At 42.8% G+C, this 144,179-nt stretch overlaps 5 protein-coding genes and 1 long non-coding RNA gene across 10 annotated transcripts; 3 read left to right on the plus strand and 3 right to left on the minus strand.

The window, feature by feature from the left end:
* The first annotated feature begins 2,033 nt into the window (after positions 1 to 2,033).
* On the plus strand, positions 2,034 to 3,336 carry LOC121577317. The gene is made up of 3 exons (XR_006002605.2): positions 2,034 to 2,298; positions 2,397 to 2,543; positions 2,801 to 3,336. It is a non-coding gene; the product is annotated as an uncharacterized LOC121577317 (long non-coding RNA).
* Positions 3,337 to 6,312: 2,976 nt separating this feature from the next.
* LOC121577318 (protein FAM43A) lies at positions 6,313 to 8,260 on the minus strand. Its single transcript, XM_041891080.2, has one exon. The coding sequence runs from the start codon at positions 8,048 to 8,050 to the stop codon at positions 7,010 to 7,012; it is 1,041 nt and encodes a 346-aa protein (XP_041747014.2). The 5' UTR covers positions 8,051 to 8,260; the 3' UTR covers positions 6,313 to 7,009.
* A 7,238-nt stretch (positions 8,261 to 15,498) lies between these two features.
* Positions 15,499 to 22,813, plus strand: LOC121576838 (large subunit GTPase 1 homolog). Its single transcript, XM_041890369.2, has 14 exons — positions 15,499 to 15,718; positions 16,172 to 16,298; positions 16,762 to 16,882; positions 17,188 to 17,274; positions 17,417 to 17,503; positions 17,601 to 17,661; positions 17,891 to 18,067; positions 18,254 to 18,658; positions 19,070 to 19,171; positions 19,773 to 19,916; positions 20,215 to 20,338; positions 20,460 to 20,539; positions 21,388 to 21,558; positions 21,655 to 22,813. The coding sequence occupies exons 1-14, from the start codon at positions 15,626 to 15,628 to the stop codon at positions 21,844 to 21,846; spliced, it is 1,971 nt and encodes a 656-aa protein (XP_041746303.2). The 5' UTR covers positions 15,499 to 15,625; the 3' UTR covers positions 21,847 to 22,813.
* Positions 22,814 to 34,086: 11,273 nt separating this feature from the next.
* On the plus strand, positions 34,087 to 92,031 carry LOC121576839 (polyamine-transporting ATPase 13A3). Of its 5 annotated transcripts, none has more exons than XM_041890371.1 (32): positions 34,087 to 34,150; positions 34,238 to 34,293; positions 57,729 to 57,810; positions 71,375 to 71,459; positions 71,826 to 71,999; positions 72,647 to 72,826; positions 74,634 to 74,704; positions 75,202 to 75,285; positions 75,851 to 75,920; positions 76,853 to 76,987; positions 77,516 to 77,588; positions 78,385 to 78,516; positions 78,738 to 78,914; positions 79,072 to 79,229; positions 79,482 to 79,670; positions 79,872 to 80,084; positions 80,204 to 80,323; positions 80,598 to 80,615; positions 80,718 to 80,871; positions 81,802 to 82,047; positions 83,292 to 83,464; positions 83,996 to 84,118; positions 84,229 to 84,308; positions 84,402 to 84,444; positions 84,561 to 84,670; positions 84,826 to 84,922; positions 85,067 to 85,139; positions 85,318 to 85,495; positions 85,858 to 86,042; positions 86,196 to 86,284; positions 86,415 to 86,495; positions 89,318 to 90,296. In XM_041890371.1, the coding sequence occupies exons 4-32, from the start codon at positions 71,409 to 71,411 to the stop codon at positions 89,672 to 89,674; spliced, it is 3,834 nt and encodes a 1,277-aa protein (XP_041746305.1). In that variant the 5' UTR covers positions 34,087 to 34,150; positions 34,238 to 34,293; positions 57,729 to 57,810; positions 71,375 to 71,408; the 3' UTR covers positions 89,675 to 90,296. The 5 variants fall into 5 exon arrangements, with proteins under 5 accessions (XP_041746305.1, XP_045079452.1, XP_045079453.1 ...); XM_045223517.1 differs by adding an exon at positions 90,303 to 92,031 and having other exon boundaries at positions 34,093 to 34,293; positions 89,318 to 89,410; XM_045223518.1 differs by lacking the exon at positions 89,318 to 90,296 and adding an exon at positions 90,303 to 92,031 and having other exon boundaries at positions 34,093 to 34,293.
* A 6,287-nt stretch (positions 92,032 to 98,318) lies between these two features.
* Positions 98,319 to 103,207, minus strand: LOC121577319 (small conductance calcium-activated potassium channel protein 2-like). The gene is made up of 8 exons (XM_045223616.1): positions 102,187 to 103,207; positions 101,976 to 102,071; positions 101,449 to 101,867; positions 100,789 to 100,930; positions 100,281 to 100,391; positions 99,290 to 99,417; positions 99,093 to 99,162; positions 98,319 to 99,001 (listed from the first exon to the last, which is right to left on the minus strand). Exons 1-8 carry the CDS (start codon positions 102,982 to 102,984, stop codon positions 98,720 to 98,722), a joined length of 2,046 nt encoding a protein of 681 aa, XP_045079551.1. The 5' UTR covers positions 102,985 to 103,207; the 3' UTR covers positions 98,319 to 98,719.
* Positions 103,208 to 111,617: 8,410 nt separating this feature from the next.
* Positions 111,618 to 115,457, minus strand: LOC121576840 (coiled-coil domain-containing protein 124-like). The gene is made up of 5 exons (XM_041890374.2): positions 115,356 to 115,457; positions 113,316 to 113,499; positions 112,909 to 113,116; positions 112,704 to 112,809; positions 111,618 to 112,408 (listed from the first exon to the last, which is right to left on the minus strand). Exons 2-5 carry the CDS (start codon positions 113,472 to 113,474, stop codon positions 112,207 to 112,209), a joined length of 675 nt encoding a protein of 224 aa, XP_041746308.1. The 5' UTR covers positions 113,475 to 113,499; positions 115,356 to 115,457; the 3' UTR covers positions 111,618 to 112,206.
* Between the last annotated feature and the right edge of the window lie 28,722 nt (positions 115,458 to 144,179).

Genomic DNA, 144,179 nt, shown 5'->3' on the forward strand with positions numbered 1-144,179 from the left:
TGGCAATACAACTTCAGGAAAAGTCAATTGAGTCTATTCAAACATGAAAAGTGTTGAGATCTACACTGAGTGTACAAAACATTAGGAAAACCTTCCAAATATTGAGTTGCACCCCCTTTTGCCCTCAGAACAGCCTCAATTCATCAGGGCATGGACTCTACAAGGTGTTGAAAGCGTTCCACAAGGATGCTGGCCCATGTTGACTCCAATGCTTCCCACAGTTCTGTCAAGTTGGCTGGACGTCTTTTGGGTGGTGGATCATTCTTGATACACGGGAAACTGTTGAGTATGAAAATACTCAGCAGCGTTGCAGTTCTTGACACACTCAAACTGTTGCGCCTGGCTGGCACCTACTACCATACCCCGTTTAAAGGCACAAATATTTTGTCTTTCCCATCCACCCTCTGAATGGCACACAAACACAATCCATGTCTCAATTGTCTCAAGGTTTAAAAAACCTTCTTTAACCTGTCTCCTCCCCTTCATCTACACTGATTGAAGTATATTTAACAGATGACATCAATAAGGGATCATAGCATTTACATGGATTAATCTGGTCAGTCAGTGGCTAGTTTTTATCCAATTGGAGACAGATTTTCATGTTTATATTCTAAAATCTGCACAAAGAAAAAAGAAAATATGCAAATTTTCCCACCAGTGGTACGTTTCCACCAAACTGACAGATAAAAATCTGTACGTGATGACATAGTGCACACAACATTTACTTTTTCGCTTAAGTTTTCATGTACTGAATAAAAATCTAATGTTCAATTTGTTTCCATCGCATTTTCAACTCTACCGATAGTTTTGTCACAAACTATTGCGTTAAATAGCAAATGTGCCTACTCTGGTCTTGGCATGTTCGCTCGCAGATACAGTGCGGATAGGCTCTGCTGGTAGGTTAGTCTACATGATGAGAATTTTTTTTTGGTCAAACTGCAGTCAAGCATCGATCATCATGTCACCAGAATAAAACCCTCGACATTTATTGGAAAAGCTCATCAAGCTCATACCGTGCACTTTCACCACCCTGTGAAGTTCTTCATTACATTTACATCATTTAGCAGACGCTCTTATCCAGAGCGATTTACAAAATGATGCATTCAACTTGGTGCATTCAATTTATTTAATCTGTAGCCTAATAAACTGCATGGTTTCCCAAGTCGTAGTGAGAGGACCACACACCATGTCACGCGTGACACCAACTTTACTTCGATATGATGGTTATTATATCAATATTTGCGCATAAAGGCGTTTCCACCGTCATTTATTGCATTATAGTTTTTACAGACACAAAAAGATCCCACCATGTCGAATGAACAAATGATCTTTAAAAAATTGTACTGAAACTTCCTGTTTCCATCACAGTTGTCGTGACATTTTTTTTATACCGTATGACTTTACTTGCATAAAAACGGTGGATGGAAACGTGGTTTATGCCATGGAAAGAGTATGTGTTCCTAATGTTTCGCACACTCAGTGTATATACACCACACTACAGGAGGAGATGCATCAAGCGCTCTGAGATGGTTTAGTATGCACTTTCAGTCAGTCTGTCTAAAGGCATTGACTAAAAGATTATGATGTACACATAAATGCTTTGGGAAAATGGGCCTGTGTTAAAAAAAGATGTTAAATCTGTATTATTAAATCTATATTAAATGCCTGACAGGTTAGCATGTTGTCTTGTTGAAACTTGAGTGGTGTACTATTTATCTCCTGTTGAGTCATATACGTACCTTACAGTAGGTTAAACAAACATTAAGCTGTTTGTTTAAAGGTCCCGAACAGTGAAAATCATATATATATTTTTTTCAAATTGGATGATATTTGGATTAAACCAGTTCATAGTAGGTTGACCCAAGTATGAAAAATGACTGTAGTTGGTACATTGACAAAGTTGATCATAAAGTTACTGGTCCCCTCCCCCCATGTGAAACATTTGGATTTAAGAAGCAGGCATTACTTCCGGCTTCATGCAACGTCACGTAAAGCCGGAAATGTTCTACACCAATGGTAGCGTCTTATAATCTTAACCAATTTAAATATGTAATGCCTTAAAACCGTCATCACATGCGCTCAAACCGTAAGATAGCTCATGCAGAACGATACTGGTAACTAACCCCTTTTCATCTATGTTGTAACTTTTAGCTAGCAAGCAAGTTACCAGCATGCCCGGAAAAAGCACACTGTGTTGTGACTGGATGCCATAGTGTTAATTAAAATGTATTCCGAAGAATGAAGACATCCGACAGCAGTGGCTGCTTTTCATTTCGGGTGGACAGGCTGCACCGAAAAGTATTATAATTATTTTACTTTCCATCTCCTTTTGTCTTTCCTATCAAGTTGTAATGACAGACATTTTTGAAAATTCAACATCTACTCTGTCTGCACAGCTTCCTAGGCAACCACCGCAGCAGGAATGCTGTGATACAAAATCAGCTTTCCCAAGGCAAAGAACGGGGATATGCTGTGAAGCCTGTGAAGACAGATCAAAGAAGGGGGATATGCTGTGAAGCCTTTGAAGACAGACCCAACATACTGTAAGTCATAGTTATTCATTACAAATCAATTGAGCATTTCAGGCACACCAAAATTCCAAATACAAACATTGAAAAGTTACACAAAAAAGTGCACAACCAAATATTGCACATTTAAAATGGAATATTTCAAAAATACCAGAAAACAAATTATAGAATGAGTAGATCAATTGATAGAATCATAACTCAGAACAGTAAATAAAAGGAAATTAAATTCACTACCCATTTAACAAACATTTCCCTTTTCAAAAACATTACAGGCAACGTAGACAGGCTCCTGGTCTCCTCTTCAACGAGGTCACCCTTGATCCAGCGCCGTATGTGGGGAAGCTGTGCAAGCTGTCCATCCCAGGATCCCTGTCTGCCCAGTATGAGAGGTCTGACAAGGAGGAGGCCATAGCTGGATTTGTCTCCCTCTTCAATCTTGGGGGTGACTGAAGCCACGTGGGTGACTGAAGCCTGCTTGATTGAAGCGGGGTACATGGGTCCCCCTCCTCCCCCGCTCCCATCCCCGACAATCTCTGTAGTTGGTTGCATTTCCTAAAGCCTAAGTAATTCACTTTTATGTGATATGTCAAGCATTCGGACGGGAGATGAGTGTTACAAATTGGACAAATCAATGGGGTCCACACTGTAGGGCAGCCTGGTGCCTATATTAGGCTTTTGGCTCGAATGTTTTTTTATGTCAAATGATGTCTCAATATTATTTCTCACCTTTATTTCTTGTTAGTGTTCATGTTGATTAATATTTCAGCTATGCTGGCCTATTGTAAATGATCAAATAAATGTATGATCAATACACACAATTCTGAACATTTTGTCATTTATAATGCTAATGCAGAGGCACCAATAAATTGTCCAGTACACTTACTGTATGCTGTTTTCATGTACATTCCCTTATGTCTAAGCTTCTAAGGTGACTCAGGCTTGACTAATTATTGTGAAGAAGTGTATCAGTGAACTGTATTCTGTAATTAGTTACAAAACAATAGAAATGCAATTGTGTATTGCTGCTGTTCGTCTGATATCCAACAGTCCATGATCAGCTCTGTTGACCATGAGAGCATTTTGCAGAGAAAATGGGTTGAGGCATACAATTTAGGCTCGGAATGACATGTGGCCCATTGTTTACTGGTCATCAATGACATGTGGCCCATTGTTTACCTTGTTACCTGGCAACAACCACAAGAGCTGTTTCAAAGAGCTGTCAGTCAAGGCGAACTCATGAATATAAGCTCCCCACCCACTCAAAAATATTATGGGGGATGTTTTGGTCATTCATTGGCTATTTTTATTTAGGAAATAGGATGACTGTGCAGGACCTTTAAGGGGAAATTGTAGGTGAAGTTTGAACATTGAAAGCCTGTTTTATTTGATTTATCAACACAGAGAGAGATACAATAACGTCAGCTCACTCCCCACGAGATTTGAATTACCATATGTTTACATGCACTAAATGTCAACATGTCGTATCCAACTTTTAATCACACGCAGTCAATACACATTGAGAGGATATCCAGGTTACACTGAGAAACAAGAGAGACAGGAACAACGTGTGATGTTTGGCGGCCCTGTAACAGCATCCAAATGGAGCTTGCTGGCACGGAGTGAAAATATACAGGTCACTGCTGCACTAGGGCCAAACTGTCTATTGATTGCAAGGGGAGCTTTAAATGGACCGTTTCACTGTCTTTATAAGAGGTTTATAGCTCTAGTTTGCAGTTGTCCACTAATAGCACATCCTGCTGCTTTATTTTCGTGGTGGGCACGGGCTGATGATGTCGTACTGTTTGTGGTGTAATTAGTATATGGGAGGATTCAGTGAGGGCAGCACCACATCGAGAAGGGAAACTGTGTGGGTTTTGATACGCTTGCTATTTCGGTACAGTTTCCACACGCTCCCTGAAAGACAGAGGGAAAGTGAAGTGAGTGACTCAGCCTAGTAGTGGAGTTTTGTGTTACCGTGTCCTATTGAGCACCACTGCATCAATTCAAAATAAGGAGAAGTCTTGCTTTTTATAGGACCCATGGGCAATCATAGGCCCAAATCACTGACTTGCCATCCAGGCTATACATGAAGTGTTAGAAAAGTCTGGAGACAGCCTAGGTTGATTGAGGCACTGTTCATATAACAAGACAGATCCACACATCACCTGGGTACTTACCAGGGAACAAGCTCACCTTTCTCCCCTAATCTCTAATTCAGTTCCTATTAGCTACTGAGCAGCAGTAGCAGAAGCAGAGGTAGAAGTGGCTGCCTCTGAAGCAGCATCTCTGCGTGCAGTAGAGGTCTATGGGGTAAAGCACTGGCAGACAGACTGAGGCTAATGTTGGGCTGGAGCTGTACTGCACTATCCCTGACTAGAATACTAATGTCCACATCAATACAGTAGTCCCCCCAGACAGACAGCCACAGAGAGTGGTGACTCCCCTCAGCTCCCTTCTCATGAAATATAATATGAAAAACGCCATGCTTAGTGTGACAGCACCAGTCCCGGCCCGCGACAGAACACTGCTGTGGCACAACTGAGTTATTAATACCACTCAGTGTGACAGACAGGAACTGTATACATTTGGTGTCATCCATGTGGGCCTGGTGCTAAGCGGGCTTTGTAGTGCATGGGAGGGAAGTAGCCGTGCCAGTCCATTCACTTATAGAAAAGCAGCTAAAATTGAGTGTGGTGCCAGTCTGTGAATGCACATAGCATCCTGTATGATACTGTATGTCACACGTGCGCATGAGCCTAAGACCTTATTCTGTTCAGACGAGACAACCCAGGCTGTAGGCAAGATTTCAAATATCAAAGCTGTCAAGATTACATTTGGACTAACATACAGACATGGCTCAGTGATGTACCGATACACATAGCTATTTCAGATGTACTTAAGGTACTTAAATCTGTACCAAATTATGCAGTAACTATGTTGTAATAATAGATGAATAACATTTAGTTTAGTAACTACTACTAAAATACTCTGATTTGTTTGATGTAACACAATGCTCTATCCTCCATGACTTGAGCACCTTGTTGTTGTGGCTTAGCTGGGCCTGCCCCTAAGGTTCTATGCCTGCAACCATAACAATCATGAAGCATTTCTAGTAATTCCATCATTCCCATGGTGACTGCAATACTGTACGCCCACCTTTCAAAAACAGAGCAGGAGAGAAAATAGAGGTGTTGGAGAGGTGTGGTTTGCAGTGTGATTTGCACTACATGTGTTGACTCGACAAGTAGCCTAATAAATCTATTACATGTAACACCCTCTTGCAACAGTGACCAAAATAAACTGAGCAATGCAGAATGTCTGTGAGAGAACTGACAGTTGACTAAATAACTAGAAATCACTAGAACAAAATAGTATTTTTCCTTCCCCAGAAGAAACTTGTCCATGAGATCTAGGCCCTACATGTCTCTCCTATGCATGCCAACCTCTACCCAAAAAATGTCCCCAAAATTACATGATTCCTAAGGATGAGGGGTGTCATGTCGGTAAAGGAATCAGTTATCAATCAGTTATGGACCTACGCAACAACAACAAAAAGCAGGCCTTCAAATTTTTAAGTGTGAATGCTGATATTAATGTTTCCCTTAATTCATCGCAATTCTAAACCCAGTGATGATCAGTATCTGAACTTAATTTGGAGGGGGAAAGTTTAAGAGCCATCAAATCACAGGGCGCACTTGATTGAGATGATACCTGATTTTAACAAAAAATTTACCAAATGAGTGCATAAACTATACAAACGCCTGCATGTTATTTTGTTGTTTTTATTGTTAATTTTTTTAGGTTCACATAAACAAACCACATTTTCTCCTTTAAAAAATTACGGATATTTGTATACACAATGCATTTAATATGTACATCTTAATACATTCGGGTATTGTTCTTTTGCACAGCAAAGATATGACATTTATGTTTCTGATAACATATACGACAAAACGATATTATACACATAATAAACGTAATACTCGACTGAATTTCACAACAGTGCAAAAACATAATTGTAGAAAAGCGTCCTGAAAGGCGAGTGAGGGCCTTCTAATTTAACCCATTGAGACAAAAAGCGAAACGTGCTTTCAAAATGGAATGTTAGGCTACATATTTCTGGACAATGTTGTTCAAGAAAAATTGCATTTCCACGAGGGAAATTGGTTGGGTAAACAACTTCTAATACAAAGCATCTTATTAAAGTGGGAATCAGTGGTGCATCACTCTCCTGGTACGCACTGTTTTAGGGGTTCAGTCTCGCATGCAGTCCTCCCCCTTTTCTGTAGTCTATCAATGTTAGACAGAATATAATTCAATAACTGTAACATAGGCTACCCCTCTTATATCCTTTCAAGTCGGCGAGGAGGCACAATACTACAGGCATAGGCTACACTCACAGCCGATAGCATAAAATAAACAAAAAAGGAAATTGTTCATATCCTAGTGGATGGAATTTTGGCTCCAGGAAAACGTAGACTTCATGATATTTCCTGCATCTTCCCCTCCTCGAATCCGTTTGAGACAGAAATTGGCTCCTGGTTGCTTTCTATTGACGACTCGCTGCCCGTGCTCTCCCCAGAGAGGAGTCGTGTAACCCTAAGGTCCGCTTTTAGTGTTTGCACGTCGTTTCCTATGCTCATCTCTCCAAGGTCACTGATGATCTGGGCCAGCTCCTGTTTACCATTGCCCACACAATCGTCATCCGTGTCTAAAATGTCCTCACACTCAAAGTGCATCGCTTTCTCTTCTTCCTCCTCCCCGATCAAATCCTCTGTGATAGAGGCCAATTTGGGCGCGCTCCTGCTGCGCTCCACCGGGGGTTTGTAATAACACTGTCCATTTAGAAGCTTCCTGAGGGGCACAAGGGGTATGGTTTGTTCCCCTATCAGCTGCTGTTGCTGGTGCCTTGCATCGTCCCTCCTTTTAAGTCTTTTAAATTCAGAAAGCGCTGTCGCCGAGGTCTGGTACAAAAGCAGTGCCATGGCCTTTGCCTTCTCCGGCTTGGACACCAGAACGGCATGACACCGCAGCATCACCGCCTTGTGCTTCATCTCATGTCTGTATATCCAAGCGAAAATTTTGGGTAGCCTTGGGTCCGCAACGCAATAGGTTATCCGGTGCAATAAATACAAATGTCCCGGTCTCCTCGCCTTGTCGTCCACATGCACCATTCGGATGCCCTGCGAGCTGATAGTCAGTTTCATCTTCGTGCCGTTTCTGCCCATTTCGCTCTTGCCCCAAATCTTGCTCACAGCCACGTCCGTACAGCCTTCTCCTTTCGACTGGATGGTGGTGGCATTCCCCAGGTAGAGGACCGTGTAGGTGGGGTCCTCACTGGTAATTTTAACCTTTTTCCTTTTTGTCTTGAACATGCTTCCAACCCTGTTCAAAGCACTCTCCGGGCAAGACTTGGCAAAGGAGGTCAGGGCAGAGTAGTTCAAACTCACGGCATAACCCTTCTGCTTCGACTGTTTATCTTCCTCAATCAAGTCGAACTTATTCTTCTTCCAAGGCAGCATTATATGGTCGTGTCACGTCCACAGCAATATAACGTACACTATAGCGAACGTTTTACTGCAACTAAATATTTTTACTGACCTTTATCATTTATTAGCGACTCCAATACAACAAACGTTCAAGTTATCCTGTACTTTATTTGTTCATCCTCTCAAGACTTCTCCATAACCACAATTGCGCTCTCCCATTCTGTAATCGGTGTTTGTCTGACTGAGGTTTGGTCTGCTGAGAATTGGATGGGCTTAGAGCCGATATATACTGGGTTGAACCATTTCAGTGTCTCTGCAGGGGAATTTAGAGGGAGGGATGGATGCAACCATTATGAGAGAGACCAAAGTCAAACAGCTCTGCCTTGAGGATGCAATTGGCACACAGAGTGCACTTGCCGAGGTTCATTTACTGAACTGAAATAAGAAGAATTTGGAAATAATAGGCTAATATACAAACTCATAACGGCTTATATACCTCCGACCTGTAAATTACAACAATACTTCCGTTGTACATACACTCACTTAGAGCAGAACTGATATAAGGCGTCTGCATATAGTTCGTTTGAAAACAGAAACTTAAATACAAGATGGATAACAGCAGAACGTATAAATACCTATAGTTTCAGGATATCAAGGGTATAATACAAAGTAAAGCTGATTTGCTGTCAATCTTTCAATGCATGGCAATGCACCAAAAATACATGTATTGTAGACCATCCTTTGGTTTAGGCTGCCATCTGTTGGCAATGCAGCGTTACCTCCTTTACTAATAACATGCTTCCAAGCCTCTTAGTCTGTAGCCCAACCGGCCGCCAGATGGCACTATTATTCCTTTTACAAACGACTTAAAAGCAACAATAGTGCCATCTGGCGGTCGGTTGGGCTACTTAGTCTGTAACAAGCTTTACAGTTTTTTTCGATTGCTGACAAGCATTGTTCAATACTGCGGATACATGTGGAAAACTCTAAATACAGTTATCACGACAACACTCTATGTGGCTACCTGTGGATCATTTGTCATTGCTTTGACACAAAATGCATTCAATGACAACATCTTTGAAATGACATAAATACTTGTCTCACAAAAACACATTTACCAACAAAACTCTATGTATCTACAGACCATTTTGCAAATGTTAAGATACCCTTATCAAAACTGTTAAACTCAAGTTCAAAAGCTCCTGAAAATTGAATTAGACTGGAATTTTTTACATTGCTACAGTAAAAGCAAAATATAAATTCTAAAATAAAAATAATAACTCAATTATTCACATCTGATTTTCATTATACATTACGTAACTGAAGTCCTACCCAGGTGTTTTCCATTTTTATGTCATTACCATCACTACAAAAGGGGACATCTTTGGAATATATTTTACATAAACATGGACCCAGCCAGAGATCGTGTAGTGGCTTACAGAGGTGGAAGAGTTGCCGGGAGAGGCAGAGGATTACGTATCCGTGGTGGAAGACGACTGAGGGGAAGACCCATAGTTGTAGTGTCAGATGAGATTAGGGCTACAATCATTGATCATGTTGTCAATCATGGTCTATCAATGAGAGATGCTGGTCTCAGATTGCAGCCAAATTTGCAATGCTCAACTGTGTCATCTATTATAAGAAGCTTCCAGCAAACTAACAGGGAAGATATGCATTCTGCATGGGCATCTAACTGTACTGAATATTACTGTAGAATAGTAAATCGAGCAAAAGCTCTCCAAACCACTTGTGTGTAATTTTATTTCTGTTGCAGGGGGGAGAGGTAGGATATTCTCTGCTCAGCAGGAAGCTGTAATTGTTGACATGGTCATTAGCAACAATGCCATAAAACTCAGAGAAATTCAAGAGAGAGTGTTGGCAGACAATAATACATTTCAAAACGTTGAAAGTGTAAGCACGACAACCATCGCTAGAGTCTTGACAAAGCATCATATCAGCATGAAGCAGGTGTACACTGTTCCCTTTGACAGGATCTCTGATCGTGTCAAGGAACTCCGGTACCAATATGTCCAGGTAAGATGTCTATATCCTGTAATACAGTACTGTTTTTACTGTAAACAAAACCCACCAGAGCACTGCACACTCAGCAGTGATTTCAGTTACAGTATACTGTAATGTAAACTACTGTTATAGAATAACTGTTATGTTGCCCTGTGGAGTGTCATAGAGCTTGAAGCCAGGCCAACACCCCACATGTTCGTCTTTGTGGATGAGGCTGGTTTTAACATGGCCAAAACACGCCGACGTGAAAGGAATGTGATTGGGAAAAGAGAAACAGTGAATTTCCTGGGCCAGAGGGGTGCCAACATCACAATGTGTGCCGCAATATCCTCTGAAGGATTGCTGTTACATAAACCACTACAGTGCCTTGCAAAAGTATTCATCCCCCTTGGCGTTTTTCCTATTTTGTTGCATTACAACCTGTAATTTAAATTGATTTTTATTTGGATTTCATGTAATGGAAATACACAAAATAGTCCAAATTGGTGAAGTGAAAAGAAAAAAATAACTTGTTTCAATAAATTCAAAAAAATAAGTAACAGAAAAGTGGTGCGTGCATATGTATTCACCCCCTTTGCTATGAAGCCCCTAAATAAGATCTGGTGCAACCAATTACCTTCAGAAGTCACATAATTAGTTAAATAAAGTCCACCTGTGGGCAATCTAAGTGTCACATGATCTGTCACATGATCTCAGTATATATACACCTGTCCTGAAAGGCCCCAGAGTCTGCAACACCACTAAGCAATGGGCACCACCAAGCAAGCAGCACCATAAAGACCAAGGAGCTCTCCAAACAGGTCAGGGACAAAGTTGTGGAGAAGTACAGATCAGGGTTGGGTTATAGAAAAAAATCTGAAACTTTGAACATCCCACGGAGCACCATTAAATCCATTATTTAAAAATAGAAAGAATATGGCACCACAACAAACCTGCCAAGAGAGGGCCGCCCACCAAAACTCACGGACCAGGCAAGGAGGGCATTAATCAGAGAGGCAACAAAGAGACCAAAGATAACCCTGAAGGAACTGCAAAGCTCCACAGCGGAGATTGGAGTGTCTGACCATAGGACCACTTTAAGCTGTACACTCCACAGAGCTGGGCTTTACGGAAGAGTGGCCAGAAAAAAGCCATTGCTTAAAGAAAAAAATAAACAAACACGTTTGGTGTTCGCCAAAAGGCATGTGGGAGACTCCCCAAACATATTGAAGAAGGTACTCTGGTCAGATGAGACTAACATTGAGCTTTTTGGCCATCAAGGAAAACACTATGTCTGGCGCAAACCCAACACCTCTCATCACCCGAGAACACCATCCCCACAGTGAAGCATGGTGGTGGCAGCATCATTACATTTACATTTTAGTCATTTAGCAGACGCTCTTATCCAAAGCAACTTACAGTTAGTTAGTGAATGCATACGTATTTTTTATTTTTTTCATACTGCCTCCCGTGGGAAACGAACCCACATCCCTGCCGGCCAAACCCTCCCCTACCTTGGACCAATTGTGCGCCACCCATGGGTCTCCCGGTTGCGGCCGGCTGCGACAGAGCCTGGACTCCAACCAGGATCTCTAGTGGCACAGCTAGCACTGCGATGCAGTGCCTTAGACCACTGCGCCACTGTGGGGATGTTTTTCATCGGCAGGGACTGGGAAACTGGTCAGAATTGAAGGAATGATGGATGGTGCTAAATACAGGGAAATTCTTGAGGGAAACCTGTTTCAGTCTTCCACAGATTTGAGACTGGGACGGAGGTTCACCTTCCAGCAGGACAATGACCCTAAGCATACTGCTAAAGCAACACTTGAGTGGTTTAAAGGGAAACATTGAAATGTCTTGGAATGGCCTAGTCAAAGCCCAGACCTCAATCCAATTGAGAATCTGTGGTATGACTTAAAGATTGCTGTACACCAGCGGAACCCATTCAACTTGAAGGAGCTGGAGCAGTTTTGCCTTGAAGAATGGGCAAAAATCCCAGTGACTAGATGTGCCAAGCTTATAGAGACATACCACAAGAGACTTGCAGCTGTAATTGCTGCAAAAGGTGGTGCAAAATAGTTATGCACGCTCAAGTTCTCTGTTTTTTTGTCTTCTTTTTTATTTGTTTCACAATAAAACATATTTTGCATCTTCAAAGTGGTAGGCATGTTGTGTAAATCAAATGATACAAACCCCCAAAAAATCCATTTTAATTCCAGGTTGGAAAATAGGAAAAATGCCAAGGGGGGTGAATACTTTCGCAAGCCCCTGTAATTGGGCCTACAACACAGAGCGCCTCATTTCATTCATGGATGACCTCTATGGAAGGCTTTTGCCAGGTGAAGAAAGAGGGCAAGTCAGAAGAGATATGGAAACCTGGGTGATTGTATGGGACAATGTGGCATTTCACCACTCCCATGCAGTCACAGAGTGGTTTGTAGCCCATCCCGGCATGGTGTCACTGTTCCTCCCCCCTTACTCTCCCTTCCTCAACCCCATAGAATAATTGTTTTCCTCATGGAGGTGGAACGTTTATGACCACCATCCACATTATCAAATGTCAGTCTTGGATGCAATGAATGCAGGATGCCTGGATATCTCTGCAGAAGATTGCCAGGGATGGATCAGGCATGCAAAGATATTCTTTCCCAGGTATATTCTTTCCCAGGCCATACGGTGTGATGTGGATGAAAACTTGTGGCCCAATGCAGCAGACAGGGTTGACTAACATTGTTATATATCTGTTTCATTTGGACAATATGCTATGCATATTCATAGTGTGTATACACTTTTTGTTTGTTTAACAGTACTGGAATTATTTAGTTTTGTGTATTTTGGAATTACTCTGCAAAAAGCAAAATACAATAATTTGCAAAAATACAGTAAATTGTATTGAAGCATATTGCAGCCTTTCTGCTTTATTTCTTTACTTATCTTGCAGGACATTCTATACAGTACAGGTTTGCCACTCTTCTTTTGTAAAAATGACTGTTGGTTCATCTAAAGAAAATATGATATTAAAGACAAATTGATACATTTTCAAGTGGTAGCTGTTTTTAGAGTTTTGTAGGTCATGAATGACAAATGAATGACAAAGTGTGCATGTCGTGAGAGACTATTAGCTTTCATTTGGTAGAAAGATTTGCTTTTGATGTATGTAGGATGTGCATTGCCAAGTTGCATGTTGTTTTGATAACTGTATTTAGAGTTTTGCACATGTATCCGCAGTATTGAAAAATGCTTGTTAGCAATACAAAAAACTGTAAATCCAATAATAACATTAATAATATGCATATGTTTTATTATTATATTAATAATAATAATAATAATAATAATAAGGCTATGCATATACAGTACCAGTCAAAAGTTTGGACACACCTACTCATTCAAGGGTTTTTCTTTATTTTTACTATTTTCTACATTGTATTTATATTTGAGATTCTTCAAATAGCCACCCTTTGTCTTGATGACAGCTTTGCACACTCTTGGCTTTCTCTCAACCAGCTTCATGAGGTAGTCACCTGGAATGCATTTCAATTAACAGCTGTGCCTTCTTAAAAGTTTATTTGTGGAATTTCTTTCCTTCTTAATGTGTTTGAGCCAATCAGTTGTGTTGTGACAAGGTAGGGGTGGTATACAGAAGATAGCCCTATTTGGTAAAAGACCAAGTCCATATTATGGCAAGAACAGCTCAAATAAGCAAAGAGAAACGACAGTCCATCATTACTTTAAGACATGAAGGTCAGTTAATACAGAAAATGTCAAGAACTTTGAAAGTTTCTTCAAGTGCAGTCGCAAAAACCATCAAGCGCTATGATGAAACTGTCTCTCATGAGGACCGCCACAGGAAAGGAGTTACCTCTGCTGCAGAGGATAAGTTTATTAGAGTTACCTGCACCTCACATTGCAGCCCAAATAAATGCTTCACAGAGTTCAAGTCACAGACACATCTCAACATCAACTGTTCAGAGGAGAATGCGTGAATCAGGCCTTCATGGTCGAATTGCTGCAAAGAAACCACTACTAAAGGACACCAATAATAAGAAGAGACTTGCTTGGGCCAAGAAACACGAGCAATGGACATTAGACCAGTGGAAATCTGTCCTTTGGTCTGATGAGTCCAAATTTGAGATTTTGGGGTCCAACCGCCGTGTCTTTGTAAGACGCAGAGTAGGTGAACAGATGATCTCTGCATGTGTAGTTCCCACCGTGAAGCATGGAGGAGGTGTGATGGTGTGGGGGTGCTTTGCTGGTGACACTGTCTGTGATTTATTTAGAATTCACTTAACCAGCATTGCTACCACAGCATTCTGCAGCGATACGCCATCCCTTCTGGTTTGCGCTTAGTGGGACTATCATTTGTTTTTCAACAGGACAATGACTCAAAACACACCTCCAGGCTGTGTAAGGGCTATCTGACCAAGAAGGAGAGTGGTGGAGTGCTGCATCAGATGACCTGGCCTCCACAATCACCCGACCTCAACCCAATTGAGATGGTTTGGGATGAGTTGGACCGCAGAGTGAAGGAAAAGCAGCTAACAAGTGCTCAGCATATGTGGGAACTCCTTCAAGACTGTTGGAAAAGCATTCCAGGTGAAGTTGGTTGAGAGAATGCCAAGAGTGTGCAAAGCTGTCATCAAGGCAAAGGGTGGCTACTTTGAAGAATCAAAAATATAAAATATATTTTTATTTGTTTAACACTTTTTTTGTTACTACATGATTCCATATGTGTTATTTCATAGTTTATGTTTTCACTATTATTCTACAATGTAGAAAATATTAAAAATAAAGAAAAACCCTTGAATGAGTAGGTGTGTCCAAACGTTTGACTGATACTGTAATTAGACTATAGTATAATTTTCTCTTCATGAAACAAAGTAGTGTGGAATTTTTAGAAAATTATTAAAACAGATTTGGAGAACAAAAATAAGCATATTTGTATAAGGTCCATGTATTATTTGTTTCCCGTTTTTCCATGTCCAATTTTGACACAATAAATGAGAAAACAAGTCAATTTCCGATTTTCCACATCGTTTTTTGAATCAAATAACCAATGAAGGGACGAGTTTCTTGTGTTACGCATGCATTGCAGAAATGTAATTAGAAATATATTTAGTATTAAGTATTTAGAAATGTAAACAATTGAGTATCAACATTTAGATGATAGCACCTGTCACACATTTTTTTTGTTTTATTTAGATTTTAGACCGTGTCCTTGGCGGACATGTTATTTGACGGAGGATGTTTCCTTCAATGCATATTTGAGTGTTGGACATATCTTTTGGAATGTACCACAAAACCAAAGTCAATGCGCAAATCATTATAGTAATTCATAATAAAATTACAATTTAAGCAACAAAAATACATATTGAATCTGATTCAGTTACTTCCAGAGATGTATACACTTGAGGTCAATCTCTATAGTTATTATTATTAGTAGTAATTATTCAGCGAAGTTGGTATGTTCCGTTTCACTTCCTCCTCATGCGACAACAATTCTCACTTCACATGGGGTATTGCTTGCTGAGCTGTTTAACGTGAAATACCAACGTGAACTAATAAAATTGACAAAAAGTAATTTGTGGTAACAAGTAAGGACTACCCAAAATGGGTAAGAAGAAGTCTGCCATGGGGCTCGGGAGATCGTTGATAAAGGAGAGACTCAACGCAGGCCGAGGCAACAAGAGGGGCGATACTTGGGTAACGTTAATTACGTTTTACATTTTACCTTTTAGCAGACGCTCTTATCCAGAGCGACTTACAGTGAGTGCATACATTTTTTATTTTCATACTGGCCCCCCGTGGGAATCGAACCCACAACCCTGGCGATGCAAGCGCCATGCTCTACCAACTGAGCTACACGGGACGCTACGTTAGCTAACTGTTATGTTGATAATGGCATCAGCAAGTTAGTTCGCTTAACCTATAGCTAGGCCTACCTCCAACTAAGGGTTCTAGCCTGTTCTGACTTCTAGCTAGTTAGTTAGCAGAGTAAAGTAAAACATTTGAGAAAAAGCAGGATTTGGTGAATACTGCTCTCCTGTAAATAAAGTAACACGTCTTGTTTTAATGGTCGTCTGTCTTGTTAGTTAGCTAACTACAGTAGCTAGCAATACAACTTGCTGATGATTAAACGTGATATCACATTGCCAGCTCCACACCAGTGAACTGAACGATGGCTACGATTGGGGTCGTCTCAACCTGCAGTCAGTGACTGAACAGAGCTCTATGGATGACTTCCTTGCAACTGCAGAAATGGCTGGGACTGAGTTTGTTGCAGGTAAATACTCCATTGCATTGACCTGACAAGTGATCCTTGAAACTGTCCTATACCAGGGGTGTATTCATTCCGCCAATTATTTTGCAGTACGTTTCTTTAAACGGAAGTTAACGTAACTGAGAGGGAACTACCTGAATTTGTCCAATATAAACTAGAAACTGTTTCCCCAGGGGTGTATTCATTAGTCGGATTCCGTTGCAAAATATTTTGTCTGTTGCAAAACGTTTGCAACAGAAAACTATTTACTCCAAAAGGAAAACATTTTGCAACGAAAATAGTTTCTATTGGACAAATTCAGGTAGGTCGCTCCCCGTTTCGTTCCATTTACTTCTGTTTTGGTTCTTAGAGTTTTTGTAACAGACCAAATGTTTTGCAATGGAATCCGACTAATGAATACACCCCAGAACTTGCCTCTTTGGACTGGATTGCCAGGATGCAACTGATGGATGAAATGTTTCCCCAGAAAAGCTCAACATCAAGTTCGTGCCAGCTGAAGCTCGGGCAGGATTACTGACAGCCGAGGAGACAGCAAAGCTGAAGAAGCTGCACGAAGAGAACAAACAACTCCTCAGAATTCCACGAAGGTGCAGTAAGGGTCCTTGCTACCTGGGATCCATGGGAAGTCCCAATTCTGACGTTATCCTATTAAAGTTGACATTTTAAATGGTTAGGTTTAGGAAAGGGTTAAGGTAAGGGTTAAGATTAGGGTTTAGGGTAGGGACGTCCCAAGGATTACCGATAGCACTAACCGTGCAGTAAACACAGTGACATTACTTCCAAATGTTATTTCATGTCCTCTTTCTAGTTGTCTTAGTAGTAGGGATTGTGCTGATATTGCATTGCCTCTGATGTTCCATTACTGTATCTTCTTTGTCTTGTCATGTTGCAGGCCTCACTGGGATGAGAGCACCAGTCCAGAGGTCCTCCAGCAGACAGAGAGAGACAGCTTCTTGGAGTGGAGACGAGAACTGGCACTGTATGAAACCCACTACAATCACAACACTTACCCCCCCATCAATTGAATAGGATCTCATTGTTTTGATGTTATAGATTGTGTGCCTTTAGTAACACTGTTTTCTTTCAGCAGTGCCCTAAAGTTGATCTATTTTGTTTCATAGACTTGAAGAGGAGCAGAAAATGTTTCTCACCCCTTTTGAGAGGAATTTGGATTTCTGGAGACAGCTCTGGAGAGTGATTGAGAGGAGGTAGGATTCAGAGCTGCTGTGTCTCATGACTGATTGTGTCCTGTGTCAGCTGTTCAGTGCCTTGTATGATGGTGGAAATGTGAATTTTCCTATGCAGTGACATCGTTGTTCAGATCGTTGATGCCAGAAACCCTTTGCTGTTTCGTTGCCCTGACCTGGTAAGTAAAGTGCCTAAGGGCGCAGCCAAACTAGCCCGTTGATTTGATCCACTGTTCTAATTTGGTGTCCGTTCTCCACGGATCAGTCTGGCCAAAGGCTGTCAAACAATTGAGGCCAATTTTTCATGGATGGGGGATGGCATTGCCAGGTGGGGGAATCCGCCCCACCAAACTGATAGTTGGGGAAACACTGCAGCATTTCACCCATTGATCTTCATGGTTCCTGTAGGAGTGCTATGTCAAGGAGGTGTCCCGGGACAAGGTGAACTTGCTGCTGGTGAACAAAGCTGACCTGCTGACCCGGGAGCAGCGGAGGATCTGGGCCAGATATTTCCAGAGAGAGGGCCTCCGCGCTGTGTTCTGGTCTGCACTGGTGGAGAATGAGAGGCTGGAGGCAGAGGAGAAGGTGAGGAGTCATTCACATTTTAATTGGAAGGGCTGGTCTTAGATGGCCTGGTTAAACCAGACTGTACGCTGTGCTCATCATTGTTTAACTTATGCCTGGTATACTTTTTTGACTGATGAAAAGATGAGTTGTCAGGCTTCTCCTCTTCAGACCTCAGTGATATCTTCCCTTGTTCATTCTCCAAAGGGAATGGAAGTGGAAGAGCAGGAGGATGAAAAGAGCGACGCAGAAAATGAAGACGAGGGAATGCCAGACAACGACAATGTGAGCCGAAGACAGGATGTAGAGGATAACAAGGATGAGAAAGAGAGCGAGGAGGACGAGGAAGAAGATGAGGAGAGTGATATGGATGAGAAGCAGCAGAGAGGGGAGCAGTTTAAAGACTGTGTAGCAGAGGGAGACTGGCAGACCTGCTCAGAGGCATCAGAGGGTGAGGAAGCAGATGACGAAGACAGTATAGACGGCTCCACCCACGGCTCCTCCTCCTTCCACAACTCCAGTCGCCTGCTGACCAAAGACGAGCTGCTGGCCATATTTAAGGCTGCTCATGATGGGCCAACGTTGAAAGAGGGCGAGCTCACAGTGGGGCTGGTGAGTACACACACACTGGACATCAATAGGCTTCAATACTAGGTTATGTTTAAGGCACGAGGGGGTGTGGTATATGGCCAATATATTACGGCTAAGAGCTGTTACGCACAACGCAACGTGGAGTGCCTGGATACAGCCCTTAGGCGTGGTATATTGGCCATATACCACAAACCCCCGAGGTGCCTTATTGCTATTATAAACTGGTTGCCAACGTAATTAGAACATTAAAAATAAATGTTTTGTCATACCCGTGATATACTGATATACCACGGTTTTCAGCCAATCAGCATTCAGTGCTCGAACCACCCAGTTTATAATACTCTTTATATTACTACAGGAATCATTTACGAAGTAGGAGAACAGGTCTTGTGTTAGGAGAATTGAGATCACTCCAATCTGCTCTCTAAACAGGTGGGGTATCCCAATGTGGGAAAAAGTTCCACCATCAACACCATTCTGAGAAATAAGAAGGTGTCCGTCTCAGTCACGCCTGGGCACACCAAGCACTTTCAGGTAAAGAACTGCTCTCTGATCTAGCCTGCTTGACCTCTAAAAATGTATGCCTTTGTTACAATAATAAAGCATTCAAATGTGTATGTACTCCTGATGTACTGACCTGTTGCAACCTCTACAACCACTGTGATTATTATTTGACCCTGCTGGTCATCTATGAACGTTTGAACATCTGGCCTTAATGGCCATGTACTGTTATAATCTCCACCCGGCACAGCCAGAAGGAGACTGGCCACCCCTCAAAGCATGGTTCCTGTGGTCCTCTGTAGCTCAGCTGGTAGAGCACGGCGCTTGTAACGCCAAGGTAGTGGGTTCGATCCCCGGGACCACCCATACACAAAAAAATTTATGCACGCATGACTGTAAGTCGCTTTGGATAAAAGCGTCTGCTAAATGGCATATTATTATATTATATTATGGTTCCTCTCTAGGTTTCTTCCTAGGTTTCTGCCTGTCTAGAGAGTTTTTCCTAGCCACCGTGCTTCTACATCTGCATTGCTTGCTGTTTGGGGTTTTAGGCTGGGTTTCTGCATAGCACTTTGTGACATCTGCTGATGTAAAAAGGGCTTTATAAATACATTTGATTGATTGTGTGTTCTAGACGCTGTACGTGGAGCCAGGTCTGTGTCTGTGTGACTGCCCCGGCCTGGTCATGCCCTCCTTTGTGGCCACTAAAGCTGAGATGATCTGCTGTGGGATCCTGCCCATCGACCAGATAAGAGACCATGTGCCTGCCATCTCCCTCATATCCTTCACTTACCAACCCTGCAAACTGCTTGTCTGTTAACTTATGGGTGTAGAAGAGTCATATTTATTGTCCCTATCAGTAGATAATACTGGAGATTTGTTTTTCTAAAATACTTTTTAATTCACAGCTATATCTCTTTTTTTCAGTTGGACCAAAGTGGAGCTGCATACTATTATCATTTCACATTACAAAAATACAGCTACATTCAGAGGCCTAATCGTTTCACTCGGGTAAAGGATTTTTCAGAAGTTTGATTGGGTGTTTAGTGTGGTTAAGGCCTTAACAGACTGCTCACGTGTGTCAGACTATTCCTCGAGATGTGCTAGAGGGCACCTATGGCATCAACATCATCCGCCCGCGAGAGGACGAGGACCCCGACCGCATACCCAACTATGAGGAGCTACTGATGGCCTACGGATGTGAGACCATAAACCCTGTCCTTATATAGTACAGTGTAGAACAACAGACACAGCACAACAGAAGCCATATGATAGTGATGGAGTCAGAGCAAGCCGTTGACACTGTCCTGCTCTCTTTCAGACATGAGGGGCTTCATGACAACACACGGACAGCCTGACCAGTCGAGATCAGCCCGCTACATCCTCAAGGACTACGTCGTTGTAAGTTAACCCTCCTCCTTCCACCATCAAATGCATCCTCTTGATGTAAAATGGTGGTTAATTAGGCAGAATAGTCAAATTGTTTAGTCTGTAGACCTACACTGAACAAAAATATATAATGCAACATGTAAAGTGCTGGTCCCATGTTTCATGAGCTGAAATAAAAGATCCCAGAAAAGTTCTAAATGCACAAAAAGCTTATTTCTCTCAAATGTTGTGCACACATTTGTTTACATCCCTGTTAGTGAGCATTTTATCCTTTGTCAAGATAATCCATCCACCTGACAGGTGTGTCATATCGAGAAGCTGATTAAACAGCATGATCATTACAAAGGTGTACCTTGTGCTCGGGACAATAAAAGCCCACTCTAAAATGTGCAGTTTTGTCACACAACACAATGCCACAGATGTCTCAAGTTTTGAGGGAGTGCAATTGGCATGCTGACAGAAGGAATGTCCACCAGAGCTGTTGCCAGAGAATTTAATGTTAATTTCTCTACCATAAGCTGCCTCCAACGTCATTTTAGAGAATTTGGCAGTACGTCCAACCCGCCTCACAACCGCAGACCACGTGTAAACATGCCAGCCAAGGACCTCCACATCCAGCTTCTTCACATGTGGGATCGTCGGGGGGTGGGGCCTGACTCCCAAGTGGCTGTGCCCCTGCTGAGTCATGTGAAATTCATAGATTGGGCCTAATGAAGTTATTTCAATTGACTGATTTCCTTATATGAACTAACTCATCAAAATCTTTGAAATTGTTGCGTTTATATTTTTGTTCAGTATAAATTCAGTAGTAGTAATGGGAGAGGAAGCACCACTAACTGGTTCTTTCTGACCATCCCCAGGGGAAACTGCTGTACTGCCACCCTCCTCCCCACATCAGTGCTGTAGACTTCCAGCCCCAGCACAGCAAGTTCCAGTCCGGAGATGCAGACGGTGAATACTCCAAGACAGGCAACAAACAGAGCAAAGTCAAGAGACATGAGAATCTGGTGGACAAGAACTTCTTCCATCAGGTACAATAGAAGGCAACTCCACAGAAATTACATTAATATGCCACTGGCAGAGATTGACACCAAACTCATGCCACATTGTTGTGCATTTTGTTCCAGGAGAATGTTCGAGCACTCACCAAGGGGGTCCAGTCTTACATGGGCTACAAGCTAGGCAGCATAGGCCAGCGTGAACAGGTAGGTCAGGGGCAACCTGGCACGGAACAGCCTGTGGTCAAACCCTGGAAGAAGTATGGCAACAGGAACAAGAAAGAGAAAGTACGCCGACTCACCAAGCACTTGGATGCTTGAAGAACATCTATAAACTGTTAGAAATCGCTGATAGTTTGGAGTGGAATGGAGTGTTAACCCCCAAAGGACTTTCCAATGCAATTCCACAGGAATTGGTGTTTGTTGTATGTAGATACTGGTCAACAACAGTAACCTCCATTGCATTTTGCAATATGGAGAACCAGGGATAGGTTGTGAATTAACTTATCATGCATTGCATTGATGATACATTCCACTATTTGATTATGATTGAGTTGTGCAACAAATCTTACAGAAGTTATGAGTGTAGCTACCAGAGCAGAATTGGGGTCAACTCAATTCCTGGAATTTTAGCAACTTAGGAATTGAATGGAATTGAGCCTTACTCCAGATAAAATGTATTGCTAAGGAGATCAATCAGTCAAGATTTATTTGGTTATGTGTTTGTTACATATACAGGAAGGTGCAAACTATTGTACTTTACATAGATAATGAACTACAGATAACTGCCTAAATAAAGGAAACACCAACATAGGGCATTGGGCCACCACGAGCCAGAACAGCTTCAAGTGTCTGGAACTCTATTGAAAGGATGCAATGCCAGAATCTCCCATAAGTGTTAAATTGGGTTGAGATCTGGTGACTGGGACGGCCTTGCGATATGGTTTACATCGTTTTCATGCTCATCAAACCATTCAGTGACCACTCAAGTCCTGTGGATGGGGGCATTGTCATCCTATGGGGTAGCCAAAATAATAGCCTGCCCAACGTTTGTATACTTTACCCTAAGCATGATGGGATGTTAATTGCTTAATTAACTCAGGAACCACACCTGTGTGGAAGCACCTGCTTCCAATATACTTTGTCCCTCATTTACTCAAGTGTTTCCATTATTTTGGCAGTAGTTGGATTCCCTAAGATTTAGAACCAACTGCTACTCTGCGATAAATGTCTGATGCAATAACAATTGTGTAATATCCCTGATTAAATAATTATCTTTCAGATGGTTTTCAAATGTTACTTTGTGGTGTTTTTGGCTCTCTCGTGAGTGTTTCTAATATTTGCCCTGATTATGTGCCCAATGTACCCTCAAACTGCCACAACAGAGGCCTCAATGAGGTAGGCCTACTTGAAGCTGACCTACATTTTCTCTCTGAGAAATTCCTTTCATCTTTCAGTGTAGGGCTACAGCAGAAATTAGGAAAGGTGTTCTTTGGTTTGCAATTGATTTGCTTTGTTGCACATGATGTCCAAAGAAAGGTACATAAAATTGACCTAATAAATTATTTAAAAAATGTGACTCATATTAATGAAAATTAAATTGGATCAGCTCGAGTGTATTTATAACTCAAATTTGGTCAAATAAATTAAGAATTGAGTAAGGGCATCATCATGTCAATCTCATTCTAATCTACATGGAAATATGTTTAAATTTGAATAACCAGGCAGCGCTTTTGTGAAGTAAATTTGCATGCCATCAGGGCACAATTGCCCACACCTTTTACATAGGTCCGTGCTATCCGTGATTCTTGGGATGTCTTTACCCCCATTTAAGGTCAAATTTTAAATGGTTAGCCAAGGGTTTAGGGTAGGGACGTCCCAAGGATCCCGGATAGCACATACAATTGTACATACCTGTGCTGGGCTCCACGTATTTGCCAACTGCCATTCCAAATATTTTTTAGGACAATGTTGCCACAGTTTAGCGATATGGGAGAGGATACACAGTGTCACAAATGGACAGAGCAGAAAGCCTTTGGTTTGAAGTCTTGGTGGCACCTGACATATCAACCTGTTTTTCAAACCGACAAAGTTTGCATCCCGACCTGACTCAGCTGTTTGGCGGTGCTTTTGATAATAGCATGTTTTATGTGAGTAGGCCTGTGGGTAATTACGCATTTAAACATTGAGTAATTGCATTTTATGTAATGTACATACACAAAATAGTCCAAATTGGTGAAGTGAAATGAAAAAAACAACTTGTTTTGAAAAATTCTAAAAAAGAAATAACGGGAAAGTGGTGCGTGCATATGTATTCACCCCCTTTGCTATGAAGCCCCTAAATAAGATCTGGTGCAACCAATTACCTTCAGAAGTCACATAATTAGTTAAATAAAGTCCACCTGTGTGCAATCTAAGTGTCACATGATCTGTCACATGATCTCAGTATATATACACCTGTTCTGAAAGGCCCCAGAGTCTGCAACACCACTAGGCAAGGGGCACCACCAAGCAAGCGGCACCATGAAGACCAAGGAGCTCTCCAAACAGGTCAGGGACAAAGTTGTGGAGAGGTACAGATCATAGTTGGGTTATAAAAAAATATCTGAAACTTTGAACATCCCACAGAGGACCATTAAATCCATTATTAAAAAATGGAAAGAATATGGCACCACAACAAACCTGCCAAGAGAGGGCCGCCCACCAAAACTCACAGACCAGGCAAGGAGGGCATTAATCAGAGAGGCAACAAAGAGACCAAAGATAACCCTGAAGGAGCTGCAAAGCTCCACAGCGGAGATTGGAGTATCTGTCCATAGGACCACTTTAAGCCGTACACTCCACAGAGCTGGGCTTTACGGAAGAGTGGCCAGAAAAAAGCCATTGCTAAAGAAAATAATAAGCAAACACGTTTGGTGTTCGCCAAAAGGCATGTGGGAGACTCCCCAAACATATGGAAGAATGTACCCTGAGAACACCATCCCCACAGTGAAGCATGGTGGTGGCAGCATCATGCTGTGGGGATGTTTTTCATCGGCAGGGACTGGGAAACTGGTCAGAATTGAAGGAATGATGGATGGCGCTAAATACAGGGAAATTATTGAGGGATATCTGTTTCAGTCTTCCAGAGATTTGAGACTGGGACGGAGGTTCACCTTCCAGTAGGACAATGACCCTAAGCATACTGCTAAAGCAACACTTGAGTGGTTTAAACGGAAACATTTAAATGTCTTGGAATGGCCTAGTCAAAGCCCAGACCTCAATCCAAGTGAGAATCTGTGGTATGACTTAAAGATTGCTGTACATCAGCGGTACCCATCCAACTTGAAGGAGCTGGAACAGTTTTGCCTTGAAGAATGGGCAAAAATCCCAGTGACTAGATGTGCCAAGCTTATAGAGACATACCACAAGAGACTTGCAGCTGTAATTGCTGCAAAAGGTGGCTCTACAAAGTATTGATTTTGGGGAGGTGAATAGTTATGCACGCTCAAGTTTTCTGTTTTTTTGTCTTATTTCTTGTTTGTTTCACACTAAAAAATATTTTGCATCTTCAAAGTGGTAGGCATGTTGTGTAAATCAAATGATACAAACCCCCCCAAAAAAACAATTTTAATTCCAGGGTGTAAGGCAACAAAAAAGGAAAAAGGCCAAGGGGGGTGAATACTTTCGCAAGCCACTGTAGGTGCAGGAGCTCCACAATATTTTGAACTAATATTCAATAAGAGGTGCAGGAGCTCAAGCAGCTCCAGTGATTCAACTCCCAAGTCAAGCACTGTCATGTTTAGGCTACTTGTAGTTGTTTTACTTAACTTTTATCTGCAACGCTTGTTCTAGGCTGGTATGTCAGAGATGCAGAGTGCGGGGCAGGAATTCAGGCGAGGAGGCAGCCTGTGCCCTCTGTTTCCTTGGCCATTTATGTAGCACTGTCGGGGTGTTTCTCTCCAATCAGCTGGCTCTTCAGTTGACAAGACAATTTATGCTGTACAAAAATATAAACGCAAATATTTTACTGAGTTATAGTTCATATAAGGAAATCAGTCAATTGAAATAAATTCATTAGGTCCTAATCTATGTATTTCACATGACTGGGAATACAGATATGCATCTGCTGGTCACAGATGCCTTAGAAAAAAGGTAGTGGCGTGGATCAGAAAACCAGTCAGTATCTGGTGTGACCACCATTTGCCTCATGCAGCATGACACATCTCCTTCGCTTAGAGTTGATCAGGCTGTTGATTGTGGCCTGTGGAATGTTGTCCCACTCCTCTTCAATGGCTGTGCGAAGTTGCTGGATATTGGCGGGAACTGGAACACGCTGTCGTACACGTCAGTCCAGAGAATTCCAAATGTGCTCAATGTGTGTCATGTCTGGTGAGTATGCAGGCCATGGAAGAACTGGGACATTTTCAGCTTCCAGGAATTGTGTACAGATCCTTGCGACATGGGGCCGTACATTATCATGCTGAAACATGAGGTGATGCCGGCGGATGAATGGCACGACAATGGGCCTCAAGATCTTGTCACAATATCTCTGTGCATTCAAATTGCCATAGATAAGATGCAATTGTGTTTGTTGACCGTAGCTTATGCCTGCCCATACCATAACCCCACCGCCACCATGGGGCACTCTATTCATAACGTTGACGTCGGCAAACCACTCGCCCACACGATGCCATACACGTGGTCTGCGGTTGTGAGGCAGGTTGGACGTACTACCAAATTATCTAAAACGATGTTGGAGGTGGCTTAGAGAAATGAACATTCAATTCTCTGGCAACAGCTCTGGTGGACATTCTTGCAGTCAGTATGCCAATTGCACACTCCCTCAAAACATGAGACATCTGTGGTGTTGTGTGACAACTGCACATTTTAGAATGGCCTTTTATTGTCCCCAGTACAAGGTGCACCTGTGTAATGATCATGCTTCTTCATATGCCACACCTGTCAGGTGGATTAATTATCTTGGCGAAGGAGAAATGCTCACTAACAGGGATGTAAACAAATTTGCGCCCAACATTTTATAGAAATACGCTTTTTGTGTGTATGGAACATTTTGGGGATCTTTTATTTCAGCTCATGAAACATGGGACCGTTGCGATTATATTTTTGTTCAGTGTATTTCCAGAACATGTATGGGCCTATACTATATAAGGTTATGATTACCTGCTACATCCATCCATTAATAGTTTTATGGCAGCTGTGGAAGTTGTTCATTTCATCTCCATCCTCTTCCCTATATGTTCTGTGTTGCAACAGAGGGGGGTAGGACAGCACTGAGGTCCTGGGTTATGTTCTTGGTTTGCTCTTTTTTGTGATTGCCTGGACCTCCAAGTTCCGTGCCTTCTCCAGAGCAGTAAGTGACATCCCATCATAGTTCATGTCTGAGTTGCCATACTTGGATGTATTGTCACAACAGGCCCTCAAAGTCAAGTGTTATGTAGTGAAAACCTGCAACACAACATGACATAATGCTCACTGCAACACTACATAATGCTCTCAGCACTTTAACCTCTTCATTGATCTTTTAGCGCAGAGGGGAGATGAGTTCAAGGGCAAGTGTTCTCAGGGGTGCAGTGCTCTCTGGCCAGTGCCCTATACTCCTCGGCCATATTGCTCCACGACACCCAGTATGAGTTTGTACTGAGAGCCATGCCTTGGCTACTGGCATCAACGTGCTGTGCAGCCCTGGATCTTGCTGTATCCTTCTCCAGCTTATGAATATGTAACCTCGTTTCCAGGCTCGAGAGAGCTGGCTGGTGGGCGAGATTAATGAATATGTGAATAGAACTTCTAATTGAATTGAACCCCAACCATGTTGTCATTTCTGTCTTGACTCTGTGGTCAGGTTGTGTTCCTGTCCTGGTGCAGGAAGGGTACCACTCAGCAGCAGCCTGGAAGGGGTTCTCCAGACACAGTCTCCTAGGGGGCTTCTCTCCCCCACTCAGCATAACCCCAGAGGGAAGACTAAGAAAAACAGCCAGTAAGCCTTGAGTCCTGTCTACACATGCCTAGGTTAAGGAGATGGACGCAATGCCTGACAGTGTTGTATATGTGCTTTTATAGAAAGTATTGGAATGAAAGAGCAAATAAAGTTCTTTAAGCTAGAGAATAAAAGACTCAATGGCAGATGTTTGAGAACTCCCCTTTAAGTTGCTCTTTCATTCCTGTTCTGGCTTTGCCTCATACAGTATTTGATAATCATCTTTAAACACAGCTCTCTTTCCTCATGTGAGTTGGGCTTGGATGGCTCTCCTCTCCGTGTTCCCTCCAATAAAAAAAATCTCAACAAGATGGCTGATATGCGATATTACATGGATGTCAACATTCAACCAGTACGAAATGTGAGGGTAAAGACGTCTTTAGAACATTTCAGGTGTGTCTGAAGGAGGTGACTCTGTCCAGGGAAGCAGGTGTGTCAGAGAGCCATCCCCTCAGGAGGACCATGAGGGGGGTGAGAGTGGACGAACCCTGCACCTCAGAAACGTTCTCCGACTCGTCATCCCTCAACTCTGATCTGGAGGTCAGATCCCAACGGATCCTTACATCTTCCTCACATCCTTTATCAACAACCTTACTATCGTGTAAAATCATCTTCTACAGCAACATTTTGCCCAATATGGTTAAGTTCTTCTGAGTTTAATAGTGAAGTTTAGTATGAGATGGTAAAGAGATGTGAACTGTTAAACCATTTTCTGCCACAAGATGGTGATAGTATGTGAAGAATGGTTGAACACTTGTTGCTTTGGATTCATCTACGCATCAGGGAAGCCTATTATTTTCAGTCTTAACACATTGTAGGCCCTGCCCATTACCAAGTAAAAATCAAGACCTTTACCCGCAAGGTCTTCTGAAGTGCTTTGCTTGGTAACTTAGTATGTTTATTTAACGTTACTTCTTTATGCTCAGGCCTTCCCATGTGAACTCACTATTATGGTGCAGTGAAAGTCCACTCAAGGGTCGTTTCATATGAATTCTATCACTTTCTGACTGCACCCCTTTTGATTTGAACAAAACCTTCCATACATGTTTGCCCATGGTAGAAGTGGCCAAAAAGCGACTTTTTGGACCTGAATGCCAAAACATTCAGGAGACAGAGGTGCTCAAAGTTGACCCATTTTGCATACCTACCATTAGACATCCATGTCTTCGTCACTGAAAAATATAACTGACGTTAAAAGAAAAAAAAAATACATAGTTTTTTATATCAAACTCAACCGTTTATCTAAACTCAGATTTGTCACATTTTCACATTGTAGCTTAGACCCTAATTTATCTGAGGTGTTTACAGGGCTGGTTCCAGGCAGAAGCGACATAACCGGTAGCGTAGGGCACCCGGCCCCAAACTCAGTCGGGGTCTCAACTTACTATTGAGAGTAAAAATAGTAGGATACAACAGGTGCAATTTCAGGATTTGGTTGTGCATTAGCAGTTTTTCTCTTATATCAGTCATTGATAGTCACTCAATTACCCATGTCAGCTAACAATTGATAGATTGATAGTTAGTCTAGCAAGCTATCTAAACTTGTAGTAATCATGGCCGGATAACGACCGAGCACGAAGGGCACGTGCCCAGGGGCCCTGACCTCCAGGGGGCCCCCATTGACTTTATTAGTCATTATTACTCAGATATTGTATTAACATCCCGTGACTTTTTCCAAATTTTTGTTCTGTTAAGAGAAACGACAGTCCATCATTACTTTAAGACATGAAGGTTAGTCAATACGGAAAATTTCAAGAACTTTGAAAGTTTCTTCAAGTGCAGTCGCAAAAACCATCAAGCGCTATGATTGAACTGGCTCTCATGAGGACCGCCACAGGAATGGAAGACCCAGAGTTACCTCTGCTGCAGAGGATAAGTTCATTAGAGTTACCAGCCTCAGAAATTGCAGCCCAAATAAATGCTTCACAGAGTTCAAGTAACAGACACATCTCAACATCAACTGTTCAGAGGACCCTGTGTGAATCAGGCCTTCATGGTCGAATGCTGCAAAGAAACCACTACTAAAGGACACCAATAAGAAGAAGAGACTTGCTTGGGCAAAGAAACACGAGCAATGGACATTAGACCAGTGGAAATGTGTACTTTGGTCTGGAGTCCAAATGTGAGATTTTTGGTTCCAATCGCTGTGTCTTTGTGAGACGCGGTGTAGGTGAACGGATGATCTCCGCATGTGTATTTCCCACCGTAAAGCATGGAGGAGGAGGTGTTATGGTGTGGGGGTGCTTTGCTGGTGACACTGTCTGTGATTTATTTAGAATTCAAGGCACACTTAACCAGCATGGCTACCACAGCATTCTGCAGCGATACGCCATCCCATCTGGTTTGGGTTTAGTGGGACTATCATTTGTTTTTCAACAGGACAATGACCCAACACAGCTCCAGGCTGTGTAAATGGCTATTTTACCAAGAAGGAGAGTGATGGAGTGCTGCATCAGATGACCTGGCCTCCACAATCCCCCGACTTCAACCAAATTGAGATGGTTTGGGATGAGTCGGACCGCAGAGTGAAGGAAAAGCAGCCAACAAGTGCTCAGCATATGTGGGAACTCCTTCAAGACTGTTGGAAAAGCATTCCAGGTGAAGCTGGTTGAGAGAATGCCAAGAGTGTGCAAAGCTGTCATCAAGGCAAATGGTGGCTATTTGAAGAATCTCAAATATAAAATATATTTTGATTTGTTTAACACTTGTGTTATTGAATAGTTTTGATGTCTTCACTATTATTCTACAATGTAGAAAATAGTAAAAATAAAGAAAAAGCCTTTAATGAGTAAGTGTTCTAAAACTTTTGACCAGTAGTGTACATTACAAAAAGTGTATGCGTTTTTAGATATTGACATTAAAGGTAATAAAATGTTTTCAAGAAATGTATAAAATAGTTTGATAACCCTAGTTTGACAAAGCTTTCAAATTATATCAAACTGAAACCGTTTCTCTTTTTCAGTGATGAAGACGGATGTATAATGGTATGGTATGCAAAATGAATCAATTTTGAGCACCTCGATCTCCTGAATGTGTTGGCATTCAGGTCAAAAAAGTCACTTTCTGATCACTTCTACCACGGGCAAACATGTATGAAAGGGGTGCTGTCAGAAAGTGATTGAAAACCCTTTGGCTCCACCGAAAGCAAAGTCATGGAGGATGTCATTTAACCTGAAACAATTGCAAATGGTGTGAGTGAAAACAATTGGAACTTTATACTATTCACCAAACAGGAAAAGGCTAATGATGTGAACCTTCCCTGGCTAAGTGTGTCAAAGAGCAGTAGGGCCCAAACAGGGGTTCAGAACATACTGTAGTTAACATGGCTTTGAATTGAGTCGTTGTCATTTTGTCAGCAGTGGCATGCAAGTATTTGAGGTCTTTTTCATCCATTTACTTAACATCTCAAATGTTATTCTTTCCCTCTGGTTAGAATTGACCAAGGTCTGACAAATGTCAGACGTTAGGTTACTTAGTAATATGGCGGGGGGAACGACTCCTGTTCAATTCCGTCGACACATATTGCATAATCTTCAGTCACTAACACTGACAAATCATCCATGAATGGGGATGGGCTGACAGCCTGCCAAATGTGTTCCTTTAGGTCTGAGAAGTGCTATTCTGGATTATTTTATTGCAGTGCCTGTCTACCTACCTTTCTATTATATAATACTAAACTCTAGGCCAGGGCCATAGAGCTATAAAGTTGTTTGATCTTATTTGGAGAACAAATGGGTTAAGGGTCAACCCAAATGGGTCAACTGAATGATATTAAAATAAATTGCATAAATGATGAAGTTGACTGAAATAATTTGGGTCGTTTTGCATATCATTAATTGCTTTTGCATTGAAATCCCATGAGGAAATAAGGCCTTTTGCAATTTGTCGGCTGCATAATCTCATCACAGGACTCTGGCTCTGTTTCTTCGTACTCTAAAAACAACCTCAGCCACAAGAAAGCAGTTTGGAATTTTCTTTGTATTGTGTTTCTCGCTCATTTCTGCTGAGTGCTTGTTCTGGCGGGGTTGGGGTGAGGCGGAGGGGTTGAATTGTTCGAGATTTGCATTGTGGCCCGATTGTTCTGCTGTTAAAGATCTTTGATTAAAGACAAAGGCAGGGTCAGTCTGACTCGGAAGCAAGCAAAATGGTTGCCTAGCCTATAGGGGATTCATCACTCGGCTCTGCTATTTTGGGAGCTGTTTACAGTCTCCTGTGTGATGCCTACTGGTCAGGGGCTTGGCTCAACATTTTGTACACTGCTCTCCAAGGACTGAGGAGTTCATTGGTTGAACATGTGACAACATTGAGTATCACAGTTTGCAGGCTGCAGTGAACAAATGAACATTGTTATGTTTTTATTGCAGTGTAGAATATTTCCCTAGAGACCAAGAACACAATAATGTGATTAAGAGGTAGACATAAACAATGTGTCAATCATAGTGAATATGCATAATAGATAAACAGAATCTCTGCCCTATAACAAAACAACGGTCTTCTCTCCAGTGGGATTTTGAAGAAGCAAATGCACAGTGGAACAAACTGCCAAAAGAGCAAGAGAAAGTTTATCAGTTTCCCCTGCAAGAATGGCCAAAGAACCCAAGCCCAAAACCAAACAGTGTCTGCATCTGTGGCATCATTGGACAGACTGTGAAGACCATATCAAGCAGAGTGGGTGACTGGAGTGGCATGATCATTTCAAACACTGGTGAATGACCTGGTAATAGTTCCTCATTATATCACATTGTGTCAGATATGTGTTTTGGATTGTGACTATATAAGGTAATAAAAGTGCAAAAAATGTGTATGTCATCAAACTTTGTGTTTTTATTGTCATATCTCATGCTTTCATTGGGTGTCATATAAGTTATTGGTTTGCCATCATAAGTGTCCTGTGGAGTTTACATAACAATTTGGATATTGATCCAGCAGTTTGTTGTTTCATTAAATATTGAATGACTGGGTTAAATGGCTCATAGACACACTGTATGGCAGTGTATCTGCCTTGTGATTCTCTTTGTCAGTGTGCGTCGACTACAGATGCAGTCAACGCTCCTCAGATGCTCAGGAGGCCTCGCAGACAGCTTGCCTGTAATAGGTTTGCACCGCTCATTAAACGGATGACACCCAAACTCACACTTATCAGCCTGGCTTTTGCATGGGCTGCACTAACTAACAAGGCCCATTAGGGATGTGTCACCGTAGACCTCCCCTTATAAAACAGTATCACTCCCTGGCCGCCTCGCAAGGTCAAGGGGTCACTTCCTGTATTTTGCTAGTCAGGCCGGGTTATCAGGGCTGAACTGGAAAAGGCCCAGCAAACCTGATAAGGGCCAGACTAGACGGAATGGGCTCCTCTGTCCTTCCCAGTAGCTCCCACTCCCCTGCCTGTCTGGTCCGTTTCTCTAACTGGCGGCTGGGTAGTACGGAGCCAGAGTCACAGACTTGTTTTAACTGATGGGCATTCAAGTGACTTCCCTGGGTTCTGATAATAGGACAATACATAGATTAAAGCAAAGTTGTGAAGCACATTCTTCTCCACCCCATTACATTTCCTTTGGTGACATGTCTGCTGAAGACATTGGTCTATGAGAAGAACGAGGGCTAGCCAAGCAATTGCTGATAAAAGGTAGGAATTTGGCATTCATTTAAAACCTCTCGACTATATCAACATGAATTCTCGTGACAATTAATGTCAGTGTCCTTATGACATTTCCTTTTATATTACACATCTATAAAGGCTTACTACCATATTTGTCTCAAGCTCCTTTGACATACAGAGTACATGCAGGTCCTGAAGCCCAGTCACTGCCAGTGCCTTGTGTTCTGATATGTGTGTTCTGATGTCTTCTGAGTGCTGTGATGGCGTTCCCCAGCCTCTGGGCTGTGATGGGCCAGGGCCTGAGGTTGATTCTTTTCCCTTCTGAGACTGGAGAAAATGAAAACTAACTGTCCTGTCCATATAAATAGGTGGAATTCTGTTTGCACAACTGACTGGGAGCAAGGATTAGAACATCTGAATCAGCAGTCCTGAATGGGCTTTATTGTTTTTCGTTAGGATTGGTGAGAATGTCATTGTACGTCATTCTGAGGGAAGAGATATGTGGGATGTATTAAAGCTGGTCTAAACGGTATGAGTTTTTGCTCATCATATGCTATAACAGACTGTTATTTTCTCGCTAGTTTCAATAGATCTCATTATGTTTTGCCATCCATAGTAAAATACAACAAATTGCCCTGTTAAAGCAATTAAGCTCTATTGTCAGTGTATCCATTTTATTAATAAAATAATATTTCATGCAATAGGAACACACCTAGTCAGATGGAATCATGAATGGAAAACACCCTTCCACGCTGTGGGTATGCATGCCAGTGTACACGCATGTATAAAATGTAGATTGTAATGTTTAAATACAACAAATGTGACCCCAGCGAGGTGAATGAAGATATTTTGATGATAATATATGGCAGAAATATGTGCGCTATTTGACCACAGAGTTTCTAACCCATTTTTTCACCTCGCGTATGTTCTCTCGTGATCTCATATCCTGTGCCTCACGCCCTCACTTCCTCTTGGTAAGTGAGGCAGTTTCAGGCAGTTAATCCGAAGACTCGTTCGTTGTTTCACTGAGCTGTCAATATTGAATTGTGAGGCGACTACATTCGATATAAAATATAGATAGCCAGCCAGCTAGCTATACTACTCTGCAACAACGTTTTTCTTTTTGAAAACAGCTGCTCTCGTCTTACTATGACTCTCAGGTGATCGTCAAAGAGTCCAGGTGGTTCTGGTAAGTGTCTTTATTTCATTTGAGCGCTCCACATCACCCCATGTGTTGGAGATTGCTTGCTAGCGAGATAAAATGCTGCGTTTAGACAGGCAGTCCAATTCTGATATTTTCTCCACTAATTGTTATGTTGACCAATCTCATTCACATCAGCTCTTTATAAGAACTGATCGGATTGGTCTAAGACCAATTAGTGATGAGAAAAAGAAAGCTAACGTTAGCAACTAGCCACAGTGTCAGTCATCCTCAGCCATACCATAGTAGTGTAACGTTAGCCAGTTCCTGTGTATCACGAAATGGGGTTCCTCCTGTCTGTTTGCGGTCTCTCCTCACCTGACCAAAGCAGAGTGTTTCACATTGACAGGTAAACTAGAACTAGCGTCGCAAGCTACCTATCCATCGAGCTCATTCTATTTCTATGAGCGAGCTAGCTTTGTTACTCATCATTATTGGTCCCCCTGCCCTATTATCTGAGAACATTAGCTAGCTAAGGTTACTTGGTTAGCTAGCTAGATAATATTTGTTAGCTGCTAATATATGCAGTTCCTCACGTAGTTGTATGGCTAAAATCACTAAGATGACTAACGTAAAATAACACAAGTATTTGCTTTTGTTACTAACTAGGTAGATAGTGCATGGGCGCCTAACTTTGTCTGAAAGTGGGGGTGCAAAAGCTTGGGAGGGTGTGTCCCCCCCCCCCCTCTATGGAATTGTACATGTACACTGACCAAAAATATAAACGCAAATGTAAATTGTTGGTCCCATGTTTCATGAGCTGAAATAAAAGATCTCAGACATTTTCCATACGCACAAAGCTTATTTCTCTCAAATTTGGTGTAAAAATGTGTTTACATCCCTATTAATGAGCATTTCTCCTTTGCCAAGATAATCCATCTACCTGACTGTTGTGGCATATCAAGGAGCTGATTAAGCAGCATGATCATTACACAGGTGCACCTTGTGCTGGGTAAAAATTAAGAAAAACCCTGGAATGAGAAACCCTGGAACTGTATGTGTATACAGTACCAGTCAAAAGTTTGGACACACCTACTCATTCAAGGGTTTTTCTTCTGAAGACATTAAAACCTATGAAATAACACATATAGAATCATGTAGGTTTTTGCGACTACACTTGAAGAAGGTTCTTGACATTTTCCGCATTGACTGACCTTCATGTCTTAAAGTAATGATGGACTGTCATTTCTCTTTGCTTATTTGAGCTGTTCTTGCCATAATATGGACTTGCAAGCAATACCCCATGTGAAGTGAGAATTGTTGTCGCATGAGGAGGAAGTGAAACGGAACATACCAACTTCGCTGAATAATTACTACTAATAATAATAACTATAGAGATTGACCTCAAGTGTATAAATCTCTGGAAAAACTGAATCAGATTCAATATGTATTTGTGTTGCTTAAAGTGTAATTCTATTATGAATTACTCTAATGATTTGCGCATTGACTTTGGTTTTGTGGTACATTCCAAAAGATATGTCCAACACTCAAATATGCATTGAAGGAAACATCCTCCGTCAAATAACATGTCCGCCAAGTACACGGTCTAAAATCTAAATAAAAAAATATTTTTTTGTGACAGGTGCTATCATCTAAATGTTGATACTCAATTGTTTACATTTCTAAATACTTTATACTAAATATATTTCTAATTACATTTCTGCAATGCATGCGCAACACAAGAAACTCGTCCCTTCATTGGTTATTTGATTCAAAAGACGATGTGGAAAATCGGAAATTGACTTGTTTTATCATTTATTGTGTCAAAATTGGACATGGAAAAATGGGAAACAAATAATACATGGACCTTATACAAATATGCTTATTTTTTTATCCAAATCTGTTTTGATAATTTTCTGAAAATTCCACACTACTTTGTTTCATGAAGAGACAATTATACTATAGTCTAATTACAGTATCAGTCAAACGTTTGGACACACCTGATCATTCAAGGGTTTTTCTTAATTTTTAATATTTTCTACATTGTAGAATAATAGTGAAAACATCAAAACTATGAAATAACACATGGAATCATGTAGTAACCAAAAAAGTGTTAAACAAAAAAAAATATATTTTATATTTTTGATTCTTCAAAGTAGCCATCCTTTGCCTTGATGACAGCTTTGCACACTCTTGGCATTCTCTCAACCAACTTCACCTGGAATGCTTTTCCAACAGTCTTGAATGAGTTCCCACATATGCTGAGCACTTGTTAGCTGCTTTTCCTTCACTCTGCGGTCCAACTCATCCCAAACCATCTCAATTGGGTTGAGGTCGGGTGATTGTGGAGGCCAGGTCATCTGATGCAGCACTCCACCACTCTCCTTCTTGGTCAAATAGCCCTTACACAGCCTGGAGGTGTGTTTTGAGTCATTGTCCTGTTGAAAAACAAATGATAGTCCCACTAAGCGCAAACCAGAAGGGATGGCGTATCGCTGCAGAATGCTGTGGTAGCAATGCTGGTTAAGTGAATTTTAAATAAATCACAGACAGTGTCACCAGCAAAGCACCCCCACACCATCACACCTCCTCCATGCTTCACAGTGGGAACCACACATGCGGAGATCATCTGTTCACCTACTCTGCGTCTTACAAAGACACGGCGGTTGGACCCCAAAATCTCAAATTTGGACTCATCAGACCAAAGGACAGATTTCCACTGGTCTAATGTCCATTGCTCGTGTTTCTTGGCCCAAGCAAGTCTCTTCTTATTATTGGTGTCCTTTAGTAGTGGTTTCTTTGCAGCAATTCGACCATGAAGGCCTGATTCACGCATTCTCCTCTGAACAGTTGATGTTGAGATGTGTCTGTGACTTGAACTCTGTGAAGCATTTATTTGGGCTGCAATGTGAGGTGCAGGTAACTCTAATAAACTTATCCTCTGCAGCAGAGGTAACTCCTTTCCTGTGGCGGTCCTCATGAGAGACAGTTTCATCATAGCGCTTGATGGTTTTTGCGACTGCACTTGAAGAAACTTTCAAAGTTCTTGACATTTTCCGTATTAACTGACCTTCGTGTCTTAAAGTAATGATGGACTGTTGTTTCTCTTTGCTTATTTGAGCTGTTCTTGCCATAATATGGACTTGGTCTTTTACCAAATAGGGCTATCTTCTGTATACCACCCCTACTTTGTCACAACACAACTGATTGGCTCAAACACATTAAGAAGGAAAGAAATTCCACAAATTACTTTTAACAAGGTTAATTGAAATGCATTCCAGGTGACTACCTCATGAAGCTGGTTGAGAGAATGCCAAGAGTGTGCAAAGCTGTCATCAAGGCAAAGGGTGGCTACTTTGAAGAATCTCAAATATAAAATATATTTTGATTTGTTTAACACTTTTTTGGTTACTGCATGATTCCATATGTGTTATTTCATAGTTTTGATGTCTTCACTATTATTCTAAATAGTAAAAATAAAGAAAAACCCTTGAATGACTAGGTGTGTCCAAACTTTTGACTGGTACTGTGTGTGTATGTGTGTATCTCACACACAGTGAATTCGGAAAGTATTCAGACCCCTTGACTTTTTCCACATTTTGTTATGTTACAGCCTTATCTAAAATTGATTAAATTGTTTTTTTCCTCATCAATCTACACACAATACCCCATAATGACAAAGAAAAAAACGGTAAAAAATAATAACTGAAAAAATTTCATTTACATACACTACCATTCAAAAGTTTGGGTCACTTAGAAATGTCCTTGTTTTTGAAAGAAAATCATTTTTTTTTTGTCCATTTAAAATAACATCAAATTGATCAGAAATACAGTGTAGACATTGTTAATGTTGTAAATGGCTATTGTAGCTGGAAACGGCCATCAGTCCTGTGTTCCAATGGCACGTTGTTTGCAAATCTAAGTTTATCATTTTAAAAGGCTAATTCATCATTAGAAAACCCTTTTGCAATTATGTTAGCACAGCTGAAAACGGTTGTGCTGATTTAAAGAATCAATAAAACTGGCCTTCTTGAGACAAGTTGAGTATCTGGATTATCAGCAATTGTGGGTTCGATTACAGGCTCAAAATGGCCAGAAACCAATAACTTTCTTCTCAAACTCGTCAGTCTATTCTTCTTCTGAGAAACGAAGGCTATTCTATGAGAGAAATTGCCAAGAAACTGAAGATTTCTTACAAAGGTCTTTGCAACTCTGCCTAGAAGGTCAGCATCCCGGAGTCGCGTCTTCACTGTTGACGTTGAGACTGGTGTTTTGCAGGTACTACTTAATGAAGCTGCCAGTTGAGGACCTGTTAGGCGCCTGTTTCTCAAACTAGATACTCAAATGTATTTGTCCTCTTGCTCAGTTGCGCACCGGGGCCTCCCACTCCACTTTCTATTCTGGTTAGAGCCAGTTTGCGCTGTTCTAAGAAGGGAGTAGTACACAGCGTTGTGCGAGATCTTCAGTTTCTTGACAATCATCTCTGCAGCACTCCACCAATCAGGCCTTTATGATAGAGTGACCAGACGAAAGCCACTTCTCAGTAAAAGGCACATGACAGCCCACTTGGAGTTTGCCAAAAGGCATCTAAAGGACTCTCTCGGACCATGAGAAACAAGATTCTCTGGTCTGATGAAACAAAGATTGAACACTTTGGCCTGAATGCCAAGCGTCACGGCTGGAGGAAACCTGGCACCATCCCTACGGTGAAGCATGGTGGTGGTTTTTCAGCGGCAGGGACTGGGAGACTAGTCAGGATCGAGGGAAAGATGAACGGAGCAAAGTACAGAGAGATCCTTGATGACAGTTTTTTATTTTTTATAAATTAGCTAACCTTTCTACAAACCTGTTTTTGCTTCGTCATTATGGGTTATTGTGTTTAGATTGATCCTGGGGGGATAAAAAAAAAAAAGTCAATTTTAGAATAAGGCTGTAACGTAACAAAGTGGAAAAAGTTAAGGGGTCTGAATACTTTGACTGTGGCAAATCAAATTTTATTTGAATTGTAATTAGATTTTTAAGATTGTTACAGCTTGGTTTGGATATTATCTGTGTTTTTCTGTCAAGAGAATACATTACTCTCTTAAAAAATTAGTTCACATTTTTTGGGACATTCTTTCATTGTTGAACCTGGATTCTTATTCAAATTGGCTGATAATGAAAAATCCCTGTAGCTCAGCACCTGAAGCAAGGATATGCATTTTCTTGATACCATTTGAAAGGAAACACTTTGGAGTTTGTGGAAATGTGAAATTAATGTAGGAGAATACAACACATTAGATCTAGTAAAAGATAATACAAACACAAAAACAGTTGTTTTCTATTGTTTTTTTTTGTTCCATCACCTTTGAAATGCAAGAGAAAGGCCACAATGTAAAATTGCAGTTTAGGTGCAATTTAGATTCTGGCCAGTAGATGGGAGCAGTGTGTGTGCAAAGTTTCAGATTGATCCAGTGAAGTATTGCAATACTGGACTATTTTGTATCAAGTCTGCCCAAGTGCCGAATTGGTCAATTGATACATTTTCAAGTACATAACTATAGAGAACATACAAAAATGATATGGTAATACAAAATGTAAGTTTACACACTCCCAGGAATGTCATACATGATGGATCATTAGCTTATACACTAACTTTCACACATCTAGATGGCCGGGCAGGGTGGGTGTGGAGCCAGAGACAGCAGGGGTCCAAACTGTAGAGCCCAGTTCCTACGTTTGAATATAAAAAGGGATTTTATCAAACAAAACGATGCTACATTTTATCTCTGGGACCCTTAGGATGACAAATCATAGCAAGATTACTGAATGTAAGTACATTATTAACCTTCAGAGGTGAATGTATCAAACCAGTTGCCGTGATACATTTTTTGTTGTTGTGCACTCTCCTCAAACAATAGCATGGTGTTTTTTCACTGTAATAGCTACTGTAAATTGGACAGTGCAGTTAGATTAACAAGAATTTAAGCTTTCTGCCCATATAAGACATGTCTATGTCCTGGAAGGTTTGCTGTTACTTACAACAGTCATGCTAATCACATTAGCACACGTTTGCTCAACTGTCCTGTATACGGGACACTGATCCTGTAGAGGTTAAGTAGACTAGCTTATTGTTCCTGTTGGCTAAACCACATTGTACTTCTGTGGAAGTGACATAGTGGTCATGTTATGTGGCATAGCATCTTTTCTTTTGTCCATTGAAATGCTTTTCACGGCTTGAGAATAAACATTATCCATGAGTGTATAGACATTTGTGGGTGTTTTTCTAGTAGATATGATCAATGAAAAAGCAATGAATGAAGGTTGAATAGAAAGACCAAGAAGGAAGTGGAGAACTATATGGAACTCTGCACAAATATAATATGCGCTATTTTATTTTCATTTGAAAGTTAACTAAACTACCGGTTCTTTAATTTTTTTTGTTCTTTGTATTAGTGTTTTTGAAATCCTTTGATACTATATGCCTACATGGCATAACCTTATTTTGGAACCGGGCTGCATCCCGGGCGTGAGCCAGGTGGCCTGTTTTAGCCGATGGCAATGTCTACTCAAAACAAAAGCACGCGGGGTAATGAGTAGGATTTTGTGTTTTCAAATTCAAAAGTGATTGCTTTTGATAGTCTTTATCTGCCTTCCCAATAAAAACTAGTTAGAAATGTCAAACATATTTTATCGAAAGAGATGTATGTTTCTGAACGATGCATCATGCTCCCTTGTTGACAATACAACCGAGCAGCACAGATTAATGTCCGATTTAAGAAGGGCGCTCCTCCCTCACCCCTTTTGCCCATTTCCTAGTTTGTCATTTTAGAAATATGGTCAAGTCTAGCCTAACTAAGGCAGATTTTGTTAATGGTCTTTCCCCTCTAACTGTCCAGAGGTGCTGCCATGCCAATGATTAACCCATTGTTTTTGTGGCTTTAAGTAAGAATCTGACCTTTCCTGTGGTGGTTCACAGGTCATGGCCAAGACTGGCCAAACTAAATATGATGCTGTAGGTTCTGTTGACCCATAACGGGTTTTACTACTGACTGATTCACCATTCCCTTTCAGGGATATGATACTATGATGATAATATAATTGTCACAGTCATCCTCCAATTGGGAAGGATGAGTCACTCTTTTAAATGACAAATCATCATGAGACCTCTCTCCACGGAGCGTTTACTCCTTGAGTCATTTCTGGCCTTCACTTGGCATGCCAACTAGGCCCTTAAGGAAATTAGGGCTTTCCCCAAATAAAATAAATGTAGTAAACCTTGGGATAACAGTGATCAGGAAATACATTTATTTGAAAAAATAACTAAACTGCTTTGGACTAATAAAATGCTTCCTACTAGCCTATATTTATTTATATTTTCTGTGATCAGGAGCATCTTTGAGGTAGGCTAAATCTTTGTTAATAGGAGATTAGCCTGGCTGTATCAGCTTTAGTTTAAGTTAAGACTTGACAGTCTCCTCTTGGCCACCTACGTTTTCACCTTAGTTTCCTCATGAATGCTCCAACTGCAGAGGAAATCTTGATGCAAGGCTCTTCAGCATCATCTTTCACCTTGATTTGTATTCCATTGATAATGTCTATTTTATTCTCAGTATGAATTGATTAGGCTAATGTCCCTTTAAACATTCTTCAGATGTAATGACCAGTACCTTGTTGCTTTTTCTGCGTCTGGCTGCAGGGTTCAGGATCACGGTTAGAACCCCTCTTATTGACCTTGCCCAGTTGACCCCTGAACTCCCTGCTTTCTGGAAAGCTCAAATGCATAGAGGATGTCCTGGCCAAACTGGAGATTTGGAGGTGGTTAGGGAAGGCTTGAGAAGCACGGCGCCAATCTCCCCTAGGTCTTTGAGCCGAAGCCTGGGTACTTTTCACAGGAGAGCTGAAAGACAGCAGCATGTGACAGAAGGTCTGCCAATGTTGATCTGGAGTTGGGGCGAGAAATATTCTGACATGGTGCAAGTCCCTTCAGCAGCCCGGCACTGTTTGCACTCCGAGCCCCCGGGACACGGCGCAGAGAGGGAGGCCTTTCTAGTCCCAGCCCTGTGGTTTACCTCCAACAAGCCCAAGACAAACCAGCAACCCCCATCACTGGAAGCGTGATTAAGAGCTTTCGATTAAAATAGAAACAACCGTGAAATTTAGCTCAACGGCGTGAACCAGATACGTTTTTCTGCCATAATGGGGAGTCCAACTTGTGCCCTCAAGGACTGAACAAGTGAGATGATATGGCACGCTGAAACGATATCCCAAGGGTTGGGTCCTCACATGTATACTCACTAAGGCCAGTGGGTTTTATAGCCTTACTGTTGCATGTGGACATAGAGTTGTGATATGTGGACCTCCTTCCACTTTGAAGTCCTTATCAAGCATGTCTCTCCTTGAAAGGCACTTTGCTAGGGATCTAGCTAGTTAGTTCAGGATCAGAGGGAAGTCATGACCTCCTCTGTCTCGTGTTTTTTGTATTATGACATTCATTCATAAAGAGGTCCTTGGTTTGTTCCGAGCTAGTGCGAATGGCGCTCTGCAGTAGCCTACACTTGCCGTTTGGAGGGCTATTCCATGCCAAGAATCGTCTCTTATGTAAAAATATTGCTTAATCTCTCTAAGGGTGTTATCAGCAGTTTTTCCCAGGCTGTAGGGCCATGCCACAGCTAATACAGGAGCATGTGGCCTGATTTAAGGCTCCACTGCCTTTATGATGTCTACATTTTGTTTTTCTCTCCTCTCCTCCTCCATGGGGTTCTCTCTTCTTCTAACCAGGGTGTCATCTCAGAACTCTCCTTTAAGGCCCAGTGCAGTCAAAACCTAGATGTTTTCTGTTTTATATATATTTCTACACTTCCACACTGCCCTTTTAGTGTAAGAGCTGTTTGAAAAGACTGCCTCGTGACATCACCAGGCAATACATTTGTTAATAGACCAATAAGAAAGAATTCCAAACCTCTGCCAATAACATCTAGTTTTCCCATCTCCACTCGTACCATTCCCAGCAAAATTATTGCTTGAGGAATTGCTCTTTGCTAAGAAGCTATTTTTGTTTATTTTTGACCATTTAATTGGAAACAGAGTAAGGTACTTAATGGTTACCCAGAAATGATTTGATATTGCGATTAAAAACGTCTGCATTGGACCTTTTAACCTCCCTCCCTGATCTCATCTCTTGTTTTTTTCTCGTCCTGGTCGGTGGATGAATGCCATCTCTAACGTCAGCTCCGTGGTCTTGTCTGTTCTGAGATATAAAGTTTGAGCGGTCTCCACCTAGGATTACTTGAGTCCCTCATCTTGACACTGAGTGAGACCTGACTCCTACTGTGGGCTATGGCTTAGAGTTAGGGACTCCTACTGCATCTTAAGGTGAGTTTGACTGGGTGAGTCATGATGTTTTGACAGGTTAGGATTGAATTGAACGCTGCTCATGAATTTGCAAAAAGGCCGGTGCTCTTTCTTTATTTTCCGTTAAAGAAAAAAGCTTGGCGTTTTATTTAAATACTCCTACCATTTGCATGGGTTGTAAAACTTGTTTCTACTTCACCTCTAGACAACTAAGATACATTTTAACCTGTTTAACATAAATTAATGCTCATTGAATTAATCTTATACCACAAAATGTACAGTCGTGAATTGCAACCATGGTTTTCACATGAATTGCAACCATGGTTTTCAAAGTACCTTGTCTGGTACTTGGCTCAGTAGAGGCTCTATCAGGAGGGGGGGTACACACACTAGAACAAAAGGCAGGGCTGACCTGCGAGTCGAGGCAGGGGTCCAGGGTCCTGGCCAGATCTGAGAGCAGAGGAAGGGCAGGTGACCACAGACTGGCCCAGGCCACTGGCAGGGGTTAATGTACCACTGAATGTTAGCACGGCCTGGAACAAAGCCCTGTGATTAGGAGGGGAAGTGATAAAGAAAGCGTATTGAGTTGAGAGCACGACTGCAACAAAACACTTTTCCTCCAATGCTTCCATGAATTATCACTGCCGTCATTGGGTCATGGCTTATTGTTAGCTATTCTCTCCCAGTGTCCAAGAACAGGAGAGAATAAAGAGAAGGACTGGCGTCTGTCTCTTCTTAGCCATCCAAATTGCTGAGTTACTGGTTTTGAAGGCTTGGTTTCCCTGAAGTCGAGCCTTTCATTCAGGTTGTTTTTTAATGTATGCAGCCGGTCAACTGTGTGGGTGGCTGAATTGTTGCTGCTGCCTAAGAAAAGCCTCCTTGACGCCAAAGAGATTGCTCAACCACAGAGCGGTGTGTACAAATCTTGCTCGGCCGCCATCACAACTGTTTTCATCCTGAGAACAAACTTGCCCGGTGACATTTAGAACAAAAGTGTTAAAAAATACAAAACAAACCTGCTACTCACTAGGCCTAGGCTGAATGCTTAAGTTTTTTCCAGGTGACCCTGTAACATGTCTTTTGATAGCTGTGTTTCAATCCCAGAGTTTGGGTCAATTCCATTTCTATCACTTTCAATTCAGGACTTTAATTTAGGGCCCATGAAAATAATTCAATTTCTATCATATTAATTTTGTCCATGTCATGCAAACATTACCCCAGACAGCTGGGGTGAAGTGCTGTAGATGGCAAAACTTGGTAAAGACTGAACAGAGTCCCAGTCTGTGGATGAATCATATGTAGGTGACTAATCAGGTTGGAGGGGCCGTATGGTTGTGCTCCCTCAGCCACGTAGGCTATATATATATGAATATAGACATCTGGTGATATTGGTAAACAAGTACCACAGTACACCTCAGCACATTTGAAAGTATTGGCTTTGTGAACTGATTTCACTCAGAACGTTGTTAGAAAACCAAGCTTTGTTTGAGTCACTTGTAGAAAAGGCTACTTGAAGTACGACTACAAACTGCCTGTGGAACTGTGTGGTTGTTAGCCTGTTCTAAAACATGGGCGGTGGTGCGGGTTTGTCCGTGATGTGCGAAAGACCCTTAACCCTAACCCTGCCTACCTACTAGTCTCACATAGGGCTGGGCGATATGACCAAAATATCTGATCACTGTATGAAACCATTTTTGGGAAGGTATGACTGTATTTGACGGTATTTAATGTTTTTGAATAATAAAAGTTCAGAATTTTCTTTATCAGTAGTGCGTGACCCTAGGGTGGAAACACATACATTCTAAGTGATTTCAATGGGTCTTTCTGCATTCTGATTGTTTTATGCTGTTCAATTAAACTTCAACCAAAAATCTTTTTCATCAATTTCTGCACTCATTTGAGATCATTTCCACACTGCACGATATGGGCAAACAATCTATTTTACATTTGAGTCATTTAGCAGATGCTCTTATCCATAGCGACTTACAGTTAGTGAGTGCATACATTTTCATACTGGTTCCCCGTGGGAATCGAACCCACAACCCTGGCGTTGCAAGAGCCATGCTCTACCAACTGAGCTACACGGGACTTGTGATTTAGAGCAAAACACTTGGGTGAACTGTTGGAATCATGGAAATAGAATGATTATTCAAATTCTATAGTTAGAATATAATAGTGGGGACTTTGAATACAGTGTTTGACATGAAAACAAATAAATGCCCGGGAGGAGTTATTGTGACAGGGCAGAAACCAAAGTGTTTCCTAGGGGACCCTATAATCTTTGGATACATTTAATGTTTTCTCTTAGCTACTTCATGTAGCTAACATATTCTTGCTTCCCGTATTCCTCTTTGATTTAGAAGATACTGTTGCACAAAAAACATGCAGATGTAGAGTACCAGTCAAAGGTTTGGACACACCTACTCATTCAATGATTTTTCTTTATTTTGACTATTTTCTACATTGTAGATAGTGAAGACATCAAAACGATGAAATAACACATATGGAATCATGTAGTACCAAAAAAGTGTTAAACAAATCAAAATATATTTTAGATTCTATAAAGCAGCCACCCTTTGCCTTGATTACAGTTTTGCACACTCTTGGCATTCTCTCAACCAGCTTCACCTAGAATGCTTTTCCAACAGTCTTGAAGGAGTTCCCACATATGCTGAGCACTTGTTGGCTGCTTTTTCTTCACTCTGTGGTCCGACTCATCCCAAACCATCTCAATTTGGTTGAGGTCAAGTGATTGTGGAGGCCAGGTCATCTGATGCGGCACTCCATCACTCTCCTTCTTGGTCAAATAGCCCTTACACAGCCTGGAGGTGTGTTGGGTCATTGTCCTGTTGAAAAACAAATGATAGTCCCACTAAGCGCAAACCAGATGGGATGGCGTATCGCTGCAGAATGCTGTGGTAGCCATGCTGGTTAAGTGTGCCTTGAATTCTAAATATATCACAGACAGCGTCACCAGCTAAGCACCCCCACACCATCACCTCCTCCTCCATGCTTCACGGTGGGAACTACACATGCGGAGATCATCCGTTCACCTACTCTGCGTCTCACAAAGACACGGCGGTTGGAACCAAAAGTCTCACATTTGGACTCATCAGCCCAAAGGACAGATTTCCACCGGTCTAATGTCTATTGCTCATGTTTCTTGGCCCAAGCAAGTCTCTTCTTCTTATTGGTGTCCTTTAGTAGTGGTTTCTTTGCAGCAATTCGACCATAAAGGCCTGATTCACGCATTCTCCTCTGAACAGTTGATGTGTCTTCCTTTCCTGTGGCGGTCCTCATGAGAGCCAGTTTCATCATAGCGCTTGGTTTTTGCGACTGCACTTGAAGAAACTTTGAAAGTTCTTGAAATGTTCCGGATTGACTGACCTTCATGTCTTAAAGTAATGATGGACTATCATTTCTCTTTGCTAATTTGAGCTGTTCTTGCCATAAATAGGGCTATCTTCTGTATACCACCCCTACCTTGACACAACACAACTGATTGGCTCAAACGCATTAAGAAGGAAAGAAATTCCACAAATTAACTTCTAACAAGGCACACCTGTTAATTGAAATACATTCCAGGTGACTACCTCATGAAGCTGGTTGGGAGAATGCCAAGAGTGTGCGACGCTGTCATCAAGGCAAAGGGTGGTTACTTTGAAGAATCTGAAATTTAAAATATATTTTGATTTGTTTAACACTCTTTTGGTTACTACATGGTTCCATATGTGTTATTTCCTAGTTTTGATGTCTTCACTATTATTCTATAATGTAGAAAATATTACAAATAAAGAAAAACCCTTGAATGAGTAGGTGTGTCCAAACTTTTGACTGGTACTGTAGGTGTACACCCTCACTGGTATTATCAGGCTGTATAGCTAGTTACGTTGGCTCTGACTATTAGCGATTAGCATTAGCAGCTAACAAGAGTTAGGCCCAACTTGCTAAGAAAAGACAAACTAGCTGTTTGCAAATGTAAGAAGCACAAACTAATAGTGTAATTACAGAACGCTAGTGGATATATATTAAGAATCAAAGTTAAAACAGCATCGTTGTCATCAACATTGTTGCATGTGCTGCATTGACCATGCAGAGACTGAACGCAAGTGTATCATGGTCGAGGAACAACAAATGTACTCCTTGAGTGATGGGGTGGGGCTAGGTCTGTGTAGAAAGTGGCATGGAGAGCAGAGAGAGATGACTCAAGTAGCGACGTAAACTATAAAAATGGACGTTACACACAGCGAATCACATTTAACAAACCAAACATTCAAATACCGTTCTAAAGTAAAAACCCAAACCGGTCCGTGCATCAATACCGGTATATCGTAAAATATGGTATACCGCCTAGCCCTAGTCTCACATTTTAAGAGGAAGCAGTTTGGCAGAGGCACACTCTTAAGCTGTGTTCGAATACTCATACTAACAGCACTAACCATACTATTTGTGACTTAAATTGAGGGTGTAGTATATTAATTGGTCATAGTATGGATATAGTTAGTATAACTAAAAGTTCCCGGATGTCATACCACATTCGCCAAAATACGAAGTATACAAGCAGTGGACACTATTTCCATGCTTTTAGGGCCCATAATGCAATTCTTCAGAATATGGGTGTGGCTTCACAACGTTTTCAGATTGGAAGAAATGGCGGAAAATATGCATCCGAGTGGCTACAAATGTATTACTTTAACTAATTAAGACAAATGTTAAGAAAATGTTGAGCAGTGTAATGACTTCAAGTTACCTTAGACGTTATGTTGGCTGACAATATTATTATTATTATTTTATTTTATTTTTTTCTTTATTACTTTTCAACCCCGCCATCCTTTCCCTACTTGGAGTAAATTAGTGAACAACAATGCCCAGGCCTCTACTTCCGGTCTATACTTACTATCTACACCTTATGGACACAGTTAATTTTACAATAATTATATTATATATACAGTGGGGAAAAAATGTATTTAGTCAGCCACCAATTGTGCAAGTTCTCCCACTTAAAAAGATGAGAGAGGCCTGTAATTTTCATCATAGGTACACGTCAACTATGACAGACAAAATGAGAAAAGAAAATCCAGAAAATCACATTGTAGGATTTTTAATGAATTTATTTGCAAATTATGGTGGAAAATAAGTATTTGGTCACCTACAAACAAGCAAGATTTCTGGCTCTCACAGACCTGTAACTTCTTCTTTAAGAGGCTCCTCTGTCCTCCACTCGTTACCTGTATTAATGGCACCGTTCTAAATAAAATGGAATATTTTTTTCTCATATAATTTAAAAAACTGTTCGCTAGGCGTAGGCAAGACCATAAGCAAATAGGTAAACTGGGATAATACTAAAGAGTTAATCAGGGTGATTTTTCCACAAATTGACAGGTATTTACCTTTCCATGGTAGCAAGATCTTATCTATTTTTGCTAACTTTCTATTAAAATGTATTGAAGTGAGATCATTTATTTCCTTTGGGATATGTATTCCGAGTATATCCACATCACCATCAGACCATTTTATTGGTAAACTACATGGTAATGTAAAAATTGTATTTTTTAGTGATCCAATACGTAATATAGTACATTTGTCATAATTTGGTTGTAATCCAGAGAGGTTAGAAAATGTATCTAGATCCTCTGAGGCTGTGGAGGGATTCTCGTTGTGGATTTAAAAGAAAACATGAATCATCAGCGTACAATGACACCTTTGTTTTTAAGCCCTGGATTTCTAATCCTCTGATATTATTAGTGGATCTGATTTTAATAGCTAACATCTCGATGGCCACAATAAATATATATGCCGATAGTGGACAACCTTGTTTCACTCCTCTTGACAGTTTAAAACTTTCTGAGAAATAGCCATTATTTACTATTTTACACCTAGGGTTACTATACATGATTTTGACCAATTTTATAAGAGATTCTACAAAATTGAAATGCTCCAGGCATTTATATATAAACCCCAGTCGAACTTTATCAAATGCCTTTTCGAAGTCTGCTATGAATAGCAGGCCTGGTTTCCCATATTTTCCATAGTGTTCTATTGTTTCCAATACTTGCCTTATATTATCTCCAATGTATCTTCCATGTAAAAAAACCTGTCTGATTAGAATGAATAATATCCGACAATACCTTTTTAATTCTATGTGCTATACATTTTGCTAGGTTTTTTGCATCACAACACTGAAGTGTAAGGGGCCTCCAATTTTGTAAATGGACTGGATCTTTATATTTTCCACTTGTATCCTGTTTCAGTAATAATGAGATCTTCTTGAGTGTCAGATAATCTACCATTTACATAGGAGTGGTTAAAACATGCTAATAACGGTCCTCTTAGTATATCAAAAAAGGTTTGGTATACCTCGACTGGTATGCCATCCAACCCTGGAGTTTTCCCAGACTTAGTCTTTAATTGCATCCAGAAGTTCCTCCTCTGTAATTTCACCTTCACATGAGTCTTTCTGTATGGCTGTTAATTTTACATTATCAATAGAAAAAAATCTCTACAATTAGCTTCAGTTAGAGGAGATGGAGGCGACTGAAAAGAAAACATATGCTTAAAGTACTTTGTTTCTTCCTTCAAAATATAATTTGGTGAATTATGGGTGACTCCGTCAATTGTAACCAGTTTCATTAAGTTATTTTTGGTAGGATTCCTATGTTGAAGATTAAAAAAGAATTTTGTGCATTTTTCCCCATATTCCATCCAGTTTGCTTTATTTTTATAATATATTACACTTGATCTTTCTTGAAAAAGTTTCTTTTTGTTTTTCCTCTAATTTATTCTGAGCCTCTACAGTGGGGAAAAAAAGTATTTAGTCAGCCACCAATTGTGCAAGGTCTCCCACTTAAAAAGATGAGAGAGGCCTGTAATTTTCATCATAGGTACACGTCAACTATGACAGACAAAATGAGGAACAAAAAATCCAGAAAATCACATTGTAGGATTTTTTATGAATTTATTTGCAAATTATGGTGGAAAATAAGTATTTGGTCAATAACAAAAGTTTCTCAATACTTTGTTATATACCCTTTGTTGGCAATGACACAGGTCAAACGTTTTCTGTTGGTTTTCACACACTGTTGCTGGAATTTTGGCCCATTCCTCCATGCAGATCTCCTCTAGAGCAGTGACGTTTTGGGGCTGTCGCTGGGCAACACAGACTTTCAACTCCCTCCAAAGATTTTCTATGGGGTTGAGATCTGGAGACTGGCTAGCCACTTCAGGACCTTGAAATGCTTCTTACGGGAGCCACTCCTTCGCGCCCGGGCGGTGTGTTTGGGATCATTGTCATGCTGAAAGACCCAGCCACGTTTCATCTTCAATGCCCTTTGCTGATGGAAGGAGGTTTTCACCAAAATCTCACGATACATGGCCCCATTCATTCTTTCCTTTACACGGATCAGTCGTCCTGGTCCCTTTGCAGAAAAACAGCCCCAAAGCATGATGTTTCCACCCCCATGCTTCACAGTAGGTATGGTGTTCTTTGGATGCAACTCAGCATTCTTTGTCCTCCAAACACGACGAGTTGAGTTTTTACCAAAAAGTTCTATTTTGGTTTCATCTGACCATATGACATTCTCCCAATCCTCTTCTGGATCATCTAAATGCACTCTAGCAATCTTCAGACGGGCCTGGACATGTACTGGCTTAAGCAGGGGGACACGTCTGGCACTGCAGGATTTGAGTCCCTGGTGGCGTAGTGTGTTACTGATGGTAGGCTTTGTTACTTTGGTCCCAGCTCTCTGCAGGTCATTCACTAGATCCCCCGTGTGGTTCTGGGATTTTTGCTCACCGTTCTTGTGATCATTTTGACCCCACGGGGTGAGATCTTGCGTGGAGCCCCAGATCGAGAGAGATTATTAGTGGTCTTGTATGTCTTCCATTTCCTAATAATTGCTCCCACAGTTGATTTCTTCAAACCAAGCTGCTTACCTATTGCAGATTCAGTCTTCCCCAGCCTGGTGCAGGTCTACAATTTTGTTTCTGGTGTCCTTTGACAGCCTCTTTGGTCTTGGCCATAGTGGAGTTTGGAGTGTGACTGCTTGAGGTTGTGGACAGGTGTCTTTTATACTGATAACAAGTTCAAACAGGTGCCATTAATACAGGTAACGAGTGGAGGACAGAGGAGCCTCTTAAAGAAGAAGTTAAAGGTCTGTGAGAGCCAGAAATCTTGCTTGTTTGTAGGTGACCAAATACTTATTTTCCACCATAATTTGCAAATCAATTCATTAAAAATCCTACAACGAGATTTTCTGGAAAAAAAATTCTCAATTTGTCTGTCATAGTTGACGTGTACCTATGATGAAAATTACAGGCCTCTCTCATCTTTTTAAGTGGGAGAACTTGCACATTTGGTGGCTGACTAAATACTTTTTTCCCCCACTGTATGTTGCAGTTTTTATTGCCATCTATCTGTTCTGTTAGACTTTCTATTTCCTTTCTTAGTATAAACTCTTTTGACCTAAATTGCTTTTGTTTTCGAGATGAGTACTGAATTGCATGGCCTCTAAAGGCACATTTAAAGGTATCCCATACAATAAGGGGATTCGCTGTACCTATGTTATGTTGGAAAAAGTCAGTTATAAATTCCTTTGGTCTAATTATAAATAAATTATCATCCAATAGGCTTTGATTAAATTTCCAATATCCTCGCCCACGTGGAAATTCAGTAAGATTAATGTATATGCCTATTATATGATGGTCCGACCGCATTCTGTCCCCTATCAATACTTTTTTAAACTTTTGGTGCCAACGAGAATGAGATAAGAAGTCAAGACGACTAGCTTGATTCTGTCTCCGCCATGTATATCTCACTAGATCAGTATATTTAAGCCTCCATATATCTACTAGTTCTAATGTATCCATGACAATCACAATTTCCTTAAGAGCATGTGGGTGATTGATTGTGGTGTGATTTCCTTTACGGTCCATTGAGCTATTTAAAACAGTATTATAATCCCCCACCATAATAATATTGTCTTGAATTGCTTGCAGGGTTGATAATTTATTATACAGTGGGGAGAACAAGTATTTGATACACTGCTGATTTTGCAGGTTTTCCTACTTACAAAGCATGTAGAGGTCTGTAATTTGTATCATAGGTACACTTCAACTGTGAGAGATGGAATCTAAAACAAAAATCCAGAAAATCACATTGTATGATTTTTATGGAAATAATTTGCATTTTATTGCATGACATAAGTATTTGATCACCTACCAACCAGTAAGAATTCCGGCTCTCACAGACCTGTTAGTTTTTCTTTAAGAAGCCCTCCTGTTCTCCACTCATTACCTGTATTAACTGCACCTGTTTGAACTCGTTACCTGTATAAAAGACACCTGTCCACACACTCAATCAAACAGACTCCAACCTCTCCACAATGGCCAAGACCAGAGAGCTGTGTAAGGACATCAGGGATAAAAGTGTAGACCTGCACAAGGCTGGGATGGGCTACAGGACAATAGGCAAGCAGCTTGGTGAGAAGGCAACAACTGTTGGCGCAATTATTAGAAAATGGAAGAAGTTCAAGATGACGGTCAATCACCCTCGGTCTGGGGCTCCATGCAAGATCTCACCTCGTGGGGCATCAATGATCATGAGGAAGGTGAGGGATCAGCCCAGAACTACACAGCAGGACCTGGTCAATGACCTGAAGAGAGCTGGGACCACAGTCTCAAAGAACAGTATTAGTAACACACTACGCCGTCATGGATTAAAATCCTGCAGCGCACGCAAGGTCCCCCTGCTCAAGCCAGCGCATATCCAGGCCCGTCTGAAGTTTGCCAATGACCATCTGGATGATCCAGAGGAGGAATGGGAGAAGGTCATGTGGTCTGATGAGACAAAAATAGAGCTTTTTGGTCTAAACTCCACTCTCCGTGTTTGGAGGAAGAAGAAGAATGAGTACAACCCCAAGAACACCATCCCAACCGTGAAGCATGGAGGTGGAAACATCATTCTTTGGGGATGCTTTTCTGCAAAGGGGACAGGACGACTGCACCGTATTGAGGGGAGGATGGATGGGGCCATGTATCGCGAGATCTTGGCCAACAACCTCCTTCCCTCAGTAAGAGCATTGAAGATGGGTCGTGGCTGGGTCTTCCAGCATGACAACGACCCGAAACACACAGCCAGGGCAACTAAGGAGTGGCACCATAAGAAGCATCTCAAGGTCCTGGAGTGGCCTAGCCAGTCTCCAGACCTGAACCCAATAGAAAATCTTTGGAGGGAGCTGAAAGTCCATATTGCCCAGCGACAGCCCCGAAACCTGAAGGATCTGGAGAAGGTCTGTATGGAGGAGTGGGCCAAAATCCCTGCTGCAGTGTGTGCAAACCTGGTCAAGACCTACAGGAAACGTGTGATCTCTGTAATTGCAAACAAAGGTTTCTGTACCAAATATTAAGTTCTGCTTTTCTGATGTATCAAATACTTATGTCATGCAATATAATGCAAATTAATTACTTAAAAATCATACAATGTGATTTTCTGGATTTTTGTTTTAGATTCCGTCTCTCACAGTTGAAGTGTACCTATGATAAGAATTACAGACCTCTACATGCTTTGTAAGTAGGAAAACCTGCAAAATCGGCAGTGTATCAAATACTTGTTCTCCCCACTGTATATATTGTCAAAGAATTGTGGATCATCATTATTTGGTCCGTAAAGGTTAATAAGCCATATCTGTTTATGGTCCAATAACATATTTAAAATAATCCATCTACCTTGCGTATCTATTTTGACAATTTGCACATTCTGATCGAAATTACTATTAATTAATATCATCACTCCTTTTGAATTTCTTTGCCCATGGGAGAAGTATATTTCCCCCATTCTTTTTTCCACGCTACTTCATCTCGAATTGTTGAATGAGTTTCCTGTATACAATAGATATTATATTCCTTCTCTTTGAGCCATGTAAATATTGTTCTTCTTTTGTTATTATCAGCTAAGCCATTACAATTATAACTGGCTATACTTATTTCACCATACACCATAATGCGATACAAGTTTCAAGTCTATTTATCATTATATATGTTTGTAAATTTACCAATAAAAAATACCGTAATGATTGAGTGTCCATATAGCTGACAATTTGTTAGCTACGCTATCCTTACGAACTGCAAATCATTACAGCAGTATGTACCGGTATGTTAGTTAGCTACCGAATGTTAGTTGGCTACTAATACATCGAACTTGCCAGTATATTAACTATATGCTATCAAACTAACTACCCAACGTTTATTGTCTTGATTATTCCCGTCATTCTTAGTTTAGCTAAGTGGTATAGTCGTTGTGCGTTCTCAATGGAGTTTCGGGTGAGTTAGTAAATTCGCTCTGGCTATCTACTCCAATTTCAGATCACTCTCGTCTAAGTGTACCTGTGCCAGAGCGCAGAATAACTGATTAATTTACGAACGCTCAACACCATGTGAAGATGGCGGGTGTCAGTAAACGTCGGCAAAACATTGTAATTAAATTGTTGCCAGCAGTGCAGTTAGTCACCAACGCTCTGGATAACATGAAAACAGCCTAACCAGCTCTGCTAGGGCGATTTAAAATGGTCAGTGAGGTGTTCTCTCATTGTGTCTGGAAGTAGCTAGCAAGTTAGCCAGTTAGCTTGGGTGCTTGACTGCCGTTGTGAGGTCAGAACGCTCAGATCAACCCTACTCCTCGGCCAGAGCGTCCAGTGTGCGCTCTGAACGCTCTGAATTTACAAACGGACAATCTGATAACGCTCTGAATTTACAAACGCCCAGAGCGCACTCTGGCACTCCAGATTTTAATTTAATAACACACCCGAAGTCGTGAAATGTCTAGCTAGTAATTTGTTATGCTAGCAAGAGGTTGCATAGCAACAGCATCAACTTCCGGTAGACAGGCGAAGCGCTAGTATGCTCAACTGAAAGGATACCGTTCGTTTACAGTATACTAAAATGAACTAATAGTATATAGCATGTAGTATATACTCATTTAAGTATGTAGTAAACAGTATGTTAGTATGTGTATTCAAACATAGCTTTATTCTTCTCTCCAAACTACATGTTGAGGGGCCAACTGTAGTCCACTGATGGCCTTGTTCTCTTTCTCTACATAGCATAACCACGAACCAGAGATGTTGCTAGGCTAATCAAATGAAGACCAACAGTGCAGGGTTTAGCCCGGCTGTGGAGAAGTCTATATGCATTCGGAAAGTATTCAGACCCGTTGACTTTTTCCACATTGTTACATTACAGCCTTATTCTAAAATGGATTTCCCCTCATCAATCTACACACAATACCCCATATTGACAAAGCAAAAACAGGTTTTTAGAAATTTTAGCAAATTTATTAAGAATAAACTGAATGTACATTTACATAAGTATTCAGACCCTTTACTTAGTCCTTTTGTTGAAGCACCTTTGGCAGTGATTACAGCCTTGAGTCTTCTTTGGTATGACGCTACAAGCTTGGCACACCTGTATTTGGGGAGTTTCTCCCGTTATTCTCTGCAGATCCTCTCAAGCTCTGTCAGGTTGGATGGGGAGCATTGCTGCACAGCTATTTTCAGATCTCTACAGAGATGTTATAATCGGGTTAAAGTCTGGGCTCTGGCTGGGCCCACTCAAGGACATTCAGAGACTTGTCCCGAAGCCACTCCTACGTTGTCTTGGCGGTGTGCTTATGGTCGTTGTCCTGTTGGAAGGTGAACCTTCGCCCCAGTCTGAGGTCCTGAGCGCTCTGGAGCAGGTTTTCATCAAGGATCTCTCTGTACTTTGCTCCTGACTAGTCTCCCAGTCCCTGCCACTGAAAAACATCCCCACATCATTATGCTGCCACCACCATGCTTCACCGTAGGGATGGTGGCAGGTTTCATCAGACCAGAGAATCTTGTTTCTCATGGTCTGAGAGTCCTTTAGGTGCCTTTTGGCAAACTCTTAAGCGGGCTGTCAGGAGTGGCTTCCGTCTGGCCACTCTACCATAAAGGCCTTATTGGTGGAGTGCTGCAGAGATGGTTTTCCTTCTGGAAGGTTCTCCCATCTCCACAGAGGAACTCTGGAGCTCTGTCAGAGTGACCACCAGGTTCTTGGTCACCTCCCTGACAAAGGCCCTTCTCCCCCATTGCTGAATTTGTCTGGGTGGCCAGCTCTAGGAAGAGTCTTGGTGGTTCCAAACTTCTTCCATTTAAGAATGATGGAGGCCACTGTGTTCTTGGGGACCTTCAATGCTGCAGAAATGTTTTGGCACCCTTCCCCAGATCTCTGCTTCGACACAATCCTGTCTCGGAGCTCTACGGACAATTCCTTCGACGTCATAGCTTGGTTTTTGCTCTGACGTGCACTGTCACCTGTGGGACCTTTTATATAGACAGGTGTGCCTTTCCAAATCATGTCCAATCAATTGAATTTACCACAGGTTGACTCCAATCAAGTTGTAGATACATCTCAAGGATGATCAATGGAAACAGGATGCACCTGAGCTCAATTTTGAGTCTAATAGCAAAGGGTCTGAATACTTATGTAAATAAGGTATTTGTGTTTTTATTTGTAATACATTTGCAAAAATGTCTAAACCTGCTTTCGCTTTCTCATTATGGGGTATTGTGTGTAGATTGATGAGGGGAAAATTAATATTTAATCAATTTTAGAATAAGGCTGTAACGTACCAAAATGTGGAAAAAGGGAAGAGTCTGAATACTTTCCGAATGCGCTGTATATCACTGAGGTCATATCTGACTGAGGAATACCAGGGGGTGCTGTATAGTAACTCTCAAAAACAAAGTTATGTCAATCATTATGGTGCCTGCTGCGATGCACTGAACATTCAGTTACCGAACACATACTTTCAAGAGTGTTATGTCAAGTGTTTTTTTAAAAAGTTTTCACAGGAATGTGAATCCAGTGAAGTCTCAAACTGAAACTTACAAAATGACTGGAAAAATGCTCTTCAACATTGGTCCTTCTGTTTTCAGTCTAAAGTCTCTTGTTTGACACCACACTTTGTGATTTTCTTCTTCAGGTCAAACTTTTCAAAGTTCCCAACCATTCGTGTTAACCGCCAGTTGACCTTTAGTACCCCATGAGTGTCTTTATACATGGTGACAGTATAGAGAAAGGGTTCGGGGCCTTTGATAGATGTGTCTAATAATGACGCTCTCCTGTCTGTCTCCCAGGGGTCCAGGTTGCTGTCGTGAGAGAGCGAGCTACATAGGGGAGGAGGTCCGCCTGGGGGGCGTCACTGCCAGGGCTCTCAAGGTAACAACACCTGGATCTCTCTGCATGGCTCTCTAGTGTCAGTCTGTCTGTCCGGCCATTCACGCTCTGTGTAAACCTGTCTGACTATTGAGACTTTAGTTTTGTCACTGAGTCCTTCTGTTTGTACAACTGCCACCTACTCACACACACACTCTGAAGTTATGTTTAATCAGACTTGCCAAATGAACATTAAAGGGTAGGTAGCATAAATGTAAAATATGGATTTGCATTAGTGTATGCATCAAAAGACCCAATGCAAAGTAACACCTAACTTTATATTTTGAGTTATTACATAAAACCGATCAGAATGCTGAAGTCATGGCGTAAAATGTTTTTGCGGGGTGTGACGTAATATGGAGAACCCGGCAAGCCAGCCTATTCCCTATAATGGAAACTCCAACAGAAATAACTTCAAATTAGGGCTGACCACATTTAGTCGACTGGTCGATTGTTTGGTCGATAGGCTGTTGGTCGACCGAGATTTCTTTAGTCGAGCAGTAGCAAAAAAGTTATAATTGTGTACAAGACACCTGTCTGATTCGCGCCTGTCTGAGTGGACTGATCCATTGTGGAGGCCGTGGGGATGGCACAGTCCATCAGTCTAAGAGGTGCTACTGAAATTGTATGTGGTTATGTTACGTAAGAACAATGGTGCAACACAAATATTATTTTATAACAAATGCACTTTCTCCCACGTTGAATAGTGGTCGCTGTCCGTGGTTCTGAAACACAGCAGTGCGCTGTTGAATTGGCGCCTTTTCCTAGACCATGTTGCTATGTGCTTAATAGCAAAGTTAACCAGCATATTGCTGTTGAGAACAATGCGGCAGAGGCAGCAGCGGTGTTAGGAGATGAGAGCCCTCGCCTTAATTGTCTAAGAAAAGTGAGGAGAGAGGAAACCCCAACTTAATTAGGTCTATAATCAATAGCCTAACTGTTAAATGGGCCTGGCTTTATAAATCATCCATATATATCTACAGAAATAAGACCGATCCTGCTTCTGTTGCCTATTTGAGTGTTTGTTTAATAGCCTACTGATTCCATGAGCACCAAGCCTCACGCAACCACATGTCAGATAAACAATTTCTCAAATTTGGCTGTTTTTAATCTTTGCTATGCTGTAATAAAGGCTTGACACTTATTTTCATTAGATCATAGTAATAGTAATAATAACAATGAGGAGATAATCGGGCTGTAGGCCTAAGAGCGCATCCTCTTTAGTCTTAATAACGTAATTTACTTAAGCCTATATTTCAATACTTATATAGGCTACTGTATCAATCAATAATGTATTCGTTCATGTCATCACACAGCATATACAGTGGGGGAAAAAAGTATTTAGTCAGCCACCAATTGTGCAAGTTCTCCCACTTAAAAAGATGAGAGAGGCCTGTAATTTTCACCATAGGTACATGTCAACTATGACAGACAAAATGAGAAAAAAAATCCAGAAAATCACATTGTAGGATTTTTAATGAATTTATTTGCAAATTATGGTGGAAAATAAGTATTTGGTCAATAACAAAAGTTTCTCAATACTTTGTTATATACCCTTTGTTGGCAATGACACAGGTCAAACGTTTTCTGTAAGTCTTCACAAGGTTTTCACACACTGTTGCTGGTATTTTGGCCCATTCCTCCATGCAGATCTCCTAGAGAGCAGTGATGTTTTGGGGCTGTCGCTGGGCAACACGGACTTTCAACTCCCTCCAAAGATTTTCTATGGTGTTGAGATCTGGAGACTGGCTAGGCCACTCCAGGACCTTGAAATGCTTCTTACGAAGCCACTCCTTCGTTGCCCGGGCGGTGTGTTTGGGATCATTGTCATGCTGAAAGACCCAGCCACGTTTCATCTTCAATGCCCTTGCTGATGGAAGGAGGTTTTCACTCAAAATCTCACGATACATGGCCCCATTCATTCTTTCCTTTACACGGATCAGTCGTCCTGGTCCCTTTGCAGAAAAACAGCCCCAAAGCATGATGTTTCCACCCCCATGCTTCACAGTAGGTATGGTGTTCTTTGGATGCAACTCAGCATTCTTTGTCCTCCAAACACGACAAGTTCTATTTTGGTTTCATCTGAACATATGACATTCTCCCAATCCTCTTCTGGATCATCCAAATGCACTCTAGCAATCTTCAGACGGGCCTGGACATGTACAGGCTTAAGCAGGGGGACACGTCTGGCACTGCAGGATTTGAGTCCCTGGCGGCGTAGTGTGTTACTGATGGTAGGCTTTGTTACTTTGGTCCCAGCTCTCTGCAGGTCATTCACTAGGTCCCCCCGTGTGGTTCTGAGATTTTTGCTCACCGTTCTTTTGATCATTTTGACCCCACGGGGTGAGATCTTGCGTGGAGCCCCAGATCGAGAGAGATTATTAGTGGTCTTGTATGTCTTCCATTTCCTAATAATTACTCCCACAGTTGATTTCTTCAAACCAAGCTGCTTACCTATTGCAGATTCAGTCTTCCCAGCCTGGTGCAGGTCTACAATTTTGTTTCTGGTGTCCTTTGACAGCTCTTTGGTCTTGGCCATAGTGGAGTTTGGAGTGTGACTGTTTGAGGTTGTGGACAGGTGTCTTTTATACTGATAACAAGTTCAAACAGGTGCCATTAATAAAGGTAACGAGTGGAGGACAGAGGAGCCTCTTAAAGAAGAAGTTAAAGGTCTGTGAGAGCCAGAAATCATGCTTGTTTGTAGGTGACCAAATACTTATTTTCCACCATAATTTGCAAATAAATTCATTAAAAATTGATTTTTTTTTCTCAATTTGTCTGTCATAGTTGACGTGTACCTATGATGAAAATTACAGGCCTCTCTCATCTTTTTAAGTGGGAGAACTTGCACAATTGGTGGCTGACTAAATACTTTTATTCCCCACTGCAAGTCATTCATGATTTGAAATGCAATCAAGCATTTTAGTTTTAAAATAAAATAACAAAGCGACTATTGAATAATTAGCGTAAACAATAAATAGGCCTAAACCGTTCCATTTCGGAAATTGCATTCACAAATGAATGTGACTGTTTTCAGTCTTTGCTGTAATAAAGGCTTTACAATTTTTTTTTTTTTTTATGTTACAACAGACTCGCTGGTACGCTTATAATTTATTTAGTGTTGTTTACATTGTTCCAAACGGTCCCAAAAATTATATTGTAATCTAAAAGCACCTGTTTGGCACACATAATATGCTCACAGCGCTTACTCCTTACATTATTTTTGTTGATCTCCAGTATTTTCTACAACTAGTCAAATGTATTCCACACATCTGACTTCCCCTTTACCTCATGAGCAACCAGTAAACTTTCCCCCGTTTCAAGTTTATTTGTCACGTCCTCTGCATCCATTTTGCTGTCACGTGTTACGGTGTTCGGAGTTTGTTAAAACTAATGTATTGATGTGATTATGATATGCTATAGGTCAGGCCCTATTGGTCACGTGCATGCGATGCATACATGTGACACGTGAAGAGAGCAAGGCTTGAGGGAATAGGGAATGTTTCTCCTAAACAAATGAGGGATTTCGGTAACATCACTTTTCAGTCAGAAATGGCTGTAATTATGTTGAAGCTTCAGCAACACGGACAGCACGATAAACACTGTTGACGTTCTGTGGTGGTCGCTGCAGAAAGGTGGAGAGGGAGACACCGGGTGCTAGTCACACAGCGCAGCAAGTCTGAGCCAGGCCGGCACAATCAAATCAATTGTGGTCAAACTCCCTCTAGTCATTTGTGTGTCTTAATTATTTAATCAAGCAGTTCGCTTAAAGCATCAGACAAGCTCAGTGCTTATAGTTGATTTGATTAAAACACATAGGATGTGTCTATATAAGAAAAATCGATTGGTCGAAAGAACAGACAACTCTTCGTCGACCAAGATTTTTTTTTGTCGGAGACAGCCCTACTTCAAATATACATTATCAAATTAAACCAAATCGTTTGCACTCATGACTACTAGTTTCAATTACATTTTCAGCCAATTTACAAGCAAATACTTTATGAATGTATTTTTACAAATCAGCTTGCAAGGTTACTAGCCTGCTAACGTTAGCCCTACTAGCCTGCTAACATTAACCCTATAGCCTGCTAATGTTAAGTTAGCACTGCATGAGTCAGCCAGTTGCTATCAACACCTGGCTTCCAGCTACTGTACATTTAAAGTAAACCAACGTTTTGGAAATACATAACGCCATCTAACCAGTTATCAAATAAGGTTACCTGTATATGCTGTTATCTTAGCCATCAAGCCAGCCAGCTGAAGTTAGCTATCTAGCAGGTTAAAATAACTAACTAGCCTAGCTAGCCAACCACCACGTTCGACATAGCTAAGTAGTAAGCCAGATGGATAATCCCCAGGTTATAATGCTGTTAGTAAAAAAAACTCCACACATTTCTTGTTAACAAACTATAGTTTTGGCAAGTCGGTTAGGACATCTACTTTGTGCATGACCCAACAATTGTTTACAGAGAGATTATTTCACTTATAATTCACTGTCTCACAATTCCAGTGGGTCAGAAGTTTACATACACCAAGTTCACTGTGCCTTTAAACAGCTTGGAAAATTCCAGAAAATGATGTCATGGCTTTAGAAGCTTCTGATAGGCTAATTGACATCATTTGAGTCAATTGGAGGTGTACCTGTGGATGTATTTCAAGGCCTACCTTCAAACTCAGTGCCTCTTTGCTTGACATCATGGGAAAATCAAAATAAATCAGCCAAGACCTCAGAAAAAATCATTGTAGACCTCCACAAGTCTGGTTCATCCTTGGGAGCAATTTCCAAACGCCTGAAGGTTCCACGTTCATCTGCACAAACAATAGTACGAAAGTATAAACACCATGGGATCACACAGCCGTCATACCACTCAGGAAGGAGATGCGTTCTGTCTCCTAGAGATGAACGTACTTTGGTGCGAAAAGTGCAAATCAATCCCGGAACAACAGCAAAGGACCTTGTGAAGATGCTGGAGGAAACAGGTACAAAAGTATCTATATCCACAGTAAAACGAGTCCTATACCGACGTAACCTGAAAGGCCGCTCAGCAAGGAAGAAGCCACTGCTCCAAAACTGCCATTAAAAGCCAGACTACGGTTTGCAACTGCACATGGGGACAAAGAGCGTACTTTTTGGAGAAATGTCCTCTGGTCTGATGAAACAAAAATAGAACTGTTTGGCCATAATGACCATCGTTATGTTTGGAGGAAAAAGGGGGACGCTTGCAAGCCGAAGAACACCATCCCAACCGTGAAGCACGGAGGTGGCAGCATCATGCTGTGGAGGTGCTTTGCTGCAGGAGGGACTGGTGCACTTCACAAAATAGATGGCATCATGAGGAAGGAAAATTATGTGGATATATTGAAGCAACATCTCAAGACATCAGTCAGGAAGTTAAAGCTTGGTCGCAAATGGGTCTTCCAAATGAACAATGACCCCAAGCATACATCTAAAGTTGTGGCAAAATGGCTTAAGGACAACAAAGTCAAGGTATTGGAGTGGCCATCAAAAAGCCCTGACCTCAATCCTATAGAAAATGTGTGGGCAGAACTGAAAAGGCGTGTGCGAGCAAGGAGGCCTACAAACCTGACTCAGTTACACCAGCTCTGTCAGGAGGAATGGGCCAAAATTCACCCAGCTTACCCAGCTTAGGTCAAAATTAGCAAAGAATTGTTCTCTATTCATTGTTTTTGGAATTTCCGATGCTCCGTGACTGTTTAGCTTTCATTTCGATGATCATTAGCGAGCTGGACACAGTCAAGAAACTAAGTAATTTTAAAGTATATTGAGTTCGTCCCGTCCCCCAAACCACCCGCGGGCCGGATTGGACCCCCTCTCGGGCTGGATCCGGCCCTCGGGCCATATGTTTGACACCCCTGGTCTACACTGTCAGGGACAAACCTGTTATGAAATGGCTGTTTGTCTTTAATACACTGCCCATGTCATTTCCACACACCAGAGGGTGACCTGCCCAGCGCCCCGCCGCCTGCCCCGGGCTCCTGACCTGCTGTTAAATAGTAGGAAGGGCTTGGTCCCAAGCAAAATATCCCACTGTGTGCCAGGGGAAGAAAGTGTCAGAGAGCTGGGGGCAGATAAGATCAGGGCCGGGGGCCAGTGGCACAGGGCAGGGGAGTGTCGCAGCGGGACGGCCTAACGCCCAACCCACCGCTCCAGCGCCGGCCCGACAGCCAGCCAGGGTCAGTCCCATTGCTGGGCCCCCCTTCTTTGCTCCCTCTCTCCCCTTTTGCACTGCTCTCTCTCTGCATCTCTCTCTCTCCATCTCTTTTCCCTTGCGTCGCTCCATTGTTTATACGACGGCATGTCCTGCCAAAAGTATTTTAAATCGCTGCCAGCCTTTTTTTTCCTCACTTTTGGGTCTTGAGAAAACGCAGTCCCCTGAGAGCACAGGCAAAGTGTCTGCTTAGAGGCCTTGTTGGGGTAGGAATAGTCTCTGTAGTCTGTACCATAGAGTGACCTACACTCTGTATGTGGAAGCAGGAGGCACCTGCTGTGTGCAATGCATCAATGGGGCTCAACCTACATGAGGGGGAACATGTTGCTGCACTACTACAGAACCTGTTTGGTGTGTTTTTAGTGGACACACGTAATAAAAGGTAAGAGAGGCTTTGATGATTATAATAACCACTGGCAGCATTGATGGCAAAAATGCTTCTCCGTTTTCAATGTTAAGAGGGCTGTGTGTGTTGCTACAGATATACAGTACCAGTCAAAAGTTTGCACACACCTACTCATTCAAGGGTTTTTCTTTATTTTTACTATTTTCTACATTGTAGAATAATAGTGAAGACATCATCATAACTATGAAATAACACATATGGAATCATGTAGTAACCAAAAAAGTGTTAAACAAATCAAAATATATCTTATATTTGAGATTCTTCAAATAGTCACCCTTTGCATTGATGACAGCTTTGCACACTCTTGGCATTCTCTCAACAAGCTTCACCTGGAATGCTTTTCCAACAGTCTTGAAGGAGTTCCCACATATGCTTAGCACTTGTTGGCTGCTTTTCCTTCACTCTGCTGTCCGACTCATCCAAAACCATCTCAATTGGGTTGAGGTCGGGGGATTGTGGAGGCCAGGTCATCTGATGCAGCACTCATCACTCTCCTTCTTGGTAAAATAGCCCTTACACAGCCTGAAGGTGTGTTGGGTCATTGTCCTATTGAAAAACAAATGATAGTCCCACTAAGCCCAAACCAGATGGGATGGCGTATCGCTGCAGAATGCTGTGGTAGCCATGCTGGTTAAGTGTGCCTTGATTTCTAAATAAATCGCAGACAGTGTCACCAGCAAAGCACCCCCACACCATAACACCTCCTCCTCCATGCTTTACGGTGGGAACTACACATGCGGAGATCACCGCGTCTCACAAATACACGGCGGTTGGAACCAAAAATCTCTAATTTGGACTCCAGACCAAAGGACACATTTCCACCGGTCTAATGTCCATTGCACGTGTTTCTTGGCCCAAGCAGGTCTCTTCTTATTGGTGTCCTTTAGTAGTGGTTTCTTTGTAGCAATTCGACCATGAAGGCCTGATTCACACAGTCCCCTCTGAACAGTTGATGTTGAGATGTTTCTGTGACTTGAACTCTGAATTATTTATTTGGGCTGCAATTCTTGAGGCTGGTAACTCTAATGAACTTATCCTCTGCAGCAGAGGTAACTCTGGGTCTTCCATTCCTGTGGTGGTCCTCATGAGAGCCAGTTTCATCATAGCGCTTGATGGTTTTTGTGACTGCACTTAAAGAAACTTTCAAAGTTCTTGAAGTTTTCCATATTGACTGATCTTCATGTCTTAAAATAATGACGGACTGTCATTTCTCTTTGCTTATTTGAGCTGTTCTTGCCATAATATGGACTTGGTCTTTTACCAAATAGGGCTGTCTTCTGTATTCCCCCCTACCTTGTCTCAACACAACTGATTGGCTCAAACGCATTAAGAAGGAAATAAATTCCACCAATTAACTTTTAACAAGGAACACCTGTTAATTGAAATACATTCCAGGTGACTACCTCATGAAGCTGGTTGAGAGAATGCCAAGAGTGTGCAAAGCTGTCATCAGGGCAAAGGATGGCTACTTTGAAGAATCTCAAATATAAAATATATTTTGATTTGTTTAACACTTTTTTTGGTTACTACATGATTCCATATGTGTTATTTCATAGTTTTGATGTCTTCACTATCATTTTACAGTGTAAAAAATAGTACAAATAAAGAAAAACTCTTGAATGAGTAGGTGTGTCCAAACTTTTGACTGGTAGTGTATATGAACTCATCGGGATTCTCTCCAGCAAGATATGACACCAGCCCAGCGGTGGCAAAGCCCGCCCTGTTTATGTTGGGGGTGTGTGTTTTTAAACGTGTGTGTATTATCTCCCCTGCTGCAGCTAATTGCAGACATGCACGGGCAAGCCGGTTTCCTCCCATAGCCCACCTCTCAGCAGTTAGCCCAGCTAAATCATCTGGCCTTCCAGCACCACACTACCGGCACATGTACAAAGAGAGGATGGACCTCCCTCTGGGTCAACCAGGCCTGCTAAATATCTTTTAATAAAGCAATTTGTTATTTTTTATATTTTCATTGCTGCCCAGTGCCCCTGGCACAATGCACTTTTAATGCGGGGGCTTTCAAACTGCTGCCATCATACTCTGGTGGGCATCATGAAATCTCGCCAGGTCATCCATTGGGAAGCCTTCTGAAGTGTGACTTCCTGGTCGCTTTCTTTGGGGATTGTCCCAATCATGTTGTCAGGATATGCGATAAAACATTCCATGGGTTATTTGGTTGTATTTCTGTCTGGGGCTGATATGTTGCTGTTGTTGGAAGTTTTGATTGAGTTCCCTTCTTTCAGTCACTTCACGACCAAAACACTGGGAAAGTTTGAGTGGAGCAATCAGGCCCTTGGGAGGTTAGCTAATTGTTTTGAAACAGACTGTTGCTGCAGACGCTACACATATTGTTGATTTGAATAGATACAGTGGCTTGCGAAAGTATTCACCCCCCTTGGCATTTTTCCTATTTTGTTGCCTGGATTTTTTGGTGGGTTTGTATCATTTGATTTACACAACATGCCTACCACTTTGAAGATGCAAAATAAAAAAATGTGTGAAACAAACAAGAAATAAGACAAAAAAAACAGAACTTGAGCGTGCATAACTATTCACCCCTACCAAAGTCAATACTTTATAGAGACACCTTTTGCAGCAATTACAGCTGCAAGTCTCTTGGGGTATGTCTCTATAAGCTTGGCACATCTAGCCACTGGGATTTTTGCCCATTCTTCAAGGCAAAACTGCTCCAGCTCCTTCAAGTTGGATGGGTTCCGCTGGTGTACAGCAATCTTTAAGTCATACCACAGATTCTCAATTGGATTGAGGTCTGGGCTTTGACTAGGCCAATGCAAGACATTTAAATGTTTCCCCTTAAACCACTCGAGTGTTGCTTTAGCAGTATGCTTATGGTCATTGTCCTGCTGGAAGGTGAACCTCCGTCCCAGTCTCAAATCTCTGGAAGACTGAAACAGGTTTCCCTCAAGAATTTCCCTGTATTTAGCGCCATCCATCATTCCTTCAATTCTGACCAGTTTCCCAGTCCCTGCCGATGGGGAAAAACATCCCCACAGCATGATGCTGCCACCACCATGCTTCACTGTGGGGATGGTGTTCTCGGGGTGATGAGGTGTTGGGTTTGCGCCAGACATAGCGTTTTCCTTGATGGCCAAAAAGCTCAATTTTAGTCTCATCTGACCCAAGTACCTTCTTCCATATGTTTGGGGAGTCTCCCACATGCCTTTTGGCGAACACCAAACGTGTTTGCTTATTATTTTCTTTAGCAATGGCTTTTTTCTGGCCACTCTTCCGTAAAGCCCAGCTCTGTGGAGTGTACGGCTTAAAGTGGTCCTATGGACAGATACTCCAATCTCCGCTGTGGAGCTTTGCAGCTCCTTCAGGGTTATCTTTGGTCTCTTTGTTGCCTCTCTGATTTAATGCCCTCCTTGCCTGGTCCGTGAGTTTTGGTGGGCGGCCCTCTCTTGGCAGGTTTGTTGTGGTGCCATATTATTTCAATCTTTTATAATGGATTTAATGGTGCTCCGTGGGATGTTCAAAGTTTCTGATATTTTTTTATAACCCAACGCTGATCTGTACTTCTCCACAACTTTGTCCCTGACCTGTTTGGAGAGCTCCTTGGTCTTCATGGTGCCGCTTGCTTGGTGGTGCCCCTTGCTTAGTGGTGTTGCAGACTCTGGGGCCTTTCAGAACAGATATATAGATATATAGATAGATAGAGATATATATATATATATATACAGTCATGGCCAAAATTGTTGGCACCCCTGAAATTTTTCCAGAAAATGAAGTATTTCTCACAGAAAAGTATTGAAATTACACATGTTTTGCTATGCACATGTTTATTTCCTTTGTGTGTATTGGAATAACACAAAAAAAACAGGAAAAAAGCCAATTTGACATAATTTCACACAAAACTCAAAAAATGGGCCGGACAAAATGATTGGCACCCTTAACTTAATATTTAGTTGCACACCCTTTGGAAAAAATAACTGAAATCAGTCGCTTCCTATAACCATCAATAAGCTTCTTACACCTCTCACCCGGAATTTTGGACCACTCTTCTTTTGCAAACTGCTCCAGGTCTCTCATATTGGATGGGTGCCTTTTCCCAACAGCAATTTTAAGATCTCTCCACAGGTGTTCAATGGGATTAAGATCTGGACTCATTGCTGGCCACTTCAGAACTCTCCAGCGCTTTGTTGCCATCCATTTCTGGGTGCTTTTTGAAGTATGTTTGGGGTCATTGTCCTGCTGGAAGACCCATGATCTCGGACGCAAACCCAGCTTTCTGACACTGGGCCCTACATTGCGACCCAAAATCCTTTGGTAATCCTCAGATTTCATGATGCCTTGCACACAGTCAAGGCACCCAGTGCCAGAGGCAGCAAAACAACCCCAAAACATCTTTGAACCTCCACCATATTTGACTGTAGGTACTGTGTTCTTTTCTTTGAAGGCTTCATTACATTTTCGGTAAACAGTAGAACGATGTGCTTTACCAAAAAGCTCTATCTTGGTCTCATCTGTCCATAAGACGTTCTCCCAGAAGGAATTTGGCTTACTCATGTACATTTTGGCAAACTGTAGTCTTGCTTTTTTATGTCTCTGTGTCAGCAGTGGGGTCCTCCTGGGTCTCCTGCCATAGCGTTTCATTTCATTCAAATTTCGACGTATAGTTCGCGCTGACACTGATGCACCCTGAGCCTGCAGGACAGCTTGAATTTCTTTGGAACTTGTTTGGGGCTGCTTATCCACCATCCGGACTATCCTGCGTTGCAACCTTTCATCAATTTTTCTCTTCCGTCCACGTCCAGGGAGATTAGCTACAGTGCCATGGGTTGCAAACTTCTTGATCATGTTGCGCACTGTGGACAAAGGAACATCTAGATCTCTGGAGATGGACTTGTAACCTTGAGATTGTTGATATTTTTCCACAATTTTGGTTCTCAAGTCCTCAGACAGTTCTCTTTTCCTCTTTCTGTTCTCCATGCTTAGTGTGGCACACACAGAAACACAATGCAAAGACTGAGTCAACTTCTCTCCTTTTTATCTGCTTTCAGGTGTGATTTTTAGATTGCCCACACCTGTTACTTGCCCCAGGTGAGTTTAAAGGAGCATCACATGCTTGGAACAAACTTATTTATCCACAATTTTGAAAGGGTGCCAATAACTTTGTCCGGCCCATTTTTTTAGTTTTGTGTGAAATTATGTCAAATTTGCTTTTTTCCTGTTTTTTTTTGTGTTATTCCAATACACACAAAGGAAATAAACATGTGCATAGCAAAACATGTGTAATTTCAATACTTTTCTGTGAGAAATACTTCATTTTCTGGAAAAATTTCAGGGGTGCCAACAATTTTGGCCATGACTGTATATAGATAGATATATATAGATATATAGAGATATAGAGATATAGAGATATAGAGATATATAGATAGATAGATAGATAGATAGATAGATAGATATAATATATAGATATATATATACTGAGATCATGTGACAGATTAGATTGCACACAGGTGGACTTTATTTAACTAATTATGTGACTTCTGAAGGTAATTGGTTTCACCAGATCTTATTTAGGGGCTTCATAGCAAAGGGGGTGAATACATATGCACGCACCACTTTTCCGTTATTTCTTTTTTATAATTTTTTGAAACAAGTTATTTTTTTCATTTCGCTTCACCAATTTGGACTATTTTGTGTATGTCCATTACATGAAATCCAAATAAAAATCAATTTAAATTACAGGTTGTAATGCAACAAAATAGGAAAAACGCCAAGGGGGATGAATACTTTTGCAAGGCACTGTAAGTGTTTATTTAGTTGCACGTTCTGTAGCGTCTCTTGGTGCGTCTTTGATTCTCCTTTATCTTTGGCTGTACTTGTTGATTCCATCTGCCGGTGACCTTTTTGACCCTGGCATTCCCCTTCAACCCTGTCCTCTCCGGTACAGAGGCCTAGGTCAGGTTCAACTCATACAGGTGGCATCAGAACAAACACACACACACACTGACAGACTTCTGATTCATCAGATGGGTGTGACTCAATACCCCCCATGCCTCTTCTCTCTCCCTCTCAGCTGTCCTCCAGGGCTGGCCAGCTGTTGGGAAAGGAGCTTGTCACTGTCTGTGGGAGTGTTCCATACTGGGTGTCCATAAATATGCACCACTCAGGTGCTCTCAGGTCAACCAGCTGTCTGTGCCTGTAGGGACCTGCAGAGGCAAGCCCAGTCATATGGCAAGCCAACTGTCATACAGTAGGGATACATAGACTACGTTTGGCCAACTCGAGTAGGACAGTGTGTTTGCTAGTGATGGGGGGGATCGATAGTTGCATATCCCAATGTTATTTTGATCGATATTCTATAGATATTTTGACTGCAAGTATCGATTTTGTAAAATAGTAAAAATGACAAATAAAATTGTCGGCTGTTGCTGCGACAAAACTCTGGTATTTTTTCATCCTATAGCTTTTTTTCCCCATCTTTTAAAATAGTGAGCCAACATGTTTTCAGCACTTTTATTTCCATGACTGATAAAAACACATTTTCTCATGCTCTCTCGTCTCTGCAGCAGACATATAGTGAGCAATATGTTTGGAACAACAAATCGCAATACCATTTCAGTATCGAATCTCAATACAAATTGTATTGTCACCTAAGAATCATGATAATATCGTATCGTGAGGTCCCTGGCAATTCCCAGCCCTAATATTTGCTCCTGAATATTCCAGCCCTGTCCTGTCTGTTCTAATTCATCATTCATTCAGCGTCTGCTAAATGACTAAAATCTCAATCTAATGTCAAACTGTGCGTATATGGCTCTGGTTTCAGTCACTACACTGGTGGTGTGGTTGATCTCATTGGTCTCACTTGAATGTTCAATGTGGTTGACTCATGTTCTGGTATGCGCTGGGGAAGACTCACATTCTCATGTAGTGGTGTCATTGTGTTCTTGTTTCAATGAAGCGGTGCTCTGTGGGCTTGGTGACTCCTCTGCAGAATGGAGAAAGAAGAACTGAAGATCGTGAATAAGGATGAGGAGGATGAGATGGTGTGTTTCCTCATTTTACCACCTCGAGTTCTCGCTCTCTCTCTCCCGCTCTCTTTCCATCTCTCCCCCTCGCTCTCTTTCCATCTCTCCCCCTCGCTCTCTCCCACTCTCGCTCTCTCCCACTCTCTTTCGTTCCTGCTCTCTCTCTCCTTTCCCTCGCTCCCTCTATTCCCGTCTCTCTCTCCCCGTCTCTCGTTCCTTCTTGCTCTACCCTTCTCTCTGAATTGTGCATATGCCAACTCCTAATAGTTTATTCAAATCAAATGGGATCCAAACTCATGTTAAAACTTGACTCTGAAACTCCCCTGATGACCCCATATGAACTGCAGTTTTAACCGTCTCCTCTTCCCCTCTGGCCCCCGCTAGGAGCTCCAGGGGTACAGTGTGTGTCGGTGGCGCGTGGCAGTGGTGGGTCTGGGGGTGCTGTGTACGGGGGGCTTCCTCCTGCTGCTGCTCTACTGGATGCCAGAGTGGTGTGTGAAGTCCACCTGCACCCGGACCACCATCAGAGAGGCCGAAGTGGTGCTGCTCCAATCCACCGTAAGCCAATGTCCTCCTCACGATGGCGGCAACCAAACTGAATATTTTCGTAACACTTAATTTTAAAGTAGACGTATCAGCCACCAATTTGTAGTTCATAAGTGTATTTATAAGTATCTAAAAAATGCATGTATTTCTTATTAGGCCTTAATGAAGTGTTTTCTTATTCAAACATAAGTAATTTGTTACTGGCCAATCCTTAATAACCACACCTCTCCACACCCATGAGCAAAAGTATATAAGGATTTCCTGACACTATGGACTTCTGTAGGTTCATGAAATAAAAATTGAATTAAATAATGTAGGCCATACAGCCAACATTCAACAAAATATTTGACATAAACAATTAGCAACAAAACTTCCATGGTGATTACAATGGCCACTTTCAGAACACACGTCACCGTTAATCATATCAATGTTGTCACATTAATGTTCCTTCCTACTGTAGGATATGAGAGAAGTTGACTTATTAAGGTGTCAATCTGACTTTTTGCACCACCTGTACAAACACATATAATGCATCAAAATCAAACTCACCCTCACTGAATCATAGGCTCTTCACATACTAAGGAAATTGTTTAGCTTCACTGTGCAAATATGTGAATACCAGAGAACCTGTCACCGCTGATGGTGTGTGTGTGTCTCAGGATGAGTTTAAGCGCTGGTTCCTGGCCAAGGTGCGTGTGATGCAGGCCCCCGGAAGGAACCCCTTTGACAGCCTGGAGACCCAGACCACTCCCCCCATGGCCAATGGACACTCCCCCCACCACTCGGACGGCTACACCCATGATTTAATCAGGAAGTACGCAGAGTACCAACCCACTCAGGTAATAACACGTGATGGCACATACAGTGGGGAGAACAAGTATTTGATACACTGCCGATTTTGCAGGTTTTCCTACTTACAAAGCATGTAGAGGTCTGTAATTTTTATCATAGGTACACTTCAACTGTGAGAGACGGTATCTAAAACAAAAATCCAGAAAATCACATTGTATGATTTTTAAGTAATTAATTTGCATTTTATTGCATGACATAAGTATTTGATCACCTACCAACCAGTAAGAATTCCAGCTCTCACAGACCTGTTAGTTTTTCTTTAAGAAGCCCTCCTGTTCTCTACTCATTACCTGTATTAACTGCATCTGTTTGAACTCGTTACCTGTATAAAAGACACCTGTCCACACACTCAATCAAACAGACTCCAACCTCTCCACAATGGCCAAGACCAGAGAGCTGTGTAAGGACATCAGGGATAAAATTGTAGACCTGCACAAGGCTGGGATGGGCTACAGGACAATAGGCAAGCAGCTTGGTGAGAAGGCAACAACTGTTGGCGCATTTATTAGAAAATGGAAGAAGTTCAAGATGACGGTCAATCATCCTCGGTCTGGGGCTCCATGCAAGATCTCACCTCGTGGGGCATCAATGATCATGAGGAAGGTGAGGGATCAGCCCAGAACTACACGGCAGGACCTGGTCAATGACCTGAAGAGAGCTGGGACCACAGTCTCAAAGAAAACCATTAGTAACACACTACGCCGCCATGGATTAAAATCCTGCAGCGCACACAAGGTCCCCCTGCTCAAGCCAGCGCATGTCCAGGCCCGTCTGAAGTTTGCCAATGACCATCTGGATGATCCAGAGGAGGAATGGGAGAAGGTCATGTGGTCTGATGAGACAAAAATAGAGCTTTTTGGTCTAAACTCCACTCGCCGTGTTTGGAGGAAGAAGAAGGATGAGTACAACCCCAAGAACACCATCCCAACCGTGAAGCATGGAGGTGGAAACATCATTCTTTGGGGATGCTTTTCTGCAAAGGGGACAGGACGACTGCACCGTATTGAGGGGGAGGATGGATGGGGCCATGTATCGCGAGATCTTGGCCAACAACCTCCTTCCCTCAGTAAGAGCATTGAAGATGGGTCGTGACTGGGTCTTCCAGCATGACAACGACCCGAAACACACAGCCAGGGCAACTAAGGAGTGGCTCCGTAAGAAGCATCTCAAGGTCCTGGAGTGGCCTAGCCAGTCTCCAGACCTGAAACCAATAGAACATATTTTGAGGGAGCTATAAGTCTGTATTGCCCAGCGACAGCCCTGAAACCTGAAGGATCTGGAGAAGGTCTGTATGGAGGAGTGGGCCAAAATCCCTTCTGCAGTGTGTGCAAACCTGGTCAAGACCTACAGGAAACGTATGATCTCTGTAATTGCAAAGAAAGGTTTCTGTACCAAATATTAAGTTCTGCTTTTCTGATGTATCAAATACTTATGTCATGCAATAAAATGCAAATTAATTACTTTAAAATCATACAATGTGATTTTCTGGATTTTTGTTTTAGATTCCGTCTCCCACAGTTGAAATGTACCTATGATAAAAATTACAGACCTCTACATGCTTTGTAAGTAGGAAAACCTGCAAAATCGGCAGTGTATCAAATACTTGTTCTCCCCACTGTACAATAACACACAGCTGTCTTTTTTGCTTTCTTTACCTGTCTCTTTCTCACATACGCTCACGCTCAAAAGTATACAACTTTATGGTCAATGAAATGGAGGAAAAGCGCACACCAAAAGTGTTTCTGCCTTAGTTATTTTTGATAACATTGTCTTATTGTTTTTTTCTCCCTTTAGATTCGCTATTTTACACTCCATAGCACAAAGTACTACTGGAACGATGAGGTCCAGAATTTTGAAGTATTAACGTAAGCAATTTAACAGACCAAAATTATAGCCAGTGACCTGGATACTTTCCAAAATGGTTTACGTAATGCGTATCCAAGCAAATGTGTTCTAATGGAGGTCTCTTTTCCCTTCTTTCACTCACACACATCCATCCGCACACACATCCATCCGCACACACATCCATACACACATCCATCCACACACCCACACACATCCACACCCACACCCATCCACACCCACACCCACACCCATCCACACACACACACCCATCCACACACACACACCCATCCACACACACACACATCTACACACACACACACACACACACACACATCTACACACACACACACACACCCATCCACACACACACACACATCTACACACACACACACACACACACCCATCCACACACACACACACACACACACACACATCCATCCACACACACCCATCCACACACACACACCCATCCACACACACACACACACACATCCATCCACACACACACACCCCACAGGGGCCTGGAGGACCTGGAGGTGACCTGTTCCACCATCCACTCAGAGCACAGCACGGGGCTCACCAGCAACCAGCAGGCGTACAGGTAACTTATACCAAACACCTTGTACAGAGTGGAAGGCCATGATGGTTTGAGCAATGTGATGTGTTGAGGTTAAATTCACCCCATAGGAATGCTTGGTTTTGTTGCATTAGCTAAGTGGTCCTGATACCCGCTTATTTTTTATTGTTACTCTATTACATTTAACCCTGCCCTTCCTATGATAGATTCATTACCCCCATCCCCCAGTGCCAGACTTCACAATTGAAAGCAGATACTGTTATTCCACTGCAGGCCACAGCAGCCTCTTTGTCACCTTAGACGACCAGACTTCCAAAGCCCAGTCACCTCACAAAGCCCTGACAACACCTTATAATAGCCCTACTGGGTGTCATTCCACTCAGAGCTGGCCTACTGTTCCCCATGTGTCACAGGAGGGAGGGAGGGAGGGAGGGAGAGTTTGTGTTTGTGACTCTGACCTACTTAATGTAGTACTGTCAGTGTCACACCTTATCAACGGTTTTATTAGACAGTTTGTTATAAAGTGGAATGAGTTGTTAGTGTTTGAACTGTAAATGTTGAACCTTTGTTCTCTCGTGCTTTCCCACAGGAGACTGTTTTTCGGAGTGAATGAAATTGCAGTGAAAGTGCCTTCAGTTTTCAAGCTGCTAATCAAAGAGGTAGGAGAGGTTTTGGGTGTAAATGGGAATGTGTTCATACCCACTTCTTAAAGGATGCTTGATATTCTTACCATAGCTCATTTTCAATTTTCTCTGAGAACTACTTGATAATATAAGCCTATATGAATTATTTACATCCAAAGGTGCCTATGGAAATCAATAACTAATTTAGCTGAGATAATGATCAAGATAATGAGAATGTGCCTGGCATTCTAATGGGAACATTCTGTTGAATGGAAGCCAACTAGGCTTTAAGCTTTTCTGACTGGCCAGATTTAGATTCTGAGTTGTTGCGGGGAGGTTGTCTTTAGTCTAATGAGTGAACACTGTGAACAGGGCCAACAATGGCAGTAGAAACAGCATTTTCCACCTCCGCAGTTCCTCTCAACTCCTTATTGTTTGTCTATCTCTCTGATGTCTCTCTTGCTCTCTTTGACCTCGCGCTCTTTGCGACAGTCTCCGTCTCTCTGTCTCTGTGTCTTTCGCTCTGTCTGTCTTCCTCTCTCTCTGTCTGCTATACTTTCTGTATAAAGAAACAAATTTACGCAGATGTGTCAATCAAGATATTTCACGTTAATTTAAACCCTTTTCACACTATTGAGCCAAACCATGACAGATTATGGTTAGCCTGCTATAGGGCTTAATCAGGCATTATTCTAGTGGCTGTCAAAATGGATGCCTTGTTGCAGCTTGTTGTTTTGAAGAAGTTGTTTGACATACCTCTTTCTTTCCCTCCCTCCCACTTTCTTTCTTTCTCTCTCTCTCTCTCTCTCTCTCTCTCTCTCTCTCTCTCTCTCTCTCTCTCTCTCTCTCTCTCTCTCTCTCTCTCTCTCTCTCTCTCGCTCTCTCGCTCTCTCGCTCTCTCGCTCTCTCGCTCTCTCGCTCTCTCGCTCTCTCGCTCTCTCGCTCTCTCTCTCTCTCTCTCTCTCTAGGTCCTCAACCCTTTCTACATCTTCCAGCTCTTCAGTGTGATCCTGTGGAGCGCTGACGAGTACTACTACTATGCCGCAGCCATCGTCTTTATGTCGGTCATTTCCATAGCTACCTCGCTGTACACCATCAAAAAGGTATGTCTGCCACCGCCCCTTGAGCTCCTCTATGCCTTGTTCTCTTTCTTCCCTTTCTGACTCTCTCATCCACCATCTTATACCTTCCGCCATTTTGAAAAATTTATTCAATAATCAAAAGGTGAGTCTGGGGCCTTGCTGAACTGGCCAGAACCAGGCTGAACTGGGCTAATTTGGACTAAGCCAGAGTTTAGCCCCCTCCCCACTCTAGGGCCCTGGGTTCACCCCCTTACAATCACACTGCATTAATAGATAGATGGAGGGAGGGAGGTGAAGGGGTGGAGGCTTCTCCCGGGGCCCTAGGTTTACAGAAAGAGAAGGAGAAAGCCCCCCTTAGAATCACATAGCATATGGAAGAGGGAGATAAAGAAGAAGGGAATGGATGGAGAGAGGGGGATGGCTGGATGGAGGGGGCGGTTAAGTCTTCTCTGGAACTTTCAAGGGACATTGAGAATCTATTAACCAGAGGCCTGTTTTTGTAGCGCCTGATGTGTGGTTCTGCTTATTTGCTGTTCTCCTTCTTTTCAGCAATACGTCATGCTTCATGACATGGTGTCAGCACACAGTATTGTCCGAGTTTCAGTCTGCAGAGCCAGCAACGGTTTGTCTAATATACCTCACTAAGATTTCATTACATTTGACTAGTGTTCAATTCGCCACTAGAACGGCACACTTTTCTGTGTGTGTGTGCACGCCCACAGCGGGCTCAGGCTGTGCATATGATGCCTCAGCACTTTCCCCCTGCTGCCCAGAGGGGCGTGAGTAATGAGAGATGTGCTGAACAAGACTGGGGCTCTGACGCACAGAATACCTCTCTTTTCTCCTCCTCTCTTCCCTCCACTCCTCTCACTCCCTCCCTCCCCCTCCTCTCACTCCCTCTCTCCCCCTCCTCTCACTCCCTCCCTCCCCCTCCTCTCACTCCCTCCCTCTCCTCTCACTCCCTCCCTCTCCTCTCACTCCCTCCCTCTCCTCTCACTCCCTCCCTCTCCTCTCACTCCCTCCCTCTCCTCTCACTCCCTCCCTCTCCTCTCACTCCCTCCCTCCCCCTCCTCTCACTCCCTCCCTCCCCCTCCTCTCACTCCCTCCCTCTCCTCTCCTCCCTCCCTCTCCTCTCACTCCCTCCCTCCCTCTCCTCTCACTCCCTCTCTCCCCTCCTCTCACTCCCTCCCTCCCCTCCTCTCACTCCCTCCCTCCCCCTCCTCTCACTCCCTCCCTCCCTCTCCTCTCACTCCCTCTCTCCCCCTCCTCTCACTCCCTCCCTCCCCTCCTCTCACTCCCTCCCTCTCCTCTCACTCACTCCCTCTCCTCTCACTCCCTCCCTCTCCTCTCACTCCCTCCCTCTCCTCTCCCCCTGTCTCCACACCTACTCTCCTCCCCTCTGTGTTGAATCCTAATAGACATCGAGGAGGCCCTGTCCACTGACCTGGTGCCCGGCGACGTCATGGTCATCCCTAGCAACGGGACCATCATGCCGTGCGACGCGGTGCTGGTCAGCGGCACCTGCATCGTCAACGAGAGCATGCTGACGGGTGAGACTTGGAGATTCTGCCTTCTCTCGCTCTTGCTCACTCTCTGTCACTGCTGGACACTTTCCAAATACAAAATTCTAAAATATATTTATTTTACATTTGTGCAAAGCCTCACACAACACTACACTCTGTAAATACTTATGCAAGGCATCAAAGCTCCCAGACTCACCCTCAGTCTCCCCTCCCCCCTCCTGTCCCTGTCTCTTCCTCCTCCCCCCCAGGCGAGAGTGTGCCAGTCACCAAGACCAACCTCCCCAACCCGGGCGAAGGGGACAAGGAGGGCGACGGGGCCTACAGCATGGAGGAGCACAAGAGACACACCCTCTTCTGTGGCACGCACGTCATCCAGACCCGCTTCTACTCAGGGGAGCTGGTCAAGGCAGTGGTGGTCCGCACAGGTTAGCCGTGGGTGTCCGTCCGTGTCCTCAGTCACAACACACTCAATATACCTTTTCACATTTTTGTACGATCATGATCTGCTCTTCCATAGTAAAATAAGTCAAATAAGGAGCATTTACCATATTCTGAATTTAGCCGTCTAAACACTCCCCCCAGGTTTCAGCACGGCTAAGGGCCAGCTGGTGCACTCCATCCTGTACCCCAAGCCCACCGACTTCAAGCTGTACCGCGACGCCTACCTCTTTCTGTTGTGCCTGGTGGCTATAGCTGGCATCGGCTTTGTCTACTCCATCGTCCTCAGCATCATGAACAATGTACTGGGCCACACCGTACACTATACTCTCACTGGGCTACTGCTAGGCTGGGGAGAAAGACAGGGTAGAGGGAGAGTGACTAGTCCTATAGAGGCTGTAGAAGGTGTCTAGGTCACAGTGGATTGTGGTCAAAGCATTTCATTGGAAAATGGAACAAAAAATATTATTATGTCTATTTAGCTTCACGTCCAATTCCTACATTAACCCCTGTTGTATTGGCATTTTCTCCTTGCCTTCTCTACTGTACCCCAGGTGCCAGCCAAGACCATCATCATCGAGTCCCTGGACATCATCACCATCACCGTGCCCCCTGCGTTGCCCGCTGCCATGACTGCGGGCATCGTGTACGCCCAGCGCCGCCTCAAACGCATCGGCATCTTCTGCATCAGCCCCCAGAGGATCAACATCTGTGGCCAGCTCAACCTGGTCTGCTTCGACAAGGTGGACACACACACACATACACACACACACACACACACACACCTACCTCACACATTGGTAAAGGAGAGGCTGTGCTTGGGAAACTAGTTGTGGTCTGGTGATCTGATATGGTAATCGCCCTGCTCAACAGTTAGTGCTGTATATTTACTTTAAAGAAAGGGTCATCTCCCCTATTCATTATTTCTGTGCTTCTCTCCTCAGACGGGTACACTCACAGAGGATGGATTAGACCTGTGGGGAGTCCAGAGAGTGGAGAAGGGGTCTTTCCACCTGTCAGAGGAGAATGCCTACAAGGACACTCTGGTCAAGTCCCAGTTTGTAGCCTGCATGGCCACCTGCCACTCTCTTACCAATATCGATGGCAAGCTGTCCGGAGACCCTCTGGATCTGAAGATGTTCGAGGCCACAGGCTGGGTGAGTGACTGAAACTCACCCAGCCTAAGTTGAATTCTCGACTTTCGATGCCGCTTAGACTTTCTCACATTGACTCCTCTCCTGACGGTGTCTTCTCTGCTACCTCCTCTCCCTGTCAGATCCTGGAGGAGGCCACTGAGGAGGAAACCTCACTCCACAACCGTATCATGCCCACCGTGGTCCGGCCCCCCAAGCAGCTGATGCCCCCCGAGCCCGTCATGTCACCCGAACAGGACATGGTACGAACAGGTTACCCCTCCTGAGAGCAAGGCTCAGTGCTGCCCCCAATGGACACCCACCATAAGCATTGATCACGTCTCCCTCATCACATGTTGATTTTGTCTGTTGCTGTTAGCTCTTGGTCATGTGTAAACGTTTAAGTTCCTTCATGTTAATCATAGTTCTGAATGGTACCTGGGTTTTCTATGTTCACATTCTATGGACCTCTCGCATTCTTTGAAATGCACTGTTTGATTGTACATTCACTCTGTTTACTTCACTTTCACATTGTAGGAGCTGTATGAGTTGTCGGTAAGTAGTGTAATCTCTCATGTTTTTAATATTTATTGTAGATTTACTTAGAGGTGAAAGATCTGGAGGTGAAAGGTTATTGTGTGTTGTATCTCCATGCAGTCGGCCTATGAGATTGGGATTGTGCGTCAGTTCCCCTTCTCCTCGGCGCTGCAGAGGATGTGTGTGGTGGCCCGTCTGCTGGGGGAGAAGCGCATGGACGCCTACCTCAAGGGGGCGCCAGAGGTGGTGGCCAGCCTCTGCAAGAAAGACACTGGTTGGTCTCTTAATTATTTACTCTGAATTTGACTATACACTTTGCAGACGCTCATATTGAGAACATTACGGTCAGTATAGTAATGAATTAATACTCTGCTACTGAATTGTTAGTCTCTTGGTCTAACCAAGTGAGATAATCGACCACTTTTATGTCAATGGTGTAGTGACATGATCACAAAGACCAGCAGTTTCAAAGGAATCTTGTCTTTTCCTTCATTTCCAAGAAGTGTCTGAACCCATCCCCCGCTCGCTGTCTCTCTCTCTCTCGCTGTCTCTCTCTCTCTCGCTGTCTCTCTCTTGCTGTCTCTCTCTCTCGCTGTCTCTCTCTCTCTCTTTCGCTGTCTCTCTCTCTCTCTCTCGCTGTCTCTCTCTCTCTCTCGCTGTCTCTCTCTCTCTCTCTCGCTGTCTCTCTCTCTCGCTGTCTCTCTCTCTCGCTGTCTCTCTCTCTCTCGCTGTCTCTCTCTCGCGCTGTCTCTCTCTCTCTCGCTGTCTCTCTCTTGCTGTCTCTCTCTTGCTGTCTCTCTCTCTTGCTGTCTCTCTCTCTCGCTGTCTCTCTCTCTCTCGCTGTCTCTCTCTCTCTCTCGCTGTCTCTCTCTCTCGCTGTCTCTGTCTCTTTCTCTCTCGCTGTCTCTCTCTCTCTCTGTCTCTGTCTCTCTCTCTCTCGCTGTCTCTCTCTCTCGCTGTCTCTCTCTCTCGCTGTCTCTCTTTCTCGCTGTCTCTCTCTCTCTCTCTCGCTGTCTCTCTCTCTCTCTCTCTCGCTGTCTCTCTCTCTCTCTCTCTCGCTGTCTCTCTCTGTCTCTCTCTCTTGCTGTCTCTCTCTCTCTCTCTCTCGCTGTCTGTCTCTCTCTCGCTGTCTCTCTCGCTGTCTCGCTCTCGCTGTCTCTCTCTCTCTCTCTCTCTCTGTCTGTCTGTCTGTCTGTCTGTGTAGTTCCAGAAGACTTTGCAGAGGTTCTGGAGGACTACACCAAGCAGGGCTTCCGGGTTATCGCCTTGGCCCACCGCCGCCTCGAGTCCAAACTCACTTGGCACAAAGTCCAGAATGTCAACAGGGATCACATCGAGGCCAACATGGAGTTCCTGGGGCTGATCATCATGCAGAACAAGCTGAAGGCTGAGACCTCCGGGGTACTGGAGGACCTCCGCAGGGCACACATCCGCACCGTCATGGTCACTGGTGAGAAAGCTGGCACATGCCCATGTTTAACATATAAACAGACATTCAGTAACACACAAAATGTATCCTCCCTCCCTGGGAAGTAATCACTGATCGGATTTGATTGGATCTGTGATAACCATGCAGTAGACTTGCATGCCAATGGTCTTGGATCAGTGAGTTTCATTTTAGTATTAGTACAGGGCCCTTGCTTCAGGTATTAGGACATTTTATATGTTTTATTTATATGCCATTTAGCAGACGCTATTGTCCAAAGCGACTTATAGTCATGAGTGCATACATTTTACATATGGGAATCAAACCCACAATCCTGGCGTTGCAAGCGCCATGCTCTACCTACTGAGCCTTACAGGACCACTATCAGACGTCATTCTCTAATGACAACCACTAGTGCCCATTCATACTGTAGCAATGCCTCACACACAGATAATGTGAGGGTGGCTGTGAGGAGCTTGGGGTTTTTGTTGTGGTTCTCAAAGCTTGGTGGAGGTATTCCTGGAATCCTGACTAATAAAGTTCTGGGTCTTGCAGCTTAACGGGCAGAAAGCTCCAAAGTCCAGCCCGGTCTCTCTCTCTTTTGCGCTCTCTCTCTCACTCTGTCGCTTTCAGCACTGTAAATGTAATCAAACAATCAGATAGCATTTCGGCGCCCGCCAAGTCCAGAGCCAATAAGCGCATTTCGGCGCCCGCCAAGTCCTTTCATGCGGACCGCTGGTCCAGAGCCAGTACGCGCAGGCCCCGCCCTCAGAACAGCCTCAATTCGTCAGGGCATGGCCTCTACAAGGTGTCAAGTGTTCCACAGGGATGCTGGCCCATGTTGACTCCAATGATTCCCACAGTTGTGTCACGTTGGCTGGATGTCCTTTGGGTGGTGGAGCATTCTTGATACACACGGGAAACTGTTGAGCATGAAAATACCCAGCAGCGTTGCAGTTCTTGACACACTCAAACTGGTACGCCTGTCACCTACTACCATACCCCGTTCAAAGGCACTTATATATTTTGTCTTTCCCAATCACCCTCTGAATGGCACACATACACAATCCATGTCTCAATTGTCTCAAGGCTTAATAATCCTTCTTTAACCTGTCTCCTCCCCTTCATCTACACTAATTGAAGTGGATTTAACAGGTGACATCAATAAGGGATCATATCTTTTACCTGGATTCACCTGGTCAGTCTGTCATGGAAACTGTGTTCTTAATGTTTTGTATACTCAGTGTAACATCTCTCCTCTCCTCCAGGTGACAACATGTTGACGGCCATCTCGGTGGCCAGGGACTGTGGCATGATTCCCCCTCAGGACCAGGTCATCATCGCCGACGCGCTGCCCCCCAAACATGGCCAGGCGGCCAAGATCACTTGGCGCTACGCAGACAACACTAGCAAACACGCAGGCATAGCCCCACGCCTGGAGGTGAGGGTCCCCTGGTGGTGGGTGTGGCTCATTACAGCTCCGACAGACAGACAGACAGACAGACAGACACAGACAGACACAGACAGACAGACACAGACAGACACAGACAGACACAGACAGACACAGACAGACACAGACAGACACAGACAGACACAGACAGACACAGACAGACACAGACAGACAGACAGACAGACAGACAGACAGACAGACAAACACACACACTGATCCCCCTCAGAGCCATGCAGGAAAACATCAGAACTCAGAAATAGCCCAGTGACCACACACAGCAGGAATGGATGAGGTCACACAGCCAGCCAGTCATTGTGTCTAGATGCTATCAGGGATATGAATATTTAGTGGCATACCTTGAGGTCTCCACATCAGTTAATATGGAAACTGAAGTTATTAGTCTCTAGCTTGAATTATTATTAATCTACATAAGCCATGTTGTACCATTCAATCATTTGCAAAACGTCATTCTTCCCTTGCTCACCTGCACCTGCTTTGCCCCGCCCCTTCCTGTCCCAACAGGAAGTAGAGATCAGTCTAGAGGATATGCGTCACACTCACAAGCCTCAGGACCAGTACCATTTTGCTATGAGCGGCAAGTCATTCGCTGTCATCACCGAGCATTTTCAGGACCTGCTGCAGAAGGTAACGGGACAGAAGTCACTGTAACACCACCCCTCCATTCCCCAATAAACACAGCTACTGCTGTTGTGATTTGGTTGTCTAATGCATTGTTGTTGACCTATCTGGTGTAGTTGGTGCTGCATGGCACAGTGTTTGCCAGAATGGCCCCCGACCAGAAGACTGAGCTCATAGAGGCACTGCAGAGTGTGGAGTGAGTAGAACATTTGTTGACACAAATAGTGAAAAAACATTTCATTAATTACATTTACAAACAGTAAATGATCTTCTCTTTCCCCATCTGCAGTTATTTTGTAGGCATGTGTGGAGACGGCGCAAACGATTGTGGTGTAAGTACAGACCTCTTTGAAAGCATGCAGATAGAAGTAAAGACATTATGTCATTCCTTTAAATTTGCTTAATGTTTCTTTCGACTTTCTACCCCCTCCTCACCCTTGCTCTGCAGGCTTTGAAGAGGGCTCACGGTGGGATCTCTCTCTCTGAGCTGGAGGCCTCCGTAGCCTCTCCCTTCACTTCCAGGACCCCCAACATCTCCTGTGTGCCTAGCCTCATCAGGTAGGCCTTCCTTGGGCCTCGAGCATCAGCTGAACATGGCTGACAAACTAACACCAGCCTACTGCCAAGCTAAGAGGCTAATCAGTCAGCCTTATAAACTTGCATGCTGACTCACTCATTTATGCCTCCATAAAAAAACGACTATTTCTCCACAGAGAGGGGCGAGCGGCTCTCATCACCTCCTTCTGTGTGTTCAAGTTCATGGCCCTCTACAGCATCATCCAGTACATCAGTGTCACCCTTCTCTACTCTGTGAGTACAGTACCCCTCTCTTAGTCTCTGCACTCCTGTCAGGAGATTTCCTCAGAGATCCTATCAAATATGTCATTCTATGGATTTACTCTCTGGCGTATACAGTAGCTGACCTCTGACCTTATCTCTCTGTAACCCTGTCAGATCCTCAGTAACCTGGGAGACTTCCAGTTCCTCTTCATCGACATCGCAATCATCCTCCTCGTAGTCTTCACCAGTAAGTAAAGCAACACCAGTTAGATTGAGCTTTATGTTATCGCAAAGTTCACTTTTTGATGCTGCAGACATTATACTTGTTTGATCTACTACCAACTTTGCTTTGTACTTCACTCTCAACCCATTCGATCTTCTGGTTCCGTACTTCTCTCTCTTTCTCTCCCACCTTCTCTGTCCAGTGTCTCTGAACCCAGCGTGGAAGGAGCTGGTGTCGAGGCGTCCCCCCTCAGGTCTGATCTCAGGCCCTCTGCTGTTCTCTGTGCTGACTCAGATCCTCATCTGTCTGGGCTTCCAGACCATTGCCTTCCTCTGGGTCCGACACCAGGACTGGTACCACATCTGGACACCACAGTCCGAGTGAGTCCAAGTTCAACCCCCAAGATAACTACTGGACCTATTGAAAACACACCATTGGGAGGATAGCAGTAACAATCTAGAATCACCAATGAATCACCAATAAGACAACAGTTCCAATGCAAACACACCAATAAGACACCTGTAACAAAACACCAATGAGACAACAGTACCAGACTCAAAACAAACCAATAAGCCAACTGTAAACACAGTAATATCATTAGCCGTGAATGTCTTCCTGTATGTCATTACCGCAAAGAGTAGGGACATTGACAGTCAGCTTTTGACTTGTAAAGCTGCTTTGTGCTAAATATCTCTGACTGTGTGTGTGTCTGTGCGCCCTGTGTGTGTCTCTCCTCTCCCAGTGCCTGCAACTCGTCCCTCCATGCCAACTTCTGGCCAGAACACAACTCCTCAGAGGAGAGGGACGACCACAACATCAAGAACTACGAGAACACCTCCCTGTTTTACGTCTCCTCCTTCCAGTACCTCATCGTGGCCATCGTCTTCTCCAAGGGAAAGCCCTTCAGACAGCCCAGCTACAAAAACTGTGAGGATCACTACTTACACCAATGTTCCCCACGTACCTTAGTGTTGGTTCTAAAATTGGTTTGAGATTGGTTGGAAGTGCACCATTGTGGTGAGTATTCTTTGCTGTGTGACTGACATGTAGGTTTTATCGTTTCTCTTTCCGTCTCTGCAGGGCCTTTTGTGGTGTCATGTATTGGCCTGTACATATTTCTGTTCTTCATCATGTTTTACCCTGTGTCTGCTATCGATGAATTCCTAGAGGTGAGTGGACGTCAACCACGAGAGACAAGCTTTATACAGATATTAGCCACAAGCTTCGGTTGAATTGGGTCCTACAATAGTGACATTGTGAATGTGCTCTTGTGAATCTCTCTTTTATTTTTCGATCTAGATTGTGTGTGTTCCGTTTCAATGGAGAATCACTCTGTTCTTCATCATCATAGCCAATGCAGCCTTGTCTGTCTTAGTGGAGGTAAGATACACACACACACACACACACACACACACACACACATCAGAGAGATGTGCGCTGTTCTTTTTGCAGTATTCTGAGCTCTCTTTACCCCATGTTACATAGGTCATTTTCTCATGTACAGTTTTTGTTTTGTCATGCAATGTTTTCATCAGTGGTGCTTAGGTTCAGTCAGGTGGTGCTGGATTGTGTGTTGACTGTGTCCTACTGACCGACTGGAGAGTGACTGTGTCCTACTGACCGACTGGAGAGTGACTGTGGCCTACTGGAGAGTGACTGTGGCCTACTGGAGAGTGACTGTTGTGTGTTGACTGTGACCTACTGTCGCAGAATGTTAACAGATGAAGCTGAGGGCTGAGACAGTGTCTGTCTGTGACGTACCATTTGACTACCTTTTCATTATGAGAAAGCCTGACACTGCCTTGTCTTTCATCGATGTAACCCAATGAAAAGAAACTCTAACATTAGCGGACACACACAACGGGTGAGTATCCAGGAACACAAAGAAGAAGGAACATTCTATTTCTAGATAGATCTGATATTTATTGACGGGACATACAAAAACAGGCTTACGTTTCGGCTTAATCGCCTTCATCACATAATTCCTACCTGTAAATACAACCTGCAATCACCACAGTGACTGCCACACTGTAAACCACTCATTAAATCTAATGGGTGGTTGGTTACGCACCCAGTTCCTTTTCTCTCTCAATCTCCCAAGTGTCAGAAAATGATGACCTTGAGCTTTGTGGCCCAATGATAGATGGCTCACCAGTGATTTACTATTAGAAAATGCCTCTGGCTTGCCCTGCACAGTAGAGCAGAAGCACTACAGAAAGTATTCACACCCCTTGACTTTTTCCACATTTTGTTGTTACAGCCTGAATTTTAAATAGATTAAATTTAAGAAAAAACATTTCACTGGCCTACACGCAATACCCCATAATGTCAGTGGATTCTTTTTTTTTCTTGTTTTACAAATAAAATAAAATGGAACAGCTGCAATGTCTTGAGTCAGTAAGTATTCAACCCCTTTGTTATGGCAAGCCTAAATAAGTTCAGGAGTAAAAATGTACTTAACAAGTCACATAAGTGCATGGACTCACTGTGTGCAATAATAGTGTTTAACATAATTTTTGAATGACTACCTCATCTCTGTACCCCACACATACAATTATCTGTAAGGTCCCTCAGTCGATCAGTGAATTTCAAACACCGATTCAACCACAAAGACCAGGGAGGTTTTCCAATGCCTCGCTAAGAAGGTCACCTATTTGTAGATGGGTAAAAATACAAAAAGCAAACATTGAATATCCCTTTGAGCATGGTGAAGTTATTAATTACACTTTGGATGGTGTATCAATACACCCAGTCACTACAAAGGTACAGGTGTCCTTCCGAACTCAGTTGCCGGAGAGGAAGAAAACCGCTCAGGGATTTCACCATGAGGCCAGTGGTGACTTTAAAACAGTTTGCATTTAATGGCTGTGATAGGAGAAAATTGAGGATGGATCAACAACATTGTAGTTACCCCACAATACTAAGCTAATTGACAGAGTGAAAAGGAAGCTTGTACACAATATTACAAAACATGCATCCTGTTTGCAACAAGGCACTAAAGTAATACTGCAAAAAATTAGGCAAAGCAATTAACTTTTTGTCCTGAATACAAAGTGTTATGTTTGGGGCAAATCCAAAACAACACATTACTGAGTACCACTCTCCATATGTTCAATCATAGTGGTGGCTGCATCATGTTATGGGTATGCTTGTAATCGTTAAGGACTGGAGTTTCAGGATTTCAAAAAAACAAAATGGAATGGAGCTAAGCACAGGCGAAAACCTGGTTCAGTCTGCTTTCCACCAGACACTGGGAGATGAATTCACCTTTCAGCAGAACAATAACCTAAAACACAAGGCCAAATCTAAACTGGAGTTGCTTACCAAGAAGACGGTGAATGTTGCTGAGTGGCCGAATTACAGTTTTGACTTAAATCTGCGTGAAAATCTATGGCAAGACTTGAAAATGGTTGTCTAGCGATGATCAACAACTTGATAGAGATTGAAGAATTCAGAAAATAATAATAGGCAAATATTGTACAATCCAGGTGTGCAAAGCTCTTAGAGACTTACCCAGAAATACTCACAGCTGTAATCGCTGCCAAAGGGGATTATAACATGTTTTGACTCAGGGGTGTGAATACTTAAGTAAATGAGATATTTCTGTATTTATTTTTCCAAATATTTGCTCAATTTTCTAAAATCATGTTTTCACTTTGTCATTATGGGGTATTGTGTGTAGATGGGTGAGAGAAAAACATATATTTAATCCATTGTGAATTCAGGCTGTAACAATAAAATGAGGAATAAGTCCAGGGGTATGAATACTTTCAGAAGGCACTGTATAGCACTGTGCTGCTCTTATCCCCCCTCTTGAGCCTCCCATGCACAGCTTAGCAGTGACACAAGATGATGCTCTCTCCAAAGCTGCCAACCTCTCACTCCCCAACCAATGACGTTCAATGGTTAATCACCAGCAACAGATCTGTCACAAAACAAAATCACAACAAAATCCACTTTAAAAAGCTTCTGTTGTAGATTTAGATAACTCTCACTTTTTGTTTTCATTTATTTTGAGAATAGCTTATTTTGCCTATCCTCACAACTAAGGCACTGCCCTGAAATCACCCTAAATGTCCTTTCAATAGTTTGACTATTCAAAAAAACAAATGTACAAAATCTTCTTGAGAAAAGCTGTGTGATCAGGTAGCGACTCTACTCTTTGTAATTATTTCCTGCCCACTGCGCCTATTATTCCATAGACCCTCGTCCTTGACGTCGTCTTATGGAAGCTTGTCTTCAGCCGAGACAAGCAGGGCAGCTATGGCACCACACACGGCGCTCCAACAAAACAGGTTGGGAATTCTGACGCTCCTCCTCTCTTCCACCGTCGCTTTTCACCTCCCCCTATGCCCCCCCTCCTTCTTCTTTCCTCTCCTTCTCTCTTTTTCAGTCACCCAGCACTCTTTCTATATAACCTCCCCAGACCTTGCATGTGCATACCTGATTGCTCTCTGCCTCCTCTCTTTCGCCCCCTGGTTGGTCTCCTGTGTTATTACTCATCTGGGAGCATGATTGCCCCAGTCTTCACTCCTGTCTATCTAAAGTTCCAGCATTAGTACAGACGTTGCTCCGGTAAGCTCCCCAGGTTGCATGCACCTCACTGTAAGCCGCTAACAGAGTGGAAATAGCATGGCCTAGATCAGGTATGTATACACTGCAGGCTAGCTGAGAATGGTATGTCCCACACATTGTGTGACTCTTGGCCTCCTTCCATATGTAGCAGGTAAAATGTGCTCCAATTTCCAATTGCAAATAGTCACACTTACCTTTTTTGTTGAACTGCGGTATCTTAGCTTGTCTGCTTGTTTTGAGGTAATTCTCTGACAGAAAAACATAGATCCCCAAAACGTATTGCCATGCTGGACGTTAATTTGAATGGCCTAAGAACATTTTCTGTTGAGGGGAAAGTTCCCCAGGAAATGATTTAATTGTTTCAATTATTAACCAAAACAATGTGCATTTGCAATAAAGTGAACCAATCTGAATCCCATCGCTACCTTCTTTTGGTTATGTAGTGCATGTGATATCATTCTACTGTCTAAAGGCATGAAAATAAAAATATATAATTTAAAGGGATCAATTGGAAAGAGAATAAATGGGGAAACCTATCCATAGAGGAATAAAATATTCATTGTTTTCTTTTCCCTTTCCCACCATTCTCGTTGTTGTTATCGTTGTTTCCAGGGGGGCATTGACCTCTGGGGACCCAAGTGTCTGTCGTGGCTGTGCTGCCGGCAGAGGAAGGTACCCAAGGCGCGCTACATGCACCTGGCCCAGGAGCTGAGCGTGGACCCCGACTGGCCCCCCAAACCCACCACCACCACCGAGGCCAAGCCCCTGCTGCCCGGTAACCCCCCTGAAAACGGCTCCTCCTACCAGATCATGGCCGACTCCTAGCACCCCCCCGCCCCCCACTTTGCTAAAGCAGACACTCACACATACACACACACGACCAAAAGGACAAAAAGAAACGGTGGTCTATGGAAAGAAGGAGGAGAAAGCTAGGGTGATGGTAGAAAAATGTTTTGGGGTGAAGAAGTGGTAGTGTGGAGCTCTCTATGCTCTTTGTTGCTCAGATCCAGCACACTGTTCAGACCCTGGCTGATCTACGTAACCCTCACCAACCAACACCCCCTGGTATACAATTGTTGGTCTACTACACAAATACACCCCCAGGATGGTCTACTCTATATCCACCCCGCCTTCTCCTCCACAACCTCAGCTGGTCTACCTGCAGTCCAAGAGTCCATGTTTTCCACAGGCTGGGTCCTGTGGCAGTCAGACCCCTTTGTCATTATGAGTTTAATCATTGCCTCACTGTTTTTTAACCCTTGCAGAAATATGCAGCGAACTGACAAACTCCAATCTTAGTTTTAAAACGATAATGATTTCTACAATTGTTATTGCTGTCGCCGTGATTCCTCCAGGAGCTCCAGATCTTCTCCCATTTGCGTTTGTTTGTAAGCAGCCACCAGACATCTCCACTAACATGGTCATCATACAGGGGACTTGAAGCATGGATGTGCATGAACCTAGCTCCGTATAGCCATTGTTATATGGTGGTTGGAATACTACTGCTTACCCAAAAGTACTGTAGTATTAATATTGCTGAACAGTGACCAGAACCTTTTTGCATTATGAAACGAGTCACAAGGCATAACAAGGGGCAGAATGCAAACAGATTGGAATCATGGGTAGCAACAACCCCCATGCATTGTATTACCATTTGCAAACTGCACAGTCAAAAGAAAAATCAAAGGGCTAAAACTCATTGTCCATCAGAGGAGGCTGCTGGGTAGAGATATGACGACGTGCTCATTGTAATGGCTGGAATGGATGAATTAATTTCATTCCAACCGTTACAACGAGCCTGTCCTATATCTCCGCCCACCAGCCACCATTGTTATCCTTATATTTTCAATACAGAAAATGTACAGTGTGCATTGCTGTCCACCCTCATGTGTTGTACATGTCATATTTTCTGCCAGTCAGTTGTGTACTTCATAAGCCTGTCTTTCTCCTCATAGTAGCAGGTCATCACATAATGGTCAGATCCTAGTTTGTGTTAATCTGATATTTTATTTGATGACATCCAAAATGTGTTTGTGTCAGAATTGCCAAAAACACAGTACTGAGGGGTATCGCTCGAATGCTAGTTCAAATCTTTAAAAATAATGTATTTACATGGTGTTAAAGGTCCAATGCAGCCGTTTTTATCTCATTATCAAATAATTTCTGGGTAACAGTTAAGTACCTTACTAACCAGGTTTACATCCAACCTTTTTATGCGAGTAAAGTACATGTTGGATAAAAAATGTCTTGACAGGCCTGATGGAAACCGATAGACAACGTGGGATCTTTTTGTGTCTAAAATGAATTATGTGGAAAAAAAGGTAATGCTTTTTTTGCGCAAATATTGATATAATAACCATCATATCAAAGTGAACTTGGAGTCACGCGATGACGTGTGGTCCTCCCACTATGACTCATCAGGAAAGCATGCAGTTTTAGGTTACAGATAAAATAAATGATGAACTTCACAGGGTGGGGAAAGTGCAAGGTGATTTGCTTAATTCTCCTTTCCAATAAATATCGAGGGTCTTCATCTGGTGACATGATAATCGATGCTTGGCTGCCGTTTGACAAATAAAAATAGTCTTGCTCTTTTGTCCATAATAATAATCTAATGTAGACTATATGTGCGCTCTAAGCAAAAATGGCTTCTTAGAAAATAGCAATTTCGCAAGCAAGAGTTTTGCTAGGACTGTCTGGGAGTGGTCCGAGTGGGGAGTGGTCCGAGTGGGGAGGGGAAAACTGAGAATTAGCTGTTATTGGCAGAGAGGTTTTGACCTCACCAAAACAGGCTGAAATTTCAGGCAGTCTTTTCAAACAGCTCTTACACTAAATGGTTATCATTTTCACAAGTTCACAGTATTATTCCAACCTCAGTGTGGAAATATAAAACATAGAAAAATCACGTTTTTGACTGCACTGGGCCTTTAAAGCAAAGTGTTAACTTATCTTGTTTTAAATTTCTGCATAAATCACTTTTGTTTATTTTTCAGATTCACATTTCAATTTCAAGAATGACAAAAACAGATGTCCTAGTTTACATGATTATATGCTCAAACCTTACAGATCTCTACTAGGCCTATATTGTTCCTGATTTTTTAAGTGTTGGTAATATGACACAGGTGTATAGAGAATGCAAAGTAGAGCGAGCATTCTCCAGGAATATCCAGCAATATTGGTCGTTGACAATATGACCAGGGAAAAAAAGAGTACATTCACCTGTGTCTGCAAACCAACTCTAGATTGAATCCGTGACAATTCTGCTTTTAGTAAAGGTATATTTACTCAATGTTTCTGAATAATTATTTACATTTGGTGTTGGTATTTTCTTCTGTTGAGAGGATCTTTCCTAAATATCTGCACAAGATGCAGATTGCTATTTTCAGAACAAAATGTTAATTGTAATTATTTAAATTCAAAATGACATTTTTGTTGCGTGATTATAGAAAACCAAACATTTTGTGTTTCCCAAAGAGTAAAAAACATTTCAATACATGTTTAAATGGTTGTAAACAAGTCACATCTGTTCATTTTAATTGTACAAAAAAATGGGACTACCTGTGTATTTTTTTTAGATGTACATTTACATTATTTGTGTTTAAATGCATCTTCAAAAAGATTGTTTAGAGATGTGCTTGAAGTCTGGATTATGCATTTATATCCAAGGGCTGTAGTGTTGCTTTCTATTCTTGGTACTGTTTTGTCACAATCAGTGGTCTGTACACTTTTTTTTGTTGTAATGTCTGGATTTCTTTCCAGTGTTTTGTCACTATCAATGTTACAGAATAAGTGATTCTATGTGTTTATCATCCTGAATTAGACATGAGTCCATTGGGCATTTCTATAATTATTTAAGCCAATGATGTTGAGGTGCAATTGTCTGATACTATAGGGCCCTCAAACTCAACTTTGGACCTCAAAGCCAGTTCCCCTTATTTTTTTTCATTGTTCCCCTCTAATCAGGGACTGATTTAGAACTGGGACACCAGGTGTGTGCAATTAATTATCAGGTAGAACAGAAAACTAGCAGGCGCCGGACCTCATAGGGAAGGGGTGTCAAACTCATTCTAGGGAGGGCCTAGTGTCTGCAGGTTTTTGGTTGTTCCTTTCAATTAAGCCCTAGACAACCAGGTGAGGGTAGTTCTTAACTAATTAGTGACCTTAATTAATAAATTGATTACAAGGGAGGAGCGAAAACCCGCAGACACTCGGCCTTCCGTGGAATGAGTTGGACACGTGTTGTAGGGTAAAAGTTAAATACCCCTGCTATAGGGCTTGTGACCTAACCAGGGAAAAACTGGGCCCTAGTTATCTCTAAAGCATGGGTGTCAAACTCATTCCATGGAGGGCCGAGTGTCTTCTGGTTTTTCCTTTCAATTTGTCCAATTAAGACCTAGACAACCAGGTGAGGGAAGTTCCTAACTAATCAGTGACTTTCATTTATCAATCAAGTACAAGGAAGGAGCGAAAACATGCAGACACTCAGCCCTCCATTAAATGACTTTTGACGCCTGTGCTCTACGACCAATATAAAGTCATGTGAGAAATATCTTCTCAGTACTCTGAAAAGAGTTACCATGAATCTAACGATTGAAATAAGGGATTCCATGTAATTCATATATTGGCACCTCAGCTCGACAAACACTGTTTCTGGGCAGAAATATTCTAACCATCTTTAGCTGAATGTTAGTTTTCACTAGCACCCGTCACGTAAAACATGTAAACAATGCTTTGAGTTTTATATACGCTGTCTGTTTTTTTTGTAAAATCTCAGTGTTACAGGCTGAAGAATGTGCATTGCTGTGGATATCGTAACCTGTATTCTCGCTCTCGTCTAGAAGGGATAATTTTGCTGCTAGGGGAACGATTCAGTCTCAACTGTCATAATGACTCACCTTAATGCTTCAACTTTGAATCAATAATGATAACCCAAAACCTGCAAATAGCTACTCTGCAAAATTATACTTCCTGTTTTTCCCCTCCACAAAGTCATATTTTACCAAGATACGGCTAAATCAAAGCGATGAAGTGTATGCTGAAATTCTAAGGCACATTATACCGCCTGTTGACATCTCTAATCACCTGCTTTTTATTTAAGTGTTTGAAACAAACCATTAAGAGGCATTTAGAACATATCAGCCACTAAGTCTGTAGAACTTCCAGTGGAATTGTTTCCTCAGGGAAATGTGTGTATTTGTAACGAAGAGAAATACAACTAAGTTAATTACCTAACTGAATTAAAAACAAATCCTGTTGGTAGACATTTTATTACAGTTCTCTTGTATGTTGATTGATTGTTGTGCTACAAAATCCAATCTCCCAACCCTTAAGAGGCTTCTGAAAAAAAAGAAAAAAAATTGTACTTGTAATTTATTTTTTATTTATTTGTATTTCTTTACTGAGGATTGTGTTTAATTTCTTTTGATTTATTTTTTCTTTTCAATAAATGTGGTTGTCAAATAAACAGATCTATTTTTTGACTACATTTCAAGTTAAAAAAGTATACTGAACAAAAATATAAACACAACATGTAAAGTGTTAGTCCCATGTTTCATGAGCTGAAATAAAAAATCCCAGAAATGTTTCATATGCACAAAAAGCTTATTTCTCTCATTGTGTTCACAAATTTGTTTACATCCCTGTTTGTGAGCATTTCTCCATTGCCAAGATAATCCATCCACCTGACAGGTGTGGCATATCAAGAAGCTGATTAAACAGCATGATCATTACACAGGTGCACCTTGTGCTGGGGACAATAAAAGGCCATGCTAAAATGTGCAGTTTTGTCACACAACACAGTGCCACAGATGTCTCAAGTTTTTAGAGAGCGTGCAATTGGCATGCTGACTGCAGGAAAATGAAATGTTAATTTCTCTACCATAAGCCACCTCCAACATTGTTGTACCTCCAACTGGCCTCACAACTGCAGACCATGTGTAACCACGACAGCCCAGGACCTCCACATCAGTCTTCTTCACCTGTGGGATGGTCTGAGACCAGCCACCTGGACAGCTGATGAAACTGTTGGTTTGCACAACTGAAGAATTTCTACACAAACTGTCAGAAACCGTTTCAGGGAAGCTCATCTGCATGCTCGTCATCCTCACCAGGGTCTTGACCCGACTGCAGTTCGGCGTCGTAACCGACTTCAGTGGGAAGACGCTCACCTTCAATGGCCACTGGCACCCCTGAGAAGTGTGCTCTTCACGGATAAATCCCGGTTTCAACAGACCACGTGTATGGCGGTTTGCTGATGTCAACGTCGTGAACAGAGTGCCCCATGGGGGGTTATTGCAAACTATAATGTTGCCACCCAGAACCATATCTCGCTTGGATTTAACATTGCTAAACCGTGTGATTATGGTTTTAATAGACATTTTCATAAATTCCATGGTGTTATATTGTCTGATTAGTAATAAAAAGTAAATAATTTAACACATCAGGAGCTAAAAATATTAAAAGATGATACCAATATTATTCATATTAGCCTAGTTGCTGAGAAAGTTAGGCTACATTATGTAGTCAAAATTCTGGAAAATAGCAAATCCCATAAAAACAGCGCAGAAATGTAGGGCTCTATTCAAACCGCATCATGTTCCCGCTGTAGTGGAGACTGCATTCACGGTAAATGCTGCAATTTATCCAGAACGCTGCAGCCCGTCTGGTGTTCAACCTTCCCAAGTTCTCTCATGTCACCCCGCTCCTCCGTTCACTCCACTGGCTTCCAGTTGAGGCTCGCATCTACTACAAGACCATGGTGCTTGTCTACGGAGCTGTGAGGGGAACGGCACCTCCTTACCTTCAGGCTCTGATCATATCCTACACCCAAACGAGGGCACTACGTTCATCCACCTTTGGCCTGCTAGCCCTCCTACCTCTACGGAAGCACAGTTCCCGCTCAGCCCAGTCAAAGCTATTCGCTGCTCTGGCACCCCAATGGTGGAACAAGCTCCCCCACGATGCCAGGACAGCGGAGTCACTGACCACCTTCCGGAGACACTTGAAACCCTACCTCTTTAAGGAATACCTGGAATACAAATAAAAGTAATCCTTATACCCCCCTCCCCTCCCCACCCACCCATAAAATAAAATAAAGTGGTTGTCCCACTGGCTACCATAAGATGAATGCACCAATTTGTAAGTCGCTCTGGATAATGGCCTCTGCTAAATAACGTAAATGTAAATGTAAATATGTCGGCTTAATTGGAACTGGCCATTACATTTCTATCGCGGAATCTGTAACGCTTCAACTTTAGGCCGGGATTCTAGTGTGGGACCAATGGCTCTGATCGACTGATCTATTGTCCCCTCCCCGCCCTGAAACCTGAAAAAGCCAGTGAGATGTCTCGCTTATGCCGGTGCCAGAACATATCAGTTGGAAGGGCCTTTGATTTCCATAGGCGGGCATGTTTTTTCAAGGGAACTCCGACGCGTTCAAAATGTTTTAAATGGGTGTAATAGTAAAGACCATAGGCTGCTTGTGAGTTTCAAGTTTGGGGAAGCTTACAATTTATCCTACCATTTCTACCAATCTGCGTGCCAGTTATGATTATTTTTATATGCGCATTTTTGTGGAACCGTTTCATTTCAATAATAAGGTTTTCGTTTCTCAAAATCATTGTCACGTGGTTAATCATAAAAATCTGAAGTAAAATGATAATCTAAAAGTTAAAATTCAACTATGGCGAGAGCACTAGCCTCTGCCACATGGACACATTGATACACTGTGATCCATTGGAGGCTAAAGAAAAAGAGCATAGAACTCAGAGATAGCCTATATGCTATAGATAGCAGTAGGCCTATAACTTCCATCGTCAACTAATTAAAATACATGGGCCTTAAACCCACGAATAAAAACAGTAGAAAATATCCTGATGAAAATTCTGGTTCTTTCAATCACATTCATCTCTCTACTCCGGCTGTCTGCCTCCCTTTCTATCTGTCTTGACTTGAGCAATTGCTAGTGAAGTGCACCATTGTATCAAATCATCACTGGATCCGGCCCGAAGATGTCACTAGCGAACTTGCAACACTGTATCAACTAGCCATTTCCAGGCCCTCAGTTTCCTGCACCAGTGAGCTCGGGACAGACAGCTGTTTTTTTATTAAGTTTCCACTGGATATATGGGATCGTCAGATCATTATATTTTGCTCTTTCACACGGCTTGGTGATTATCGAGGTCGGGAATGTTGGAAAGATTTTTCAAATACTGAGGAACTATCATTCGCAATGAATGTTAAAAAAACAGACTTCGTTGACTTGTGTGAGGCGAATAAAAGATTACTTAGAAGCTCAGTTTATTAGTGGTGTACGTGGTGAGTTAAGACGATCAGAAATCAGACATTATCCAATTGGGCACTTTCCTACATATGCATGCATTCTGGAAAGAGACGCACCTAGCAAAACGGAGAACACCATAGTATTCGTGAGTCTCATCTTTCAATAGAGGGGTCAAACTGTTCGGACGCTACAGACGATGTTGTGAGAAGACAGATTTTTGGGACGTCTCATGGTCTGACAAACACCGCCCTAGCTCTGTCACCTTTCACCACAGATGCGGAATTGCCACATTGGCGGATGCGGTGGATTCAGACGCCAATGCAAAAAACAAAAAGATATCTCTAGCTTAAACTGACAGATTTTTATGGGGATTTTTTTACTATGCTAATTAGACTTTATGGGGTTAAAGACAATTATTAGCTAATCACACTTTAGTATGACAGCCTACATTTGGTGTAATTGGTATTACAAAAACAAAAAAATAGTATATAAAAAATGTAAACCATTTAACAAAATAAAACAATAGTATAAATACAATTTAAATAATTTTTTCCCAAAATGCCATGCCCAAATTCCACCGCAATTCAAGAATGACCCAGGTACATTGACAGGAATTTGGGATTCAGAAAACCTTCAAATCGGTCACCCCTCTACTTGTTTTGGTAAACAGCTGAGGGATGGTGCTGGAGAGATCTAACCACTCTCAAATTAATAGACAGAGGCTAAAATGTCCCGAGCTGGCAGGCTGTCAGCTGTAAGGTATGGTCTGTGGTGCAGTGGAGAGGGACCGTTGGCGCCTGGCGGGAACCCAATCGTCCTCGGAGCCCTTCGAGGCTGTCCGTACACGGGGGGCCAAGCCATCCAGGAAGTCCCTGTGCTGCTGTGTGACGGCCTGGGACAGCAGGCTGGGTAGGGCCTGCAGACTGACTAGGAGGGAGTCCAGTTTGTCGTCCAGACTACCGATCCTCCTATCCAGCTCCTTGCTGAGCCGCTGCAGGTCAGACACCAGGTCGTACATCATGTTCTGAGTCTGTGGAGCAAAAACGGTGTGTCAAACTCTTATGATCAGTGTTTAGAAAAAAATCTATAAATTAGAGATGATGATGAAGGTGCTTAGTCACCTTGGCTAGATCCACAAGTGTATTAGCCTGGTCGATGAGTTTCCTCTGTTCCATTTTGACTCTGCGCAATCTAGGGGAAGGTGAAGTGGGATAGGGAGAGAGTTATGGAGAGAAAAGGTAAGGGTTATAACATATACCGATACACACAAATCAACTAATCTTTATTTAACAACGGTTTGAAAAGGCACACTACTTACTGGTGAATGGCTTGCAGGAATTTCCTTTGATGTTTGCGTACCCTGGCGTGATCGATCTTCTTGACTAATTTGGTGTGTTTGTAGATGAGCCATGTCTCCCTGAGTACATTGGCAGCTGTGTTTTTCACCTGTGGGAACATTCAAGAAAACAGAGACATGACAGACTGGCTGACATGGCAGACTGTCACAGTGGACTGCCCTAGCAGTGGAGTCTGTCTTGCCCATAGATATAGATAGACTAATGCTCAAAAGCCTGTTAGCATGGGCAGCGCCATTGAGGACTTTCACCATTTTGAAGTAGTCAACTGGACTTCCTATGGGTTAATGAATGATGATAATAATTCCATCCAGGTCACCAGGGGGATCAGCCAATTAATTATACTTGTGAGGAAACATTCCATAACTGCAGGTGGAGGTAAATTGCCAACCTTGGCTTTATTCCTGTTCAAACAACACACTCTTGGTGGCAGTGTGCACCCTTTCAGTTTGTTTGCCAACTCATAGAAGTAGTAGAAGAAGAAAATGGACTACTTCGAAAGCCTTCTACTAATTGGATAGTAATGAAGAGGACAGGATTATGTTCACAAATTGAATAGGTGATGTCACCAGGCATGGCAAAACTCCATCCCACCAAAACAGCAATTACACTAAAAGGGCATTATCATCATTTTCACAATTTCCCAGTATTATTCCAACCTCATAGTGTGAAAATATATATAAAACACAGGAAAATCACGTTGTTGACTGCACTGGTCCTTTAAACCTGCCCTTGGAACTGAAAATGAACATGCCTTCAACATTAGACAAATATACCTTTTCGACAACATTTTGCTTATTGGGTTGCTGATTGGGGGCATTATCTTTTTTTATAATGTCTATTTATAAAAAAGTTGTTATTCGGTATGTATCAGGTTTGGGTAGTAAATCCACAGGTCCAGTTCAGGTCAGGCACAACTTTTTGTAGCCATGAAGACCTCAAATGTCAACTTACTCGTTTGTAGAGCTGAGAGTCTATCATGAAGTTGTGAACGTGCTTCTCAGCTCTGGTCAACTCTGACTTCCTGGCAACTACCGCAACCACCAGGGCAGTGCAGCCGGCCCCCTGGGGAGAAAAGACACAGGCAGTAATATTTTCAAGAGTCGTTATATATGATTTATTCAATATTATAAACTGGGTGGTTCGAGCCCTGAAAGCTGATTGGAAGACAGCCGTGGTATATCAGACCGTATACCACGGGTATGACAAACATTTATTTTAACATTTCTCTTGGGAATACTTTGGAACAGATTTCCAAAATGAAAGTCACTTGGAGCTAATTTGATGGTGTTTTTAGTCTTTTGTCCAACAAAATATATATATATTTTTTCTCAAATCATGGAGGGTCAAATAAAATCACCCTCGGGCCGCCCGTTGGGGAACAATGCCCTAGAGCTACCTCATCCTGAATGCCAAAGATCTCTTTTGACACTTGTGGATGGGGAATGTGTTGGAAACATACCATGATTCCAGTCAGTAGACACACACCCTTTCCACAGTAAGTGTGAGGGACCATGTCTCCATAACCAATGGAGAGAAAGGTGACAGAGATGAGCCACATGGCCCCAAGGAAGTTACTGGTCACTTCCTGTGTGTCATGATATCTGGAGGAACAAGAAACATACCTGTTATAATAAACACATGTATCTACCCACTGAGCAAAAACTGGTTGAATCAATGTTGTTTCCCAACAAAAAATCTATGTGATGACATGGAATCAACGTGGAAAACTGATTGGGTTTGCAAAAAGTCACTGACATAAGGGAATTTTGTATTTTTTCCACCCGACTTTTAACTGAAATGACGGGGTGAATTGTTTTGTTGATTTCACATTGAATTCCTGGTTAATTGATAACTCAACCAAATGTCAGTCAAAAGTAGACGTTGAATTGACGTCTGTGCCCAGTGGGTTTTTCCTACAGTATATTAACATCTTATATAATTAAACATATAGAAATGTATGAACTATATCAAGCAGAGAGGCAAAGTAGAGCCATAATCAAGACTTGAGAGGCCGTAATCTCTCATGATCTCAAATAAGGATTTTCAGTGTGAAATGTACTGGGTAGGAGTGATGCAGTGCTAGTGGAATGGCCTACTGTGTTGGGGGCGGAGCCTGTACCTCTCACAGACGCGCACTGTCCACGATGCGATGATCCAACAGGAGACGCTGAAGACCAGCAGCACGGTGCCGGGGCAGATGGTCATGAGAGTCTTCATGACGAAGCGCGTATTGAAGTTGATCTTGTTGAGTGCGCCGATGCTGCGCGACGAGGCGTCTGTGAAGAGCTTGCTGTGCAGCAGCATGACGCGACCGATCAGGTAGAGCCTGAGGAACATGGGGATGGAGAGGACGATGTCGACGTCGGCATCGGTTACTGAGGGCGTGTAGGTGAAGGCCAGCCGGGCTGTCCAGGTGAAGACGTACTGGCCCGGAATGGGGTGGATGGCACAGACCAGCAGCTCCAGCAGAACCAGGAAGATCCGCTCATATGTCATGGCAATCCTCCAGTCATCAGCTGCATTGTCCACCATGAAGAGCTGTGTGTAAGGAGAGTAGGGCGAACAAGGGGATTTAGTCAATGGGAAAATAAGAGCAAGGGGGAAAACTGTAGTAATATTGTAGAGATGGGGATGGTGGCATATCACCTGTATTTCCCGTGTATGGTACATCATGATTAGTCCGAGTAATATAGCAGTTGAAAGGCTGATAAGGCATTTCAGAGAAAATGAGTATGAGGATTCCTACAGAGAAGACAGACAATTAAGATAAGAAATCCCCTCTTTTGAATCAGTCCTGTTTTACCAATGCTAGCTTACATTATTATTATCAATCCACTGCAATAGAGACATTTCTTACCTTCGTGTAAACCCCCCAGGACAGTTCCGTCTCCATCACCATGATGACGATTCCAAGCATCCCAAAGATCAAGGCATAGTCGCTCAACTGTTTGCGCTTTCCAAAGAGCGCCCTACGCTGGCTCAATCTATAGCCAATATCCTTGGTCCTCTTCTGTGGCGCGTCTCTTGCTCCTTCACTGTTGGCCTTACTGTTGTTCTCGCTGAAGCCTTTCGAGAACACCTCCTCCAAGACGGACCTTTGGAGTGTCTGGAGGGGCTCTTGTCTCTCTGAGTCCAGCTCTGAAAGGTTTGGTGGCGAAGCTCCAAGGCTGCTCAGGAGTCTCCCAACATCCCCACTGTATTTAGCACTGGTCACAACTGTGTCGGGAAGGAGTGGGCTACTGCTCTTGGACAGGGAAGGCGTCAATCCAACATGACCAACCTTTTTGGTATGAGGATGTACCTGCTGCTCTCTTTGTCGTTGCCTTTTTCCCACTAGATTATGGTTCTCCGGCCACCGATGGCTACCGGAAGCGTTCCTCACTCGTGGGCTGCTGCTGATGGATGGGTAGAGAGAAAACTGATGGCATTTTAGGGTGCTAAAATGATCACAACAATGCTGCCATTCAGGGTCTTGATGCTGGTGTAAGGAAGGTTGTTGGCTCCCACAATGTACTCCATCTTCATTGGCACAGCAGCTAGGTAAACCACTCCTTAACATCCATTGGTGTTGCATTTCTATGGGAGGTAGCTGCTGGTCTTGAGGTTGAGACAAAACAAAGAGCTGCCTAACTTCACTTGACTCATTGCCATTCATAGGTATATTGAGCGAAGGTTCTGGTTTTTCAGTAGTTGAGACTGGTGGTAGGTTATGCTCTTTAAGCTTGAAATGATTATGGGTCTGCTGCCATTGACTATACTCCTTCAGCCAGTCTTCTCCTCTGCATCGGGATGTGAAATGATCCTGCTGGTGATCGACAGTCTCTGTTGAGGGATCCTCTTGATTTGGTTCCTGCCTGAAAAACTGGGATGACGATGAGACCAGGGTGTTCTGAGGATAGGAGTGAGTATACTGCAAAGAAGGAGGAGTGCCCTTCTTGGGAAATGTGGAGAGGCAGTCCTTCAAGAAGCCCTGCTTTGATCGTGGCTGGAAACCTGCCAACCCTGAACCATGTTTTGTGCTAGGAGAATAGTGAACAGAGCCACAGTCCTCATCAGAACGTCCCACCATGGTCCCATGCCACTCGGCCATGAGTGGGCTTCCACACTGCAGTTCAAGAGTACCGCCCACCTGGCTACAAAAGCGGAGGAGATCTTGATTGCTCAGTTGTGAAAGTGTAGTGCAACGTGTTTTTAATGGTGGCGATTTCCTTGGTGGAGCGACTCCATTCGGGGTAGCCAGTGGCAGAGAAGTTAAAGGGGACATGCTGTTAGTGCTCTGCTCTGGTACTGATGTTTGGTGCTGGAGGGCAGTTCCAGAGTAGCGATACTGCATGACCTCAGGGGCTTTGTCTGGTAGGAACTGCCCTCTTGAGTTGCAGTGATCGGGGTCTCGGTCGTTGCAAGCGTCTCCTGTTGAATCAAGCCGACGCGTTGCATTGGTGGGTTTGACTAGAACCAGCCTCATAATGTATAATGATGATAATGGTTTATTTCATTTCATGTGTACTATGGCAGCTAAAAGCTAAATTCCAGTAACACATACAAGGAACCACATTTAAATTAATAAAATGTGATAAAAAATAATAATCTAAAAGTCAGGGAGTTGAGGCAAGAATAGAGGTAGAGCGGTCCGAGCGGTGGAGGGAGGGGGGAGCATCTTGGTTACAGCGAGGGAGGTCGGTGGTCATATCAGAGTCAGCCAGAGACAGGTCCAGAGCCTTTAGTACACCTGATTGTCCCTGATGTCCTCAGCCTCTCCTTATGGACTCCGTAGGTAGCTGGCTAGCTACTCCTCTACACTACCAATGTGTAGCACCCAGTTGGGTGATGCCCCAGATCCGCTGGAAGCTTATCTTAATGGCTCCTGTACATTTTGAATATTTTATTCATATTTAGTTGTTTCTAAGTGTCTTTTTAATCAACTTTTTGTTTTTGTTAGTTAACTAAGAATTGATTAATAATCCAGTGATTTTGTCCAGGTTTTTCAGCACTGTGGTGCTGGAAAGTCAGTTGGGAAAATCTTGTCACTTTTAACACTGTTTACATTGATGAACTGCAAAGAGTTTGCTAGGAAGGAATCCAGATTCAAATAAAAATGTTTCCCAAAGCAACCGCTTATATTGCTGTAACCATGTGCAATTGCCAATGCATGGTGTATTACAGCCATCCAGCTAAAAGAGTGTTGCGTTAACACAAGAATAATCTGCAAGAAAGCAGAGAAAACATGAACGAATACTAAACAAAGACATTGAGTCAACTCCCTCATAAAGGTGTAAAGTGTCATATCTGATCATAAAGAGAGAATTTTCTAAGGTTTTTTAAGTGAACTAAAACCAGTGTGCACTACAGTTTAGGGCAAAAGCTAACAAAGATCTAAAGCAAACATAGGACTTCTAACAGAGACATTTTCTTTTGTGAGACTAGAGAGCCCCTGTCAAAACCAGATGAGAGCCCTTCTGATATGAATCATCCTCAAACAGGGAAATCACCATTGCTACTGAAGGGATGTAGGGCTGGCTTGAATAAAATAAACCTATATTGGCTTTAACTGGCGCATCAATGTTGAATACACTATTTACAAATTTTTGCATTGCTTTTTGTTTTTGTTTGTACTCTTAATATTTTTGTCGTTATGTAGCCTTGTGTATTTGCCAACTGTGCTAAAACATCCACAGTACTATTTATTTAAGAAAATGATTAGAATCAATTTCACAGATTATTCATGATTCATCATTTCTGTCTCCTGTCCTACTGCACCACAAATATTTGCCCTCCACATATAACTGATAACCTATGAAAGGATTTCAGGACAAGAAACCTAGTCTAATTTATCAACCAACTACACAATATTCAAGAAACTCCACAAGGAACTGGTTAAATCCAATTGAAGTTATTGTCTTTAAACTAAACCGTTATCGACCCTCTCTTTGCTTGCTCAAAAAATGTATCCAATCGTGTGACCCTTTAAGAAAAAGAAAAACTCTTGCATGTATTATTGTCATTTTCTCTGCTCTATCGACCCAAAGCATGAGAGAGAACTGACCAGACCAGTAGTCATACCCCATAGCCTGGAGACTCTTACCTTATTCCTTCAGATCCATTTGTCTCCCTGTCCTTGTAGAAATCCAGACACAACTTGGAGGTGATCTTGGCCAGTGCCGGGGAAGGGCACCGCTCGAAATGCTTCTGAAGTGGGAGCCAGACAACAGACAGGCTCTTCTTAGACAGGCTCTTCCTATACTTGAGATAGGTCCGCTTTCCTTTGAAAGTGATCATTAGGATTCAAACTGAAGAAAGGGCAGCTGCTGGGCTTATTAAAGGCTTGACATGCAAATAGAATGCGAGACAAAGCAACAGGATACAGAAAGGGGTGTGACATCGAATCTAAGCAATAAGGACCACATCACAGATCACACATACATGGACTCAAAGCAGGCCCATAAATAGCTAAAATAACTATTGGTTCTTCAAAGCAGAATTTTCAATTAGCGGTCAGAGAAACTTGTCATTGATGCTTCATAGTTCAAAGGCCTACACATGGCCTCTTATCTCCTCCGTCAAGGACAGACCATACAAAGCCTTTTTCTTATTCATCTTTCCTCGATTCCTCACATGCTCTCTCCTTCTCAAAACTCATTGGGGAAAAAGGACTCAGGGTTAGGACCTTGGATCTTCTTCCCCAATACACTTGAGAAGGAGGTGATGAGATAGGATGCGAGGAATCGCAGAGACAAATTGAGATGGGGTCAAAGTGTCTTATCTGCTCACGAATGAGACCACCAGAACATCATAATAAATCTAAAATCTGTGACACACTAGAGTACTCAGACTTGTTCTTAATTTATGTTATATATCCTCCTGACACACAGTTTAATATTAATTATTGAATCAATAACAGGGGAAGTTTGTATGTTTGTAATAATAATCCAAGCTATCTGCTCAAATCCAACGTCCTAATTTAAGGTTAGGTTGTGCCACATCACATTTTTTTAGGGAAAAGGTTCCCTTACCCAGCTCTCTCGACCTGGCATCGTTTTATATAAGAATAGCCTATATACAGCTATTACTTCCTTATGTGTCTATCATATATACAGCTGTCATAAATGAAGGCTCTTGTCCAAAAGTGACTTTGGTTTTTGCCATAGCAAGTCATCATAAAACATCTGATCTATACTGAACAGAAATATAAACACAACTTGTAATATGTAGGTCCCATGTTTAATGAGCTGAAATAAAATGTTCCAGAAATGTTCCATACTCACAAAAAGCTGATTTCTCTCGAATGTTGTGCAAACATTTGTTTACATCCATGTTAGTGGGCATTTCTCCTTTGCCAAGATAATCCATCCACATGACAAGTGTGACATATCAAGAAGCTGATTAAACAGCATGATCATTACACAGGTGCACCTTGTGCTGGGGACAATAAAAGGCCACTCTAAAATGTGCAGTTTTGTCACACAACGCAATGCCACAGATGTCTCAAGTTTTGAGGGAGCATGCAATTGGCATGCTGACTGCAGGAATGTCCACCAGAGCTGTTGCCAGAGAATTGAATGTTTATTTCTCTACCATAAGCTACCTCAAACGTCATTTTAGAGAATTTGGCAGTACGTCCAACCGGCCTCACAAACGCAGAACACGTGTAGCCACGCCAGGCTAGGACCTCCACAAATGCATTATTATACTGAACAAACATATAAATGCAACACGTAGCAATTTCAACGATTTTACTGAGTTACAATTTATATAAGGAAATCAGTAAATTGAAAAAAATTCATTAGGCCCTGATCTATGTATTTCACATGACTGGGCCTGGCTCCCAAGTGGGTGGGCCTATGCCCTCCCAGGCCCACCCATGTCTGCGCCCCTGTCCAGTCATGTGAAATCCATAGATCAGGGCCTAAATATTTTTTTTTGCAATTTACTGATTTCCTTATATAAACTATAACTCAGTAAAATCGTTGAAATTGCTGCATGTTGCATTTATATTTTTGTTCAGTATAATAATGCATTTGTGGAGGTCCTAGACTGGCGTGGGTACATGTGTTCTGCGTTTGTGAGGCCGGTTGGAAGTACTGCCAAATTCTCTAAAATGACGTTGGAGGTGGCTTATGGTAGAAAAATAAACATTCAATTCAAATAATGCATTTGACAACATACACACTGCTTAATGCAGTCATTGAATAATGTATACATTCTTAAACGTATAGGCTTAATATGTGTTATTTTATGCTTAATGTAGTTCTAGGGTTGAGGGCTTTAACTCAATGGATACCAGTGATAGTCTCTTACCAACCAAAATAGACTCTGAAGGTTCAAAATCATGGGTGGAGTTATGACATTTGAATGAACAATCATATTCACTATTATAATTAAACGATCATAATACATTTTGACACCCAGCTACTTTCAAGAAGCCAGTGAGGTAAAGCTACAAACATTTCCTTTTAGTAATACATTGTGGTCACACACTTTCAAACTGGTGGCAGGCAACGTTAAAGACTGCAGTGTGCTTGGTCAGCAGGCTACCGTTTGAATGTTGCTGTGCTGTAAAAAAAAAAAAAACGTTATAGAGAAAGGCAGCACAGAACAAATAAATAATTGCCAAGCATCATCAAAGCTCAATGTCTATTGTGTTCCAAGTGAATTGTAGTATAAATGTGACACAAATTAATAACATCAAAAGGCAGTTGATTTCACAGCAAATTTATTGGTCAGCCTCAGCTACAACGTTCATTGGAACTAAAAAGGAACACTACCTACAGTGGCTTGCGAAAGTATTCACCCCCCTTGGCATTTTTCCTATTTTGTTGCCTGACAACCTGGAATTGAAATGTATTTTTGGGGGGGGTTTGTATCATTTGATTTACACAACATGCCTACCATGTTGTGCAAAAAAACATGTTGTGCAAATATTTTTTATTGTGAAACAAACAAGAAATAAGACCAAAAAAAAAGAAAACTTGAGCGTGCATAACTATTCACCCCCCCAAAGGCAATACTTTGTAGAACCACCTTTTGCAGCAATTACAGCTGCAAGTCTCTTGGGGTATGTCTCTATAAGCTTGGCACATCTAGCCACTGGGATTTTTGCCCATTCTTCAAGGCAAAACTGCTCCAGCTCCTTCAAGTTGGGTGGGTTCCGCTGGTGTACAGCAATCTTCAGTCATGCCACAGATTCTCAATTGGATTGAGGTCTGGGCTTTGACTAGGCCATTCCAAGACATTTAAATGTTTCCCCTTAAACCACTCAAGTGTTGCTTTAGCAGTATGCTTAGGGTCATTGTCCTGCTGGAAGGTGAACCTCCATCCGAGTCTCAAATCTCTGGAAGACTGAAACAGGTTTCCCTCAAGAATTTCCCTTCAAATCATTCCTTCAATTCTGACCAGTTTCCCAGTCCCTGCCGATGAAAAACATCCCCACAGCATGATGCTGCCACCACCATGCTTCACTGTGGGGATGGTGTTCTCGGGGTGATGAGAGGTGTTGGGTTTGCACCAGACATAGCGTTTTCCTTGATGGCCAAAAAGCTCAATTTTAGTCTCATCTGACCAGAGTACCTTCTTCCATATGTTTGGGGAGTCTCCCACATGCCTTTTGGCGAACACCAAACGTGTTTGCTTATTCTTTTCTTTAAGCAATGGCTTTTTTCTGGCCACTCTTCCGTAAAGCCCAGCTCTGTGGAGTGTAGGGCTTAAAGTGATCCTATGGACAGATTCTCCAATCTCCGCTGTGGAGCTTTGCAGCTCCTTCAGGATTATCTTTGGTCTCTTTGTTGCCTCTGATTAATGCCCTCCTTGCCTGGTCCGTGAGTTTTGGTGGGCGGCCCTCTCTTGGCAGGTTTGTTGTGGTGTCATATTTAATGGTGCTCCGTGGGATGTTCAAAGTTTCTGAGATTTTTTTATAACCCAACCCTGATCTGTACTTCTCCACAACTTTGTCCCTGACCTGTTTGGAGAGCTCCTTGGTCTTCATGGTGCTGCTTGCTTGGTGGTGCCCCTTGCTTAGTGGTGTTGCAGACTCTGGGGCCTTTCAGAACAGGTGTATATATACTGAGATCATGTGACACTTAGATTGCACACAGGTGGACTTTATTTAACTAATTATGTGACTTCTGAAGGTAATTGGTTGCACCAGATCTTATTTAGGGTCTTCATAGCAAAAGGGGTGAATACATATGCATGCACCACTTTTCCGTTATTTTTTATTTTTATTTTGTGTATGTCCATTACATGAAATCCAAATAAAAATCCATTTAAATTACAGGTTGTAATGCAACAAAATAGGAAAAACGCCAAGGGGGATGAATACTTTTGCAAGGCACTGTATGCATAATTATTTGGATCAGAGGGTTTTGACTATTACATTCTACAGTAACAGTATTTTCTTACACCTGTATGGTATTAGCATCTATAACAGTATTGTAGCAGAGTAAAAGGCATGGCTACCACAATACTGTATTCCTCTATAAACGGTAGCAGCTGATTCCACCTTATAAATATAACATTGATATATCTTCTAGATAAGCAACTCATTAACTATACTGAACAAAAATATAAAAGCAACATACAATTTCAATGATTTTACTGAGTTACAGTTCATATAAGGAAATCAGTCAATTTAAATAAATTCATTAGGCCCTAATCTATGGATTTCACATGACTGGGCAGGGGTGCAGCTATTGGTGGGCCTGGGAGGGCATAGGCCCACCCACTTGGGAGCCAGGCCCAGCCAATCAACAAAAGGGCTTTATTACAGACAGAAATCCTCCTCAGTTTTATCAGCTGTCCGGGTGGCTGGTCTCAGAGGATCCTGCAGGTGAAGAAGCCGGATGTGGCGATTTATGGTAAAGAAATTAACATTAAATTCTGTTGCAACGGCTCTGGTGGACATTCCTGCAGTTAGCATGCCAATTGCACACTCCCTCAAAACTTGAGACATCTGTGGCATTGTGTTGTGTGACAAAACTGCACATTTTAGAGTGCCCTTTTATTGTCCCCAGCACAAGGTGCACCTGTTAATGATCATGCTGTTTAATCAGCTTCTTGATATGCCACACCTGGCAGGTGGATGGATTATCTTGGCAAGGAGAAATTGTCACTAACAGGGATGTAAACAAATATTGTGCATTGGAACATTTCTGGGATCTTTTATTTCAGCTTATGACACATGGGACCAACACTTTACATGTTGCCTTTATATTTTGCTCTGTATAAATGGATGAGGATGTGAATGTCGTCTGATGAGTGTCATCCAGTGTTAGAGAGTACGAGTGTCACATTCAGGAGCCACTGGGAAACAAAGATGAACAGAGCGATAGGTGTTGTCACATGGATGAGTTCCAATTCTCCTTTTCCCATAAATTGACTCCCCGTCATGGATGTAAAAGCACTAGATTGGTGCATTTTAAATACCCATTTGTGCTAAGTTATCGTGCATAAGTGGTGGGTATTGAGACACTTACCTGCAGCTCCTAAAACACAACTGACAAGAGAAGTGTTGAGCTTTATGCTTTTCATAAATGAGATGGTGTTTCTAAATAGGAACTCCATTCAGGAGTCTCTCAAACAAAGGTGAAAAAAATGGTACGTAAACCTGCATAGAAATTTTTTTTGGTATTTGGATTTAGACGGATCACTGGAGTTGAAAGATCTTTTTTTTTGTAGTCTTCTCAAATCTCACTTATGAAAAGCAATAATCTCCATACAATTCAAAGTCTATATTAAGTCTTTACTTGCTGTAACCTGCAAGCAGATGCAGAATTAAGACCTAATTTGGCATGCTACCAGGATTAGGAACAACAGTATTGATCTATTGAGTAGGTACACCTAATAAGGCCGTTAGGATGGGGAACAGGTGCCACAAGACACATTATCATAAGGAAAAGGGGCAGTCATTTCCAATGGTGCTCAAAATAGCAGTTTATAACAAGCCAGTGCTCTTACAAGTCCACAGCTGGCTCTGGTCATGATATTTTCTTGTGTGGGTCATTATCATCAAGGGTTAAAGTAAAGGCCCAGTGCAGACAACTCAGTTTCTGTGTTTTGTATCATATTGTCCAACAGCTGATGAAACGAACCCTGTAAAAGTGTGAAATGTGTCATTTCCTGATAATTGCACAGGACCTTCTAAATCATCAGGTTTGCATGGGCGGGAGTTTCGGCATGCCTGGTGAAATCACCAGGCAGTAAATTAGACAAATAACAATGAGTTCCAAAGCTCTCTGACAATAACAGCTAGTTTTGAGTTTTCCCCTCCCCATTCAGACCACTCCCAGACAGTCCTAGCAAAAAAATAATTTCACAATTTTAATGGAAAACTAGTACAGTAACATACTTAATTGTAACCCAGAAATTGTGATATTTATATAAAAACAGCTGCATTGGGCCTTTAAAGGTGGCGATTACTATAGGCAAGAGTGCAGACCACATTTGACATTTTTGTAATTTAGCTGACGCTCTTATCCAAAGCGACATACCTGTAGTCTCACTCTCAGAAACAATTAGATGCTAGTATTGTGAACTGAAATAAATTATTTTAAATCTCAAACTTCTGTCACACACCCTCCCATTTTCAACTTAAGTGGCAAAAACTGATAATGGGAATAAAATCCATAAACCGCTGAGATGCTTCACAAGTGGGAATGCACAGTAACAGAAAATCAAAAGGATGGGGGGGTTGCTTTTCCTCTAAATGAAACAAGCTGAAGTCCCAAGGCGATTCCTTGCATCAGAGGTCCTTCCTAGGGAGTGAGTGCAGCTTTTCCAGCAACGCATTCATAATGGGGGAATAATTATAGGTTGGAGGCATCTTCCATTGTAAGGGCCAATGTGCATAGGTAACAGTTTTGTGTTAGCTGCTGCTGGAGTTGGTTCACTTGGTGTTGTAGTTGGCAAAGCGCTGGTTCAGGGGGTTCTCTGGTGACTTCATCCACTCCTTTTTCAGTTGCTGCTTGAGCTGCGACAGCCGCATGTTGGGGTTCTCTTTTTTAAGGAGGGGCATGTTCAGCTCCTCGTACGCGGCGAACGCTGCCTTCACCCTGCGCTCGGGGTGGCGGTCAAGCTCTTCAGCCATGCTGGAAAAGAAAAAAAGAGTAGAGGGCTGAAACTTGGCTATCTTGACTTCTCTCAGTTTAGCTACTCTATGGAACCCCATACTTGTTATACCCGTCATGCCTGCTTCATCTTTTATATAGCCTGGAGTACGGAAAGTAACTTATGTTATATCTACATTGTAGGTCACACCAAACCCACTATGTTGATAACGTATAGTACACTGATAGAAAGGCTCCCCTTGTTCTCTACTGTAATCTCAACATTGCTTTTGTAGGGGGTAACATTGAGAGGTTATGCCTCTTCAGTATTCTGTACCTGAGCATAGCAATGGCATCCTCTATGGATCTAGCCTCCACTGCACCTTCCTCAGGGATGATGCGATTCACATTCTCCTCCAGGGGCGACTCCAGGTGACTCTTCTCTGTGGACACAAACATAGGAGAGGGGTAACATAAGAATACAACATAACCCGGAGAGGAAAGAGAGCCTGGTTAATGTTTAAAGGAATAATGGTCATTGCCTTTCTCTTTGGAATGCTCCTGCTGTTGTAGCTGCTGCTCGACATGCAGCGTCTCCTCAATCTGGGCCCGGGTCACTTTGCCCGCCGCCACAGCAGCAGCAGCAGCCTCCTTGGCCTTGCCCTTAATCTTTGCAGCCTCCTCATCCAAGAGCCGCTGGTTCTCCTTCTTTCTCTCCAGGGCCTCAAGGCGCTTCTTCTCCTTGTCGTCCTACAGGTTCAGAGAAAATACATTTAAAGTAAAGTCTAAATTATCAGACCCACTTCAACATATCATGGAATTACTTAGTAGATTCGCCTGGTCTGTACATACATAGCCAGACATTGGATTGTGATACAGCCCAATTTAATAGTGCTGCAGACTATTTGATCCAGTGTGAGAATAGGAAACTGAGCAAGAAAGGTCTCACCTTCCTCTGTTCTTTCTTCAGGACATGTTTATCGTTCTCCTGCCATAAAGCATCCTCCAGCTCCTTCTTCTTGCGGGCGTCTTCCACTGCTTTGGCCTCTGACTTGCGGGCCTTGGCAGTCATCGCCTTTGAGTTCTCGCCCTGGAACTTCTTCGGCATTCCTAAGACTAGGCCTACTCTTCAGCTGACACAATCAAAGTATTATTTAGACATTCTATCATAAACCAAACCAGGTGGCAAGCTTACTTACTGAGTTACCATCTAATTGAGCTATGGGCCAAAGATAACATTGGCAAATAAAATAGCTAGCTAGATAAAATAAACAGTACATAGTAGCTAGCTACTACACCAAACATACTGGTTCCAGTTTCCCAAAAGCATCTTAAGGCTAAGTTCATCGTTAGAACCATAAGATCCCACGGTTCTAATGATGAATTTAGCCTTAAAGGCCTTTGCAGACTATGTCAGATTCAGTCTTTTACGATTATCGCGTCACACTATGCGATGTTACCAAATTAAAATATTGATATCAACCTGGCCAGATTGTACGATTTGCTTCAGTTCTGTCGTCACATTCTGCGATTGGCTTATGAGTAGTAATGATCGGTTCGCGAACGATTCGTGCTTTTTTAACTACTATTTTTACTGACTCGAGAGTCATGATTCGTTTTTCTGAGTGACTCGTTCATTTTAGTCGTTCGTTTGACCTGCTAGTGCTGGCTGCAATGAGTCCTACAGCAGGACTAATACACGCTCCTCCGGCTCAGCGGCTCCATCTGAGGATGCCAGCCCATTCACATAGCTAGTTATCTGCACAGATAGCCATCTGACCAGGGCCCGGTTTCCCGATAGGGATGGAATTTAGGCTTACGAGTGTTTTAACAATGCATCTTTCCTACAACAGCTGAAGATGTAACATGCGTTTCTCAAAACACCACTCAGAGAGAACGTTCGCTAAGTGCGTTGTTGGAGCATGTGTCAATACTGATAGTATTGAAATAAAGGGAGCGCTGCTCTCAGATCAGCATTCTCCATATAAATCTTACCATAACATTATAATTATTTCACAATACTGACGACGGATCAGCGACTATTACATCTATGGCTGCAAATATTGTGGCTGCTTATTATAATGCTTTAGGCCTACCCAATAAAAAAACACTAAATTACCAATTCGGCACGTTAGGCTACACATCATGAAATATTGAGACAAATTACAGACAGCAGCCTACAAGCAGCAAAATATCAATATGTTTGAAATAATTTATTTTTAATGCAGTCATTCATTTGAAGCATATTTTTATACTTAGCTTGTTTGAATCAATTGCAAAGACATTGGCCACTTTATTTGTAGTGCACTTCGTTCTGAAGTTATCGGTAATCGGCGGTGACAGAAAGATAAATGCAAAAACCATGTGATTCTATGTTTAGCGGAGATTCGTGTATAAAGTGAAGCTGGGGGGCAAAAAAAATAATCCACGACACACGCTAGTTCTACGAGTGGCTGAGTCAGGCAACATTAATAACGATGGTTTTGGGAAACAGCTCGGAGACTTAATGATGCTCCTTCGAAGATTCTAACGACGAACTTTGCCTTAATGCTTTTGGGCCAGGTCACTGTCAACAACGTGTAGTTTTGGCTAGCAAACGGATGTTACACACTGGCTAGCTGATATAGCTAGTTAGATTAGAAGTTATACATATCAACCATGTAGCCTAACTTTAGGCAACTCTAAGGTAACCTTAGTAGCAAGCTCACAAAACATTCGACAAACGTTAACTACCTAGTATCTACCCAACATATTACAACTAACCTCACATAAAACGTCTGGCAAGCTAGCTAGTTTCCAGCTTTCATAACACTGGCTGTATAAATTAGCTAGCTACTAAGCTAACTTTAGCAAGCTTAGCCAACTAGCTAGCAAACCAGCCTGCTACAAGTTAACTAGCCAAGACCAAGATTTCAGTGTCTCGATTCGTGCCAATTGAATCTATTAACCAATGTTTAAAAAAAAAAAAAGGAAAGGAAAAGGGCTGTACCTGAGCGACAACAGATAATGTTGTTTCGAAAGAGGCATCTGAGCGCCAGCCCATTGACCTATGAAATAACCCCCCTTTCGTGACAACGACGCACCGCGATGACGTGCTGAACGAAATGGCTCGTTTAAGTGACGTTCCAAACTATCCCAATCAATTGAATTGCATTTACATTTTAGTCATTTAGCAGACGCCCTTATCCAGAGCGACTTACAGTTAGTGAGTGCATACATTTTTCATACTGACCCCCCCCATGGGAATCGAACCCACAACCCTGGCGTTGCAAGCACCATGCTCTACCAACTGAGCTACAGGATTGACTTGTTTATTGGATTTACACTTTATGTGTTCTAATAAATTCTAGTTCTGGATATATATATATAACTACAATTTAGTTTTATGATTTCCAAGCAAAGGTTTTAAAATATCAAAACTAAAAGGACTTGCTTTTTCCACCAGTTTCCCACTAGCTTGTTGATATCAGAATGATTCTCATAAAAATAAAAACAATTTATTTTCAACATACAAACAGAAACACTAGCCTACTCACTACACAGAGATTTAGAACATTTAAACAGTAAAAATTGGGGGAGCAGGCGTATCTACTTTCATGACGTCACATGAAACATTATGGAGCCAGCTGAAGAAGCTCTCCACAACGAAGTTGAGTTGTCTGGAAATGAACCTAGTCATGCATGCGCCAATGCAGGCACTACACACAGCAAACGATTAAAAGAACTGGAAAATTCTGCGTTGCAAACGACCTTGAATTCTCTACTAATGGAGACGGAATCCGCCACAGATACCGGGAGGAGGAGAGGCCAAGAGTCCGGGGAGGAGGAATATTCGAACGGCTTGTCGTCAAACGAGTCGGGGTCCTTACCACCACAAACCCCGAACCCGAGGCCTGAGGCAGTAGAAGAATCTGATACAGATGTTGCAAACGAACGAGTTGAAGAAGAAAGGACCCTTACAGACCATTTAAATAAACGTCTCCTCTCATCATTTCTTGATAAATTGAATCAAAGAGACTTGGCTCTTCCTGGTATTCAAAGCCTGGCCTGCGCTGTAGCTGACGAGGATTCTAACCGGGCCGCGGAAGAATGGTGATGGAGTTGGGAGATCTTTGGCACGAGAAAGGAACACCGACCTCCAGTATCTGATGCTATCAATGTGGACAGGCAGTAACATTAATTTCACAACAACTCAAGCTTTATTTCATTCATGCATAATACCAGCCTCGTTTCGTTTAAGATTGAGCGTCTTGGTCGCTGTTTGTCCCAAATGTATTTCCCGTCAATTTAGCTAAAAGCGGGCCAAAGACAGTGGTGACTGAATGCAAGAAAATAAAGACGTATTAGCTATGTTGAATCCTCAACAACATTCGTCAGCTTTATATTTGTTAGGCCATGTTTTGATCTCAGTGATTGAAATAAACTACACATTCTGTCCTGAATTTAAGCATGCATGTGTTTTTTCCCCCATCAATATAGAGCCTATTCAGTCATTGGCCATGGCAACATTACACAGCTAATGCATGCACAAGTTCATTGTCATATTAGACACACAACCTGGTAAATAAATTGCATAATTTTGAGATACAGGTGTTGCAACATTTCATCAGTAGCCCACTCATCCTATAAAAGTGACCTACCTTTTAATGCAAATGGATGATATTGATACATCAGATCTATTGCATAGGTAGCGCATTCAGTTAGACTATTATCAAGCTATAAAGGTGACCTACCCTGTCTAATGGTATTTCAATTAGTAAAATTATGATGGCAAAAAAGCAGAAGGTGATGATGTACTTTTGCCTCATAACTAGCCCATTAGGATAATTGATCTCAAATCCAAATAGCTGGAATAGAGCAACAATTCAAATTTTGACTTCACTGTCCAAGGCTGGTACATATTACAAAGGCTTGCACATAGCATTCATTACATCAATTCCATTAACTAAAACATTTTGAAAGCATTCTTTGTCAATGGCTTATTCTATCAGTTCTGTGGAAATTATCACTTGAGAAGAGCATCTTGTCAGATATATAACTTTCTCTTTAATTTGTACTGTATTTATTAAGGATCCCCATTAGCTGCTGCCAAGGCAGCAGCTACTCTTCCTGGGGTCCAAACAAATTAAGCCAAAAATAAAACAGTACATATAACAATATTACACCTATACATATATACAATAGAACATGTATAATACCACCATACATACGTGTGTAGAGTGCGTGTGCTAGTGTTTGTGTGCATATGCATGTGTGTGCGTCTCTTCACAGTCTGCGTTGCTCCATAAGGTGTAGTTTTATAAATCTGATTTTACTGCTTGCATGAGTTACTTGATGTGGAATAGAGTTCCATGTAGTCATAGCTCTGTGTAGTACTGTGCGTTTTCCCGAGTCAGTTCTCTACTTGGGACTGTGAAGAGACCCCTGGTGGCATGTCTTGTGGAGTATGCATGGTTGTCTGAGCTGTATGCTAGTCATTTGAACAGACAGCTAGGTGCTTTCAACGTGTCAATACCTCTCACAAAGGCAAGTAGTGACACAGCCAATCTCTCCTCTATTTTGAGCCAGGAGAGATTGACATGCATGTCATTGATGTTAGCTCTCGGTGTACATTTAAGGGCCAGAGGGACATAGGCAAATTAGTTTGATTTAAACATGTACATGCTGTGCAAGAATAACAATTTCCCTAATAATCATGTTTACATGACACTTCTGAAATCAGGCTACCTGATGGGATTTTGATAAATGCACAATATCACCAATCAAATAAATCATTCTACCACAGCGACCATGTTATTTTGGGGAAGCCTATTTGATTCTGAGTTCAGACATATACACTTTGTAAGTGATAATCGTAAAAGACTGAATCTGACGTGCAGTCTGCAAATGCCTTTTTGCTGGGCATACACTATACGACTTCTAAAATCTTAGCAACTTGGATGTGCTCACATTTCCCTATTTCTTTGTCCCAAATCCTTTATTCCGTCCATCCTCAACCCAGGATGTGGGTGCTCACATTACACAATTCCTTAGTTGATCCTGCCCTGCTTTTCTCGGTTGTCGTATTAAAAAAATGCCGACACACAAACAGTGAGCTGTTCTTTTTTTTAAAAGAGACGGAGGCGCAGAATATGGACTTAATATGAAATAAAAATGATAATATGAAATGATATTTTCGGGTTCTGTCATAATAGGACGCAGATGTAATATTGGTGGAGTTCGTTCTGCTTGGCCCGGTGCCCCAGGTGGGTGGAGATTTCACTTAAGGGCCAATGGAATGGTCTAAAATGTGGAAACTCCATGCAGCTGGCGCACCGGGCTATGTAAAACTAACTTGCCCATTGAAAAGGCAGCCGCGTTCTCTCCACAGCGCCACCAATCTGTCTTCCATCACCTCGGTCTACATGGTACATGTTGTTGTTGCTATGCTCTTCGCCATTTGGTCTCACATGCTGAGTGCTCATTGGCTATTGGCAGCAGTCCTTGCCCAATCGCATCGTAGCACTGCTCATTCTACAAGATGCACGACCGAAATAGCTGACACGTAAGAAAAGTATCTGGACATCTGGCTGGAGAACGGAACAGCCATCATCAGTGCGTCCTTGACCCGCTCATACTACCCGAGTCCCGACGTACTGATCCTAGCCCAAGTTCATAGGATTTCACCCCGAGTGGCGCAGTGGTCTAAGGCACTGCATCGCAGCGCTAGCTAGCTGTGCCACTAGAGATCCTGGTTTGAATCCAGGCTCTGTCGTAGCCGACCGCGACCGGGACACCCATAGGGCGGTGCACAATTTGCCCAGCGTCGTCCAGGGTAGGGGAGGGAATGGCCGGCAGGGATGTAGCTCAGTTGGTAGAGCATGGCGTTTGCAATGCCAGGGTTGTGGGTTCGATTCCCACGGGGGGCCAGTATGAAAATAAAATAATGTATGCACTCACTAACTGTAAGTCGCTCTGGATAAGAGCATCTGCTAAATGACTAAAATTTAAATTTGTCTGGGACAGCAAAAACGTGGCAAAATTGTGTAGTGTATACCTGACAGATAACTCTTGATCCACAATATAACAGGGGATTAGGTCCAGATTAATGTAGGGATTTACTGGTGCTGAAGCTCTGGGCCCAGGCTTGTGGGGGGCCCAAGAGGAAGCAAAAAATAAATACATATAAATGAAATACACTGCTCAAAAAAATAAAGGGAACACTAAAATAACACATCCTAGATATGAATGAAATAATCTTATTAAATACTTTTTTCTTTACATAGTTGAATGTGCTGACAACAAAATAACACAACAATTATCAATGGAAATCAAATTGATCAACCCATGGAGGTCTGGATTTGGAGTCACCCTCAAAATTAAAGTGGAAAACCACACTACAGGCTGATCCAACTTTGATGTAATGTCCTTAAAACAAGTCAAAATGAGGCTCAGTAGTGTGTGTGGCCTCCATGTGCCTGTATGACCTCCCTACAACGCCTGGGCATGCTCCTGATGAGGTGGCGGATGGTCTCCTGAGGGATCTCCTCCCAGACCTGGACTAAAGCATCCGCCAACTCCTGGACAGTCTGTGGTGCAACGTGGCGTTGGTGGATGGAGCGAGACATGATGTCCCAGATGTGCTCAATTGGATTCAGGTCTGGGGAACGGGCGGGCCAGTCCATAGCATCAATGCCTTCCTCTTGCAGGAACTGCTGACACACTCCAGCCACATGAGGTCTTGCATTGTCTTGCATTAGGAGGAACCCAGGGCCAACCGCACCAGCATATGGTCTCACAAGGGGTCTAAGGATCTCATCTCGGTACCTAATGGCAGTCAGGCTACCTCTGGCGAGCACATGGAGGGCTGTGCGGCTCCCCAAAGAAATGCCACCCCACACCATGACTGACCCACCGCCAAACCGGTCATGCTGGAGGATGTTGCAGGCAGCAGAATGTTCTCCACGGCGTCTCCAGACTCTGTCACATGTGCTCAGTGTGAACCTGGTTTCATCTGTGAAGAGCACAGGGCGCCAGTGGCGAATTTGCCAATCTTGGTGTTCTCTGGCAAATGCCAAACGTCCTGCACAGTGTTGGGCTGTAAGCACAACCCCCACCTGTGGACGTCGGGCCCTCATACCACCCTCATGGAGTCTGTTTCTGACCGTTTGAGCAGACACATGCACATTTGTGGCCTGCTGGAGGTCATTTTGCAGGGCTCTGGCAGTGCTCCTCCTGCTCCTCCTTGCTCAAGTGTTTCCTTTATTTTGGCAGTTACCGTTAAGCCTACAATCGGGAAGGCCTCAGTTTTGGCAGCATGCATACCGCCAAATATACAGCTTGTTGCGTTGTGGCCATAGACATATAATCCATAGAAGGGTTTTGTAACCTCTTTCTTACCCTGGCAATTTGACTGTTAAACTCATGGGTACACTAGCAATGGATGCCAGTCCTGACTTGAATGGGAACTGCCATCTATGGATTATATGTCTATGGTTGGTTGTGGCTGTCGGTTTACCTTTTGCAAATTTCAAAATACAATCGCAGGAAAAACGTACAGTTTGGAAAGCAAATGCCTACTGCTGAAAAGAGAAGACTAATCTGTCTGAGGAACCGATATAAATTTTTTTCCGCTATTGGCACAAGGAACGCATCGACCATCACTGTGAGTAGCCTGTTGCTTCATCTTCATCATTAGGTGAGTCAGTGTGCCACTGGACATTCATTTAGTAGCATTATATATATATATATATATATATATATATATATATATATATATATATATATATATATATATATATATATATTTCCTCCTAATACTGTGCTGTGTGTTGCTTCATTGGCCTGGGGTATTATTTGTTTGAATTCAAGAGCAGATTGTTCTCAGTTTGTCAGTCAAAATACTTATTTTTTTCCGGATCCTGCTATCCCCATGTGTGGATATCCTAAAACGCCTCTGCTCAACTGTAGTTTATGCCACATGGCAAACGTTATTAGGAGGGGTTATAAAACAACCTTCCTAATCCAGCCCTACAGGGGATGTAAAGCCATAACACATTAGTTTTTCCAGCAGCAGATTATGATGGATAATGTCAAAAGCTTCGCTGAAGTCTAACAAAACAACTCCAGGGTTTCTCAGTACATTTCTTATCCGGAGAACTTACATGTGTGTTACCCAAAATTCGGACATTAGATACTTCAGAAAATGTCATTTGTGTGCCCTTTAAGGTGCATCCTTTCTAACCTGTGAAGAACCTACTAAAACCAAATTAAAAGACCCCACACGGTATTACACGGTATTAACACCACTAATAAATATTTATAAGCGGTGGGTTGTGTGTGCGTGTGCTGGTGTGTGTGGTAGAACGTAGGGCAAAAACAAACAAATGGCCAGGCCTTACTTAATTGGGAGCTCCCTTTATACTTTATAAAACTGCTCTCCCAAGACAACAGCCTCGGGAATCATTTCAAAGACTCTTTTCTCTTGGAGGAGAAAATGTACATTTCGTTATATTCACTATGCTAAATCTTAATCAGCAACACAAAAGTTTTAATTACAGACAAAACAAAATACCAGGAGTCCACTGTCCTCCCTACACTCTTCAAAAGGGGGTGACACTCTAGATCCAAACTGTTACAGACCTATATCCATCCTGCCCTGCCTTTCGAAAGTATTTGAAAGCCTAGTTAACAAACAGATCACCGACCATTTCGAATCCCACCGTACCTTCTCCGCTATGCAATCTGGTTTCCGAGCTGGTCATGGGTGCAACTCAGCCACACTCAAGGTCCTAAACGATATAATAATAACCGTGATCGATAAAAGACATTACTGTGCAGCCGTCTTCATCGACCTGGCCAAGGCTTTTGACTCTGTCAATCACCGCATTCTTATTGGCAGACTAAATAGCCTTGGTTTCTCAAATGACTGCCTTGCCTTGCTCACCAACTACTTCTCAGATAGAGTTCAATGTGTAAAATCGGAGGGCCTGTTGTCTGGACCTCTGGCAGTCTCTATGGGGGTACCACAGGGTTCAATTCTCGGGCCGACTCTATTCTCTGTGTATATCAATGATGTCACTCTTGCTGCTGGTGACTCTCAGATCCACCTCTACGCAGACGACACCATTTTGTATACATCTGGCCCTTCATTGGCCACTGTGTTAACAAACCTCCAAACGAGCTTCAATGCCATACAAAACTCCTTCCGTGGCCTACAACTGCTCTTAAATGCTAGTAAAACTAAATGCATGCTCTTCAATCGAACGCTACTTGCACCCGCCCGCCCGACTAGAATCACTACTCTCGGCGGGTCTGACTTAGAATATGTGGACAACTACAAATACCTAGGTGTCTGGTTAGACCGTAAACTCTCCTTCCAGACTCACATTAAGCATCTCCAATCCAAAGTTAAATCTAGAATCTGCTTCCTATTTCGCAACAAAGCCTCCTTCACTCATGCTGCTAAACATGCCCTCGTAAAACGGACTATCCTACCGATCCTTGACTTTGGCGATGTCATTTACAAAATAGCTTCCAACACTCAACTCAGCAAATTGGATGTAGTCTATCACAGTGCCATCCGTTTTGTCACCAAAGCCCCATATACTACCCACCATTATGACCTGTACGCTCTCGTTGGCTGGCCCTCACTACATATTCGTTGCCAAACCCACTGGCTCCAGGTCATCTATAAATCACTTCTAGGCAAATCCCCGCCTTATCTTAGATCATTGGTCCAAAAAATAAAACACTCCTTAATCGTTTGTGTTTTAATCCATCCTTTCTGAGGTTGCAAGGAGTGTTTGGCCGTGCCAATTTGAACTTGTTACCTTTTAGAATCCATTCCCCTGTCATTTTGCATAGATTATCCAACCCCAAAATTGGTTCCACACCCGTCGCCATGTAAAATGATCTGGGTATTGTTACTGGTCCTACGGTCAGAGACATGGGTAATAGTTGTATTGCTTCCGATTCTGCCACTGTTACCCCGCTAAATGTAATACTTTTTCCTGTCGCAATTTTAGCCAATTTCTCATCATAAGGAATCAGTGATATCTGAGCGCCAGCCCTATGTGAAGTTTTCCTGTCCCGCTGCCTTCAAGAGAGTTTGCTGTTGCTCGTCTGTTAATGCTGCAAACTCCTGCATCTTAGCATTCCCTCCAAAGGCAGCGGGTGCAGTAGGCTCCCGTACCATCCCACACTCCCTTTTCCAATGACCAACAGCCCCACACCTAAAACAGGGCTCTGACGCCTTGTGCCTTGGGACCGATTCACTGCCCTTTCCTCCCTGTGTTTTTGTCTTACCTTGGCCATTGAAACCACTGTTAGTGACTTTCACTGTGGCTGTATTAACCACAAGCAGGGCTGCGAAGTGAGTGGAATTAGATACCACTCTCAAAGGCGCGTTTACTATCTCATCCCAGTGAAAATGTTGGTCCACTACCACCGCAATAGCCGTTTTGATAACAGGTTTCAGACCTGCCATCAAAGCAGACATACCCATTCCATTCGATGCTAAGTACATCTACACATTTTGGTTCCATCGGTTTTGCTTTTCTGTTGATAGAACGCTGACATCAAAATGCTGGTGTATTGAGCTTTTGATTTTTCTTTTATGTCATTTTGCCAACTCACAATAGTATCTCTGAAATCTTTATTAGATTGGAATTTTCCGTCAGCAGGGAAATGCTGACCAATTTTATCCAGTTTGCTAAATTTTTCCCATATTTGAGCCAAATTGGAAGAATGCTTGTGCGCTTCTTTTAGCTCCTCTATGGCTTTGCTATAGTTTTCCTCCTCTATTCCCCGTTTTACGGGAGTGTCTAAAAACCATGACAGTGTTGCCAACTTAGCGACTTTGTCGCTATATTTAGTGAGTATTCAGACCAATCTAGCGACACATTTTCAAATAATCGACTAGCGACAAATCTAGCGACTTTTTCTGGTGTTATTGGAGACTTTTGGAGACTGACGTGAAAGCACGTATCGTTCTTACTCTTCTCAACGAGCAGCGGGTGCTGCTGTGGACCCTACCCCCATCCCAAAGCACACACAGGCGGCCCAGTCCTCGCGCAGCAGTCCCTCCCAGCTGCAGTCAGAGCAGGAGATATTCACCCCTCCGCGTCCAGACTGCAAATGAATTGCGCATGCGGGAAGCTGCCGCTGGCTGATCCCGCCCTGGCTTACATTCAGGGCGGGATGTAAATGTAAAATGTTCTTTGTCTAAAATAAATCACTGCATTTGACTCACACAGCCTCAGTCACTTACTCACCTCGTCCACTGTGTGTGTGCCTCTCTGTGACATAAGCTAAACATCTAGCTGGCTAGCTCATCATGTCTCAGTCTAAACTGTACACTCAAAAATACAGAAAGGAGTGGGAATCAAACCCTGAATTCAAAGGCTGGTTGAAGCTGTTTATTGGAGATGATACACAGGCATACTGCCTGTATTGTAAGGCTGATTTCTACGCCAAACTTAGTGATGTAAAAAAACACATGACAACTCAAAAACATACTCAAAAGGCAAAGCCTTATAACAGTTCCAACCAAAACAAGCTGCCATTTATGGTTAAAAAAATTGACTTTGCAAAAAAGGCTGAGGCCACCATGGCATTAGCTATCGCTGAACACTGTTCCATGCTGGCATGTGATCACATTGGAGAAGCCTGTAGAGCTATTTTCTCAGACTCCACTGCTGCTACCCACTTCAAAATGCACAGGACAAAGTGCACAGAAATGATTAATGTTGTTCTAGCACCATACTTTCTGAAAAAGTTGGTCGCAGATGTGGATGACCAGTGTTTCAGCCTCCTCCTCGATGAGTCCACGGATGTAAGTGTTTCTAAGTACCTGGGGGTTGTGATAAGGTACTTTAGTGACACCAAGCAGACAATTGTATCAACATTTCTGGGGCTTGTTGAGTTGGAGAGAGGAGATGCCAAATCTATAGCCTGTGCTGTTGTGGCTTTCCTCGAGAAGTGTTGTCTTAAAAAAGAGAAACTCCTGGGGATATGGACTGACAATGCCTCTGTTATGAAGGGGATTAACAATGGGGTCCATAAAGTCCTCAAAGATCTGGTTCTTATTCGCTGTGTGTGCAGCTTGCTGTAAGTCATGCTTCCAATGACACCATCCCCCGTAGTGTGGAGTACTTGGTACGAAATACTTATAACTGGTTTTCAGTGTCTCCAAAGCACAGGGAGGCCTACAAGGCCATATATGAGACCATGAACTGTGGGGAGAAACCTTTACATATAACCAAGGTGTGTGCCACACGTTGGCTCTCCATTGAACCCGCGGTTTCACGCATTTTGGACCAGTGGGAGGAGCTTAGGCTGCATTTCGCAGTCACCAAGTCCAGTGAACACTGCTACATGGCTGAGGTTTTATACTCCATGTACAGTGATCCTCAAAACATATTGCATCTAACTTCAGTGCTGGGTGAGGTACAGTCAGTGCTGGGTGAGGTACAGTTGGCCATCAAGGCTTTTGAGGGAGATCAAGTAGATCCTCTTAAGCTACTTGACAGCTTGGTTAGCCTGATCAAGTCTGTGAGCAGCAGGGTGCTGAATCCACTGGCAAATGTTGATGTACTGAAAGGGCCAATAGATGGATACATCAGTCCCAAACCGTACCTTGGTTACCTTTTTGAGTCAAATGGGTAGCCATTTGATTAGATGTTCAGGAGTCTTATGGCTTGGTGGTAGAAGCTGTTTAGAAGCCTCTTGGACCTAGACTTGGCGCTCCGGTACCGCTTGCCGTGCGGTAGCAGAGAGAACAGTCTATGACTAGGGTGGCTGGAGTCTTTTTTTAGGGCCTTCCTCTGACACTGCCTGGTATAGAGGTCCTGGATGGCAGGAAGCTTGGCCCAAGTGATGTACTGGGCCGTACGCACTACCCTCTGTAGTGCCTTGCGGTCGGAGGCCGAGCAGTTTCCATACCAGGCAGTGATGCAACCAGTCAGGATGCTCTCGATGGTGCAGCTGTAGAACCTTTTGAGGATCTGAGGACCCATGCCAAATAATTTCAGTCTCCTTAGGGGGAATAGGTTTTGTCGTGCATTCTTCATGACTGTCTTGGTGTGCTTGGACCATGTTAGTTTGTTGGTGATGTGGACACCAAGGAACTTGAATCTCTCAACCTGTACCATTACAGCCCCGTCGATGAGAATGGGGGCGTGCTCGGTCCTCTTCTTTTTCCTGTAGTCCACAATCATCTCCTTTCTTGATCATGTTGAGGGAGAGGTTGTTGTCCTGGCACCACACGGCCAGGTCTCTGACCTCCTCCCTATAGGCTGTCTCGTTGTTGTCGGTGATCAGGCCTACCAATGTTGTGTCATCGGCAAACTTAATGATGGTGTTGGAGTTGTGCCTGGCCATGCAGTCATGAGTGAACAGGGAGTACAGGAGGGGACTGCGCACACACCCCTGAGGGGCCCCCGTGTTGAGGATCAGCGTGGCAGATGTTTTGTTACCTACCCTTACCACCTGGGGGCGGCCCGTCAGGAAGTCCAGGATCCAGATCCAGGATCCTGGACTTCCTGACGGGCCGCCCCCAGGTGGTAAGGGTAGGTAACAAAAAGTCCAGTGATGAGCTTTGAGGGCACTATGGTGTTGAACGCTGAGCTGTAGTCAATGAATAGCATTCTCACATAGGTGTTCCTTTTTTCCAGGTGTGAAAGGGCAGTGTGGAGCGCAATAGAGATTGCATCATCTGTGGATCTGTTGGGGTGATATGCAAATTGGAGTCGGTCTAGGGTTTCTGGGATAATGGTGTTGATGTGAGCCATGACCAGCCTTTCAAAGCACTTCATGGCTACAGACATGAGTGCTACGGGTCGGTAGTCATCACAGTCGTCCGGACTGTGATGACTACTGCGATGTCCGACCGCGATCACACAGTCGTCCGGAACAGCTGATGCTCTCATGCACGTTTCAGTGTTACTTGCCTCGAAGCGAGCATAGAAGTAATTTAGCTCGTCTGGAGGCTCGTGTCACTGGGCAGCTTGCGGCTGTGCTTCCCTTTGTAGTCTGTAATAGTTTGCAAGCCCTGCCACATCCGACGAGCGTCAGAGCCAGTGAAGTATGATTCGATCTTAGTCATGTATTGACGCTTTGCCTGATTAGCGGGATTTCTTATAAGCTTCCGGGTTAGAGTCCCGCTCCTTGAAAGCGGCAGCTCTACCCTTTAGCTCAGTGCGGATGTTGCCTGTAATCCATGGCTTCTGGTTGGGGTATGTACGTACAGTCACTGTGAGGACGACGTCATCGATGCACTTATTGATGAAGCCAGTGACTGATGTGGTGTACTCCTAAATGCCGTCGGAAGAATCCCGGAATATATTCCAGTCTGTGCTAGCAAAACAGTCCTGTAGCTTAGCATCTGCTTCATCTGACCATTTTTTATTGACCAAGTCACTGGTGCTTCCTGCTTTAGTTTTTGCTTGTAAGCAGGAATCAGGAGGATAGAATTATGGTCAGATTTGCCAAATGGAGGGCGAGGGAGAGCTTTGTACGCTTCTCTGTGTGTGGAGTAAAGGTGGTCTAGAGTTTTTTCCCCTCTGGGTGCACATTTAACATGTTGGTAGAAATGAGGGAAAACAGATTTAAGTTTCCCTGCATTAAAGTCCCCGGCCACTAGCAGCGCCGCCTCTGGATGAGCGTTTTCCTGTTTGCTTATGGCCATATACAGTTCATTGAGTGCGGTCTTAGTGCCAGCATCGGTTTGTTGTGGTAAATAGACAGCTACGAAGAATATAGATGAAAACTCTCTTGGTAGATAGTGTGGTCTACAGCTTATCATGAGATACTCTACCAAAGGCGAGCAAAACCTTGAGACTTCCTAAGATATCGTGCACCAGCTGTTGTTTACAAAAATACATAGACTGCCACCCCTTGTCTTACCAGAGGCTGCTGTTCTATCCTGCCGATACAGTGTATAACCCGCCAGCTGTATGCTATTCATGTCTTCGTTCAGCCATGACTCGGTGAAACATAAGGTATTACAGTTTTTTAATGTCCCGTTGGTAGGATATTCGTGCCTGTAGTTCGTCAACTTTATTATCAAGCGATTGTAAATTGGCCAATAGTATCGATGGCAAAGGCAGATTAGCCACTCGTCGCCGGGTCCTTACCAAGCACCCCGATCTCCTTCCGCGATATCTCCTTTTTGTTCTACTGCGAATGACGGGGATGCGGGCTCTGTCGAGTGTCTGGAGCAAATCCCTCTAGTCCGGCTCATTAAAGAAAAATTGTTCGTCCAGCTCAAGGTGAGTAATCGCTGTTCTGATGTCCAGAAGCTCTTATCGGTCGTAAGAGACGGTAGCAGCAACATTATGTACAAAATATGTTACAAACAATGCGAAAAATACACCATAAAATGGCAGCCATACCCTCCGGTGCCATCTTCAAGTAGGTCATTGCACCTGATATCTTGTATTAGAAGCAATACTGAAGCGTTTGTCAATTTACTACTGGAGAATATGGGAGACCTAAGGTCTTATACCAGTGTCACGCTTCAAATATCACTGTTGTTGACAACACACATTACCAAAATTATTCACAGTTGTCTGCCTATTTTCACATAATCTGTCACGGTTCCCTGCCCCAATAGGGCATAAACCAACCTCTCGCCTTATAGCTACTGCTAATACACTCTAATCATGTTCAAACAACGTTCAAATATCTTTTTGCTTTTCTAACAATGGATGAGGCTCTCTTCCATAACTTGTAGGCAAACTTTTATCACCATCCACATTCCCACTCACTGACAATGTTTCATCTTTAAGGACAGATATTCTCAGATATCTCCTGTTCTCCACCGTATGCTCTTCCTTCCTTTGTCCTTCTACATGGACTACTTCTCTACAACCTTTCATACTAGTACACAAACATTACAATTTATCCATACACACACACTCTACGGCCTCACAGCCACCACGGTTGGGACTTTCGTCCCACTTACGGATCTCGCAGGGGAATAACCCCACTAGGGAACTATTCTTACAGAACTTACTCTAAACCATGTATTTCTATGGATCTCGCAGAGGAACACCCCTACTCGTGAGCTATCCTTATGGAACCTACCCTAAGCCATATATTTCCGACCGGTCGTTACACAATGGGCCTACTGAATAAACTCAGGCTTTCTAGGTCCGTATCTTATAATTGGTTCAGCCTACGACTCTCATCTCTCCAAGATGTCAGAATAAGTGGTAACAGGTGTAGGAACTGTGCCTACCTTGTTTTTGGTTCCGGCTCCTGTTTCACTGATTCGGACTCTCTAGTTCGACTGTAAATCATGGTGAATCCTGCCGACAATGCCAACTGTTAGGTAAAAACTCACGGACAACTACTAAAAGCTAAAACCAAGTTGATTCACCAACTGGGTCAAACAGCTGCAAAGACAGACATGTTTCCACCAGCAGAAGTATTTCTACCCTCCTACTAGGCGGAGGCAACTCCTTGCACATCTAAACAGCCAATACATCTCTGTTGCTAGGCATGAACTTAAGTGGTGTGTGTAATTGGACTGTTCCTTCTCACTTCATCTTTATTTTTAAACCTTTAACTAGGCAAGTCAGTTAAGAACAAATTCTTATTTAAAATCACAGCCTACCCCGGCCAAACCCGGATGACGCTAGACCAATTGTGCGCCGCCCTATGGGACTCCCAATCACGGCCTGATTGTGATACAGCCTGGAATCGAACCAGGGTCTGTAGTGACATCTCTAGCACTGAGATGCAGTCCCTTATACCACTGCGCCACTCGGGAGCCCACTCAAGAAAAAACTTCAAACTGTAACCAGTGCCTGCAACCTGGTTCAGGTTGTCAGTCAATCTACCAGGGTAGTTACAAATAGCACAGGAATGAAATTGTCAACATGTATTGATTACATGTTGACTAATGCTGCAGAATTATGCTTTAAAGCAGTATCCAAATTGATAGGATGTTGTGATCACAATATAGTAGCCATATCTAGGAAAACCAAAGTTCCAAAGTCTGGGCCTAATATAGTGTATAAGAGGTCATACAATACGTTTTGTAGTGATTCTTATGTTGATGATGTAAAGAATATTTGCTGGTCTGTGGTGTGTAATGAGAAGCAACCAGACGCTGCACTAGACTCATTTATGAAATTGAAAGTCTCGCTGACCAATCGATTGGCAAACATACTGCAAATTAAGAAATAATGTGACTAAACTAAATAAAAATAAACTATACTATGAAACAAAAAATTAATGATATAAAGAATGATGGTAAAAAGCTTTGGGGCACCTTAAATGAAATTTGGGGGAAAAAGGCAAACTCGGCGCCATCATTCATTGAATCAGATGGCTCATTCATCACAAAACCCACTGATATTGCCAACTACTTTAATTACTTTTTCATTGGCAAGATAAGCAGACATAGGCATTACATGCCAGCAACAAACGCTGACACTACATATCCAAGTATATCTGACCAAATTATAAAAGACAAGCATTGTACTTTGAATTCCATAGAGTGAGTGTGGAAGAGGTGAAAAAAATGTGACAACAATGACAAGCCACCGGGGTCTGACAATCTGGATGGAAAATTATTGAGGATAATGGCGGACAATATTGCCACTCCTATTTGACATATCTTCAATTTAAGCCTACTAGAAAATGTGTGCCCTCAGGCCTGGAGGGAAGCAAAAGTAATTCCGCTACCCAAGAATAGTCAAGCCCCCTTTACTGACTCAAATAGCCGCCCAATCAGCCTGTTACCAACCCTTAGTAAACTTCTGGAAAAAATTGTGTTTGACCAGATACAATGCTATTTTACAGTAAACAAATTGACAACCGACTTTCAGCACGCTTATAGGGATGGACATTCAACAAGCACAGCACTTACACAAATGACTGATGATTGGCTGAGAGAAATTGATGATAAAATGATTGTGGGGGCTGTTTTGTTAGACTTCAGTGCGGCTTTTGACATAATCGATCATAGTCTGCTGCTGGAATAACTTATGTGTTATGGCTTTACAACCCCTGCTTTATTGTGGATGACGAGTTACTTGTCTAACAGAACACAGAGGGTGTTCTTTAATAGAAGCCTCTCCAACATAATCCAGGTAGAATCAGGAATTCCACAGGGTAGCTGTTTAGGCCCCTTACTTTTTTCAATTTTTACTAACGACATGCCACAGTGTTTCTATGTATGCGGATGACTCAACACTATACACGTTAGCTACTATAGCAACTGAAATGACTGCAACACTTAACAAAGAGCCACCCTTTGCTTTGATGACAGCTTTGCACACGCTTGGTATTCTCTCAACCAGCTTCACCTGGAATGCTTTTCCAACAGTCTTGAAGGAGTTCCCACATATGCTGAGCATTTGTTGGCTGTTTTCCTTCACTCTGCCATCCTACTCATCCCAAACCATCTCAATTTGTTTGAGGTCGGGGATTGTGGAGGCCAGGTCATCTGATGCAGCACTCCATCACTCTCCTTCTTGGTAAAATAGCCCTTACACAGCTCATTGTTATGAATGTCTCCAAATAAATGTCACTAGAAACAGCTTAAAGAAATGCAAATGCAGCTACTTTGCTGTTATTCTGTCTGCACTGTTTGACGTGACAGTAAGTTAGCCGTAGTTGGCTAGCTAATAAGCAAGGGATAAGTCATCCAGTATGGCAATAGAACATTTTGAACAAACAACTGGGTCGCATCCATAGATACAGAACAAAAAGACTTAGCGACTGGGTCGCATCTCTGGCAACCGAACCCATAGAACGAAAAAAAGCCGGCTTGGGTAGCAAGTCTAATTTTGTGTCGGGACTATATCTCGCTGAAGAATGAAATAGTATGAATAAATTCAACAAAATAACGTTTTTAATGAAAATATATTTGTAACCCGTTGTATAAAAATGATAATGCCCTCGAAGCCAGTGTTTGGAGGGTATATTGGCACGGTATGCCGGCCCTCGACTTTGTCTCGGGCCTAACAACACCCGTGCTAATATATCCTACAAACACCGGCTTCTCTGACATTATCACTTAATTATGCAACAGTGTTAACATATAGACTAATATGTTATTAAATTGTGTTCTTACACTGGGACAGTCATGCCCTATGAGAGATGTACAACTGCGCATGTGCGAAAATAAAGAAAGGGCATTCCCCCGGTTCTGGTTGAAACACCAACGATGAACATGTGTGTTTATTCCTCCGTTAAGTAAGCCGGTATTCCTGTCCTGAAGATGACAGCACCAACAGGTTATGGGCCCAGAAGGGAACATGGAAGCCGATGGAATAGATTATGTTTCGACGGAGATTAAAAAAACTACGAGTTATGGGAGACAACGTTTTTGGGGCACTTGCGTTTGCTAGGGCTAAAGGCCACCATATTGAGCGTAGATGAAGATGAAGAAGATGGAGAGAAAAATGAAGAAGCCTACGCCGAATTGATACAGGTTTTGGATGATAAAAGTCTTTCCCTGATAATGAAAGAAGCAGCAGATGATGGGAGAAAAGCATTGAATATATTGAGGGAACATTATGCAGGTAAAGGGAAGCCACGTTTTATTAGCCTCTACACTGAGCTAACTTCTCTTCAGAAAGTGGCTGACGAAAGTGTTACGGATTATATAATTCGTGCTGAGACGGCTATTACAGCACTGAGGAATGCTGAAGAGACTTTAAGTGACGGGCTGTTGATTGCAATGATTGTGAAAGGTTTGCCCGAATCATTTAAGCCATTTGCCATCCACATAACGCAGAGTGATGAGCCGACAACTTATGGCAAGTTCAAAACCAAGTTGAGGAGCTATGAAAGCACCGAGAAGTTTAGCGCCATTTCCACTGACGACAACGTGTTGAAGGCAAGTAACATTAAAGTTAGCTGGCCAAGAGGAAGAGATAAAGGAACCGAGATAACCTGCTTCAACTGTGGCCAGAAAGGGCACAAGGCCCGGGAATGTACCGTTACTGGAGAGCGCAGAGAACGGAGACAGTGGTGTAGTTTTTGCAAGAGCTCCACTCATACTGACGCAAATTGCAGACGAAAAAGAAGAGACAATGTGAAACAAGCAACAGATGCTGAAGGCCACACATTTGCATTCAGAATAAGTGACTGTCAGGTTCGTGGACTGAAACAAAAAGGGCTGATGGTTGATACGGGAGCAACGTCACATATAGTCACGGACATCGGGAAGTTTAAGGAGTTTGACGAGACTTTCAAACCGGAAAAACATTCTGTGGAGCTGGCTGACGGAACAAGAACGAATGGTGTCGCGGAGAGGAGAGGTGCAGCGGAAGTTTACCTGAGAGACAACACTGGTCGTCGGGTGAAAACAACGCTGACGAAGGCGCTGTATGTGCCGTCGTTTCCACAGGACATTTTCTCTGTTAAAGCAGCGACAGCCAACAGAGCTTCAGTCAACTTTCGACAGGGGTGTAACAAGCTCATCCACAAGAACGGTACCACTTTTGACATCGAGGAGTATGATAGTAAAGTCTATCTTAACACTGTAAGTGATGAAAATGATGATGGATGTCATGGGTGCTATGATATTCACATATGGCACAAAATTCTTGGCCACTGTAATTTTGAGGATGTGTCAAAGTTAGAAAATGTGACAGAGGGAATGAAAATCACAGGTAAGATTGACAAATCTACCCTCAACTGTGAAATCAGCACACAGGGAAAATTTGTTCAGAGCAGAAACAGAGAGCCTGATGAAAAGGCAAAAGCAGCTCTTGAGCTTGTGCACACTGATTTGGCTGGCCCTATTGAGCCAGAGGCGAAAGATGGTTTCAGATATACTCTAGCATTTACGGATGATTATTCAGGGATAGTTTTTGTGTATTTCCTAAAAGCAAAGAGTGATACTGTAAAAGCTACTGAGAAGTTTATTGCTGATGTGGCCCCTTATGGGAAAATAAAGTGTGTGAGGTCAGATAATGGCACAGAGTACACAGCCAGAGTTCCAGTCACTGCTCAGTAAGAATGCCATAAGACATGAAACTTCAGCCCCTTACTCACCCCATCAAAATGGGACCGCTGAGAGAAATTGGAGAACACTGTTTGAAATGGCAAGATGCATGCTACTTGAGAGCAACCTACCAAAGAAATTGTGGACATATGCTGTAATGACTGCTGCAGTAATTCACAATAGGTGTTACAATAAGCATGTAGGACAGACTCCATACTACATGATTACTGGGAGAAAGCCTGATCTTTCAAAGATGAAAGAATTTGGATATGTTTGCTATGCATACAGACAGAACAAGAAAAAGTTGGACTCAAGATGTGAAAAGGGTATTTTTGTCGGGTATGATAAAAATTGTCCAGCATACCTAGTCTACTACCCAGACACTGGAAAAGTTCTTAAAAACAGATTAGTCAAGTTCGTTACAAAAGGTGTAGTCGAACGCCAAACTCAGACAGATTTGGAAATGAGTGATGATCTTCATGGGGAGAGATTTGAATCCCCCATGCCAAAAGCCAAGATGGCAGATCAAAATTCCGAAGAGACACAAGATGTGCAAATCGAGACTTCAGATAGTCAGAGTCCACGCTATCCAGACAGAGCGAGGAAGAAACCCCAGTACTTAAAAGACTATGAGTGTAAAGTGAAGGGTGATGACCAGATACCACCTAGTGTTGACTACTGCTACAGAGTAATGTGCAATGCACCACAAACCTTCAAAGAAGCAATGATTTCACCAAAATCAGAGATTTGGGCTACTGCTATGAAGGAGGAGATGGATTCCCTTAGGGAAAATGATACATTCACATTGACTACACTGCCAGAGGGTAAAAATGCAGTGGGGGGCAGGTGGGTCTATGCGGTCAAAAACAATTCAGATGAGACTGAGACATACAAGGCAAGATATGTTGCAAAGGGGTATAGTCAAGTGGCAGGAATAGACTATAAGGATACTTTTTCTCCAACTGCAAATATGACATCAGTACGCTGTTTGATGCAGCTAGCAGCTCAGTATGACTTAGAGTTACATCCGATGGATGTCAAAACAGCACATCTACATGCTCCTATTGACTGTGAAGTGTACATGGAGCAACCAGAGTGTTTTGAAGTCAGGTCAGATACAGGTGAGCAACTAGTCTGCAAACTGTACAAGTCACTGTACGGCCTGAAACAGTCAGGAAGGAACTGGAACAAAATGTTGCATGATCACCTTAATGAAAATGGTTTTACACAGAACCCAGCTGATCACTGTGTTTATAACAAACAAACTGCAACAGAAAGGATCATTTTGATAATTTGGGTCGATGATCTAATTATCGCTGCTAGTGATAGTGACTCACTCACAAGTGTAAAAGAAATGTTAAGTGAAAAATTTAAGATGAAAGATCTTGGGAGGCTTAGACATTTCCTAGGCATTGATTTTACACAAAGTGAAGGGAAAATAAAGATGAACCAAACAAGGTACATAACCAAGATACTGGAAAGGTTTGGTATGTCAGACTGTAAAACAAGGTCAACACCATGTGAACAAAAACAAAACTTTGATGGTGATGGTGAACCTATTGATTCAAAAGGTATCGTGAAGTGATAGGCAGCTTGATATATGTGATGACATGTACAAGACCGGATATCAGTTGGATTGTCAGCAAGCTGTCACAATACCTATCAGAACCAAAAGAGCAACACTGGATAACAGCTAAACATGTGTTGAGGTACTTGAAGGGGACAATGAATCAGGAGTTGTGTTACAAAAAGGGGGTGGAAAAACTCAACCTCGTAGCATATAGTGATGCTGATTGGGCAGCAGATCAAAGAGACAGACGAAGCATAACAGGGTATTGTTTTAGTTTAACTAAATGTGGACCTGTTATTTCATGGAGGTCTAAGAAGCAGCCAACAGTAGCTTTATCTACATGTGAAGCAGAGTACATGGCACTGGCTGCTACTACACAAGAAAGTTTGTACCTTGTACAGTTATTGGGCGAGATGGATAGTGAGTGCCAATATGCACAAGTAACAATCTTTGAAGATAACCAAGGTGCAATTGCTCTGTCAAAGAACCCAGTATGTCGTCAGAGATGTAAACATGTCGACATCAGATATCATTTCATTCGATCTGCACTCAGTGATGGTAAAATAAGTATTGAATATTGTCCAACGGCAGACATGGTTGCAGATGTTTTGACTAAACCTGTAACGAAGTTCAAAAATGAAAAATTATTGGGTTAGATGTTTGGAATGTAAACTGACATTTGTGAGATGTATAACTGTAAGCTAAATATGTTGATAGTTAAGTTGAATACGACTTGTAAAGTATAAGAGCAAGTGGGGGTGTTAACATATAGACTAATATGTTATTAAATTGTGTTCTTACACTGGTACAGTCATGCCCTATGAGAGATGTACAACTGCGCATGTGCGAAAATAAAGAAAGGGCATTCCCCCGGTTCTGGTTGAAACACCAACGATGAACATGTGTGTTTATTCCTCCGTTAAGTAAGCCAGTATTCCTGTCCTGAAGATGACAGCACCAACAAACAGTTTTTATGATTTAGCATGTTAGGTAAGATATCAACATCACCTTTATATTCTTAACTGCAGACTAAAATACTCAGTGAGATACATTATACAAAATGAGAATGCTCATGCCAAGATATGTTGGCATCTAATAGACGGATAGGCTGACAACGTCACGAAAATGATGTGTGCGCATCGATGTGGCTGGAAGCCTTGCTTTTTTATGATTCTAAGCAGTCAGATAGATAGCAACAGTGACAAGAAGCTGCCATGGGGGGAATCGTAGGTGGCTCGTTTCAGCTCGTTTTATCTTGTTCTTGATACCATATCTTGTTTTGAGGTGTTTTGACTGATTTCATGTCAGTGCTAATATGGCAAAACATTTGCTAGCTAGCTAACCAACAACTACAGTTGACGTTGGAAGTTTACAAACATTTAGGTTGGAGTCATTAAAACTTGTTTTTCAACCACTCCACAAATTTCTTATTAACAAACTATAGTTTTGGCAAGTCGTTAGGACATCTACTTTGTGCATGACACAAGTAATTTTTACAACAATTGTTTACAGACAGATTATTTCACTTATAATTCACTGTATAACAATTCCAGTGGGTCAGAAGTTTACATACACTAAGATGACTGTGCCTTTAAACAGCTTGGAAAATGCATGGCTTTAGAAGCTTCTGATAGGCTAATTGACATCATTTGAGTCAATTGGAGGTGTACCTGTGGATGTATTTCAAGGCCTACTGTCAAACTCAGTGCCTCTTTGCTTGACATCATGGGAAAATCAAAAGAAATCAGCAAAGACCTCCGAAAAAAAGTTGTAGATCTCCACAGTCTGGTTCATCCTTGGGAGCAATTTCCAAACGCCTGAAGGTACCACGTTCATCTGTACAAACAATAGTACGCAAGTATAAACACCATGGGACCATGCAGCCGTCATACCGCTCAGGAAGGAGACGCGTTCTGTCTCCTAGAGATGAACGTAGTTTGGTGCGAAAAGTGCAAATCAATCCCAGAACAACAGCAAAGGACCTTGTGAAGATGCTGGAGGAAACAGGTACAAAAGTATCTATATCCACTGTAAAACAAGTCCTATATTGACATAACCTGAAAGGCTGCTCAGCAAGGAAGAAGCCACTGCTCCAAAACCGCCCTAAAAAAGCGAGACTACGGTTTGCAACTGCACATGGGGACAAAGATCGTACTTTTTGGAGAAATGTCCTTTGGTCTGATGAAACAAAAATATAACTGTTTGGCCATAATGACCATCGTTATGTTTGGAGGAAAAAGGGGGTACTTGCAAGCCAAAGAACACCATCCCAACCGTGAAGCACGGGGGTTGCAGCATCATGCTGTGGGGGTGCTTTGCTGCAGGAGGGACCGGTGCACTTCACAAAATAGATGGCATCATGAGGAAGAAAAATTATGTGGATATATTGAAGCAACATCTCAAGACATCAGTCAGGAAGTTAAAGCTTGATCGCAAATGGTCTTCCAAATATACAATGACCCCAAGCATACTTCCAAAGTTGTGGCAAAATGGCTTAAGGACAACAAAGTCAAGGTATTGGAGTGGCCATCACAAAGCCCTGACCTGAATCCTATAGAACATTTGTGGGCAGAACTGAAAAAGCGTGTGCGAGCAAGGAGGCCTACAAACCTGGCTCAGTTACACCAGCTCTGTCAGGAGTAATGGGCCAAAATTCACCCAACTTATTGTGGGAAGCTTGTGAAAGGCTACCCGAAACGTTTGACCCAAGTTAAACAATTTAAAGGCAATGCTACCAAATACTAATTGAGTGTATGTAAACTTCTGACCCACTGGGAATGTGATGAAATAAATAAAAGCTGAAATAAATCATTCTCTCTACTATTATTCTGACATTTCACATTCTTAAAATAAAGTGGTGATCCTAACTGACCTAAGACAGGGAATTTTTACTAGGATTAAATGTCAGGAATTGTGAAAAACTGAGTTTAAATGTATTTGGCTAAGGTGTATGTAAACTTCCGACAACTATATTTGAGAGACAAGTGCTCATTGTGCACATTTATGTTTTCAAATATAGTTTACATGTTGTGAACAATCTAAGCCAACCCCGTCTGTTTTGCCCCATAGTTGCGCACTCGTTGGTTTTGTTGCTAAACAACCAACCAGTCTATAAGCCTGGATTTCAAAGAATATCCCTGAGCATAAAGCTGCATCTCAATAGTCTAAAGTGGATTCCTATACTTGTCTCCTTTCCTTCATCTGCACTGAAGTCAAGTGAAGGCATTATAATGAATAACTGCTGGGAATGTCCATTCATCTGTCCAGTTCTTTCATATGAGATTTTTCTTATTTTGAGCTTATATCAGGAGGAAAGGAGGCTTGGAGATATTAGGATGGGTCAACACTTTGGTTGCAGATGCTCTCTTTGGGTTTCATTTTTATCATCGCCCACTGTTGGAATTGCAGGTGTGTGTGTAGCCGATAAGTCGTGTGGACAGAACCATAATGGACTCCTTTGTGAAAGGTCCTTTGATCAATGACAAAAAATGTCTGTGGCTTTATTTGATTCTATTGATTGATGCCATTCAACAAGTCTTGCCAACTGACTAAAATTAAATAAACCTTTCCATTCTACTTAAGTGTTACTATAACTGTATTTGCAGGGTAGTTATATAGGCAGATGCTGTAAAACTGTAGTGTATAGTCAGGCTTTTATATTGCTTACAACTATGTAACATAGTATAATACATTACAGACCAAGGTCAAATGCTTTCAAATACTTGAGCTGCACTTGATTTTGTTTTCCTGGTACTATGGAACCAAGGGAAATGTCCCAAAAGTGCATACTCCAAGCTAAATCAGTATTGATCTAGGTCTGCTATATCCCCTTATATAACCACAATGAAATCACATTTTAAAATGAAAGACCAACCCAAAATATGCTATTCAAAACACATGATATGAACATATACTGGCTACCTCAGATAATTATACATGATGTACATGTTGCTGAAGAACCTCAATTAAACTGCTGTGCCTGAGGATGACAATTTCTGTCCCTTTCAATATACAGTACCAGTCAAAAGTTTGGACACACCTACTCATTCAATGATTTATCTTTATTATTACTATTTTCTACATTGTAGAATAATAGTGAAGACATCAAAACTATGAAAAAACACACATAGAATCATGTAGTAACCAAAAAAGTGTTAAACAAATCAAAATATATTTTATATTTGAGATTCTTCAAATAAAAACCCTTTGCCTTGATGACAGCTTCGCACACTCTTGGCATTCTCTCAACCAGCTTCACCTGGAATGCTTTTCCAACAGTCTTGATGGAGTTCCCACATATGCTGAGCACTTGTTGGCTGCTTTTCCTTCACTCTGCCGTCCGACTCATCCCAAACCATCTCAATTGGGTTGAGGTCGGGGGATTGTGGAGGCCAGGTCATCTGATGCAGCACTCCATCACTCTCCTTCTTGGTAAAATAGCCCTTACACAGCTCATTGTTATGGATGTCTCCAAATAAATGTCACTAGAAAACAGCTTAAACAAATGCAAATGCAGCTACTTTGCTTTTATTCTGGCTGCACTGTTTGACGTGACAGTAAGTTAGACGTAGTTGGCTAGCTAATAATCAAGGGATAAGAATGTTGCCAGCCAGTATGGCAATAGAACATTTTGAACAAACAACTGGATACAGAACAAAAATACTTAGCGACTGGGTCGTATCTCTGGCAACCAAACCCATAGAACTAAAAAAAGCCGGCTTGGGTAGCAACTCTAATTTTGTGTCGGGACGATATCTTGTTGAAGGATGAAATAGTATGAATCAATTCAACAAAATAACGTTTTTAATGAAAATATGTTTGTAACACGTTGTATAAAAATGATAATGCCCTCGAAGCCGGTGTTTGCAGGGTATATTGGCACAGTTTGCCGGCCCTCGACTTTGTCTTGGGCCTAACAACACCCGTGCTAATATATCCTCCAAACACCGGTGTCACGGATTCAGCCGAGGCTGCTCCTCCTCCTTGCTCGGGCAGGCTTCGCGTTCGTCGTCCCCGGAGTACTAGCTGCTACCGATCGATGTTTCAGTGTTTGTCTTGTTTGGTTTTTATTGTTAAGTACCCCTGTCTCTCATTGTTTGTTGTGTGTGATTGTTTTCCGTAAGGTCGGCAGTTGCTGTTTGTATGCGAGTATTGTTCCTCCCTGTTAGGAGTTTTTGTTTTGTATGTTCCTTTACTGTGGTAGTAAAGTACGTCTGCCAGTAGCTCGGTGTCCTACGCTTGACTTCGTTCACCACATACACGTCACCTTGACAGAATCACACACCACACATGGAGTCAGCAGGAGCGGCGGTGCCAGCTGGATCAATGGAAGAACGCGTCGAACAACAAGCGGCCATGATCCAGGCTCTCGGCACCGCCATGGAACGGGTGGTGAGCACTATGGAGCGATGGGAAAGTGGGGGTCTGCCTACACCTCCTCCGACGATACCACCACCATCGCCGATGCCCATCGCTTCACCTCCGGGGTCCAGTGGGATCCGGCTCTCGCTCCCGAGGGATTATGATGGCACAGCTGCCGGGTGTCAGGGTTTCCTGCTCCAGGTTGAACTCTACCTGGCAACCATCCACCCGGTGCCCTCGGGATACGAGAGCGTGTCCGCCCTCATCTCCTGTCTGTCCGGCAAGGCGCTGGAGTGGGCCAACGCAGAGTGGGGGGGAATAGACGCCGCTACTGTCAACTATGCAGAGTTCACCCGCCGCTTCAGGGCAGATCATCCACCAGAGGGTAAAGCGGCAGGTGAGTGTCTATTCCACCTCAGACAGGGGAGGAGGAGCGCACAGGAGTTCGCACTGGACTTCCAGACGCTGGCTGCCAACGCGGGATGGAATGAGAGGGCCCTCATCGACCACTACAGATGTAGCCTGAGGGAGGACGTGCGTCGGGAATTGGCCTGCAGGGACACCAACCTCAGCTTCGACCAACTGGTGGACATGTCAATTCGCCTGGATACCCTGTTGGCTACCCGCGGACGTCCGGATTCAGGGCCGTCCATTCCACCCCCCAGCACTTCCGAGCCGACCCCTATGGAGCTCGGAGGTGCTGGTGCTAGAGAGACCAGGAGAGAGACCAGGAAAGAGGCCGTCCCCTGCACCAACTGTGGCCGCAGAGGACACACTGCTGGCCGGTGCTGGGGAGGGTCTCCTAGGAATCGAGGCAGTAGGCAGCTCACTGATGAGTTATTCCAGGTGAGTAGGCACCCAACTCACCCAGAGCTCTCTGTTGTGCATATGTGTATTAAAGTTGTGTTTCCCGAGGTTTCTCCTCACTCCCAGCATAAGGCGCTAGTAGATTCAGGCGCAGCTGGGAATTTTATAGATCGCCAGTTCACCTATAAGTTAGGGATTCCTATTGTACCCGTTGATGTGCCCTTCCCCATCCATGCCCTAGATAGCCGCCCTTTGGGGTCAGGATTGATTAGGGAAGTCACAGCGCCTCTCAGGATGAAAATGCAGGAGGGCCATGAGGAGATAATTCGTTTGTATTTGATTGATTCTCCTGCGTTTCCTGTGGTGTTGGGGCTTCCCTGGTTAACATCTCATGACCCCAACATTTCATGGCAACAGAGGGCTCTCAAGGGATGGTCTGATCAGTGTTTCGGGCGGTGTGTAGGTGTTTCCGTAGGGGCAACGACGGTGGAAAGCCCGAACCAAGTTCCCACCATGCACATTCCACCTGAGTATGCCGATTTGGCACTCGCCTTCTGTAAAAAGAAGGCGACTCCATTACCACCTCATCGACAGGGGGATTGTGCGATAGACCTCCAAGTAGGTGCTGCGCTTCCTCATAGTCATGTGTATCCTCTGTCTCAGGAGGAGACGGCGGCTATGGAGACATGTCACCGAATCTCTGAGACAGGGATACATACGGCCATCCACTTCCCCTGCGTCATCAAGTTTATTTTTTGTGAAGAAGAAGGATGGGGGTTTACGCCCGTTTATTGATTACCGTGGTCTCAATCAGATCACAATCAAATACAGCTATCCTCTCCCTCTGATTGCTAGTATGACGGAGTCATTACACGGGGCGCGAATCTTCACAAAATTGGATCTCAGGAGCGCGTACAACCTGGAGCGCATTAGGGAGGAAGATGAGTGGAAGACAGCATTCAGTACCACCTCGGGTCACTATGAGTACCTCGTCATGCCATACGGTTTAATGAATGCTCCTTCAGTCTTCCAATCGTTTGTGGACAAGATTTTCCGGGACTTGCATGGACAGGGTGTAATGGTGTACATTGATGACATTCTAATATACTCCGCTACACGAGCTGAGCATGTGTCCCTGGTGCGTCGGGTGCTTGGTAGACTGTTGGAGCATGACCTGTATGCAAAGGCGGAGAAATGTCTGTTCTTCCAGGAGTCCATCTCCTTCCTGGGACATCGGTTGTCCGCGTCAGGGGTGGAGATGGAGATTGACCGCGTTTCAGCCGTGCGTAATTGGCAGACTCCCACCACGGTGAAGGAAGTGCAGCGGTTCTTGGGTTTTGCCAATTACTACCGGAGGTTTATCCGGGGCTTTGGACAGGTAGCAGCTCCCATTACCTCCTGCTAAAGGGGGGTCCAGTGCGTCTGCAGTGTTCGGCTGAGGCGGACAGGGTTTTTAGACATCTGAAGGACCTGTTTACCTCGGCTCCAGTGCTGGCACATCCGGATCCCTCTTTGGCGTTCCAAGTTGAAGTGGATGCGTCCGAGGCTGGGATCGGTGCTGTACTGTCTCAGCGCTCGGGTACGCCACCAAAACTCCGCCCCTGTGCTTTCTATTCTAAGAAGCTCAGTCCGGCGGAGCGCAATTATGACGTGGGGGACAGGGAGCTGTTAGCTGTGGTTCAAGCCCTGAAGGTGTGGAGGCATTGGCTTGAGGGGTCTAAACACCCTTTTCTCATTCTGACGGACCATCGTAACCTGGAGTACATCCGGGCAGCGAGGAGGCTGAACCCTCGCCAGGCAAGGTGGGCTGTGTTTTTTACCCGATTTGTATTTAAGCTCACCTATAGACCAGGGTCACAGAACGCTAAGGCAGACGCCCTGTCCCGACTATATGACACAGAGGAGAGGTCCATTGAGCCCACTCCCATACTTCCGGAGTCTTGTCTGGTGGCACCGGTGGTGTGGGAGGTTGATGCGGACATCGAGCGGGCGTTACGTGCGATCCTACTCCCCCACAGTGTCCAGAGGGTCGGAAGTACGTGCCGCTCGAGGTTCGTGATCGATTGATATATTGGGCTCACATGTCACCCTCCTCTGGTCATCCTGGTATTGGTCGGACAGTGCAC

This window comes from Coregonus clupeaformis, chromosome 11, assembly GCF_020615455.1.
Source record: "Coregonus clupeaformis isolate EN_2021a chromosome 11, ASM2061545v1, whole genome shotgun sequence".
NCBI lineage: Eukaryota > Metazoa > Chordata > Actinopteri > Salmoniformes > Salmonidae > Coregonus > Coregonus clupeaformis.

What these genes read in the sequence shown, in the direction of transcription:
- LOC121576840 (XM_041890374.2), bottom strand. Translation starts at nt 113,474, where the DNA reads ATGCCGAAGAAGTTCCAGGGCGAGAACTCAAAGGCGATGACTGCCAAG. An exon ending in TGAAGAAAGAACAGAGGAAG is followed by an intron (nt 113,117 to 113,315) that starts GTGAGACCTTTC and finishes CTGAACCTGTAG; the next exon opens with GACGACAAGGAGAAGAAGCG. An exon ending in GATGCCATTGCTATGCTCAG is followed by an intron (nt 112,409 to 112,703) that starts GTACAGAATACT and finishes TTTCTTTTCCAG; the next exon opens with CATGGCTGAAGAGCTTGACC.
- LOC121577318 (XM_041891080.2), bottom strand. Translation starts at nt 8,050, where the DNA reads ATGCTGCCTTGGAAGAAGAATAAGTTCGACTTGATTGAGGAAGATAAA.
- LOC121577319 (XM_045223616.1), bottom strand. Translation starts at nt 102,984, where the DNA reads ATGAATGGCAATGAGTCAAGTGAAGTTAGGCAGCTCTTTGTTTTGTCT. An exon ending in CCTGGGGGGTTTACACGAAG is followed by an intron (nt 102,072 to 102,186) that starts GTAAGAAATGTC and finishes TCTTCTCTGTAG; the next exon opens with GAATCCTCATACTCATTTTC. An exon ending in ACTCTCAGCTCTACAAACGA is followed by an intron (nt 99,418 to 100,280) that starts GTAAGTTGACAT and finishes ATGTTCCCACAG; the next exon opens with GTGAAAAACACAGCTGCCAA.
- LOC121576839 (XM_041890371.1), top strand. Translation starts at nt 71,409, where the DNA reads ATGGAGAAAGAAGAACTGAAGATCGTGAATAAGGATGAGGAGGATGAG. An exon ending in GCATAGCCCCACGCCTGGAG is followed by an intron (nt 83,465 to 83,995) that starts GTGAGGGTCCCC and finishes CTGTCCCAACAG; the next exon opens with GAAGTAGAGATCAGTCTAGA. An exon ending in GAGGCACTGCAGAGTGTGGA is followed by an intron (nt 84,309 to 84,401) that starts GTGAGTAGAACA and finishes CCCCATCTGCAG; the next exon opens with TTATTTTGTAGGCATGTGTG.
- LOC121576838 (XM_041890369.2), top strand. Translation starts at nt 15,626, where the DNA reads ATGGGTAAGAAGAAGTCTGCCATGGGGCTCGGGAGATCGTTGATAAAG. An exon ending in TGGAGACGAGAACTGGCACT is followed by an intron (nt 17,275 to 17,416) that starts GTATGAAACCCA and finishes TTTGTTTCATAG; the next exon opens with ACTTGAAGAGGAGCAGAAAA. An exon ending in TCCTCAAGGACTACGTCGTT is followed by an intron (nt 20,540 to 21,387) that starts GTAAGTTAACCC and finishes GACCATCCCCAG; the next exon opens with GGGAAACTGCTGTACTGCCA.